Source organism: Festucalex cinctus, chromosome 8, assembly GCF_051991245.1.
Source record: "Festucalex cinctus isolate MCC-2025b chromosome 8, RoL_Fcin_1.0, whole genome shotgun sequence".
Taxonomy (NCBI): domain Eukaryota; kingdom Metazoa; phylum Chordata; class Actinopteri; order Syngnathiformes; family Syngnathidae; genus Festucalex; species Festucalex cinctus.
Genome location: NC_135418.1, coordinates 12,296,028 through 12,405,230, shown reverse-complemented (window position 1 = coordinate 12,405,230; position 109,203 = coordinate 12,296,028). Strand labels below are relative to the sequence as shown.

The following is a 109,203-nucleotide window of genomic DNA, read 5'->3' as shown; positions in this document are numbered from 1 at the left end:
ACAAAATGAGAACACTCGATGTCAGCTGTATCTGGTATGACAAGCATTTTGCCTCACACAGTGACTCCTTTGCATAGAGTTGATCAGGTTGTTATCATCCGTGAAGAGAACAGCTCTCCAATGTGCCAGACGCCATCCAATGTGAGGGTTGGTCCACCAAGTTACTTAAGCTGACAAACTCAGTCGAGACCCCGATGAGGATGTTGAGCATGCAGATGAACTTCCCTGAGATGGTTTCTGTCTGTTTGTATAGAAATTATTCGGTTTACGGTAGAGAAATGAACATTCAATTCGGGCAACAGCTCTCGTGGACATTCCGCAGTCAACATGACAACTTTCAACATCAGTGGAATTATGCAATGACTTTGTAGTTCCCAGTGGTGTAAACTATGCTGCATATTTGTATTGCCTAAATGTATTTGTTTATTCCCTTTCCAACTGTCAATAAGATATCCATTATGTGTTCATTAAACATGAAATCACTCGCCTTAACAATACTTTTTGTTTATTTTGAGCATAGTACAGAAAGTGATCCATCCATCCATCCATCCATCTTCTTGACCGCTTATTCCTCACAAGGGTCGCAGTGAGTGCTGGAGCCTATCTCAGCTGGCTTTGGGCAGTAGGCGGGGTACACCCTGGACTGGTTGCCAGCCAATCGCAGGGCACAGAAAGTGATAGAATATGTTAAAGTGACTAATTAAGAACAGGATGTGGTGAGGCACGTATGTATCGGGTGAGGAGACTGCTGCCAAGAGTAAGACCTTGTTCTGTGACCACAGTGGAAACTTAAATCCTCATCTCACAGGCTCCTACCTTGTCTTGACACAGATTATGAGCTGGCAAAATAACATGGGATTAAACGATTACTCACTGCTGTCTTCATTCAAAGGCATCCCTTTCCATGACCGATAGATAAAGCGTGACTGTGACTGAAATATGGCGACGGAATATTTAACAGTTGTTTATGCATACCAAGAAACCCTTGGGCTTTTCCTGGTGCATGTGCATGTATGCATACTGTACATTAAAGTTGGCCTGGCAGAGCAGAGAATAGAGCCAGAAAGATCGGCACTAATCTTTCTAATCCGGCCTCGTGGAACACAAGAAAAAAATAGACTGTGACAAACAAGTAAAAAATAGCCTGGAAGTCACACTTGAACTACTTACGTTTAAGCTTTTTAATTGTGGACAAAGAGATGGGGCAGCCCTTGTGACTCCTAGGCTTGGTTCCACATACCATAAATCTTCACTGCTACAATATCTTTCATCAGTGAGCTCACAAATATTGACCTTGGCTGCATGGCCTCATGTCAACAAGAACACAATACATGCGCTGTCAGTCAATACAGAGATGTCAACTGTGAGGAGTAAGCGGTTAAGAAAATGGTTGTATATATATATATATCCATGCATCCATCCATCTTCTTCCGCTTATCCGGGGTCGGGTCGCGGGGGCAGCAGCTTCAGGAGGGAAACCCAGACTTCCCTCTCCCCAGCCACTTCAACCAGCTCCTCCGGCGGGATCCCAAGGCGTTCCCAGGCCAGCCGAGAGACATAGTCTCTCCAGCGTGTCCTGGGTCGACCCCGGGGCCTCCCGCCGGTGGGACATGCCCGGAACACCTCCCCAGGGAGGCGTCCAGGAGGCATCCGAACCAGATGCCCGAGCCACCTCAGCTGGCTCCTCTCAACGCGGAGGAGCAGCGGCTCTACTCTGAGTCCCTCCCGGATGGCCGAGCTTCTCACCCTATCTCTAAGGGAGAGCCCGGACACCCTGCGGAGGAAAGTCATTTCGGCCGCTTGTATCCGGGATCTCGTTCTTTCGGTCACGACCCACAGCTCGTGACCATAGGTGAGGGTTGGAACGTAGATCGACCGGTAAATCGAGAGCTTTGCCTTTTGGCTCAGCTCCTTCTTCACCACGAGGGACCGATACAGAGTCCGCATTACTGCAGACGCTGCACCAATCCGCCTGTCGATCTCTCGCTCCATCCTACCCTCACTCGTGAATAAGACCCCAAGATACTTGAACTCCTCTACTTGGGGCAGGACCTCATCCCCGACCCGGAGAGGACACGCCACCCTTTTCCGACTGAGGACCATGGTCTCGGATTTGGAGGTGCTGATCTTCATCCCAACCGCTTCACACTCGGCTGCGAACCGCTCCAGTGAGAGTTGGAGATCCCGGCCTGATGGAGCCAACAGCACCACATCATCTGCAAAAAGCAGAGATGCAATGCTGAGGTCACCAAACCGGAACCCCTCAACGCCTTGGCTGCGCCTAGAAATTCTGTCCATAAAAATTAGGAACAGAATCGGTGACAAAGGGCAACCTTGGCGGAGTCCAACCCTCACTGGAAACAAATCCGACTTACTGCCGGCAATGCGGACCAGACTCTGGCAACGGTCGTACAGGGACCGAACAGCCCGTATCAGGGGGCCCGGTACCCCGTACTCCCGAAGCACCCCCCACAGGATTCCCCGAGGGACACGGTCGAACGCCTTCTCCAAATCCACAAAACACATGTGGACTGGTTGGGCGAACTCCCACGCACCCTCGAGGATCCTGCTGAGGGTGTAGAGCTGGTCCACTGTTCCACGGCCAGGACGAAAACCACACTGCTCCTCCTGAATCCGAGATTCGACTTCCCGACGGACCCTCCTCTCCAGCACCCCTGAATAGACCTTACCAGGGAGGCTGAGGAGTGTGATCCCTCTATAGTTGGAACACACCCTCCGGTCCCCCTTCTTAAAAAGGGGGACCACCACCCCGGTCTGCCAATCCAGAGGCACTGTCCCCGATGTCCACGCGATGCCGTAGAGGCGTGTCAACCATGACAGCCCCACAACATCCAGAGCCTTTAGGAACTCCGGGCGGATCTCATCCACCCCCGGGGCCCTGCCACCGAGGAGCTTACCAACCACCTCAGTGACTTCGACCCCAGAGATAGGAGAGCCCACTCCAGAGTCCCCAGACTCTGCTTCCTCAAAGGAAGACGTGTCGGTGGAATTGAGGAGGTCTTCGAAGTATTCCCCCCACCGATTCACGACGTCCCGAGTTGAGGTCAGCAGCACCCCATTGCCACTATACACAGTGTTAATGGTGCACCGCTTTCCTCGAAGCCGTCCGGAAGTCGTTTTCCATGGCCTCACCGAACTCCTCCCATGCCCGAGTTTTTGCCTCAGCAAACGCCGAAGCTGCGTTCCGCTTGGCCAGCCGGTACCCGTCAGCTGCCTCCGGAGTCCCACAGGCCAAAAAGGCCCGATAGGACTCCTTCTTCAGCTTGACGGCATCCCTTACCGCTGGTGTCCACCAGCGGGTTCGAGGATTGCCGCCGCGACAGGCACCGACCACCTTACGGCCACAGCTCCGATCGGCCGCCTCAACAATGGAGGCGCGGAACATAGCCCATTCGGACTCAATGTCCACCGCCTCCCCCGGGACAAGGGAGAAGCTCTGCCAGAGATGGGCGTTGAAACTCTTTCTGACAGGGGATTCCGCCAGACGTTCCCAGCAGACCCTCACAATACGTTTGGGTCTGCCAGGTCGGACCGGCATCTTCCCCCACCAACGGAGCCAATACACCACCAGGTGGTGATCAGTTGACAGCTCTGCCCCTCTCTTCACCCGAGTGTCCAAAACATGCGGCCGCAAATCCGACGACACGACTACAAAGTCGATCATCGAACTGCGGCCTAGGGTGTCCTGGTGCCAAGTGCACATATGGACACCCTTATGTTTGAACATGGTGTTCGTTATGGACAATCCGTGACGAGCACAGAAGTCCAATAACAGAACACCGCTCGGGTTCCGATCGGGGGGGGGCCGTTCCTCCCAATCACGCCCCTCCAGGTCTCACTGTCATTGCCCACATGAGCGTTGAAGTCCCCCAGCAAGACGAGAGAGTCCCCAGGGGGAGCGCTCTCCAGCACACCCTCCAAGGACTCCAAAAAGGGTGGGTACTCTGAACTGCTGTTTGGTGCATATGCACAAACAACAGTCAGGACCCGTTCCCCCACCCGAAGGCGGAGGGAGGCTACCGTCTCGTCCACCGGGGTAAACCCCAACGTACAGGCGCCGAGCCGGGGGGCAATAAGTATGCCCACACCTGCTCTGCGCCTCACACCGTGGGCAACTCCAGAATGGAAGAGAGTCCAACCCCTCTCAAGAGGACTGGTACCAGAGCCCAAGCCGTGCGTGGAGGAGTGTCCGACTATATCTAGTCGGAACTTCTCTGCCTCACACACCAGCTCGGGCTCCTTCCCTGCCAGACAGAGAGGTGACATTCCATGTCCCAAGAGCCAGTTTCTGTAGCCGGGGGTCGGTCCGCCAAGGTCTCCTCCCTTGGCTGCCACCCAGCCTGCACTGCACCCGACCCCTTTGGCCCCTTCCACCGGTGGTGAGCCCGTGGGAAGGGGGACCCACGTTCCCTCTTCGGGCTGTGCCCGGCCGGGCCCCATGGGTGCAGGCCCGGCCACCAGGTGCTCGCCAGCGAGCCCCGCCTCCAGGCCTGGCTCCAGAGGGGGGCCCCGGTGACCCACGTCCGGGCGAGGGAAACATGTCTCCAAAGTTTGTATTCGTCATCAGGCGTCTTCTGAGCCGTGCTTAGTCTGGCCCCTCACCTAGGACCTGTTTGCCATGGGTGACCCTGCCAGGGGCATTAAGCCCCAGACAACATAGCTCCTAGGATCTGTCACGGAGGGGGTGTGATGGACGGACCCAGAGGCAGAATGAACGGGCAGGGAAAAGTGGAATGACAGCAACTAGCATGACTTTATTGACTGTGGTGGGGAAGGACTGGACGAGACTGAAGTGGAGAAGACTGGGCTGGACGTGTACCCAGATCATGGCGAGGACTTGGCGTTGCGTGAGGCGGAAGACTTGGCGTGAGGCGGAAGACTTGGCGTGAGGCGGAAGACTTGGCGTGAGGCGGAAGACTTGGCGTGAGGCGGAAGACTTGGCGTGAGGCGGAAGACTTGGCGTGACGCGGAAGACTTGGAAGGCTTGGAAGACTTTGAAGACTTGGTGTGACGTGGATGACGTATAAGACCTTGAAGACTTGGCGTGACGTGGAAGACTTTGAAGACTTGGCGTGACGTGGACGACGTAGAAGACTTTGAAGACTTGGCGTGACGTGGATGACTTGACGTGACTTGGCGTGATGCAGAAGACTTGGCGTGATGCAGAAGACTTGGCGTGATGCAGAAGACTTGGCGTGATGCAGAAGACTTGGCGTGGTTGACGTTGAAGACTTGGCGTGGCTGACGTTGAAGACTTGGCGTGGCTGACGTTGAAGACTTGGCGTGGCTGACGTTGAAGACTTGGCGTGGCTGACGTTGAAGGCTTGGCGTGGCTGACGTTGAAGGCTTGGCGTGGCTGACTTTGAAGACTTAGTAGACTTGGCGTGGAAGACTTAGTAGACTTGGGGTGGAAGACTTGGCAAACTTAGCATAGAAGACTTGGCAAACTTAGCATAGAAGACTTGGCAAACTTAGCATAGAAGACTTGGCAAACTTAGCATAGAAGACTTGGCAAACTTAGCATAGAAGACTTGGCAAACTTAGCATAGAAGACTTGGCAAACTTAGCATAGAAGACTTGGCAAACTTAGCTTAGAAGACTTGGCAAACTTAGCTTAGAAGACTTGGCAAACTTAGCTTAGAAGACTTGGCAAACTTAGCTTAGAAGACTTGGCAAACTTAGCATAGAAGACTTGGCAAACTTGGTCAGAAGACTTGGCAAACTTGGTCAGAAGACACCACTGTGACAAAGCATGCAGACAACAGCAAAACAATGCTCCCACAAGCGCGTGAGACAAACACCACTCCCTTATACCAACACTAATGACAATAACCGGACACACCTGGGAGACACAGCAGGGAGGGGGAACCAATCAGCACTACACATCAGGAAGGGAAGACACAAGCAGGTGGACAAGGTTAACATAACGAGACTGGGGAAGAAGACCGGAACACCAACAACCAACACTCACCAAAATAAAACAAAAACCCAAACAAACTGAAACGTGACAGTACCCCCCCACCAAGGGACGGCTCCCAGACGGCCCTAAAACAAAAACAAGCCAAAACGGGGAGGGCGGGGACGGGAAGGGAGCCAAACCCTGCCCCTAATCAGGGTACGAATATGAATTAATTAAGGGCCGAAAAACTGCCTTACAAAATTCCATAAATTCTGGATCGGGGCCCAGGAGGCGGCATTATTGCGGGCTCATGGGGCGAAAACAGGGGTGGCGCCGCCAAGGGCCGGTTCCCGCGGTGGGCCCTTCTCTTGCGCCGCCTGGCGCTGGGTCCCGGGTCGGCCGCCATTACCGCGCTGTCCAGGGCGGATTCCAAGACCGGAGACTTTGGCAGGGGCGGAGGTGAGGAAGCTGGGGACTCTGGCTGGGGAAGAGACGAGGAAACTGGGGACTTTGGCTGGGGCAGAGACGAGGAATCTGGGGACTTTGGCTGGGGCAGAGACGAGGAAACTGGGGACTTTGGCTGGGGCAGAGACGAGGAAACTGGGGATTTGACCTGGGGCAGAGACGAGGAAACTTGAGACTTTGGCTGGGGCTGTGACGAGAAAACTTGAGACTTGACTTGGGGCAGAGATGAGGAAGCGGGAGAAGGCGGCAACTCTGCCGTGACGAGGGGACCTGAGATGCCAATTGGCCGCGACGAGGGGACCTGAGACGCCAGGGGCTTAGGCTGCACAGGCGCTGCGGCCAGGGGCTGCGGAGGCAGCGGCACAGGCGTTGCGGCCAGGGGCTGCGGAGGCAGCGGCGCAGGCGTTGCGGCCAGGGGCTGCGGAGGCAGCGGCGCAGGCGAAGCGGCCAGGGGCTGCGGCGGCAGCGGCGCAGGCGAAGCGGCCAGGGGCTGCGGCGGCAGCGGCGCAGGCGAAGCGGCCAGGGGCTGCGGCGGCAGCGGCGCAGGCGAAGCGGCCTGGGGCTGCGGCGGCAGCGGCACAGGCGTTGCATCCGGGACCGGCAGCGACGAAGTGGCCAGGGGCTGAAGCGGCACAGGCGTGGCATTCTTGGGCTGCCGAGGTGCCAGGACGAGGGCCTGGAGCCGGCGGGGCGCCGGAACGGGGTCCTGAGGCCGGCGGGGAGCCGGAACGGGGTCCTGAGGCCGGCGCGGAGCCGGAACGGGGTCCTGAGGCCGGCGCGGAGCCGGAACGGGGTCCTGAGGCCGGCGCGGAGCCGGAACGGGGTCCTGAATCCGGCGCGGAGCCGGAACGGGGTCCTGAATCCGGCGCGGAGCCGGAACGGGGTCCTGAATCCGGCGCGGAGCCGGAACGGGGTCCTGAATCCGGCGCGGAGCCGGAACGGGGTCCTGAATCCGGCGCGGAGCCGGAACGGGGTCCTGAATCCGGCGCGGAGCCGGAACGGGGACTTGGAACCTCCGCTGGGTCCGGGTTGGTGGGAGCATTCTGTCACGGAGGGGGTGTGATGGACGGACCCAGAGGCGGAATGAACGGGCAGGGAAAAGTGGAATGACAGCAACTAGCATGACTTTATTGACTGTGGTGGTGAAGGACTGGACGAGACTGAAGTGGAGAAGACTGGGCTGGACGTGTACCCAGATCATGGCGAGGACTTGGCGTTGCGTGAGGCAGAGACTTGGCGTGAGGCAGAGACTTGGCGTGAGGCAGAGGACTTGGCGTGAGGCAGAAGACTTGGCGTGAGGCAGAAGACTTGGCGTGATGCAGAAGACTTGGCGTGATGCAGAAGACTTGGCGTGATGCAGAAGACTTGGCGTGATGCAGAAGACTTGGCGTGATGCAGAAGACTTGGCGTGATGCAGAAGACTTTGCGTGATGCAGAAGACTTTGCGTGATGCAGAAGACTTGGCGTGATGCGGAAGACTTGGCGTGATGCGGAAGACTTGGCGTGATGCGGAAGACTTGGCGTGACGCGGAAGACTTGGCGTGACGCGGAAGACTTGGCGTGACGCGGAAGACTTGGCGTGACGCGGAAGACTTGGCGTGACGTGGAAGACTTGGAAGGCTTGGAAGACTTTGAAGACTTGGTGTGACGTGGATGACGTATAAGACCTTGAAGACTTGGCGTGACGTGGAAGACTTTGAAGACTTGGCGTGACGTGGACGACGTAGAAGACTTTGAAGACTTGGCGTGACGTGGACGACGTAGAAGACTTTGAAGACTTGGCGTGACGTGGATGACTTGACGTGACTTGGCGTGATGCAGAAGACTTGGCGTGATGCAGAAGACTTGGCGTGATGCAGAAGACTTGGCGTGGTTGACGTTGAAGACTTGGCGTGGCTGACGTTGAAGACTTGGCGTGGCTGACGTTGAAGGCTTGGCGTGGCTGACGTTGAAGGCTTGGCGTGGCTGACGTTGAAGGCTTGGCGTGGCTGACTTTGAAGACTTAGTAGACTTGGCGTGGAAGACTTAGTAGACTTGGGGTGGAAGACTTGGCAAACTTAGCATAGACGACTTGGCAAACTTACCATAGAAGACTTGGCAAACTTAGCTTAGAAGACTTGGCAAACTTAGCTTAGAAGACTTGGCAAACTTAGCATAGAAGACTTGGCAAACTTAGCTTAGAAGACTTGGCAAACTTGGTCAGAAGACTTGGCAAACTTGGCAAACTTGGCAAACTTGGTCAGAAGACACCACTGTGACAAAGCATGCAGACAACAGCAAAACAATGCTCCCACAAGCGCGTGAGACAAACACCACTCCCTTATACCAACACTAATGACAATAACCGGACACACCTGGGAGACACAGCAGGGAGGGGGAACCAATCAGCACTACACATCAGGAAGGGAAGACACAAGCAGGTGGACAAGGTTAACATAACGAGACTGGGGAAGAAGACCGGAACACCAACAACCAACACTCACCAAAATAAAACAAAAACCCAAACAAACTGAAACGTGACAGGATCATTGGGACACGCAAACCCCTCCACCACGGTAAGGTACCGGCTCACGGAGGGGTATATATATATATATATATATATATATATATATATATATATATATATATATATATATATATATATATATATATATATATATATATATATATATATATATATATAATTTTTTGAGTAAATAAAAAAAAACATTGAGCACAATCTATTTTATTTTTAAACAAAATATAGAATATTTTGTAATTTGTACAGAAGAAATGTGTACCGTTAAATAAATGTTAACAATCTTCTTCGTCTCTTTTTTTGTTTTTTGTTTTTGTTTTTGTTTTTTTTAAACTCTTCTTAGTAAATCACAGTGTAACATTCCTGGTAAGCTATTTTTAGGACAGACCAATGGGCTACTCATGCTGTACTTTGGGCTAACTATTACTTGCTGGCACCATTTTTATTTTATTTATTTAAATTTATTTTAAGGCAGTGTACATTAATCAACAGAGCATAATGGCATCCGCACATTTCTCTTTCATCTTGCTCCCTCCTTCCTGTTTTAAGAAGGAGAAATAAAACGTTTATTGGGGGGAATTAACTTCAAAGAGGTGATTCGTTTGCTCAGCTCTACTCAAGAAGGACAAGAATAACAAGTAGAAGAGGGGCGGGGCAGCTGATGTAACTGAGTGCTTAAGCAGCCTGACAGAGTATGTAGCAACAATTTCCGAGTCAAAACGATACGCAGTGGTGGTAACAAGAGTCTGCAGTGCAGCATTTGAAGCAGATCCAGAATGATGCAACAAACTGTCACAAGAAATAATCACAGGAACACAATGATATGACACTGGCTAATATTTTCGCTAATTAAATTAATGGAAAGATTTATTGCCAGAACTGACTGGTAGTTGGAACTACTCAGTTAACGATATCAGATCAGTTCAACCTCATCTTTGGATTTCAAGTCACATACAAAACGAGTGCTACAACTACTACATTGAAAGGCAGTTAAGACATGTGAGGTGTGTGAAAAAGCAAGCTTGGGGTTGGTTGGAGGTCAGCAGGAGCTTATCACAGTATGGCTGTTTCTGTGGACAGGATGCACACAGAAAGGGATGGGAGGCCAACTTCCTGTTGGCCTCTTGTCCCCGACTTCCACACAGCACGTTGGAAGAATGGCCCTCTTACAAAATCAGAGCTATTCTAACCCCGACAAAAAAAACAAAAAAAAGAACAGATTTGAATCTAATATTTACAGCAAGGATGGATGGGTCTGCTTCCTGGTGGCTCTGCCTTCAATTGCATAATCTTCATATTCTTTGACGATGCTGAGACGTCTAGCATTCATTTCTGAATAGCAAATCTGCTTTTACTTATTTTATTTAGGAACTCAATATTGTCACTATTAAGCTCACATATGTCCAAATTGGTCAAATTATTATTTTTTTCACCACGATTGGTCAGTCCCCATGTGGGTCTGCCACATAATAGTAGTAGACAGCAACAATTACCAATATAACCTTGGTATTACTTTTTGTATTCTTTTTGTATTAAGTGGCCTGTGCATCTCAAACTTAGACATAAGGACATAAGGGTCATTGACGCATAAGGATTTTAAAAGATCCAGCACAGTTAAAGGTGTATTCAAGGATCTTTTGTTGGTGCGTCTTCCAGGTGGATCATCTTAACGATTGGTTCTCGATCCTGTCAATCAATCTGCCGTAACAATGTTGTGCGTCCTCGTCCCTAGCGGCGCATGCGCACTTTGAGTGTTTGTAGCATGTAGCCGCTAAGCTTCGGATTCAGCCATTCATCGTTGTAGCTCCCCCAACCACACCGCATACTTTGAAAATGGCTGAGAGCCACAAGAGGACATCCGTCTATGAAGTGAGGCCGGCTGCAGAGAGTGATGAAGATGATGATGAAGATAAGCACAATCTTCCTCCACTCCCCCAATCGTGGAAAAACTGTAACAAAACCAGTTCAGCTGTGAGTGGGACAGAATGGAAGCGCATATGCCTGACATGAAACTAGGTTGATGCTTTATTGAATCAGGGCTGCAGCGGCTCCAGGGCTTTACAGCACGTTCGGGTGTCCCAGAAATTTGATTGGCATACCTGGGAGGTCGCTGCACAAATGGAACATTTCTGATGTTGCTCTCTTTTGCTTATAGTAGCACAGTGTTGGTTGAAGAACTAGTTTACTGTGTCGTGTTGACATTATATCCTGAAAGTGATTTTAACGGTTTAGGATCGTGCGACAAATAATCTGATTTACTGAGCAAGAGACTGGAGATTTACCTGGAATGATTTATGCACTGGCCAAGTGGATACTGGACACATGCACAGTTCCACTGACTTATACGGTATAAGGGTGTACAGTACATGATCCCATACAGACAAAACAGAAACAAACACATGCCAGCATCTCTCGCACCTGACACACATTTAGTGGGAAAAGTTTTACCTGCATTGTGATCTGCCATAGGGTCATGTCCTAGACCGATCCTCTCATCGCGCATGAGATAAATCCCATAAACAAATCCTTCTGGGTCACCAAACATACTGTAATTCCACACCAAAAATACGGCACGCGATTGGCAATTTGGGCGACCAAGCATCTATTAATATGCAAAGTCTACTTCGCACAAAACAAAAGAGACAAATAAACAAGGGGCTCACATGGAAGAAAGTATTTGCCTGCTGACACCAATATACAAACGGTAGAGGTTACATTTGTGAGTGTACTTGACAGAACCTTGCCTCACAAAGGGGATGCTGATAGTATGCTGGGTATTTATTTAAAAAAAAAAAAAAAAGTGCTTCGAAATGCTGATATGAAGCTACACTACAAACTTAGCAAGCCTGAATGGGTGCAATGACAACATTATTGTGCAGGAGGGCGTTAAAGTCACTCAACCCTGATGCGCACACCCATCCTGAAGCTGCTTCCCATCGTACATGTCATCTAACATCCCTTCCCAAACAACTCCATTAAGAATGAAAAGGACATGAATGACAAAGACAATCAATTAAACTAAACTAAACTAAAATAAGCTAAATTTTGAGACCGATACCGGTACAAGTATTCACTCTGTGTAATTACTGATACTGAATACTGATACATGTAGTGCTTTTGATATACAGTATACCTTCACTTTTTGGGGGTGATATGTTAAACGCCCACCTGTGATTGCTGAATTTCCGTCAAGTAGAGGGTGTAAAAAAAAAAAAAAACTTTTTTTTCCCCAATAATCGCTACTGTCTGTCACCTGAGACTACCTAATTAAATGAACGGCCTCTTAAGTTAATTGCCTCCAATTAGCTTGCAACATCTTGGCAACATGCATGGAGGAGGTGTTGGGGTGAGGGGTGGTTAATGAGACGCACGCATTGGCCTTAAGTCTGATTTATTTATACTTCTGCCTTAATGACCGGCGCACATCACATGATTTACGCTGAGAAGGGCGCCGTAGCTCGTGGCCAGGTGCTGTGTACACGTCTCCAATTCTTGTACGCCATAGATGGCGGGTCGTAACATCGCTCGTGATTGGTCCGTTTGAAGGTGTACTCAGCTTTTATGTTTTTTGTTTTTTTTTCCTCCCCCTAACCCCTAACCCTAACCCCAGAGACCACGATTGTGTGTGATTGTGTAGATGTGTGTGTGACGAGAGAAGAAAAAAAAAAACAAAAAAAAACTGTGTTCGCTAAACACGGAGCGTGTTGTATTTGGGCGAGTTACGGCCGACAGCAACTGTTGCAAATTGGCATTAAATAATTGCCACGGTGGTGAGCCATCTCCCCCTCCGCTTTGCTCCTTGTTCCCGAAACGAAAAATGACTTATTGAATGGGCTCTTTGCACAAATCCTTCCTGAACTCAACACCACTCCTTCACTTCCTGGCTTTCATAAGTGGACAATCTGATTAATCCAGGTGTGCCTGAGCTCAGTAACTACAACAACATAGGACAGACACACCTGGATTAATCAGTTTGTCCACTCATGAAAGACAGGAAACAAAGGTGTGGTATTCAGTTCAGGAAGTAGTCGAGCTGTGCAAAGAGCCAATTGGCCATGAAATGCAGATGAATCTCCACTCAGTCCTAGCCAATAGCAGACGTAGCGACACGCCGACTTGAACACATTTTCAAAACAACCTGATGTGTATTGTGGTGTATATTGCGCACAAGTAAAGCCTGATTTATGCTACTGCGTTTGCTCTTGCGTTAATGACCGGCGTAGATCACATGATCTACGCGAGCCATGAATTTTAAGTGCCGCGTAGCTCCTGGCCGGGTGCAGCGCACACGCTCCCGATTGGTCCGTTCGATGGCGTATTCACCTTTTTTTTTTTTCTTTTTCTCTCTCCCTGACCCCCGCCCAAATAGTTTCCGTGTTTGGCGGCGCAAAATAAGTCCAATTCCTGCCCCGGAGACCACAGCTGTACGTGTGGATATGTGCGTGTGATGAGAGGGAAAAAAATAAAAATAATGTAAAAAAAAAGCACGTGGCTGTGGTGCTTTGGTGAGTTTTGGTGAGCCGACACCGGTGCAAATTGGCAATAAATATTTGCCACGGCGATAAGCCTACTCTCCCCCGGCTTTGTTTCGTGTTCCTGAATTGAATTGAACTTCCTGAATTCGTCATAAAATGCAGCGGAATCTCCACTCTGTGGTGTCCCAGCCGTAGCGACACCCCGACTTGGAGTGAAACTACAGCAGACACTGATGTGTATTGTGGTGTGTATTGCGCACAAGTTTGAAGGCAAACACACGAGCGGCCTTCCGCCGTATGGACTCCGCCGTCGCCTCCTGCAGAAGTATAATGAGGCCTTACTGGTAGGTCAGGGTTCATCAATTCCGGTCCTCAAGGTCCAGAGTCCTGCAGGTTTTAGATGTTTCCGCCTACCAACAACCTGATACTAAAGATCAGGATCGTTGTCAGGTATGCTGATGAGTTGATCATATGAATCAGGTGTGCTAGTGGGCGGAAACATCTAAAACCTGCATGATTCTGCACCTCGAGGACTGGAATTGGTGAACCCTGGTGTAGGTGGTATCATGTATAAGTAACTGGGGTCTGTTCTAAAAATAGCACCGCCAGCGATGGGATATGACTTGCTTAGAAGAATTAGAAGGAGAAACATGTCAACATTTTTTGTTACATTTTTCTTAATTTACCAAATATCCTATATTTTTGTAAAAAATAAAATAAAAAAATGAAATAGTGTTGAATGAAAGAGAGCTCTTTTTATTGACACTAATATTAAAAAAAAAAAAAAAAAAAAAACAGCAGCATAAATAAAGAATTTTATGGGCTACTCAATGCTCAATGTTGAAAATAGGGGGGTAGGGGTGGGGTAAATATCGAGGTACAGTTTTTTTTACCCAAATAAAAATCTGCGATAGAGTAAGACTATGTATTTGAAAAATTGTATCAATATCCCAGCTACTCAGTGGACATTTTTTTTTTTTTAGGCAACAATGGTCTCTCCTTTCATTTCTCTTCCGACTGCATTTTAATTGCAAATTGGATGTCGGATATTACATGCAAATGCTTTTCAAATTTCTCAAATACAAATGACACTGTGGGAAATGGACAAGAAGTGATGTTTTGATGGGCATCTCCGTGAACCATAAATATTTGCTCTCTGTGTGGATGAGCCATATATCACAACTAGTGTTAAAGGGTTTTCTGATATTGTAGCAGAATATATATATATATATATATATATATATATATGCATCTTGCTGTTCCATATTTGAAAGACAACTAATGAGCGTGTGTCTTGTTGCATCCTTGACATTTCATCACCTTGAAAGTGTGTCAGGCATTATCAGCCATCCACAACCGCACGTGACTTGGATGGACAGGAGAATGAGATTAGACCTCACTCAGCACGTTGGCAACTTCCCTCATACCAGATATAAACACATTCATCCCTCCCTCCTGCCGCAAATGACATTCCTTACACACCTTATCGCACACTATTAAAAGCTAACACTGGCATAAGCACAATGGAATGCCCTCGGTTGTTACTCTGCACACCACTGAGCAAAGCCAACGTAAATTTGTCTTACCCAAAAAGGAGAAGCCACAGCAGGCATCGCAATTTGTTTGTCTACATTAAAGTATAATTTTAGAATATGTATTCTTTGTAACACGATGACATACAATGTGGCCCTGAAAGTAAAACTGATGGAAATGTGAAGCCAAAAACCTGATATCATCATATCAGTAATGCGATAATTGAAATGAGAAGACAGCTCCAGGACTGTAAAAGAACACTGCAGGCAGAAGGGCAAACAGTGTTAGCCCCGCCCACCAGTCAGCCAGCCAGATGAATATTAACCCTTGGAACAAGCCCTAACACATGCAGTGCAGGAACATATTAACATAAGATTGTTAGTTGGTGTGGATTCACTGAAACGTATGCAAAATTTTTCTAAGCACTCAAGGCTAAAAAAAAAGAAAAGAAAAAAAAAGGCCAAGAAATGCTACACAAATGCAATCACTCTCACTCATGCACTTGAAATGTTACACAAATGGAATAAGACCTGGGAACTACAAACACCAATTCAAAAGAAGTTGCATGTTGTAAAATATACAATACAAAACAGAATATAATGATCTGCAAATCCTTTCAACCAATATTCAGTTCAACTGATGATTGTTTTGTTTTTTGCAAATATTCACACATTTTGAATTTGCTGCTTGCAGCACATTCCAAAAATGATGGGCATGTTTAACGCTGTGTTACGTCACCTTTCCTTAAAAACAACACTCAATCAGCATTTGGGAACCAACGACGCTAATTGTTAAAGCTTTATACAGTAAGTGGAATTTTTCCCCATTATTATTTGATGTACACTTCAGTTGCGCAACAGTACAGGGTCTCGGTTGTCGTATTCTATGCTTCATAATGTGCCACATGCTTTCAGTCGGAGACGTGTCTGGACTGCTGGCAGGACTCCTGCTCTTTTAATATGAAGCCACGTTGTTGTAACACGTGCAGAATGTGGCTTGGCACTGTCTGGATGAAATAAGCAGGGACGTCCCTAAAAAAGAAAAAAAAAAAAAGAAAAAAAAAAGCCTTGCTTGGATGTCAGCATATGTTGCTCCAAAACCTGTATGTACCTTTCACATGTGCAAGTTATCCAGGTCACGGGCACTAACACTAACAAATGATGGCTGCTGAACCTGCTTACAAAAATCCATACGGTCCTGAAGACATCCATGATTTCCCGAAACAATTTAAAAGATAGACTCGTCAGACCACTGCACACTTTTCCACTTTGCATCTGTGTATCTTGAGGTCACGCCAAAGAAATCGACTGCGTTTCTGGGTTTTGTTGATATAGTCTATGGCTTTCGCTTTGCATGATAGTTTTAATTTGAATTTATAGATGCAGCGACAAATCTTGTTATAGCTCAAAATAGTTTTCGCAAGTGTTCCCAATTGGAAATATCATTTACACAATGGTACTTTTTCTATCTCAGGGATCAAATGTCACATGCATTCAATGTTGGTTTCGGCCTTGCCGTTTACATGCAGAGATTTTTCCAGATTCTCTGAATCATTTGATATTATAAACCATAGATGATGAAATTACTTGCACTTTTATGATTAAAACATTGTTCTTAATTAAACTGTTGTAGTATTTACTCCCGCAGTTGTTCACAAAGTGATGAAGTAATGCAACCAAATCCTTGCTTGTGAACATCTGAGCCTTTCGGGCATGCACCTTTGACGCCCAGTCATGACACTCACCTGTTCAGCATTCACCTGTGGAATATTCGCTTTTTGAGCATTCCTTAATTTCCCAATCTTTTGTTGGCAATGTGCCAGCTTTTTTTTTTTTTTTTTTTTTAAATGTGTTGAAGGCATCAAATAAAAAATGAGAGAATATTTTGGGAAAAAACAAAACAACAAAACAAAACAAATCAAAACATAATAATGATAAAGCTCAACAGTTAGAACATTAAATATCTTGTCGCTGCTATACTCAATTGAATAAGGGTTGAAAAAGATTTGCATCCCCCGGCAAATCCACCATGTCTCAACTTCACTGGAAATGGAGTTTGTATGAGACAAAACTTGATCAATGATCAAATAGGAAAAACAAAATGCCAAATACCTGTGTTAAAGTGATGGATTATTTATGTATGTTCTGTTGTAAAGTATGTACGTTCTGTCAATCATATAATATAGTGTTGCCAAGATACATCCACTAAACCATACAACCAAACACCAGCCATATAAATCATGCCTACTCAAAGTCTAAACTTGATAGCCTCACCTCCCACTTCTTTAAAGATGTATCATAAAACTGATTTTAATGTGATCTCTCCTTGCAGTTGATTTACGAAGTTGCAATGTAACCCAGCAGGGAGGGAAATACACTGCATGTTGACACTGAATGGATGGCGACGGTGCCGATCGAGTACCGACACAGCCGCGCGGGCAGCGTTGCCAGCGTAGCTTTCTGTTTCTGTGCCGCGGACCACTCGGCGGTGTGGCCGGGCGCACGTGAGGAAGAGCGCACATGCATGTCAAAAAGATTACTAAAGAGCGTGCCCCCATATCCCCCACTGAAAGCCCTCCCCACTTGATAAAATCTTCACCCTTTTGAACTGTGATGTGTGTGTCGTTTTACTTTTTATCCATTTGCAGAGGGAACAGAGGGACGTGACCTAGCAATATATCATATTTGAATTTAAACTATTCTGTAAAAGACACTGAACACCGAAGATCTTAAATGTTTATTATGTATCACATTGTTTAAAGGCTACTATCTGAGTCTACTACCAAGTTACTACGTAACTTGATATATATCCCCCGTTGTTTGACAGACATTTGTTTTGTACTTTTCGTGTAGGACAGCAGTCATCAAATGGCCATAATGACGTTCAGCTTGCATTGATAGGGTATGTCAGATAGGTGCTTTTACGTTGTAATCGCAAATTTGCCAGGTATCTGATACATCCGGTATCAGATTTTAATCAGCATTTGACAGAAGCCTGATTCAAATTCAATTTCATGTTTTGTATTTCTATTAATGATGCAAAATGATGCAAAATGGGCTACTGTACAGCAAAAAAAATCATGTCAACTTGAAACAGTAAATCTAATCTCTTATCTTTCCTGAAACAACATAACAGGCTGTGCCATCCATTGCCGATCAGCCGCAGCACATTACGCAGTGTACCATCGACAACAATGTAGGCTAACCCCCGAGCCAAGCCGACTCACTGTCACATTCAGCCACACTTTCAGATAGATATTCCATACTGGAAGTTAAGTTATAATTTTGGGAGCATCATACAGTAGAGGCTTTATTATTATTATTATTTTTTTTTATTATGCTATAGCTGTGCATCCACAACAATGTATAGGATAAGCAGTTGCTGTCTTGGATGGCATACCAGATTCTACTTGAGTTAACGCTAACCTAGAGTGGTTATCGCACGAAGAAAAACTGGGGAGTGAGAGGGAATGAGAAGACTACAAATTTAGGAATTGACTTCCCATCTGCCTAATGTTGTTATTAAATATACAGTGTGTAAAATTTAATACTACCTACTGGTGAACTAATAGAATGCAACGACTTTGAAGCACACGCACCACGGTGATCTCAGACAGAATACACGTCACAAGCCTACCACCAATGACTACCAATTATTATTTGGAGTCAAGTCAAGTCATTGAGCAAGCAAGCAAGCAGCACGGAGAGCAGGCGCTAGCAAGCAAGAGTGGCTAACAAGAACACACAGGAGTGGCTAACAAGAACTCACAGGATTGGCTAACAAGAGCTAACAAGAAACTAGCAAAAGCTAGCGAGAGCAAAGCAACTATAACTATTTTTTTTTTTTGCATATTATTGAATAAATATGGGGTTTTCAAATGAATTATTAGTTCACCACTAGATGGTGCTAAATTATTCACACTGTCACTTTAAGGTGAACCTCGTCTACAAAACAGACAAATGCAGTGAACACATCAGAGCTAGCGATGACAAAAGGGCAAAGGAATTAAACACCCACACCCACATACATGCACAACTGCCAAAAATAGAAACTGTCAATGTCACTGGTCTTGTTTACCTCGTTTGTGTGTTTTCAGCATGAAATATTCACATAAGAGCATTTCACCTGAAGCCAAACAAGAAAATCTGCATGAAGCTGGTTACCAATTGCAACTCTCTCCAACTTGCTCTCGCATGCCTATTAGGCTGGGAGCAAACTGTCCTTGAACAAGAATCACAGACAAAATAAAATATATGGTCTGAGTCAGACACATGGGAGCACATGCATACTTACAGTGCACACAGTGCAGATACACATAATATGCAGGGCAAGACATCAGCCCCTGCAAAGGCAGAAAGAGAAGAAGTGCACAGATTAACTATGGTTAACTATGGTTATTTCATACAAATAAGTGAAAAACAGCAGGATGCAAGCAAACGGCAGGACACAAAAATGAAAGCAATTTGACGGGATGCACTGCGCAACGTGTGACAAGGCCGGACGTGACTGAAGTGAACCACCTAAAAGAAATTACAATTGGCGGCTCATCCTCACACAAAGTGACTGAGCACTGCATATCTACTGGCGCTCTGTAACAGAAATACTGCACCCCTGTATCTTTTTTTTTTTTTTTTTTTTTTTTTTGGCTACTTTACTCATAGTATTGTTTTATTGAACAACAAAAACATGGCACGTTTGTCAAGCAAGAAGCAGATTGTTACAAAAAAAGGAAACCGGCGAGAATATGGGAGAAAGTTGCAGCTATTTTGAGAGGTTGTTGGCAATGGGCTACCGCAACATTCCATGACTGCAACCCGTCCATTGCAGCAACAGAGGCTCGCCACACTTTGCTTTAACAGCTGCAATCTTTCTGACTGCCAGTGCAACTGTCCTCGACAGCACTCGCATGGTACTAGTTTTGCACACTTGGTAGTAGGAAAGGGATTTTAGTACCTGGTCTTGCCATTATTAAGGGAAAAGCTCCAACAGTGTCAAGACGAATTATTACAACAACGTGTAAGGATGAAAATGAGCCTTCCTAAATGGTGGATGTGAGCTAAAGAGGTGAGGTAGAGGGAAGAATGTTGGCATATGAATCAAACGATCATTTAAAGCCAGTCTGCTTCACTCTCTATATTTGGCAAATAGCACACCTTAGTTTTCACTCCAACAGGTTTCTGCACTAAAAGCCAACACGCAGTGGCAGTTCTAAAGGACGCCAACATGGGCCACAGTATGTTACTACAATTATTACATTTCTTTTAGTAGTGCAGCACAATTGAGAGCTTATCACAGCAGTGTAGCTGTAGCATCGACAAGATGATCAATTTGAGTTTGACTCGTAATGGAATTGTCCCCTGAACAGATACAAGGAATAGTTGAGGGGCAAATAAAAAAAATAAAACACAATTTTTGTTAAGTTAGTTATGAGAGCTGTTTTGACCTAATTTTTGGGTGCGGATATCAAACCTATCTCAGTTTTTCACTCTCACATCAAGTTTTTGAGCTAAAGGATCCAAAAGGTCTTAAAAATATTAAATCAATGTATATGTATTTAAACAAAATATCAATTGCTGACTCTCACAGACGCAACTCTATAAAACTTGACTCAGATACCAAGCAGAAGAACTAAACCCCAGACGAGATTATCACATGCAGTCTCCGGATTAAAACTGGTCACACTTTCCATGACCGAGACCCGGTGACTAATTTGTAAATCCTAGCCATCACGGTGAGGCACCAGCCTGGAAACCAGACTCATTGTTGCACCAGCAAGTAAGGCTGGACACAGTCGCCATCAAGCGCATTTCTCAGGCGGGGCAATCTTAACCAAACAGACAGTGGAAAGAACTGCACTTCCCACACATTTTGACCTAGTAGTTGCCTTAGTTGGTCATCAAATATAGCTAAACTTCTGCATATTCTTACAGTTGGAATGTGCAGGTAGAGCTGCTCCTCGTCTTATCGGTGACATTTTCACAGACAGAAATTAACTTGAAAACGCAGCAGATAAATCAATGTGAATAGTCGTAGCGAGTGGCAACATGGCTGCCGGTTGCTTCACTTCTCATGACAGAAAGTGAACATCATTGTTAATCCATTCATATGTAAAAACATTATCTTGACACGCATCTTTGTCCATCATCTCCATGTCTCCCAATTCCCAATGCAGCTGATTCCAATGACAGCTAATCAGCCAGCTCTAGAGAAGCCTGATAACGATCCTCACCTGCGTTGCAATTGGGAGACATGGAAAACAGGCTGGCTAGGGGGACTTGACGACCCGAATTGAGAAACACTGCTATAGGTCAATGTTACATGTCTGGTGATTAATGTCTTGCTACTAGGTGCTTTAAGGATAATCATCAGATACCCGTGGGTTTACTTTGTGACAAAAAGGCAACTTATTTTCATGTGTGAACTTGTGGAGTGTTATGAGACATGGCTTGCCTTCGTCTCATCGTCTTCAAACTTGATGTTTTTGTCCACTGATTTAATATGCTCTGTGAAGACCTGTGCTCCGTGGCTTCTAATTTTAACAATGTCATCCATATATCTGTAGGCCAATCAGTCAAGTTTCCTTGAGCAAGATATAGAACCCCCAGTTGTTCTTGATGCTGCATCATCAGTAGGTGAATGAGGAGCTGAATGTAAAGTGCTTTGAGGGCCTTGTAAGATGGAAAAGCGCTACATAAATGAGGTACCATTTACCAAACCTCAGATGAGACTGAGGTGAAAGGTCCTCTATAGACAACTAGAACAGTTAAGTTGTGATCATGAGCTTTGTGAGGACATTCGCGTTAGATTAATTGAAGACTGTCCATACCTGTAGGTTTGAATGTGAACGTGTGTTGGACTGGTGATCAGGTTAGGGTGTAATCCAACGTTCACCCAATGTTGGATTGGCTGCACCTCAGTGACAGCATGAATGCGAGTGTGCATGGTCGGCTGTCCCTGTACCCTGTGATGGCAGCCAGTGCAGGGTGTTGTCTCCCTTTCGCCCAAAGTTACCCTGCATAGATTTCAGCAACCCACAACCCTGAATGGAATAAGCGGTATAGAAAACGGATGGATGGGTGGACTTGACATGTTTATGTCCCTGCAAATGTGAATGTGGGCGCAACTTAAAACGGGACGTGTCAGTGAAATATGTTGTACCATGATTCATTTTTAGTTAATAGAGAGAAGACATTAGGTCATCAAACAAGTTTCCAGTGACAGTCAATCACAGTGTGAGGGAATCCTCCTTGAATTCTGTCTTATGTAACAGTCGCGCAACTGCCTTCTCTGGTTGACGTTGACTATTCAGACAGGCTGCCGTGAATATCTTTTTCCATTCTGAAGTAATGAATATAAGTAATTTTATACAGATACTGATGAAGTGTTAAGTCGAAGTGGCGTGGCTGAAAGTGGACCCAATGCAGGAAATCACAGAGAGGAGGCAGAGAAGTCCAAAGAAGGTTTTTAATTAAACAAAATCAAGGAGGCACACATTGCACTGGCCAAAAAACACAAAAACAAGGATGGTCCAAAATCCAAGTGTAAAACTCAGAACCGTAACGAGGAGACAGCAGGATATGGGGCAACAAAAACAATAACAGCAACGATGGATCCATATGTCCAGACAGGAAACAAGAGACTAAAGCTGCGTTCAGACTGCAGGCATATCTGACGCCAATCGGATTTCTCGTCAAATAAGATTTTTAGGGCTGACTGTCCAGACTGTTTCTTTTTTGGTTTTTTTAACGACCATATGTCTATGGCTACAGCTGGGTTCGCTATTTCCGGTTGCGCATGTGAAGAACCGAAGCGAGACCTGCTTCAGCGCAACAAAAATCTGATTACATGTGCTTTGTGACTGTTCAGAGTACAAAGAGCCACCCACTTTCAATCTGGATGGGCTAAAAATCAGATTTGGGCTGGCAGTCTGAACAAGGCCTAAATACACACAGACTAATTGACACAACGAGAGACACCTGGACAAGACACACATGGCTGGGGACACGGATTGGCTGACACAAGTGGGAGGGCAGACAAGGTGGACACGATGACACTTAACGAGACAACGGCAGATACAAGAAAAACAGTACAAAGCAGATCACAATAGAACCAAAAGTAAACAAGAACACAAAAACCAAAACCTAACCCTAAACTCAAATCATAACATAAAGTGCTGATGCTTAAATCATGTACACTCATGACAACAAAATAAAGTCTCAAGGAAGTTCAACAAATAATTGAAGATCACAAATACATGAGATAAGTTAACATGCATGAAGGGAAGCTTCAAGTAAACAGAATCCTGCACAAATGAGCACTAGCTTCAACTCTGATCTCAGTCTTTCTTCCTGTACAATATTTCCCTATGAGGAGAATGAATCCAAATACATCCAAATACACCAAATACATCCAAATGATCATGGAGATGTTTGCTGGGTTTTTCATCCTAAATTGTCATTTTTTGTAAACTTAGTGGAAATGAGCATGAACCTCGACAAATTATTTTGGGGCTAATCTGGACAACGTAACGTCTACATTTTTAGGGGTGTCAAAATTAGTGCATTCATTTTGAGTTAATTTAAAGTTCCTTTATCGCCACTATTTTTTTTAAACTTGATTATTGACCGCCCTTACTTGGAAAGTCTGTACTGGGGAATTCCAGTCACAACACAGCAGACACGTCCACATCAAAAATTGAGCTGGAATACATTTAATAATAATGCATATATTTATGGAGACTGGGGTCAAGTTGTATTTTACACTTTTAAAAATGTGCAGACTTTCACAAGTTACTTCATGTTAAAGATTAGATGGCTCTCAATATGAAAAGAAAAATGCATTGAGCTGTCACCAACATCTTATAAATGCTATTATGCCATCTAGTGTCAGAAATATGACTTCAACACAAATCAAAATCACACTCTTTTTTTTTTTTTTTTTTTTACAGTAAAGTACATTTTCTTTAATTTTAACTCAATCAAAAACAATATATGAATTATTATGAAATTACCCTATCAATGACTAAAAAGGTGCAGCCACATTTCTATTAGTTTAGCATTTTTTCAACTTTTGTGTTAACAAGAGTATGAAAACTTAGAGAAAAAAATATTTTATTTTACATTTTATTGTACATTTAGAACAGATATAAGATTTGCAATTAATCGTGAGTTAACCACTGAAGTCATGCGATTAATTGCAATTAATCACCTGACACCCCTAATTGACTATTTTCTCATATTATTGAATTGTATGGAAAATGGAAGCCATTCAGTTGTTACTGTATTATATGACCAATGTAGGTTAGGATTGGTAGTAGGATGAATTAATCTCACCATAGCTCATAAAGCTTTGTGATTTAAATTTGTAGGACATTGTGGTTTACAGGTCAGTCACTAAAAAAAAGCCTTGCAAACAATTGAAGCAAGTTCTGTGATTGACAGTAGCAGTCATGTTTAGCTGACGTACTAAGATGACAAAGCCAATTTTGTGCGTACCTCGTAGGCTTTCAGTTTCCAAATGTGTCCAAAAATAATTATTAATAATAAAAGCAACTTTCCAGTCATGTTGTTTCCATGAATCCATCCATTTTCTTTATTGCAAATCCTGTTCAGAGTTGCATGGATCTAGAAAATTGTTACATAAGAGACCAGGTATTGTGCGCATCTGTGAGAAAGACAAGTGGGCCTGCTCCAGACTGTTATCAACTAACAAAGTGCTTTGGAGGGATACCTAATCCTGTCATGGGGATTGACAGGTCATGTGTGTGCATACGTGCATGCGAGTGTGCGTTTGTATGTACTGGAGAGGGAAACACTTTCATATTAGAAGCCAGGCTTTACTTTCTGGACCCTATCCAAGGATGACTCTTCAGGTTGCGTCCTTGATGTACGCGAGCGCTCTGCTGTATCTATTTTGAACTTCCTCATTTATAAAGCCATAAGACAGATGGCGTGAACAGCAGTGATGCGCCAACACCGATGACAGAAATGGAAGCCTGGCTACAGATGAGAAACAACCTGCAATGCGACTGCGGTACTTGGAAAGCTCCTCTGCTGACACATGTTGCCATGGTGTATTGAGTAACCGTCATGACCTCTTGCCACTGACCCTTACTTGAATCCACGGGTCAGTCCCTTGAGCTTGGGGTGAATGCGCGTTATCAGGATAGGACGAGCACGAAACTGGTGAATAATTGCTTGTTTCGAAGTGTTTTTTTTTTCCCCATCTACAGAAATCAGAGCGCCGTCAGGCCAGCCGTTTTGTCTCCCCCTGTTGGTGTCATTGTTTTTCTGTTTCTTGAATTTCATTGCTCTTCACTTACAATTTGATTTCAATGTCCTTATTTGTGACATTCTGTCATCTAAACTTGTTAAGATGGTGGAATTTGTGGAACAGAGAAAATACATGAAACCACAGAGAGAATATAATCCAATACAGGATGCCGGAGCTAATGCTGCGTTGGAGGAAGGTCGGAAGTTGGACGTATCGCAGTTCTGACCTGAGAGCGTTCTGGGCGAAAGCAAACAACCAAAATGGCGAAATTTGTTTTTAGTTTTGGTCATCAAAACGTAGTTTGACCTCCAGCAAACTTGCCTTCTCACAATTTTGCTTCATTTGTGTATTTATCTTATTTCATAAGCATTACATACAGTTCAGTATTTCACCATATAATTTCATGCAGGGAGATAGTGGCATACTGTCACGTAGCCTACGTTGTGTTACATGAAGTTATGTCCAATATTTACTGTGTGAAAGAGGAAATGCATCAAGTTTTATACTACAGTAAATTGTGTATTACCATTCAGGGTCTGTACAGTATTTCCAAAGGGGTCGCCATTGTAGAGTGACGTCACATTGATTTCGGCCCAAGGTCCCTTTTTCCCTTCGGCTTCGCAAGTGGGATTTCCCAGTTCAAGGGGGCGTTCCCGTACACACTTCCTGGTATGAAGTCGGGAAAGTCTGACTTCCTGCTTTTCTCGAATGCAGCATAAGATTCGAATACCAGCTCAGAACTCTCAGGCAGACAACTTTAAGATTTCCATATCAAGTAATCAATTAATTCGGACTATTAACTATATCTGTCTTGCAAAAAAATAAAAAATAACTAAAAATATTTATTGATGTGTAATATGCATGAAAAAATGTGAAAATAAGATGCTAATAAAAATGCCTTATTAATTGAATTATTACAATATATAGTGTGTTCGTTTGTGAAACCCTGATGTACTCAGCACGCATGCATTTGCAAGTCAGCGCATTGTAACACTGAATTATTCTGCGAAAAAGCTGTCCCCATGTTCTTGGAGTTAGTTCAAGAATTAGTGGGTGGGTTCATTACTTTCTACTCAGTCAGTCTGCCAGGACAAAGGCTCTGTTTTGTCTCAAAGGACACCAGTCACACACTTGGGCTGTGTGCACAATGGAATGTTATGTCACAAAACCGTCCGCAGCCGCACTGTCGTTCGAAAAACAGCTTAGTAATTCATTTCTTCATTCTTGTGACGTGCGTTCACAATTGCTACTTGTGCAAAACAATATTAATCAGTTTGTTTGCTTGACGGGAGGAAGCCTGATGTGACATCTTGATTTGTGAACTTATGCTATCAAGTTTAACTCATCTGTTGTTGCCTGGGAAGCTTGTCATGAAGATGACTCAAGGCATCCCGGGAATTGAACTCCAACCTTCTGAACATGCTTGACCTTCGAGTGTGTACACTGTGCACAAATCACTCAGGAAGAAAATTGAAGATGTGTAATTAAAGATGAAGTTATCAAAACAGTAAAAAAATAAAATAAAATAGACCCCATATGAACATCTTTAAAATGGCCACTAGACATCTTTTCACAGTCTTTAAACTAATTGTTATTGCTTTGTTGTTTTGGTCTTTTTGGTCTGTTTTGGACTTTTGAGGTTGTCAGCTGAAATACTGGACATAGTGCACCGGACCAAATATGATTTTACAAGAGTAATGTAATAAGCTCCAGAAGAGTCTCGCATTTTGCAGTCAGAGCCAGATCCATTTTACAGTCGGCCTTCAGAAGTTAAGAAGCAGACTGAATATTATTAGGTCTATGTATCATTGTCGGCCTATTAAAAAAATGATGAACCCTTTTTCTATCGGGGGTCATTTTAGCCTTATAAATGTGTGACTTATTTGTTGGCTAAATGCTTTGAGGCTTTTTATAACAGTTCCACTCAGTTTCACTGAGGTTTGTTCTTGTTTACTGCAAAACTGATGTCTATGTACAGCACTTTGTATACAGCAACGCCTGTTCTTAAAGCGCTTTATAAATAAAGTTGAGTTGAGTTGAGTTGAGTTGAGTTGTTTTCATTGTTAGAACTGCAGAGTGGACAAGACTAATAGCTCTTGCAGGCTGTGTTGGGCCCTCGAGTTGTAGATTCTCCACCAGAAAGCCTATTGAAAAGCAATTTTAAGATTAAGATTTAATTAAAATTAAGATTTTTACAAAGATGACCAGAGCCATAGAATGTCTGAATTCATGCTGTGCCACAGAGAGCTAATATGAAAACGTTGTTTTTTTGTTTTGTTTTGTTTTTAATCTGTCAACTGTCTAGTTTTGTTTTTTTACAATATACTTTTCCTAAACTGTCTTGACAATTTTAAATTGAATCACTGTCTCAAAAGTAGCCTAACTGTATATACCGGAAAACCCCCCTCCTGAGCAACCACCACTTTCAGTTAAACTGCTTTACAGCTACAATATAACCACTTTGTAATGAAAATTATGCTTTGTAAAGGTGTTCTAAAGGTTTCAAGATTAACATGGAAATGTTTTAAATTTGACCTTTAAGCGATTTTCATGATTGTTGTTTCTGCATCTTTTTAAATTTAATTTTTGTAAATAAATGCACATTGGTTGGCTCCAGTTAATGAGGACAAGCGTAACAGAGGATGGATGGATGGATGGATGGATGGATGGATGGATGGATGGATGGATGGATGGATTTTGGCTGGATGGATGGATGATGGATGAATAATGGATGGATGGATGGATGGATGGATGGATGGATGGATGGATGGATGGATGGATGGATGGATGGATGGATGGATGGATGAACAATTAGATGGATGGATAAAGGACGGATGGATAGATAATGGATGGATGATAGATAATGGATGGATGTATAATGGATGGATGGATGGATGGATGGATGGATGGATGGATAATGGATGGATAATGGATGGATAATGGATAATAGATGGATAGACAGATGATGGATAATTGATGGATGGATGGATGGATGGATGGATGGATGGATGGATGAATGAATGAATGGATGGATGGATGGATGGATGGATGGATGGATGGATTTTGGCTGGATGGATGGATGATGGATGAATAATGGATGGATGGATGGATGGATGGATGGATGGACAAATAGATGGATGGATAAAGGACGGATGGATAGATAATGGATGGATGATAGATAATGGATGGATGTATAATGGATGGATGGATGGATGGATGGATGGATGGATGGATGGATGGATAATGGATGGATAATGGATGTATGATGGATAATAGATGGATAGACAGATGATGGATAATTGATGGATGGATGGATGGATGGATGGATGGATGGATGGATAATAGATGTATGATGGATAATAGATGGATAGACAGATGATGGATAATGGATGGATGGATGGATGGAAACACCACAATCATACATCCAGAGCAGAAGAACTGCAGAATGGCTTCGCCAGCACCAGCAGAAGCTTCAAAGAAGTTATGGGCTGGCCCAGCCAGAGTGCAAACCTGAATCCAATTAAAAATCATGGAAAGAGATTGTGTAGTCCTGCGTAGGTTTACAAACAAACAAACAAACAAACAAACAAACAAACAAACAAACTTCTTGCTAAGGCTAACAAGACACCCTGTGTCAGCATGACAAACAGCTAGTTTAGCGACAAAGCAAAGTTTGTTCAATGGCAAACATCATTGGTAGAAGTCACACTGCTCCGATTATGCAAGCCCTGAACCAAAGCCCGATTGTCTCCGATGTGTGAGACCTGCTCGGAAGCGGAGAGATCAAGAAAAGAGTCCAAATTAATTAGAACTTTAGAAAAATTAATTCAAACATCCACTCCGTGCCGTCTGTTAGGTCATCCTCCACCTGCGGTCTTAATTCGCTGAGTGGAGACCTTGACTGGCAATGTCAAGCTTCCTTTGTGACCCTGTAAAGAAGAAAGCCACCAGGAAACCAAATTACAGCGATGGAAAAATGCAGCGACAGCCACAATGACAAGAGCGAGACTTTGCATAAGCTTGCGCACAGGATATTACCTTGCTCCAAATTACATAGCAACACATTACAAGGCGGAACGACCATCAATAAAAGTACGTAAATACTTTACAATCCGTGCCCCATTTCCCTTTAACATGATTAGACTGACTTTGTTAAATGCAGTAATTGCATTTAAATAAAAGTTGCTTCCAATGCCTGACGTAACACATCTGGCTTGAAACATTCATGCCACCCAACAAGCTTAAAATGTGCACACACACACGCATAATACCTTTTTATTCTTCTGTCAGTCTCCTTACAATGTGAGCTCGCTGGACTGCTTTCTGCTTGTTTCTTATCAATGGTCTGTTGATTGATTTGTCAGCACACAGCCAACCGGCCATTCAGCCCATTTCAATGGGGATGACGCAAATCCTCGGTCCTGTTAAGGTTGCTGCTTGTGGCCCGGGCCTGCTGTTGGACCGCGGCCTGCTACAAGATGTACAACATGGGCCAGAACAACCAAGAAAGAAAGTACGAGAAACTTGCAAAATAGACCTGGGGATGTTATTGAGATACATTTGATTTTGCATACAAAAACATGGAACAACAATAATGATCTTTGGGTGACATAACAGATTGCTTGACATTGATATTATTATGATATGACATAAGACAAATTATTTGTGGTTTTACACATCCATCCATCCCTTTTCTTTGCTTGTCCTCATTTAGGGTGACAAATTAGCTGGATCTTATCTCATTGACATAGGGAAGGGTTGCCAATTAGTTGAAGGGCTCTTAAAGATTTAGAGAATTTAGCCTTTAATTGACTTAATATATATGTAAATAAATTTAGTCTAAAAATTTGTATTGACGATTCTCATGGAAGTCAATCAATCTCATCCATACTGACAGTATGAGTAGTAGTGAATTCGCGCTGTAATTCTTGAACAATATTGCCACCTAGTGCCAGTTTAGTTTATTGTCGCTCCGGGGGGCATTTCAATTTTATTTATTTATATTTTTTTTAAAGGTTGAGAACAGAAACGAGGGGCTAGAATGAATGTAAAGAGAAAAAAGTTTTGAAACCATTGTTGATGTTATTTATATGCAGTCGATATTTATGCTGTGAATGCAAATTTAAAAGTCGCATTTTGCAGTTGGGAACAACCAGAATCTGTTGTCCGGCACAAGATGTGTTTATTTTACGTTATTGAAAATATCACAAAAGGGTGCCATACAATGATGCTAAATGTGACGTGCATATGTTACAGCTTCATGGCAATTTGTCAATACCTCGCAGAGTCTCGCGAGTGTTGGTTGGTTGGTTGGTTGGTTGGTTGGTTGGTTGTTTTATTGAACATATAAACATAAACACAAATCACAAGTATAAAATACAAGTTGAAGTTTTAAAAAAAAGGAGAAAAAAAAATCGTCACTTGTCTCATTATTTACATGTTCAAAAAGGAGAAGGAAGAAGTACAAAAACGTTAGTCCTACTCCCTAATACTTCTATCATGATACTAATAAGTTGTTCTTGCTAACATAAAAATTAAACAATAGAAAATAAACAAAACATGTTTATCTTAAGTGCACAGATATATTGGTATGAGTCCTTATCCATTACATATATGCAAAGAGAGGGAGCCCTACATAAAATACAATAAATTACTAAATATTAAGTGTTGAACATGTGTCCATGCACATGCGTGGTAAGTTTGTGCCTTTGGAAAAGACAAGGACCTCCTTTGCCATCATTTACACTTTTGTTCCCCCAACAGAGCTATTTCGGCCAAATGCACTAACATACCAGTTAGTTACTCCAGCAGAGGGCAGTGTCCCCTATTGTTTTTTTCATTACAATAAAAAAAAGTACTTAAATGAAACCATAAACCATACAGACCTAACTAACAGCTAACAAATATCCCGAATCAGTTTCACATCATGACTGCATGGGACTGGATGGAATTAGGAATACTTCCAAATACCCCAAGAACAACAAACTTTATTTGGCGTTAAATGGCCACACTTCCAGTTGTGCGCACTTATGCAAACACATTAACTGACTTTCACTTAATTGTCCTCTTAAAAAGATTTTTTTTCTTCTTTTAATTATAGTTGTACAGGTTACAATTCACATTGTGGATTAATATCACAAAAATACGTCTTTGAACTGGGGTGCGTAGACTTTTCATTACTTACCACCAGTATGTTGTTCCTGATCCTATCTAAAATAGTGCTTGACTAATATACTGTAAAAGACAACTGTTCTACTAAGATGTTGGTGGCCTCATTGTACCGCCTGTTTGAATGTTGGTACTTGATACTGATCACCCTAAAGCTTGAATCCCACATACAGTAGATGAGATTTTTTTCTTTAGACCGTTCTTCCCACACAGTAGAACCCCCCCCCCCCCCACCCATATTCGAAGCGTGTTGGCATCTTCTGAATAAAAGTGCACCGGATGGTTCAAGTGTGACCTGATCGGAAGCAGAAGATGTGCAGCACCAGCTGAGTGTGCTCCGGTTCATCCGTGACCTTAATCGTGATAAGGTACAGGTGATGAATGAAATTTCACAAATAGACCAGTTTCTCATTTATTTATACACTCAAATCAAAATACAGTGCATTCAACATAAGTACATCATCATGAAATAAGAGAGCAATTACACGTTCATATAGTATCAACATCGGTTGTGTTTACATTCAACATTGTGTTAAGAGCCAGTGTGAGACGTCCCATGGCCTCTGCGATGAGCTTCAGTGCGTGCAAAGCGTGAGAGCAGAGAACACAACACACACACACGCGCAACAGAGTTATTACTCTTATTCAGTAACCACTTCATCTGCAGTGACACTTCGTCCCATTAGTTGTATTCGCGCCGAGCCATGCGGGACCTGACATGAGCCAGCTGCAACCCAAACAACAACTACAAAATGTCTGCCGAAGATCACATGGGAGCCAAGATGGCTGCTGTACACTGCCATTCTCATCTTTGTATATACAGCATGTACATTTTTGTCATTTTTAAAAGAAACTAGTCCAAATAAAAAAACAAAAAAAACAAACAAAACAACAACATCTTAGCTGTGATGTAACCCATAACAATAAAACAGTAATAATTCTTCCATACATCCATTTTCTTGACCGCAGAAATTGACACAGACCCTGAACTGGTAAAACAGTAATAATTGATTGACAAAAAAAGAATGATAATGTTGAAAATTTATTAGTTGTAATCATGAATCATTTGTCAGTGCCCCAAAATAGATAAAATACTGTTTTATCAAATGAAAAGATATATGCAGTTAAGTATTCATACCCTAAACATTGACTTCAAGTGTTTTTTTTTGTTTGTTTTTTTAATTAACTGACTAATTTAGTGAGCATAAAAAAATAAAATAAAATGCTAAACGACAGGCAAATGTTGATGGACTGGTAAACTAATAAAGATAATTAAACATGCAACTTACCCTTATGCTAATTGTAGTTGTAATTAGTGTGTAATCTTTTTATTCCCTTCCAAAAGCTCAAAATTCATATTCCACAAACACAATCCAAATCAGAATATTGTTTTTCCACTAGTGGGGGCACACATTATTATAAAGAAAATGGTTGGGTTGACTTCCTCTTTAAAGTGAACGTTTTGTCATTTTGTCATCTCTTTTGGATGATGCAAATCAAAATGGTTTTCGAGTTTCATTGTTTGTGTTCATGGCTGGCAACCAGTCTAGGGTGTCCCCCCGCCTACTGCCCAAAGTCAGCTGAGATAGGCTCCAGCATCCCCCGTGACCCTGGTGAGGAATAAGCGGTCAAGAAAATGGATGGATGGATTGTTTGTGTTCATATATGCAAATTATATTGCTTCAATTAAAAAAATGCATTCAATCAATGCTATCATCGATCGCCCTAAAATAAGCAAGTGTTTTGTTTTGGTTTTAGCAGAATTTTGGCGCAGTCCTCTCACATATCGTATGTTCCAGAAGGAAGGTCAGTATGAAAATATCCATCCATCCATTTTCTTGACCGCTTATTCCTCACAAGGGTCGCGGGGGGTGCTGGCGCCTATCTCAGCTGGCTCTGGGCAGTAGGCAGGGGACACCCTGGACTGGTCGCCAGCCAATCGCAGGGCACACAGAGATGAAACAACCATCCACACTCACACGCACACCTAGGGACAATTCAGAGCGCTCAATTAACCTGCCATGCATGTCTTTGGAATGTGGGAGGAGACCGGAGTACCCGGAGAAGACCCACGCGGGCACGGGGAGAACATGCAAACTCCACCCAGGAAGGCCGGAGGCTGGACTCGAACCGGAGTCCTCAGAACTGGGAGGCGGACGTGCTAACCACTCTCCCACCGTGCCGCCCAGTATGAAAATACATTTTATTTTATTATTAGTGACAAATTAGAGGTACGCGTACATCAATAATAACACTGTAACATCTGACCATAGCGTAACAAATTATTAGGTAAAGGCATTTTAATATTTGACAGTTGCTCATAATGATTATCTGCCCCCTCTATGAATATAAACCTCCCACACTGACATAATTAAACCTCAGCATCATATTTAATGCGGTACACACTGTGCTTGTAAATATACACCAGGGTTCAGTTGTGTTCGTGACTAATGACACGGCAGAGCACATAATTAAGGCAGAGGTCATATGAAACAAACTTTAAATATTTATACAGTCATTTAGATTCATTCATTCATTTGCATTCTTTTAAAGCTGCGTATGAGCTTCCGAGTGGGTGGCAAATGTGATCATCTGTTGGCGAAGCATATTTTTTTTGGGAAGCAGTTACATAAGTGCTGCTGTGAGAAGCTTCGTCATACAAGTTCACGTGTGAACAGCATCCGACAGGGTAAAATACATTTTTCCCAAGCTATATCGTGGTTCATCATTCACAACCTTGCTGTATCGCAACTTTTCAAGCGATTGTTAATTTTCGGTTTGAACAGTATATAATAGGTAGGACAGATTTTTTACAATTGTCATGCCACAACATGTCGGGCAGGTCTACTGGAAGAGATGCATTGAGCCATTTTTAGCAGTATGAAGTTAAAAGTTTGTCTAGAATTAATTTAACAACTTCATTATTTTTCATATCCAATTAATACCTTTAAAAACACATTTTGTCACTAACTGTCGACTCAAAATGACATCATGTGACATCACATGTGCTTAGGATTCAGGTAACGACTAATCATGGCTCAGTTTGCTAATGTCACATGACCAAACTCAGAAAACAGGTGAGCAGAGATTCTCTGATGAAACTCCATACGCTCCTCTTCGTTGTTGTCCTCGTTACTTAAAAATGAAATTGGTGGTACACAAAAATTAAAAAATGACCAACAAAATGAAATATCCAATAGCTTGAAATATAAAAGGTAACTACAAGAGAAATAGTGAGAGAGTTAGGAGAGAACTGTGTGGCGCTACTCCATATTGCCTGACCGCATTATGGCTGTGTACCACACAGGTCCCTCCGCTTAAATGCAATCAAATAGGCCCTAAGTAAACAAAACTATGATGCAATTCTCTAGTACTACGAACGCTATATGAAATGTTACACCTCATAAAATATTCATACATGTTAAACGCAAAGAATCTAAACTATTAACTTTTTATTCACTGCACACATGACCTATGAACATTTCATCTTGTAAATAATCTCTTTTTATCAGGATAAACTTAAAGCGGCTCTCTGTAACAATTTGGTCAAAAGTACAGTATCTTTGCAATAGCCTTTTTATTTGACCATTTCTGATTGAAACATCTTGTAATTAGCAGATTAACAGCTGTTCACAATGGCCAGCCAATAGTTTTCAGACAGGATTTGGTTTCAAATTTCCTGCCGTTTGTCTTCAAATGTGACGTCGTGCGCATTGTGCATGTGAAGAAGGGTGTGCCAGTGTGTGCAGTTTAACTTTTCGTCAAGAGGTGGCAGTAGTGATTCAAAATTTAATTCTCTGCTTTCAGTAGCTTTAAATCATCCATCCATCCATTTTCTGAACCGCTTACTCCTCACAAGGGTCGCGGGGGCGGTGCTGGAGCCTATCTCAGCTGGCTATGGGCAGTAGGTGGAGTATACCCTGAACTGGTCGCTAGCCAATCACAGTAGCTTTAAATCACCTTTATCCAAATATTACTTAACTTAAACATCAAATGCAGGCTGCAACATTATTATCTAGGGTTGCCACTGTCGAGTAACATTGGATTGAAGCCGGTTGGTGAAGTCGGGGTCCTTTTTCTTCCCACCGACATTGCAACTCGGATCTCCGAGTTCAAAGTGGTGTACCCAAGCGCCCTTCCTGGTATGAAGTCGTAAAAGTCCGACTTCCCACTTTATCAAAATGCACCATTAGTTTTGTGATTGTTTACCTGAGCAACTGTGATATCATTTTCAGTCAACAGCAAGTGGCAAAATGGCCGCCCCCTGAGATGGCTCAAAACAGGTGTATTTTGCTGCTTAATTCATCTTCCACAAACACAGTATTATTCAGAATGCTGTGTTTAGACTAGTGGGTCTGTATAGAACATGTAATGAAAATGTTTGACTTGACTTCCCCTTTAATGCATGTGGGAGCAGTTAAACTCCCCCCCAAAAAAGAAAAAGTATATGGTCTTGAAGATTTTTCCCTTTTTCTCGTGGGTCTGGAAAATGTACCTCGCAATAAACGGGAATTCACTGTATCATAGAATATACACTTGAAAGTTTATTATCTTGTGATGTTCAATTGCAGAGGAGTTGACAACATCCCACCCGAGGTAGCTGCTCGTTCTCTTTACTGCTTGTTCATAAGCAACAAGCATATCCGATAGGTGTACATCTGTTTGTCACCATATCGCACTAATTTCACGCTCTCGTGAGGGTGGAACACGTCTGTGGCACTCTTCTTATTTTGAATTATCAACACGTGCACGTGTTTCACAGCGCCTCCGCCAGGCAGCGGTCAGACCCTTCGCTCGCCTCCAGCTGCACCTGCCGGCTGCTTTTTCTGTTTTCCACCCAGGAATTGCGAATGACGGTGCCGCCTGGCGACGGGTCCACCTGCAGCAAGGACACCACTCTCTTTTTAACCTTGGCCCGAAGAGCACGGCGCAGCTTTTGCCGCGTGAAGGCATAAAGCAGCGGGTGGGACACGGTGGTGCCATAGGCCAGAGCCAGGAACCACAGACGTAGGCTGACCAAGGGCTGACTGGGACCTACAGCCAGGATGAGAATGTGGACAACGGACAGGGGAGCCCAGCAAGCGAGGAAGGTGGAGATGATGATGAGGGACATCCTGAACACGCGGCGCTGGCGCTCGCGCCGATCCCGGTGACGCCGCACGGCGCGCCGGAGCGCAATGATGGCCGACACGGAGGCCTGGACGCCCATTGTGGGCGGCACGTTGCTGGCGCCGGACGTGACCAGTGGGGCGGAAGAAGACATGGCAGGGGGTGATGAAAAAGGGATGAGAGGAGGGTGGCTGAGTTGTTTGCTGCCATTTGCAGTGCATTTCCCCCTTTCCGGCTTGCCACTACTAATCATCTTGAGCTTAGTCTTCTTTTGGGGGGATTTTCTGTGGAGACCTGTGCACCTCTGAGTCTTCTTCATGTGGGCGCCAATTCTAAAATTTAACGCCCTCAGGATTCTAGAGTAGGTGAACAGCATTGCCGTGACAGTGGTGAAGAATACGGGCACCTGCAGAATGAGGTGGTAATATGTCCCCGGGCCCAAGTGGTCGCCCTTCCCGCCGATGCACAACAGTGTCCGATTACGCCACGCCGGCACTACTGCGCCATTGGAGGACGGCGACAAAGCCGTCTCCTGCCCTCTCGTCGCAGTCCCATCGCCACTCTTCAACTGATCCTCCAGGAGTGGGACGAAAAACGCGGCGACAGACGTGAGCCACGCGCCGGCCAGAAGCAGCGCCGCCCTGCGCGCGGTCAGCAGCCTGTTGGCCGGTCGCACCGAGATGTCGTATCGGTCCAGGCTGATGACCAGGATGTTGACGGCCGTGGCCACGCTGGCGAAGGTGATGCAGGCCTCGTGAAAGCGGCACAGAGCAGCCAGGTCGGGCCCCAGGGGCAGCAGCGCCACCGCCAGGGTGAGAGGCAAACACAGCACGCACACGGCCACGTCCAGCACGTGCAGGCTGACCGTCACCATATTGCTGACCGAGTCCACTAAGTTGGACTGAGAGCAGTAGAGCGCCAGCACTGTCAGGTTGCTGCTGAAACCCAACACCAGCTCCAGCATGAGGAAGGCCGTGAGTGACACCTGAAATCCGAGGGAGTACGACATTTGTCGTGATGCCTCACCTCCCTGCTCTCCCGCCAGGCCGGCTGAGCTGGAGGTGCAGCCGTCGGTCTCCATGGCTGCCTCTCAGTCCTCACATCTTGTACCTGTCAGCCTCGTGATGGTCCCATGATGCACCGGGCTGGGCTTGCATCGTGCAGGGACGGAAGAGCGAGCGCAAGGGAGCTGGGGACACAAAATGCAGACACGTGAGAAATGAACTGTGCGGGACAGAATGCAAACTCGTTATTCTCTCTCAGCATCTGTGACATCAATCATTTTCTACATGTACCCATCTATGACTCGATATATCCAGTTATCTAGTTCTTTCTTGTCAGTATCTCTGATTACCATTCTGGGCTCAGGCACAGCTTGAGACGGGAGGCATGTCGCTTTCCGAACCGTAGGGTGCCACAAGAAGCCATCACAAATGTGTACTGGAGCTCAGGGGAAGGAACAAATTGAATGAAAGTAAGCAATCAGACCCACAGGCAATCAACTGCTCCCTCGGTGGATCAATAAAAACAACAAGAGTCGGCAATTTGGGCCAAATTGGTTACATCTCAACTCTAACTATGCAAGACTGTGTAAATTATAGTAAAACAGGCTACCACTTTCATCAATGCAGCGTCTTACAAAACAAACACAATCATCAAATGCACATACATTACAAGGCAACAACCATTCACATCTATGGAAGATATATATATATATATATATATATATATATATATATATATATATATATATATATATATATATATATATATATATATACACACACACACACTTTAAGCCACCTCTTCATTTCAGAAGCTGCATCAAAGCCTTCTGTATGTATAAATACATTTTTGGGAGTGAAGGACAACGTATTAAAAAATGTATTTACACGTTTTTGGGTTTGAATGAGTTCACTGCACAAATGTCAGTAATTAATCGTATTTTTGTATTCCCACTGCTATTGTCTACAAAGCTTATCACAGATATTTACTCGAGTAAAAAGTCTTAGAATTTACACAAAAAAAACAAATTAAAAAGTTTATTTAGATTCATAGATTGTTCAAATAGCTTTCTTTGATCCTTGAATACAATTCTTCTCCTGCAAAATACAACTGTTGACCAAAAAGTGACTCAGCTTTACAGTCCTATTTCTTATAGCCATTTCATAGAAACAATTCTCAAAACGTCTCATTTCCAGGTTTGGTTCTGCCCACGAGCGCCATTGATTTGCAAGGCCCCGGAGAGGTTAACTTGATTTTGCTCTGAAACGACACGCCAAAGACGTACAACTAATGTGGTATTTCAATTTGGCTTTGCATAGTGCACACATTAACTTAGATTTGTCCAATAATCATCAAGCAAGTGAAATATGATCTTTCAAAAAAGTGTGAGGTGGAGCTAAAAATAACTGTGATCAGCTGTTTGCTCCCATCTTAATCAACAACAAAATAGGGGAACCTTTGGTACAGCACGCACTGTACTTTCAGCAAAGAACAATGAAAACAAAACATGCCATGAGTCACATTTGATAATCATACAAAACACTTGTTAGCACTTCTATGTTTAGAATTGCAAACTTACTGTCAGTTATCTGTCGTGCTGAGTGGAAGGTGCTTCTTTGTATCCTGCTAAGGTTGACATCACAGCAGTTTCATGTGGCGTTGCTATGACGACTACGGTGACTGAAGGAGCACTATGCGGGAAATGGAAAATCCTGCAACCAAGAGACCAAAGAAGTCAATTAGAGTGGAAAATAGGCCTAATTGGGACTAAGCTTCAATAGCTGCCTCAAACTTTAGGGCAACATTTTTATGTTATGTAACAGTGACAAATGTATACCGCAATACACTTCTAATTGTATCGGCCTGCACACAGAGGGTATTTAGTATCTTGTTTTGTATTGACAGGAACAAGGATACAGAGAAGCAAAGCCAAATGAAATTTGCTCATTACTAATAGAAAGGAGGCTTTAGATCGCACCTGAGAGCAATCAATAGGACGTTTGAAAGAAAATCACACTTCTTTTCAACTATTGGCTAACATTTCAAAGTCAACTGTTAAAGCACTGGATGAGGAAGCTGCAAATCAACGAAAAACAAAACAGCTCACAACTACCAACCTCTGTGTTGCTCAGTTACCCTTCAGCAAACTAGTAGGGTTCCCACGGCAGCTGCTCGACACAGGTGTCTACATAACATGCCAGTGGCAGTGTTGTGAGGAAAGCGCAACAGAGTTCAAGCATATTGCAGCCACAGTTAGCTTCAAGCATGTACACAGCAGTGGTATGAAAAGAAAGACACAATTTGTCGACAGGATTTTTTTTTTTCTAATGTGGGCCTCAAAGAATTCCACTAAAACTGCTTTCTGTTGACATGCATTTTGTTCTCCCTGGGTACTGTAAAGAGCAGTTGTGGGAGGAAACGGAAGTCCCGAAAGATCAACAGTACACTTGTCCTAATTATTTTTAGGAATGTAAGCAAATTATGGACTTCTTGACAGGCAAGGCTTGATAACACAAGTGAGAAATCAAAAGAGGACGTTCAAACCCTAAGTGCTGGGCCTCCCCTGAGTGGTAAATGGGCAAAATGGGAGGAAAGGATGCACACAAGGGAAAAGGAAGGTGCACAGAAAAGCAACGGGTAAAAAAAAATGCCAGTTTATGACTGTTTTTTAAATGCTCGTTTCAAGGATTCCAGGAGGATCACACATTTGTTTGTTAGCACGCCTCTCACCTGGGAACTGAACATGAAGGATAAAACGCCACACAGTCAACCAACAGCAGCAGTTCATTATAGAAAACGAACAGCTGAGAGGAGTAGAAAGGAAGAATGAGATCTCGTAAACAAGGTCTCCCAGGGGACAGGGTGCAAACTTTTTTTATTTTTTTTCCTGCTATGAAATCTTACATCAGTCTTACCCGCAGAGCTTCGTTTCCTAGTCCCCACCAATCCCCAACACATAGAAGGCAGGAGAGAGAGAGCGAGAGAGAGAGAGAGAGCGAGAGAGCGAGAGAGAGAGAGAGACTGCCTGCTTTCTAAAGGATTCTTAATTACAAATTAGTTACAAACTTAGCACTTACAAAGTTGTTGATGAGGTATAAATGTAGATCAGCCTTTCCCAAACTTCAAATTAGGACCAAAATATTTTCTTTGGGGGTTCAGTGATTGTCAGGGTAAAATAACTAAGTCATAGTTTGAATGTCAGATTACTTAATGTGTTCACGTAGTTTATATTTTTGGAAAAAAACAACAACAACAACAACAACAAACATCCATCCACAGTATACTGATGATCGTCATGAGGGGGCGACTCTGGACAGAACGGAGGGTACAACCTGATCCAGTAGCAGGCCAATCACAAGACATTTGGAGAAACAACCATCCACATTCTCATATATGGACAATTTAGAGTATTTGGCGCATGTGTGATGAATGTGGAAGGAAAAGTCCTGTAGTACCAGGAGAAAATCCGCGCAAGCACAGGGTGTAAACTTAAGATGCAGTTTTGAAATGGCCATTTTATTTAATATAGAAAAAAAACGATTCAAATATACTTGTCCCTGAATGAAAACGTAGTTGCCTTCCTTGTTAAATCATGAATGTTGTTTAAAATTGAATTCATTTCAGTTCCTTCCTCTTGTCGTCTACCCATACTGTCATTTTGACAATAGCAAGATAGCAAGATTATTATCCCTGCTGCTTCACTTCACTGCTGTTTCATTTTGACCTATTGTGTGCCATCTTGTCATCATAGGTTGCACCATCCAAAAAGGAAAGCAATTGAGTGTTGCGGAGCAGTTACTTGGTCGTTCACTTCCTGCCAAGGTTCTGGTTCTTGAGTCAAAGACAAAATGTATCTCAGTCAGGCTCATGGGGAAATAATCAGAATGCAAGGTGTTGATAAAGTGAGGTCACACAGTAAAATGGGGGATTTTTTTTTTTTTTTACATTGTGTCTTTCACATGCAAGAAATGGCAACACATCAATATTACATATCATTGGTGTCTGGCCAAACCTTGTACCTCTAAATCTGTCACTATTCAGCAGAGCCCCCCCCCCCCCAAAAAAAAACAAAAAAAAAAAAAAAAACAGCATATTTGCTAACATTAAAGAGAGCAATTTTCAACACTTCAGGTTAAATAAATAAATAAATAAATAAATAAATAAATAAATAAATAATTCCCACAAGTGTGGACTGACCAACAGCAGGGGCCTATAGATTTTTTTCTTAAAAAAAAAAAAAAAAAAAAAAAAAAAAAAAAAAATGAAATTGACCAAATTGTGACTTACGAGGTTTCCGCCCGACACCAGCGATGTATTTGAACCCAAGATCTCTGAATTATGAGGCAGATGTACGGCCGTCCTACTAACCATTCTGCCATCATGCAACCATTGCATATATAGCCAACTTAAAGTTGTGCTTGAAAGTTTCGATACCGTAGGCTTGGGGTATGTCAACTTTTGAGCCCACTGTATGGTGAGAAAAAGGCCCATAAAGTCCAAAATACTGTGGCAATTGATTTGATATTTTCACAGGTTGAATTTTGGTGAGAATTTAGAGCATTTTTGTGTCATTAAGCAACATTTAGCTTTTGTACATGCTGATCATACGTTTACATACCCTTAAACTTTCACGCACAACTGTAAATTTACGAGTTAGTCTTGTAAACAGCCCAAAATTCAGCTTGAAATCAGAATGTTTGCTACTCCATTTGCATGTTTGAAATGTGTAGAAATATGTCAACCAAAATACAACTGAATTGTCAAATATTTGTACTGTAATTGATTAGATGGAGAACAATTAACAGTTTGATTCAACAGATTAACAATTTATTATTATATACTGTATATCACTGTGATTAGTAGAGATTAAGATTCGTTCATCATTTTTTTGTTTCAAAACAATAATAAAGATTCACACTCATATAATCAATTGTGTATCAAATGCTACTCAAACCAAACCCATAAAGTGGACCATGAAATTGAAGCTTTCCTCACATTGAAGGTGAAAGTCATGGCCGTCCACATGGGGTAGTGTACTGTACTAAAGAGCAGGCGTTTTAAAGCAGACATTCAGCTGAGAGTCACCCTCAGTGGGGGATTACCGTATGTATTCACTTCCTATTTGTTTTACATTTCACGCACAAGCCAGAATATTTGCGAGCCTCTAATGTACTCCAGCGCTGCATCGGATGAGACCATCATCCTCACCCTATTCGACCTACAATTGCTCTCAGTGGGTGCCCATTGGTACAGCAAGATGCGTGTGTGTCTGTGCCTTTCATGCACTGCTTGACTCCAAGCAGTGGCGAGCAAACATTATGCTCTGACATGACAATTGTCTCCAACCTGGTGTGCTGACTGCAGAGAGAGCGCTTTAATAAACTGCTTGATGTCTCAATAGGGAGCCTATTTACACACACGCACACACACATGCGTACTGAAGTAGAGAGTACATGTTGTTTACTTGTGTCTGCCGCAACCGTTCTCGTGTTGTCGACCGCCCCCTCACATTGCAGTCTGTGCCACTTTTTTGGTGTGCATTGTTTCGTCCTGAGTGATGAGCATTCATGAAGTTAGTGCTTTGACAGATATAAGTGACTGAAGCTTCTCTTTTTGGCAAGATGGCAGTGTGTTAAGGATGGGGGTGGGGGATGTCTTCTGTCTTTAAATTTTATTTTTTTTTTAAATCTAAAACTCACTGCAAAGTGAAATATGAATAGTGGATTCTTCAACTGACACCAAGTCATTATAGTCATATAACTTTGTATGTAAAATCATTTTAACGTCAGCCAGTGTTTACAAACTTGTTTTCTGGATTGTATTGTTTAAACACAACACAACTTGAACTTCAATTTATCTTGCTGTAGACAGCTGAACATTAAAACCTTTTGGAGATACTTTTGCACCCCATTGCAGCTTCACAGAAGTTAACGATTCTTCATAACAGCATATTCAAAACTAGTGCTGATGTTCTGCATTGCAAAGCAGCTTTAACGAACACCTCCAATTTCGTCACATTGATGAGACTATTTAAATGTGAGCGACAGCATTTCAAACAGGTTTTTCTTGGCTCCAAATACCTCTTGGCAAAGCCATTAATCTCCAGGGCCACATAGATAGATGACCTCCGCATACTCGCCCTTTGGCGATCTCAGATTTTAATAAGGTCCCTATTGTATCTGTAGAAATTATTATTCTTCCATCTTCTCAAAAAAACAATTGCATTTTGGGGGACCTAAACATGTACGAAAAGTCATAAACTTTGCACTTTTCGGGCCCTGAATATTTTTTTTATAGGCCTATTATGTTGTAAGTTATTATAACAACGTGGCTCTATAGCACCCCCTAGAGTGAAGAGATAAAACCAAATCCTGGCATGTTTGACCTAGGGCAAGGAAAATTGGCAGGTACATGTAGCACCCCGAGATGCACAAAAAAAAGTCAGTGGAAGCAATATCCACAAAATGTACAGGAAGTGAGCTAAGAATTTTTGAATGTCCGATTTTGGCCCATTTTTGCACATTCACAGGGGTTATCTCCCATATACATGCTCCAAAAAAATCCCAAACTTCATATTAGTGCTGTTAAAGTTAAAGCGTTACCTAATCAATTAATCCCGTTTTTCATGGAAAACATTTATTAGTGTTTAATTCCAGTTTATCCAAGATTTTTGAGGAAATGGGCGTCAATTCTAAGAAGAATTTCTTCTTATAACTTCTTCTTCTTCTTCTCCTGGCCGGCTCCGATCCTCCACAAATACCGGGGTCTATACTGTTAAGGTCATCATAGTGTGTCTAATAAAAAATGATCCTGTCCAGGATGACAAACGACTGAGGCCTATCCCATCTGACTTCAGGTGAAAGACAAACTACACCCAACAGTCAATAAATATCACTTGAGGGTGAGATTGTGTACACACGTTGCAGCTCCTTTAATTAATCTCTATTAAAGCATCACATTCACGTTCCAAACCATCCTACCGGAATAATCTAATACTTATTGTTCTGTAACACACTAACACGCTCCCTTGAGTTGTCTTACACAATATAATTAGACCCAATACAATATGTCTGTCATTATAAAGATAGCAATGCTCAGTTTTGATTGACACTGTACAGATTTATTAACATGAGTATATATTTTATCATCTCACATATAGTTAAATTAAGGTCTTGCTGACAGTGTCAATCCAAATTGAACAAAATCTTCTTAGATGGGCTTTCGTAAAATATGACATTACACTTTCATGAGGCACTGGACTTACTAGAGCCTCTGGAGTACAGAAGAGGAATAGTGCTCGAGTCCATGGGAGAATATTGCCCATAATGACATCAAGTGGTCTTAAAAATTGATTCCTGGATACATTGTGAGGTTGTACCTATTGTTGTGGTAGTTTACCTTCACCAAATTCACCAAAAGATTATTGATAAACAATTAGTGTACATCCCAAAACAATAAATCCAAAGAGAATACTATTCACTGGAGATATGACTAAACACAACAAATCACGAGTTGCTGTTAATACTACTGATTACCACAATGATGACATCGCTCCAAGCACAATCACTGCTACGTTAACCCCAATAACACAAGCAGGATTGTTCATTCCAAGTCCTTTATTGAGTATCTGTCTGGATTTTTATAGCCCTTAATTGTGGCTTTTGTTCAATAATACTTATGCAGCTGTCATTTGTGTCAAACCATCATCATTTTGGGCCATTTTATCACCAGCACACAGAAGCCTGCAAATGGAAATGGTATGAAATGATTCCAGCATGAAATATAGAGGAAAAACAGGAGATGCGAGGTAGGGAAGAGCTCATTTTTGCTTATCTTGAAGAACATCATCTTTAATGTATACTTCTGGTGACTGAACAAGATAAAGGGACTAAGAGCATACACTGCAGCCATTAAAGATTTGACTGTATTGGGAAAGAGATTCATTATTCAGGTGGACTTTCCGGGTCTTGAAAGGTGCAGTTTTGAACAAATTATGCAGACTTCACACTGGGGGACTTTGTGTTGTCCTGTTACCTGAATTATTTATTTCAGAGCTGAAATAGCCAGCCATTGTAAACTATTAATGGAAAATAGTGAACAGGGGAAAATGGAGAGAAAAGAAATGCACATTTTGACTGAGGGCTACTTGGTCAACTGATGGCAAACCAGATGGGGAATAAATGTTAGATTAGGTGGCATGATGGGAATTACAATGCTTCAACAAAAACACAATCACATGGGCATCCTTTTCCAATCTATTTTCATTCCTACGTGATCACAAATCACATAGACACAACTCAGACACTGCAAAAGTGACAATAGTCACAAAAACAGGCTTTTTTTTCAAGTGAATGCAATACACTTCTGTATTTAACTAACGTAAAAACTTTTGTTCCTTGTTTAAGCTCTTTTCAGTGGCATTGTTTTTTAATTGCTGGCTTTTAATTAATGGCTTTTAGGTTTGTTTGTTGTTTTTTTTGTCATATACCTACATAGTAGCATAATGGAATATTCCAGTAGAGGTCTGCAAACAAGCCTTGCAGAGAAAGCACGGTGGAAAACTCCTCAAGAAGATGTATAGAAAGGTCTGTTTAGGTATTGGCAGTGTTGGAAAGTAAAACAAATCAGCTATCTGATTTAAAGGGGAAATTTGCAGTTTAAAAAAAACCAAAACGCTTTTTGTTTTGTTTTTGTCAAGCACTCGTGCAGGCCACACTTGGGCATACTCATGGCGGGCACATCCCCACTGCCTTGTGCTGACCCGTGATCTTGACACGAAAATATACACAACTCCATTTTGACTATAAACATGATTCGAGTGCCTAAAACCAAATGACTGACAGGCAAAACATCTGAATAAACTATAACAAGGATGAATTCACCATTTTCTGCGTTCTGTCCAAACGTGGGACTTTATCTTAAGTGATCTTAGTGGCCCAACAATAACAACAACAACACACAGACAGTCACACAATATAAACAACACATTTCGTGTCAAGTATAGGCAAGTATTTGTTACTTTTCTGCATGGAGCACTCCCATGGGAGCGTGGGAGAAATCCACAAGCCCGAAGCCCGTGACGTGACTGTGCAAAGACCCACTCCCACGTACAAACGCCCCTGCGGACTCGAATATAAAGCATCCAGCAAATTGATATTTGCACCTTGTACATGCAGCAAGCAGCGTGCCACACATTGAAACTCGTCAAAAGTGTGAGACGATATATTCGTTCAATGGACATGCAATAAACATGATGCATATTTGAGCAATTACTCGTTCCAAGTTATGATTCAAAAGTTTCAATTTTTTTTGCAAACCGTGACACTTGCATGTTCAGTCTAAAAAAAAAATCCCACCCGATTTTGTATAAGTACATACTGTACACATGAGGAGACTTCAGGCGTACTCCTACCTAGAAGGGTGCGCTCAGCTGCTATCCATGTCCGCAAGCCAAGAGTGGATGTGGAGTCTCTTGTCCCTCCGAGCACATGTTGAGCTACAGCAGCTTCACTGGCAGCCACCTAGATTCGTACGCAGCTCAGCTCGGCGGGATGCGCTCGTATAGCAACAGCAGCCTCCTGATGGATGCACGTTGCACACACAGATGACACGGAGTAAGAGGGGGAGGGGCCTTTGAGGACCTTCACTATTATCATCAGTCAGTGTAGCTTACCTTTGGAAGATGAGTCATTTTTATTTAGAAGTGTATGTGTGTAACCCACTGGAAGCAGAAAGCATTTATGGATGGCAAAATCAGAATAGCAGGGTTTGTTTATATGTGTGTGTATATATATATATATATATATATATGAGTCCGCAATTAAGTCGTCTAAAGATTTAAAAAAAAAAAAAAAAAAAAGCATGGAAATTCATGTTCAAGCAATTGCCTCATTTTATTGGTCTATTCAGCTCAACAAAACTGCAGTTTATACTGACAGTCATTTGTGTTCTGTTGTCACAAAGCTTCTTGACTAAAATACACTTGACTAGATTTAGAGGTGTATTGTGACATTCCACTCAGTCAACCTTGCAGGCAATTTGTCAAAGATCCATCCAGCTTTTTGCCCTTTAACACATTAAAGTAATATTTGCTTCTGCCAGCCCTCACTTGTCTCTTCTCTCTCTCCAGCCGGCTGTAACTGACAGGACAGAAGCAGCGACAATTAGGGAAGCGGGGGAAAGACAGCTGGACCCGTTGCCAATTACATTGACTTGGCCAGATGCCAATTTCCCCACACACAAGCTTGAGACATGAAGAAAAGGGGGAAAATAAAAGTACTTTATTTGTTCATCTCCACTGGATTGAATTTGACATCGAAGAAGAACACATCGTTTCAGCAGCAAATGTAACAAACGGTCAGATTCCATGATCAGTAGGTTACTCGACCCAACAGAAAGCTCTGCAGCGGACCGATTCGGCTCTCCCGGTGCAGCAACGTGCCCTCCTCTGGTCTCTCCTCTACTCTGCCATCCTCCAGAAGCTGCTCCATGTACCAGGAGGAGCCCAGCAGGATGTGGCCAGTGGCCTGCATGGAGAGGACGGTCCATCGCAAAGCCTCCCTGAAAGCACGACACAAACAAGCATTGTATTATTCTCACCAGTAGTTTAGATTTGTGAAAGTGCATTACAACATTGTCAATCATTTTACTGAGTAATGGTCAGCTAAAATAAAACCTGGCATGATTTTTTTTTTTTTTTTTTTTTAAATCATTTTGCTCTCCAGTGTTGAGGCAAACAATTGTGAAATGTAATCCTCTCCCACAAGGTATGTTCCAGAGTTGATCACCAGCACCTCTTTGGTGATGACATAACTCCTCACAAAATTAATCTCAGAAAAATCTAGCCCATTTGAACTCTGCCACCCACACAGTTTCCAAGAGTAATACAGTTTACTCTGCGTGATATTTTCCCTGCATGAAGAACAACGCAATTGCTATTGTGCAGCTGGTTACAATGTAGGTAGTGTACTGAACATTGTGATAAGGACTCGTGCGTTCCACATTTAAAACAGCAAGAACTCATTCACTCACTTCAACATCTTTTTGGCCTCGTAACAGCGCACTTCATAGGACAAGGAATAAACACCATACAGTGTTGCCTTGACATTCAAGCAGCCAATGAAATCGCTGGGGTTGTTCTTGTACAGGTCAAGGGTCAGCTTGGCCACATCTGTCCGGTGCTGCGGGCTGTGTTTACTGAGCTCGTCTTTGGAGGGGTTTTTCTGGAGAAAGACAGTCAGGTAAAAGAGCCGCCAACTTGGCTTTTGCGTGATGGGAAGAAAAGATGACGTCACCAAAACAGATTTTGAAGAAGCCCAACACTTCAACGGATTCAATTGCAGCAACTTAGGGCCCCCGTGCGATGATACAACTAGGATCCGGAAACAAACGGCTCAATCCCATTCACTTGAATGTTATCCGCACGGACGCCACTTGCGTATATTGTTACAACATTCACCATTTAATCCACATATGATATAACTATTTAAGTATTGCTTTAAAGGCAGTGTTAACCGAAATATTTTCTTAACTTATTTGTGCCTCTACTAGTATAAACATGACATTCTGATTAATATTACGTTTGTGTAATACGAGTTGAGCAGTAAAAATCAACCTGTTTGGAGCCATCTCAGGGGGGTGGCCATTTTGCCACTTGTTGTCAACTGAAAATGACATCACAGTTTCTCAGGTCTCAGGTAACATCCGAACAGGGCTCAGCTTCAGAAAACATGCGAGTCGTGATTGGTCGTTAGCTGAGCAACCTGTAATGTCATTTTAAGTCGATAACCAGTGGCAAATGGCCCCTCCCTGAAGGATAAAAATGGGTGGATTTTTCTGCTTAAAACTAAATTTTCCACAAACATATTCTGGGGGGCTGCATACAACATTGTAAAGAAAACCTTTATGTTAAGTTCCCCTCAAAAACACCTGCATACTCCATGTCCATCACTTGGTGGCGCATGACAGGCATCTGTGTATCACTCTCACTCAGTCATCACTCGGAAATGGATTTTCATCTGTGTGAAGGATTGTGTCCGTTTTGTTGGGCTATAAATTTACGTCACCTGCAGCGTGAACATATCCATATCAAATGATTAGCCAGCACAGACCCTCCTGCTGCTCACCACTCGGATCAGTCAAATGCAGAGAACAAATTCCACCTCACCTAAGTGTGCGTGACAATCAGTGGTACTTTAACATGAATGTAAATGGCACAAGGGTTGAAATAAGCATGAAACCTCCACATAATTGCAATTGGGAACTAGAATAGTAAGACGTGACATGTAGTCTTTTGACTTTGTGGCTCTTGAAAAGTATTTACTGATTAAACTCCCAGAAATTTACCTCACACTCAGCTGTTTATTTTGTGTTTCATACTGCACAGATATCACACACATTCCGGGATGCAAGGACAGATCAAGTGAAAGGGCACACAAATAGTGTGCCTCTTGATCTGAGGGTTGGAGCTGTGCCTCGCTCTGTGGCACGCAATTGGCAGTAGAGAAGCAGACTAGCATTTCTCCAACTACCGGACCCTCTGGTATCTTGGCCAAGATGAGCTTACTGTCACACATTTCCAAATATCAATTGATGGAGCCTGCTGATCTGCAGTGCCACCTAGTGGTGTATGTGACACTGTACCTGAGATGGGGTCCACTTCTGTCCTTTCTCCAGCACCATGAGGACAGTGTTCTCAGGCAACGTTGTGAAGAACTCCTCCGTGTCCACGCCTGTGCCATCTTCATCCAGCACCAGGCCACTGGCGCACTGCACATTTAATGAGTCGCTCACCTGTACAGGGAAGAAATGGACCCATTTATTTGGAACTGTTGCTGACGTGCAAATAGACAAGAAGAAAAGTCATGACAGTCTCTCGCAAACATTCACCAGCATGAAGTCATGTGCACTGCTGATGCTAAATTAAGTGGGTGAGGGGTCAGTCAATGTGCGGTCTTTCATTGCCATCCTCCGTCCACACCTTGTTGATCAGGTCTTCTAACGCATCCGCCATGATGCCCTTCTTCAAACTGCGGTCAGCATTAGTCACTCGGAAAGGTTTTGGCCGAGGTGCTCGTCTTGACAGAAGCTGCTGGGTCACAGACGCGCTGGCTGACATGCTGGCAGTCACACACCTGATGGAAGATTGGGGGGGGGGGGGCTGTTAACATAAGAATGATGCAATACGCCCTCTCCTCTAATTTCCTTCCACAAAGTGTTGGTTATCTTACTTGGAGACTAAAGACAGGGTCAGTAGGTTGAGAGACTTCCAAGCATAATCCATTGCTGGAGAGAGCACCACAACCTGCATGGCAAAGCTGGTAATGAACACAATGATTCACACTGAAAATGTTTCAAAAATACACACCACAAGTATGCAAAACTCTTACGAGAAAAAAAATAAATAAATAAGTGTAACTGCTCTTCCAATAACTTATCCAAAAATAATAAAAAATAATTGCCAAGTATACAGTAATCTCAGCAAAAACGCGCAGACACACACACCCTTCCTACTCCGGACAACTGAATCACGGCGACAGCTGGCCAGCGAACCTTGTACTGTTGTTAAGCAAGTCAAATGTCATCAGTGTCATTGCGCAAAACTGCATGGCCGTCCCCCTTGAATGTCCTGGACTGACAAAGTCAAAGTGTATAAAGTTCAGAAAAATTATCTTTCTATTGGCATGCATTTGGTTTTATTCAGAAAAGTTAATCTGTGTGCTGACAATACAGAATTTATTTTATTTTGATGAATCAAACTACATTCTCTTTTAAAGAACAATTATTAACTACAGTATAATGCAAATGTAAAAAAAAAAAAAATGGAAAGATTTTCTTAAGACCTGAAAATGTGTTCACCTTTTGAAGAGTCATTATTCTACCAGTAGAATTTGTTTCCTTTATACTGATCCAACTTTGAGGTTTCATTGAAGACTAACGGTCCTGTTTTACTGCAGCCTAGAAATCCACAAGGCCACAATAGCCACACATCTTTAAGGATTATTTCATCTCACATTAATTTACTATGCCTCACATTACCTGAATATAGAAGCAATGCATCATTCATGAACTTGACAATGCAACCATTGACAAGATGAATGTATAAATTGCGTACACTGGGGATGAGTCACTTCACATATATTGTGAAGAAGAAAAAAACACTATGGAGCTAAGTGATCTTAAGTCGCTTAAGGTTTACCTACTACTGGGTATATAAAGACACCCCTTCGAGACCACTACATGATTGAAATGCTTTCTTTGGCCCAAGAGAACACTATTTGGAGCATCTATAATACCCAAATTCTCATGTATTTAGTTAAATACTTTCATCTGCAGTGGTGAGCAATCATATTTTTCATTATCAGAAGGCCAAAGCATTGTAAATAGACAGAGGTGGTGTTACACACGACGGTGAGGAGATATCAACCTGTCATTTGAAAGCCTCTTCACTTCAGCGTTTTATTTGATAGTGTACATATATATATATATATATACATATATATATATATATATATACATATATATATATATATATATATATATATATATATATATATATATATACATATATACATATATATAATGATTTGCTTGCTCTAAACGCCGCCACACCTAAGCGAAAATAAATCCGGGCACGTACCATGTCTGGTTATAGTGACAGAAAATTACAATGACCCAAATTCAGTTTTAAGTAAGATCGACATTGTAAGGAGTGGGGAAAAAAACTTTCATTAGGAGATACAGTCAAAAAACTGAAAGGAAAAAATGCCACACTTACGTACTATGCGCTCCTGCAGTTGCCCGCATACGGCGTTTAATTTAACACACCTGTCTCATGCTCGGGACTGATGATTGCAGAATGTCATGTGACTTCCGGTCATAACCGGAACGTATGTTTATTTTGTACTTTAATCATTATTTATTTATTCTACATTAAGTTATTGACACGTTACTTTGTCAATAGCAAAGTAAACTAATAATAATAAATTAAAACAACCGTCAATGTGTATGACTTCATATAGTCTAGTTCAGCGTCATACGACTCACGAGCGACGGGCAACATTTATGCAAGGTTAGTGCGCTCTCTTCAATAACTCGTTTCGCTACCACTTTCCACAATATTTATATTTGCTTCGTAATAGTTAACTTGTTGGAGAATTGAGAAGGCGAAATATGAATATAAGACTCACGTAGAGTTTCGTTTGCAGCAAACGAAGAAAATGTGAAAATCAAATACAGTGTTCCCTCGTTTTCAGCTGGTGTTAGGTTCCAAAAACTACCCGCAATAAATAAATGTGTGACCACACTATCATTTTAGTTTCTCAAGAAATACAGATTATTACAATTACAATTACAATCGCAGAGCGTGGGGGGTCGCAAACGGGGCCGCGGGCGAACGTGTCGGCTGCGTGACGTCACTCCCGCGGCAATTTGAAAGCACGCATGGATTATTATTATTTTTTTCACTCACTCACTCACAGAAGCTTATGTGTGTGAATGAGTGAGTGAAGAAAAAAAATCCGTGCGTGCTTTCAAATTGCTGCGGGAGTGACGTCACACAGCCGACACGTTCGCCCGGCCCCGTTTGCGACACGCCACACCACGCTCTGCGATTGGCTGGAGGGGTGTAAACGCTGTCTTTCCACAGAAACGGCCCGCTGTTTACAAAACAAACTCAAAATGGCAAAATACAGGCTGGGGGGGGTGGGAGTTTAGGACGAAATCACCACCAAAGATTAACATAAACACAGATGTGTAGACAGAGAGAAAGTTAGTGTGTACATCCTGTATTTAAAAAGTGCATTTTCAAGAGTGAATCTGGCAGACTGTGCCTTTAAGTGTCAACATGGCCAAGTGTTCTAATGAGCTACATAAAGTGTACTTCCTTCCAGTGTGTATTTAACACTTATGGGCTCACAAGGAACGTATGGGTTTGAGTAAAAGTCTTGTCAATTCCTTTTGAACATGAGTATGAATTCAGCAGTAGATACTTAAGTGACGAGACTATCATTTTAGTTTCACAATTATACAGATTATTACAATTCAGCATAGCCGAGTACTCTCGGGCACCTGACAAAAGATGACTCCTTCGACAGCAAATTTATTGGGCTTTCTGCCTCCAAATTAAGGCATGGATTCAAAATGAATTGCTGAAAAGTATTTATGTATTTTTGCTGGGACCAGACTGGTTTCGGGTTTGTTTCCCATGATTTAAATGGTGCTGCATGTCAGGATGGCTGAGTGGTCTAAGGCGCCAGACTCAAGAGGTGCGTCTTTCCTTAGTGATTTGAGCTTTCTGGTCTCCAAATGGAGGTGTGGGTTCAAATCCCACTCCTGACACCCTCTTTCCAACATATGATTTTTGATTCGGCAATTAACATTTGTCCTACAGACAAGACTGCAAGTTTTCCATTAATCATTGTATTTTATGCTCATGATGTTGTAACCATCAAAATTAGCTGTTTAGTCTTAAAACCTGATTCTGTAAAACCGAGGAGACATTACAATAAGTGGATTTATTGTGAGCCAGATTAGCCCCTTCTGACCAAAGTCAGCAGGAGCCTTACCATTGGATGTCATTTTACGTAGAATAGATGGTTCTTGTGACATGCATGGCACAGAATGGTAGCCATCAAGAAGCCAGTTGAAGCTCATAGTTGCCGAAAATCTGAAATGGAGGCAATCACTGGTGTTAATGCTAATGTTAGCCTATCAAGAGTCGCGTCGGGCCGAGTGGTTAAGGCGCTGGACTAGAAATCCATTGGGGTCTCCCCTCGTAGGTTCGAATCCTGCCAACAACGGCTGTGTTGTCTGTAATTCAGCTCTGTCTTGTCTATTTAGTTAAAGTATGTGAGCATTGTCAAGGTGTGACTGATACTGTACCTCAGCAAATTTGGAATTTGGACCAAATGCAGCCACGGGTACAAGGCACACTCTTGACAACTACCTGTTGAAGGCATCAGGGTTGACTTGGCTTCTGGGATTCATTTGGAACCAGTCTGTTGAAATTTTGAGACCACCTGTTGCATGTCAGGATGGCTGAGTGGTCTAAGGTGCCAGACTCAAGAGATGCATTTGGGTGATATTTTAAGGCTCTAATACCCCTCACCACACAATTGATACACTTTTCTCATCGAGGCATTTACATTTTCTCACATTTCTCTCTTGTTTGAACATTCTCAATGTTCAAACCTTCATAAATTTTATAAAATAGGTACATGACTGTAAAAAAAAAAAAAAAAAAAAAAAAAGTGCATGCAAAATTGCACACAAAAACAAAAACAAAAATGCAAAAAAAAAAAAAAAGTGAACTGCAAGAACTAACTGAGCTAAGTGTGCTATCTATGTTTAGTTTGGGGGGTGAGATGCTAATTTACTCAAACAAATGAGGACATCACACTCACTCTTTTGTATGAATAGCAACAGGTGGATTCTCTTACACAGGTTTAATTGTTTTTTTTTGTTTTTTTGACAAATTAAGTGAGATTGGATAATAATCCCACAGTTTCCAGGCTAAGGCACCCTGGTTGGGAATCACTGACCAACAGTAAATGGCATGTGTGTGCAACTATGATGACATCACATAGGCCCACGGTAAATATGCTGCACCCTAAGTCAGTTGAGATAAACTCCAGCTCACCAGGCACAACGCTATAGAAAATGGATTAATAGTTCAGGTACATGTTACCAATGAGTGTCCAGTGAGCGTACGTACGTTTATGCCATTTAAGGAGCATGTTGGCCAAGTAGAGAGGTTCCACATGGCAGATTCAGCAAACCAAAAGTTTCTCTTGATTTCATCAAGATGGTTTGTGTGGTGTTTGCCGCTTGTTAAATTTTCTGTGGGTTTTATAAGCTTTAAGTAATAGTCTCTATGTCACGACGGGCAACAGAGCAAACTCCAGTGTGAATCAGATGAACAGTTTATTTCACTCTGTTGAATCACATTTCATGCTGAGTGCAGGAGCCCAGATGAATCACGCCGCAAGATAGTCTTTTAAAGCAGAGCAGATAAAGCACAAAGACTTACCATAGCCCAGAAGTGTCAAATGCAACAAGCCTTGCAAACAAAGGCTTATATGAAAGCCTTGCTCTTTCATTTCTTTCGGAGGTCAATATCCTGCCTGTGTCTTTGTCGTGTTTATCGGCCATCCCCAGTGCTGGCGCTGACGCACTCATTTGTCTTTAATGGCTTGCTGATGCTTGTGGATGCAGAGTGGAATGAATAAGACTTGAGCGAAAAATAAATGATATCATCATATTTAATTCAGCAAGCTTTGTTTGAATTCAATTCATGACATGCAAAAACACCAAGGAACAGATTTGTGTTGAGAAGAATGTGACCTAAGGAATGAGACAGTAGTGCAGCACTTTCCACTTCTACAATTGATAATGCATTGACTAGTGATGTAAGTAGAAAGGAAGATCTATGTACTAATTGTATCTGAACTACTAATGTTGCCATTGATACAGTGTGTTAAAGTGAATGCTTTTTTTCCCTCCAATTCCAGCTTCCCAATGCTGTTGTGCTATTTCCTCTTGCCAATCCTCGCCATCAGTTCTGCGTTGGCTGCCGCTTTGGTCCTCAAGTCCTGGTTCTTGGCCAGGTCTATGAGGACGCTGAGAATACTGGTGGGGACATCAAGGGACAGGGCGAAGCGGGACCCCGGCTGGGCTCTCTTTGGCGGGGCACGCGCCGGCCGCAGCAGCATGCGCTCCTCGGAGCGTAGCAACGAGTTCAACACGCCGCCGCGGTTCATCACGTCGACGGCCAGCGTGCTTCTCCTCATGTCCTCGTTCAAGTCAGCCAGAGCGGGACTGCGCTTCTGCGCGTGCACGACCACGCAAGGCAGCAGCAGAGCCAGGCAGAAGCACAACCGCGCCGCTCTCATGCTCGCAGGTCTGTTGGCAAGATGATGCAAATTGTTTGAAAGCACTTGCAAACACAGGACACAAGGATGAAGTCAGTCGACCAAATTGTTACAAAGCGTACCCTACTTGACATTCAGTTTTACAATACACAGCAATATCGAATCAAACAACAAAAGACAACTCAAGTGTCACTGTTGACTACTTACTTACTCAGTGTCACTACAGTGGATTGTTGGTGACTTGAAAAAAGACACTCCAACTTCCAGCGTTGGAAATAATCTGCAAATTTGAATAATCACCTCAAAATGTCTTCGCTGTCCTTCCGAGTAATGACAGTAGCGACCAGTGTGTCTCGCAGCGGGACGTTCAAGTGGCTGAGAGTCCCGCACGACCCCGTCCGTCTTCACTTCGCCGTCCCCTCTCTCTGTTTTGTTATGTTGCCCTCCCTTCTTTTAATCTCATTTCCTCCAGCCTCATTGCTATGTCTTTCTCCCATCTAAAAATAACACAATCACAATCATTTGTCCATAATGACATGGACAGTCGGAACAGAAGAAAAGTAAATGTAATAATAAACTTCTGATGCCAAAAAAGAGGATGTGTGAGAGAGATATGATCTCAGCCACACTTGTGCATTCATTTGATTCATCATGCAGAAGAGCAACATATCAAATGTGATTACAGCGATAAGTCACACCACATAAATTATTGTTCTTATCATTTGTGTGCATGATTTCCAATATTCCTTAGTGTGTCCACATTTGTTTTCAGGTCTTATATGTTGATGAGCAATGAGTCAGTAAGTACCCATTATGAAACCAGAGCTGCTGACAACTTAAAGAGTAAGTCAAGTACAAAAATATTTACAATATGTTCTATGAGCCCCCACTAATCTAAACATGACATTCTGATTAATCTTGGAATATGAATTAAGTAGCAATAATGTACCCGTTTTTATCCATTTCAAGGGGGCGGCCATTTTACTACTTCCTGTCAACTGAAAATGACATCACAGTGCCTCAGGGCTCAGGTATGACATTGTACTGTACTTTCACTTTCACTTTTCCTTTATTTTTATTTATTTTATTTTATTTTTAACCAGGTGCAGCACATTTACATATAACCTAGCTCAATCAGAAAAACTAGGAGTGGCGAAGAGCTACTTGGTCATGTGACGTTCACAAGCTGAGCCTTTCTGCACTGTGATGTGATTTTCAATTGACAGCAAGTTGCAGGCCTCCCCCTGAGGTGGATAAAAACAGGTGGATTTGGCTGCTTAATTCATATTCCACATATGCAAAATTAATCAGAATACTGTGTTTAGACTTGTAGGAGCGCATAGAACATTATTGTGAAGAACATTTTATTGACCATTTGCACCGACTTCGCGTGATCACGTGACTGCCCCACCATGGACGGCGGAAGGAAACGTCGTTTGAATGGAAGTGGACGGGCCGCGGAGCGATTTAGGTACTTAGAGACTTTTATTTTACAAATTAATAGTTATGATTGCCCATCGAGCCGTGTCTGCAACGAGATGCATTAGTAGGTATTCGGTAAAAAGCAACATTTGGTTTACTCCCTTGTCTGTTTGTACAACCGACCACATACCAAGATATGACCATTTTATAATTGAATTGACTAGACGAAAGACTTCACGCTGTACACGATTCAATTGTTACAATCCAGGCAAGTGGTTCTTTTGCCGTCCAGCGTTCAGGAGGGGGCGTTCCCATGGCGGAAGTGACGTCACGTGCAAATGGTCAATACTTGACTTTCTATTTAAAGTCAAACATTAATATTTTGCCTATAATAAATGTGATATTTTAATTATTTTTCATGTACAATCAGTACCTTTAAAAACACATTTTGCAACTTGCTATCGACTGAAAATGACATTACAAGGGCTCAGGTAACCAATCACAGGTCAGCTTGTGAATGTCACATGACCAAACCTAGAAAACAGGTGAGCTGCGATTGGTTACCTGAGGCCTTGTAATGCCATTTTCAGTCGACAGCAAGATGCAAAATGTGTTTTTAAAGGTACTAATTGTATGTGAAAAATAATTAAAGTATAAAATTAATTATAGGCAAAATATTAACTTTTTATTGCTATAATAGGCTAAATAAGTGAAGTATCCCTTTAAATGGACCTTGCTAGAGTCGCTGATAGTTTCTACTGGTTATTAGGACAGAGTGCAGGTTTAGTTCATAATCAGCGACAATGAGACTGTGAGCGTGAATAATTGTCAATGTGCCTTGTCATTGACTGGCTACCCGGTCCAGGGTGGAGGTTGCCTGAAGTTATCTTAGAAAGGCTACAAAATGTGTACCGAATATATGGATGTGTATAGCAGTTCATATGTATCATTAAATCAACTAGACTCTAAGATTATGCTTATACGTTACATGGGCCTATATGGAACAACGCTCAATAGAGAACGGAACTGTGGATATTGAACTTCGTGGAGTGCTGTAAATTTGTGTTTGTCATTATGGTGAATAATGAGGTATGGCCACAGCTACACACACAATCAGTCATATCTGTCCTACTTGTTCAACACTGAAGGGAACATCAACAATAAGCCAAGATGGTGTATTAGGTCTACATGAGTTTGGATTCTGGGATGGGGGCGGGAGCACCTCCTTTGTGACTGCCAAAAACTCCTGCATCCTCATTTGTATGCGCCAACATGAATGTTCAATGTGCATGTGTAATGTGTAGTTTTGTGCTTGGCTGAGAGCTCACTTTCTGTATAAGCATCTGAGCATGTGTTTTATATCAGAATTTGCTCTTTTCTACTTAAATATGTATTTAATATTATACATGATGATATGGATTGTTTTACTACTCATGTTGTCATCAGTGTGCAAACTTATTTAATGGCAAACAGCCTTGGAAAAAAAATCACAACAAAATCCATGTTAATCGCAAACTACATTACAAACCAAACAAAAGATTCAAACAACAGGCGCAATGATACTCATATTGAAGTAAAATTGGCTGATGCTAGAACACACAGGAAGCATATGCGTGTTTGTTTTGTTTTTGCACTTGAGCACAATGTGTAAACATCCCTCTTCACCTGTCACGCCCCAGTAACATCTCCAGAACCGAGCTGCTTACGTCAATGACTAAAAGAAGCAGTTCTACATGACGGAGCAATCCCAAAGTGTGAGGAGATTTTACAGGCTTCATTAGCTTTACAGCAAAAGCTGCTGAAGCATGTTGTTGCTTCTTTAGAAAAGGCTATTGCATTTTGTTGTTGTGCGATATAAACGTAGTAACTCATCTAAGATGGCTTGAGTTTTATGGGCCTTAATTGAACTACTATCATCACATTTCAGTGTGTTCTTTTGTGTTGCACCATCAGTTGCGTCAGATCCCGTATTAAAGGGGCACAGAAGCAGCGGAAGAAGAAAAAGAACCCTGGAAAATGGCAAGGAGGAAGATGTCAGTCCAATAACTACCCGGTCTCCTGAAGCACCTCCATTGCATCCCTTCACTGGACCAATCCTCATCTCACTAATGACGTTAAGTTCAACATGATTACGGTGGCTGGGCCCTCAGGGGTCCTGCATCATGGATGGTCACAGATAAACGAGCATAGATGTCACCGATACAGTATGACTTCATATTAATATAAGATTATGTCATGATTCAAAGCAGATCCTGGCCAATCATCTATGTGGCCCGAGTCACATAGATAGAGGTTCTATGTCAGTCTGTTTGTGGAACTAGTACAGGAGGATTGCAACCTGCAGCTTTAGAACCACATGAGACTATGTTGTGGTGCTGTCTGACTTTGATAATGAATAACAAGTACGGTATTTCATTTTAAAGTAGATAAGGTAATGTGTACACGATACAACCCCGATGTGGTGATGCTGAATGCTAAGGCTCATTAGCAAAAATCACATTAACCAGGTCAATTATATTACATTACATTATACTTTACATTCTTAAGTGAAATATTCTGTTAATTCCAGGTGACACGCAATAAAATGATGGAAGACAGAAGACAATATTTTTGGTTTGCTACAGGTGGAATTATAAATTGTTTGGCTTTAATTTCATGAATTTAAGCACTCACTCGGACACTATATTACTTGAAAGTAAGCTTCAACCAGGTGTCTTTTCAGTTAAAAATGTTGTTCCCTATAGCAGGTCTTCATAAATGTAGTACAAGTTTTTATAGGCAAAGAAAATGATATACAGTATGCACTGTTCTTGATGTCATGTCAAAAGGGTTTTGTGGATCTTTTGAGGACTGAAGGATGCAGACCCTTGAACTACATAGACCTGTTGAAGTGACGTAAATCAGAATTCATTTCGTCATTCAAACAGAATTTTACCGGTCTTCTGAATCAGTAATTCCCAACCAGTGTGCTGTGGCCCGCTAGCGTGTCATGAGTGCCTCTAAAAATGACCCAATTTCAATTCATTGATCTGTGACTATTAGACCAAATACGACAAATGACTCAGTGTTGTACAGTTTTATTTTCATCAGAATGAGCGCTTCTGTTAAGTACAATAGAAGAGAGAAATGAATCTTACAGAAATGATAAATATGCTCTTGCTCCAGAATGTTTGTATTCAGGATGTACTGAGTCCTGACTTCAGTAGATTACTTGAAGTCTACATCCTCCCAATTCTGTGCCTGCTGCTGAGGTCATATACAGATTAAACGAGGTTACCAATTCGTGAACGCAACTCACACTGTTAGCTGCCACCCTCGATGGCTAAACCAGTGGGCATGATAGGAGGGGGGTGGGTGCATTGATGGCTGTGTGTGGACAACTCAGTGTGAGGACGAGGAGCAGACACGGAGCAACGCCACAATGTCATTTAAAACCTCAGCCAGTACATAGCACTGCGTACTCTGTTGTAGTCAGGCATCTGCTCAATGGGGCCTAAATGGAGAGATGTAAGGAACATAAATCAACATCCATTCATCATCATCATTCTTAAAGTGTGGTTGAAAGAAGGACTTCAAAAGCAGTGCAACATGCAAACTCACCGATCGCTACCACAGCTGGACACTTGTCATAGATGTATTTAGAGCAGACGTCACGCACCATCCTGGGGGTCAGGGCCTACAAAGATGCAGCCCAAGTGTGGTCAGGACTACAAGACTGCATGTGCTGGCAAACGGCTACTTTTTAAAGAGACTTACATCGATGCGGGCGTTCCATTCTGCCAGAGAGATGTGCCGTTCATAGTTGAGAATCTGTCTGCCGATGTCGTCACAAATCGGAGTTGTTCCATTGAGCTGTCCCACCATGCTGGCCTTCAGAGCATTCTTTCCTCTGGCTAAATCACTCTCAGTGAATGTGGTGCACAGATTCATCCTGCATGAGGCACAACGTGACTCCGTTTTCACACGTTCTAATAAATCGCGCAGTTGATGTGAGCCGTGCGACCAGTGCCATTTCTCACCACGTGTTCTGGGCCGCGTACATCATGTCGTCAATCTGGAACCTATCGGACACAAAGTAAATACCCAGCAGGCCGGTGTCACTGTAGGACGAGTAGAATGACTGGAAGCTTTCACACAGGTTCTCCTCCACGACCATGCGGGCCAGACTGCTGCTCATGTTCTTTATGGGAATAAGAAGAGGACATACTAAGGTTTTACTGGTGTGTTCATTTCACTGTTCTATTGTTTGGAAGAAATGGGTGATATCAAAATGGAAACAATGTAAGCTGCTGATTGTACTGCAGGTGTCCCTCCCGACAGGTCCAGAGGCAGGGGGTGAAACCCCTGACCCAGGTTTTAAGAAAGGAGCTTTATTTACCACTCTGTCATGGCCACTCAAAAATGAACAGTCTCAAGTGGGAAAAGCTTCAAGGGGACAAATAACTTATAAGACATTATACTGCCGTCTTACCTTTCCGCCACCGCAGGTGAGGTCAAAGCTTCCAATGGTGGCGTTGGCCACCATGAGAGCCACAATGTCTGGGCTGGCAACACCGGGCCCCTCCACAGCGAAGGCGATGTGTGCCATGGGCATAGCGTCATCACGCATGCGGATCTGAGGAGAATCATTGCATGAACTCGGCAACATGACATTGAACTTTTTTTTCTTTTAACTGTCTTCAACATCTTGTGCTGGGTATCGATTCTAATTTCCTCAATCTATTTGATTTCTATTAATTTGAGTTCAGTTTGATTTAATTTCAAAAATAATATCCCCGATTCGATCCACTTCAATTAATTGTGGAACATCAATTCTTATTAAATATCAAGGACATGATAAAAACTCCACAAACATGAAATTCAAAATAAAAATTTTCAGAGGCCGTAAACTGGTTAAATGATTTAGTTTATTAATGAAAGTAACGTGCACTTGTGTGACACAAACATTGACATCAGCAAGGATGAGATGAAAATATTTTCATATTCAATAGTTGTAAATGGAAATTAAAGTTATTCTTAATTGTCTCAAAGTGCTGTAAGTCAGGTCTTTCACAATGGTAAGAAATTTTTTTTAAAATTCATGTAAACAGGACATTTCAAGAATGCACTAAAATTAAAATTCTATTATGAATTGATAAGAAAAAGAGATATTAAAATAATCAATTTACGATTTTATGAATATCAAGCTTGAAAAGGAAAATCGAGTCAATATCAATTATTTTTAAACCCATCCCAATTAGAATTTAGTCTAATTTTACCAGAGCATTCATCAAGTTACTGGCAGGTTTAAGAGTACTTTCACCAAATTCTGCTGCAGCAGTCTCTTTTCCTGTTATCTCAAATTCAAGTGTTCTCCATTGTTGTTTGTCACGATGTCTCAAACCAACTGCCGCATTCAATGACGCTATGGTTCCCAGTTTGTCACGATGCGATTTTACTACCTCTGCAAAATCAGCCGAGCGCCAAAAGCGACGAAGTATCCCTGCAAAACTATTTGAAGAGCTCACCTCGCTTCCTGTAAATCTGCAGGGTGACAACAAAGGAACAGCATCTGCCTCGTAATTAAAGGGCACTCCACCCAAGTGAGTCTGGGCAAACCCAACCAGCTCCTCGTGCTTCACACCTGCATATTGAGCACATCACATGAAGGGCCAATTTTTCCACCAAAAGTGTAGATAGTGGCAGAAACGGGGACCAACCTCCAGCTGCAGCCAGAACCATGCGGGGTGCCTTGTAATGGAGGTTGATGTATTCCACTAGATTCTGGCGGGTGAGCGTTCTAATAGAATTTTAACTGATGTTTATTTAAAATGTTCAGGGTTTGTGCATTGATACAACAAATTACAACAACTAAGCAAATGATGAAATTGAGCAACTTATAGTGTCTATTCGATTTGAGTTTGTTTTTCCTTCTACCTGGCATTGTCGGATGGTCCCAGTACACTGCGGGCCATAGCAGTACCCTGGAAGGCAGTTGCATGCAGCATGTCCAGACAAACTTCCTGCAGGTTGCCTTCCACTTCCTCCAGTTCACGCAGCACGACGCCTCGCTGCTGCTCAATCTCCGCCTCGCTCAGGGAGCAGTTCTGCACCACCTCCGACAGCAGCTCCACCGCTGAGAAAACAAGTACAGGGGGTACCTTGACATACAAGTGCCACAATTTTATTTTAGACTTCATGAGCTGTTGCTTGGGCTTTTTTCCCCCTTTACGCAGTGTTGCAAACCAGAATGTGAGTTACAAATAAGCTTCAGATAAACTGTTGCTCGAGTGACAAGAACGAAAAAGCACAGCTGCATTTGTCGATGGGCTTTCAGCTATTCAGTGAATAGGACACAGTCACAAAATGAAAACACTCATAAAGAGCAACACTACAGACCTATTTTTATTTACTGAAAACGTAACAAAAAAATTGGCATTATTGTGGTGCCCCCCAAAAAATAAAAATAAAAACATGAAATCCAAAAAAATTAGCGGTGCACCATTGTCACAGAAAAGCGTGTGCTCTCCTTTGGAGGTTCCACTGTCCTACACTACATGAAAGAAGACGAACAAGTCACGTTACCTTTAGGCAGGTCTTTAGCCAAGATTTTCATGTAGTATGCGGTGTGTTCCCGGGATGTGTAGGCACTCAAATGAGCACCCATAGATTCCACCTGCTTCTCAAAGGCCGACTGAGGGTGCTTCTTGGTTCCCTATAGAACAAAGACGAAAAGGTGTCTTGTTGAACTGTCTGACTTTAGACTCACTACAGATGATTTACAGTAAATGACTATCTAAAATGGTGTCAGTGCATCAGCCTATGATTACCTTGAAAGCCATGTGCTCCAGGAAAAATCCTGCTCCATTGTTCTTTTCGCTCTCATAGCGACTGCCAGCACTGATCCACAGTCCGACCTATGACAAAGAGGAGTTATTGCAGAGTGAGTAAATGTTGATCATAAGCACTACAGTATCCACTACTGCAGCGTTGTACATTATGAAGTCCTTACGGTGCATGTAGGGTGTCCCGTCTCTTCCGATGCGACCCTCAATCCGTTTTCCAGGGTAGTGAGACGGGTTTCCGGGGCTCCCAGCAGACTTTGGGCATAGCTGACTGATGCCTGTCCACGCCTCAGAGACAACAGGAGGGGCTAGAACAGTAAGACAATCACTTAAAATGTACAATATTAATAATAAATATAATATAATTAACTCAATATCAATTGCCAATGAGAAAAATATTATTTGGTACCATTTTTAAAAACTTCATTAGGTTAAGATTCCAAAAATGTTAGAATCCAACAAATCTTTGGAATGCCTTCAAATACAAGGCAATAGACCACTTTGTTTTATTCAATCTTTACGTTCCTTAATTTCTATTAAGCTTTAACTTGGCATTTCATGATATGTACTGTCACAAAAACTATAAGTGATTTATAATAAAATGCATGAACGAAACAAAATATTTGTCAAACTACAAGCACTACAATACATGATCCAAGGTCACAACGCAGAATTCGGGTATTATGGCAAAGGCCAAATAATTAGTTAGAAGACAAATTGACAACCGATAGAAGAGCATCATTAAACAATTCTTTAGTCCAATTGACCATACTCGATTAACTACTTCTATTTACGAAGCGATGGTAGGTTGAGAGGGCAAACGGGGACGTACTATTTTTGACAAGATCAGACAATGAGAAAACCCACCATAAGAAAGTAAAACAATGTATTTGCACGTGTAATCTTCACAGGTCAACGAAATTAGTGGTGGCAAAGGCGTTATTTTTATTTGTCAGTTGACCTTGCATTGGCTCCAAGCTAGCCGATGCTAAAATGCTAATTGAAAATACCACTTGCGGAAAGCTAACAAAGACAGTTGCTTCCTCTATTTTGTGTCGGTTCACTTCCACAATATCCGGAACTTGAAGCGCCTTTTGGCTTTTTCTTCGACGAATTGTTCGAAACCTTACTTACACTGCGAGTTTTGGCGAGTACACGACCCACGGTACTCCCGACTCGGCACACAGACGCCGCCATTTTCAGTCCCGGTTAGAGAAGACGTTTCCGCTGTCCTCAAGAGTGGTTCTTCTTCGTTCGCGTGATAAACTGTGCCACCCGCCTCAAAACTACTTATCGCCACCCCGTGTTCACTACGTGTTGTTGAAAGTAAAACAAAAGCTAAAAACAAGACGAGTTTTAATGAATACATACACATTTCATATTAATAATAATAATTAATATTAATGGTGTGTGTTTAAAAAGAAAAACTTTCATTATGAAGTTACTTGGTATTAGTAGTATTTTTTTTTGTGGCATTACATATTTGAGTAGGTTGCGCATGGAAACAAAAAACTTGTTTGTGGCCTCACCAACCATCTACATAGACAGATAAATGTAATGTAATGTATAGACCAAAATAGAATTTAATAAGACGAACAGACTTCAGTTGCATTCACATATAGGCTATATTGTTGTCAAAGTTTGCATGTTCTGCCATGTAAACCGTGCATGTTAGGTAATTGAATGTGAGTTGAATGTGTGTCAGTATGCGTGATTGGCGAGTGGCGACCAGTCCAGGATATACCAAACTTATGAGGGTAAGAGGTACAGTAGCTTAAATGTAAAGTAAAGCGACAATGAAATAAAAATAACAAGCAAATACATTCTTACTTTATTAAGAGATAAAGAGATAAAACATCTTTGAAGTGCATTAAATGGTTTTTGGTCAATAACTCTTCAGCACAGCAACAAATATATTTGACTAGTGTACACATATTATAAAACCGCGTTGAGAGGAACTAGTTGAGGTGGCTCGGGCATCTGGTTTGAGTGCCTCCTGGACGCCAACGTGGAGAGGTATTCCGGGCATGTCCCACTGGCGGGAGGACCCGGGGACAACCCAGGACATGCTGGAGAGACGATGTATCTCGGCTGGCCTGGGAACGCCTTGGGATCCCGCCGGAGGAGCTGGCTGAAGTGGATGGGGAGAGGGAAGTCTGGGCTTCCCTCCAAAAGCTGCTGCCCCCTCGTCCCGACCCCGGATAAGCAGTAGATAATGGATGGATGGATGGATGGATTGATTCTACAAAACATTGACGGCATACATGCTTGCAGATTCCTTACCATCAACCAAACTAGTTTTAAGTGGCTGCCTTTATGGATTGTTTGAGAATGACAACCTTTAAGAGCTTCTTGTTTTTCTTCTTCTATGGCATTCAGCATTCCCTGAAGATGTCTTACCTACAAGCCTCTTCGCCACAAAAAGACAGAATGTGAGCAAGCATCAAGAGGTAGGTGGATGGACCTGTGTGCCGTCTTTGGCAGGTGAAGGGTGAATGTTTCAATAGGGATGGGAACTGGTGGCTGAGGAACAGGAGGGGGAAGAATTCTATTTGGGATGTTTTTGACGGCCGTATTGGCACTCTTGACCACTTTTGGCAGAGACTTGATTTTTTCGGTTGCCATCTCCTTTTTGGTGCCACGATACTTTGGGGCTGAGCGGTTCAAAGGCTTCACAGGAGGAAGCAGACAGCCGCCTTTCAGCTGGAAGCCCTCGATAAATAAATTGACTCCTACATACTGTGGTATATCTACGGTTGCCTACAAAAAAAAAAAAAAGACAAATTAAGTAATGCGGTCAAAAGATTTGATTGTAAGCTTGTAGATTGTACCTGTTGATATATGAGCTCAAAGTCTCCCGTTTCTGCTGATCTGTCTACTTTGCGGTCTAGGACGACACGCAGCGTATCCTCCTGCACAGCTGCACAAAGACGGGCTGTGATGGGTGTAGAGGGGGCCATGGTTGGACTGGCATTGATTTCAATCAGCCATGGATGTAAGTCACGGCCTGGAGAAACAAGTAATGTATTTGATTATTTCTTATTAGAGATCTCAATTCCAATAATTAGTTATTACTTCAGGAAATTACCATATACAGTACCTGAATATGCATGTGATTGTAATGTATGTTGTTCGTTCTCTTACCTAACATGAAGTCAGCGCCATAAAGCTCAAAGGTGTTTTTTCGGGAATCCACAAGATCTTGTGCGGTTTGCAATGCATGTATAACAGCCTTCTTCATCCCGGGCACAACCACATTTTCCCACTGAACATTGTAGCCCCGACCAGACAGGAAGGTCATGAACTGTTCATCTGACCACATGTTGTCTTCTGGGATGCACGGATGGCGTTGATGAGAAGGCCTCAGATGCTTCTGGATGGAATTATTGCACAAGTGCACAGAGCTGAAAGAAGGGCAGAAATGAAGTTTGGAAATTGGCGATCCAGACGTCATGGAATACTAGATTCAAGTGAACGGTTAGATTCAAGATTCAAGTGTTTAGTTATAATCAAATCATAAATTAATGCACTGACTTCATAATTACGTAAGAGCTTAAGATGTAGGAAATGAAACTGAAATTCTATTTCTTAGTAATTCTAATACAAATGAAATTTGCTTCACTAATATCCACTTCCCTTAGTTATTGTTGCTAAGTCAGACAAGCTATTGCAGTCAACATCAGTATCCGCTGCATGCACTCCCTGGAAATATGATACAATAGTGATTCTCAAAGTGCGGTGCTAGTCTTCGGCCTACCACTACATAAGCCACCAGCAATGGTTCCTGTTAAGCTAGTTATCTTTCTATTTACTACGTAACTAGCTATCCTCGTTAGCTTAGTTGGCTAATTTTGCTAGTGCTATGGATTACTACGCCTCAAGCTAGCTATCCTCGTTAGCTTAATTGGCTACATTTGCTAGTGCTATAGATTCCTATGCCTCACATTAGCTACATAACATTGGCATTTTGGTTACCAAGCGTACAACTTCATGTTACACTCATTTCTTCAGGACAGTCAAAAATGATTTTCCTGATTATTATTATTATTATTATTTTTTTTAAAGTGATTAAACCATGTAAGCTAGCTTGATATTTAGAAACAGAAAAAAAAACACTTCCCTTCAGTGTCTCTGGATAACACATTACTATTACAGTAGGCCTACTGTATTTTTTTTTTTTTTTTTTTTTTTTTACTTTTTAAAAGAGAAACACTATGTCAAAAGCTTAAAAAGAGTCAAAATCATAAAATTCAGTTTTTCTTTGACTGGCCTATCTGCATTCGGAGTGTGGCTTAGTGAACGGTCAATTAAGGGAGATAAAACGTCGTTTCCACTTCAAACACTCTTGTATTTCAAACATACTTGTCCATCGTGTCCAATGAGTAAGGCTGCGTAGAGAAGCGTAAATAACACTTCTTATAAAACCACACGGTGAGAGGGTTCCAGTCTGTGACCAGAAACCACTGGCGCACATCAAACTTGGTGCCCTCCACCAAGAAGGGGCGTTCCAAGTACTTCTGCACCACCCACTTGCTTTCCTTGATCACAGCTGGATCGCTGTCCACCAGGCTGAGGATCTGATCTAAACGCTTGGCACATTTAATGCCTAGAAGACAGAAGAGATGGATTCATATTTTGAAATTGTTCACATCTGACAGTGCCAGAGCTCTCACCTCTGCCTCTGGACTTTGCTCCTGGCTTGATGATCCATATATTGTGTATGCCGTCTGTGTCCAGTTGTGGACAGACCTCAGCCAGCCTCTGCAGCATGGCCTTACAGCAGGTTACCAAATGATTACTAATCTCAATTTGGGCTCCGTCACTGAGTGAAAGAGCAAACAAAACCTCTATTATATATGCAACACATAAGCACATACTGCAGGACTTACTGAACAAGCAAGTAGTAGTTGTCAATAAATTCCCCCCACTCCTCCTTCGCCAGGGATGGATTAGTCTCCAAGCTTGTGTCAATGTCAGCGTGCTCCAAACTCTCCAGAAAATCCTGACACACTTTGAGAGCTGTGTTGATCATTTTGGAAACAATCACAGGATCGGGTGGTTCTAAAAATGGAGGATCGCAATCAAGTCGAGCTCTAGTGATCGACATAGAGATCCTGACGTCACGTGGCTTTCTCTGAACATGCCACAATGAGGCAGGAAAGTGGCGCATGAGCGATAATGGGCTACAATGGCATGGAGGGCGAAAACTAGCATATATCTGTCAACTTCGATGAAAAGGACATGATATACATGCGCAAGGTGGATATGATGGATTGCCGATGAAGTGTCAGGAGTTTTTTTTTTTTTTTTTTCCAACTTGGCGATGCTGCTAACGTGGAATTACGTCCTCTGTTGCTAGTGAGTGCGTTTAAATCGGATCATACAAGGGCTTTACAAGTTTGTACAATCCGGATTTATTTTCCATTTATGTGTAGTCAAAATGTCACCAAAGTTGGCAATTTCACGCAAGCCTTGGCAGTGTTATTTACGCTAGCAACTTAGCAGCTGCTAAATTGGCCACGGCCACCATTTATACCGTAAAAAGTCTTCTTAATTGTGTTTGTCAGTTGTTAAATTCAACTGTGTAATACATATTCAACCGTAGCAGCACAAATGAACGAAACAGATTATTTCCCCCACATTTTGCGTGTGGTAACAGTTAGCATCTGCTGATTTAGCCACCATGTACAAAGTGCACCATTGGCTACGCATTGGTTCCTCTTTTGGTAGCCTGAAGCATGCTTGATCCTTTTTTTTTTGCCTCTTCGTGTTGTGGCAGCTGGTCCACAACAGCTGTTAATCATTGAGCAAGTGTGGCGTTTGTCATTTACTCAAAGTGCCAGACGCGTTTTCTATGCCGCTAAAATGGTTGCGCTAACGGCCATTTTGGGACACGTGACATCAACGTCAGGATCTCTATAGCACGATAAAATGATTATACTTTGAACATGCTTGTTTTTCTTCTCTTCCTGAAGTTGATGTACTCCCTCCACAACATACTTCAAAAGACTGGTGCAAGCTGTCTTCCTGTAGTCCTCTTCAGGAGAGAAATACAATTTACAGTCATCGAAAGGTTGTACTTTTTTGTTTTTCCTTTAACCAGAAAGTCATTTAAAATGTCTCACCAATGAAAGCATGCTTCTCATCCCGTGCTCCAAGTCTGTAACAGCGAGGAAAGAAGGTGTCCGGGTCTGCTGAGTCAAACCAGTGCAGGCTCCTCAGGTTCACGCACAAACCCACCTGGAACAGATTTTTTTTTTTTTTTTTTTTAATTGAATAATCTATCGAGTCAACTCAACATAAGACAAATGTACCTTGGTGGTGAAGCTGCCTGCTTTGGCAAAATGATTGATCATCTGTTCTTTCTGTAAGATGCTGGTGTTGATGGCATCTCTTTTATTTGTCCAGTAGAAATAAACCATTTCATTCCGCACCAGGCGAGACTGAGGAATGAGAAAGGCGACATTTAACTCAAAACATTATCAGACGCTCTCATTTTTTCTTTCTTTGTGGCCTTACCATAAGACTGTACAGTCTATCTGGATCCTGTTCTTGCTTGACATCATCTGAGAAGGTAGGATCAATGGCATATAAATAAAAGAGACAAAATGTGCCATTTTAACATCACATCATCAGCTGACCATCGTCACCATCGCTGTCACCAGCCTCATTACAGCGGTCCTCTTTAACAGGCCGTGCGTACATGTGGAGGCCGGGGCGACACGTCCGCTTCTCCACCCAGCCTCTGGCCCTCAGTGAGGCCCTAATAACCGGGTAAGGGCCCTGAACGGAGAACACTTTATGCAACTAAAAGTAAGAAGTAGAAGTTAAAAAAATATATTATTACAAAATAATACAAAGCCAAATTCTTTCATAATATAAATGCATCCTTGACCTACCTTGACAGTTTTTTCCACTATGGCCTTGGCGGTCTTTAGTCTCTCCGGGTTGAGAGCAGGCAGGTGGACAATGTACCGGCATGGTGGTGAAGCTGTCTCACACACACACAAAAGACAGAAAAGAGTGGATGCTGAATGGGTTATCTGTACAAACATATTGTGAGAACTTACTGTTTTGCAGGGTTTTGATTTCAACTTGACTTTGGCATTGTTGGACCATTGCTGCTAGTTTCTGGTCTTGAAACAGGCCCACAGGTTGTTCCTCCTGTAAATCCAAGAGCACTCTTTAACACATCTGCCTTGAAGAACAAACTACTGTGAATGTAACTAAAGATATTTGGTCACGTCAGCTAAGAGGCAAAAATAGTAATTTCATGAAACTTTAATACATTGCCTCCAGACTCAAACATTCGTGTCTAGAGTGCATCCTCATGATTAATTCAGCACTTGTGATCTATAAGCTGACTAACTATCTGAGGGTCAAGTTTAGAGTCAAAACATTACAGTGTATGTACTTTTTATATCATTGTAAAGGAAATTCAGCAAGAAGAGGCTATTTTGAGCTGGGGCTTTGGCAAACAGTGGGAATTTAGGCATCTTTATTTTTAATAAGTCACATAAGTTTGTCTGATCAATAATGGTGGAACAAACATTTAGTCAACACTGGCACAGGAAAAACACTTTTCTGAACACAAAACCACTATTCTATTGGGACAATTCCGGCATGCATTTATTTCCCTGTTTCATGATTCAGCCATACATCATTATCACTCCAGGAAACAAAAACATTAATAATGTATATGTACATGTTACACACCGACTGTCCAGAAAGTATTTGTGCATTAACTTTACAGTGAAAAGGTGTGTTCAATAGGGTGCATAATGTGATACATTGATTAAAATTGATGGCAACAACTGGTTTACTTTGTCAATGTGAGTGGTCAAATTGCAGACTGCTTGTCTACAAAGGTTAGATTTGCACCTTGACATGGTGTGAGTAAACATTGTCACACAACTGCAAACTTATTCCACCCACATTTTCCCAATCAAACAAATCTAATGTTTTCAAATACATATAAAACTTACTCATAAATTACAGTACAGCCAAAATAGATTCAACAAGAAAAAACAATTTAATGTTATACCACACATGATCGGATTTGTGAAAATCCCCATGTTTAATAACAGTAGTCTCTATTGTTCCTACCTGCTAAGCTCCAAGATGTGCTGACTTTGTTGTTGAGTTTCCCCGGAGGAACGCACGCTCTTCCCCAACTCGGTTTACGGTTCCCATAACAACAACCAAGGGCGCCTCTATGCAACCTGCACATGAACACATTTATTGTATGGCATTTCATGTATTTAATTTTATTTTTGATTTACAATATTTAATAAGGTATTATGTGATATGCAATGAAGTTTTAAAGAGATTTTTAAATTATTATTTGTATTATTTAATATTAAGAGACTGTGTAACAAATGGATAACACTGCATTGCAGACTGATAGAAATTCCATTTTGGAGTTTAGGAAGTCCAGTTTCTTACATTTTCAGTCCAAAGTAAACAAAAACGTGGTCTAAGAGTGTTAGGCTCATACATGTTCAAAGTTAATTAAAATGGATATATGTTCTACTAGCCTGACAATAATCTTTTTTATTGGCAGATGTGTTCATGTTTTTGATTTTTCGAAATAGCTTCACAAATAGAAATATATCAAAACTATTTTATATAACCAACAAATAGGCTACTGATAAACATACATACATCCATTCGTTATCTGAACTGCTTATGGACGATGCTAATATAATATTTGGAGGTACAGAAAAACATTTGTATTGCAATTTAATTTCCAATGCATTTCATGAGAAAAGGTCATTATAATTAAGTGGTATAAATTGAAAACCAAGTAGCAAGAAACAAACCCCAGACGTAATAAGGTAAAGAGTCTGATATTTGAAAGTAATTTACTAGTCCATGAAAATTAATATCATACATTAGGCTACATAATATCATCCGACGCTTTTCCACCCCGATTATGCCGCCATCTTGGCTTAAAACCGTCTCGTTACGTCACAGTGACGTCTCGTGCAGCGGGGAAGACTGTCCGGGCATATCTCCTCCTCCTCTTCATTCACGCCATCAAAACACAAGTCTCACAACAAACACGAACACGCAGTTTTACTTACAACCAACGAAAACACAAGAAAACAGGTAAGCTTCATTTTTTTATAACGAGGAATTGGCGGAATAGTTAAGCTAACATTACATGCTAATTTATCGTTTACAAAAGTGTCAGCTTACTTAGTGCGTGTGTCCCGAATTTGCCTCATAGGAACACCGCGGTTTGCCGGTAAAATGTGCGGAAGGACTGCGTGCACTTTGGCTCCGGACGAGGTGAGCCGAGCCTGCTCGTACAGAAACCGACGCGGGCAGCGGAGACAGCCTGGGTGGAGGGAGGGAGACGCGGACAAATATCGACCCTCCTACAACAAAAGTCCCCAGTCCATGAGCCCCGTGTTGTTGTCCCACAGGCACTTTGACAAGGTAAACTGATCGAGAACTGGGTCAAAAGTACGCTTGGAAAGTCTTAGCATGATTAAACAATGTTTTCCTAGCAGACAACTCGCAAAAAGTGTAGGTATTCGTGACCAAAACAAACATTTTCTTGTTTTATTCGCAAGACTTACGTCACCCAAAAGAGCTTGAAAAAAGGCAGAAAATGGAAATGTAAATTTTGTCAAAATGTTCGAAATTAGGAAAGTTAAACATTTTTAATACAGTGCTGGTATTAGATCTCTTTTGGTGGTGCAGCTGACATGATGTTTGTGTGTGTGTAGGATGCACCCGTGGATGAGTGTGTTTTGGCTTCCATGCGTTGGGGCCTGGTCCCTTCCTGGTTTAAAGAGAACGACCCAAGCAAGATGCAATACAGCACCAGCAACTGTCGCAGTGAGAACATCCTGCAGAAAAAGACTTACAAGGTACTTTGTGGCAAACAGGTTTTTTTATTTTTTATTTTTATTTATAATTTACTTGGTTGTTTAATTTCACATTTTATGTGTGGTCAGGAACTTCAGAGACCAACTATTTGTATACAAGCGATTCAAAAATCAAGTTTCCATAATATGTCTCCTTTGCTTTTTCACCAAGGAGCCTCTGCTGAAAGGACAGCGCTGCGTCATCCTTGCTGACGGCTTTTACGAGTGGAGGAGGCAGGAAAAAGAAAACCAGCCATTTTTCATCTACTTCCCACAGACTCACAATTCTTGTGAGGAGAAACAAGATCCTGTCAATGAGTCAGCAGAGGCAAGTCAATGTTTTATGTCTACCACTTTGTTCAATTATGTTTTTTTTTTTTAATGTGTTTTCTGATTTGGACCTATTGTGGGTTAGAGTCTGGAACTTATCCCCCACGATAAATGGTGGTTCACGATTAACATTTGCTGAGTTGTGTTAACAGGCAGAAGACGCATCAGATGAGTGGACAGGCTGGAGGCTGTTGACCATGGCAGGACTATTTGACTGCTGGACACCTCCATCTGGTGGAGAGCCCCTCTACACCTACAGTGTCATCACTGTGAACGCCTCCCCCAATCTCCACAGCATCCATGACAGGTGAGGATCAGAGATACACCTTTCTGGCTTTGCTTTGCTTCAAAGCTTAAGGTGTTGCCTGTTTCAGGATGCCAGCCATCTTGGCCGGAGAGGAGGAAGTGAGGAGATGGCTTGATTTCGGTGAAGTGAAATCGGTGGACGCTTTAAAATTGCTCCAATCAGAAGACATATTGACCTATCACCCTGTCTCGTCGTTTGTCAATAATTCTCGCAACAACTCTCCTGAGTGCCTTCATCCTGTGGACCTCAACCAGAAAAAGGTACTTGATTTATTGTGCTACTTCAGCCACATAAATACATAAAAAATAATAATCATGCAGAGAAAATGAGAGGTACTCTTCTTCAGGAAAAGTGGGTGGTACGCATCCTTCACTGCCTTCATGTGATCGCAATGGTTACCATTTAAGTCAGCTGACATATGTGGCCATGTATTCCCCACAGGAGCCCAAGCCGACAGCCAGCAGCAAGATGATGATGAGCTGGCTGGCGAGCGGCACTTCAAAGAGGAAGGAGTCGGACGCCCAGGAGGACAGAGACAAGAAGGACACTCCTGGCAAGTCTACAGGAGCACTGCAGCAGTGGCTGCAGGGGGCCAACAAAAAAACAAAAACCCAGTAAAGGGGAATTACTGGATTTTGTTCTCATATTCAGTTACAACATGGGCCATACAGTTAATATATATTGTTGTTCAATGATTAGATGTTCGGATAGAATTTCAGAAATAAAACAGGTTGCTGAATTTGAGGTTTTTATTACCCTTATTACTTGAAAGGCAAAGACATTTTGAAACATTGCTATGCATTTATCATATTTATAATACAATGATGAATGCCACTACTTCCACCATCTCACGTTTTCGTTCAAAGTTACAGCCTGTTAGCTATCCTCTAATCCGTAATACATTTCACCATGATTCAAACAGACAGATCTGATTGGTTAAAAGAAATGTCAAGCACTTAAAGCAACTGGCAGTAAGATATGGAGACTTACATGTTTGTCTTCCCCACAAAATGATTGCAATCGTAAAAAGTCTTTGAAACAAGTTGTCAATAAAAAGAAACACATTGGTTAAGTGTACTCAGTTACAAACCATCACTATACTTCTTTCTCCAGGACTGTCAAGTATGAGTGAGATGCTGTCTTGATTTGTTTGATGTTGCACCAACGAGTGATTACTGTACAAGAAAAAGTCAAAAAGGGAACAGCACAAACCTGTGAGCCGGTTTTGTGTACGGTAGCTTTCAAGGTTATTTTGAATGACTTCACGAGTGTCGGCGGGGCTTGTAATTTGTCTTCATCAACATGTATCAATTAGCACATCATCAATAGGCAACATATTACTGCAATGGTCACATTCTGATCATCCAATCTTGAATCTCAGTCCCTAACATGTATTTATTCTGTTTTAAGGTTGTGTGAGGTGGAGTGTGACACAAAGCCACAACACAAATGACTAAAAGGAAGGGAGCAGTGTTTCCTCTATTCATGCAGTTGTGGCGCCCTGTGAATGTAAAACAATCACCACAGCTACAGGAAAAAAAAATCCAACTTTACTCAATGCAACAAAGACATATAAGATGTTTGAGTAAAACAAGTGATTGTGAAAGCAGCAATATTCAGCGAACTGAAAATGTCTGTTGCCATTTTAAAGGTGGGAAAACACTGGACAGGAATAATAAGCATATGATGTTTCAGGTGTTCTTTGGGCTAGGAGACCGAGACTTGATAGAAAAACATATGGTTCCCATACATGAGGGCGCAGCATGTTGGTCACATGGTACTCTTGTGAGCTTCTTGTACGCTGGACATGGGGGGGTCAACACGGCAGGTCATGGGAAGGGAGGATATTTCGACAAGGCATGACGGGGTGATGAGGGCCGTGACGCAGATCTGCGCGGTCCTCAGCAGCTGCAGGTCTCTGCCGAAGGCTTGGCTCGCTCGTTCCTGTCCAGCTTAATCGGCTCCGGGAACTCGTTGTACAACTCCACTTCGGTCTCCTGGTTGAAAAGACGACGGGCAGGAGAGTTGCGCATCTGCGCCGAGCGCTGCTGTGCCATTGTGATTGCCTTACCTGTTTGAGAGCGTTGCGTGCGATCGTCTGGAAGGCCTGCTCCACGTTGATGGCCTCCTTGGCGCTGGTTTCAAAATAAGGGATGTTGTTCTTGCTCTGACACCAAGCCTGCGCCCGCTTGGTTGTGACCTGAATGCACACGGAGCACGCAGAATATATTAGGGCCCAATCGTAAAACTAAGAAAGAAAAGAGGAAGTCTGGCAAGACACCTGTCTGTTCTCTAAATCGATCTTGTTGCCGAGCACCACAAAGGGAAAGTTCTCCGGATCCCGGGGGCTGGCCTGGATGAGGAACTCGTCCCTCCAGCTGTCGAGGGTCTTGAAGGTGTTGGGGGCCGTCACGTCAAACACCAGAACGCAGCAGTCTGCTCCGCGGTAGAACGCCACTCCTAAAGACTGGAACCTCTCCTGACCTGCCGTGTCCCAAATCTGAAACACGAAAAAAGGAAGTGAAACTGATTGAGAGGCAACTTGGTATACGGGTCCCCACAAAAACACACCACCTGTGTTACATGTCTTCAGTAAAGAAAAATCTAAATGTTATGTACAATTTAATTGGGTCTGAAGTGCAGCCATATATTTGTACGGTAACTATATACTATGTCATCATTTACTACTGCACTACGAAAAGAATGATGAACGGTGAACAGGAAATGGAAATGCAGAGCAGCCTTCCAAATTAAAAGCATGGATTTCAAAGCAGAATATAATTAAACATCACACACTAAACAGCTCGAGGAATTCTTAACATGGTAGATATTACTAAATTACTTGAAACACATTGTACTTAATTAATTCTTTGCACTACACTGTATTCCTTAAAAATAAGTTGTACAACCACATATTTTGATTGGAACTATCTTTCTGATCACTGGATTATTTGTTTCATTTTATTTATCTTTTTTTTTTTTAATTACTAATTGTGTGTGCTGTGCAAAATTGACTTTTATGAGCAAATAAAAAAATAATAGCACTTAATTTAATGCAATTTTAAGGAAATTTAATTGGGATATATGGGTCATTAAAAAAAAAAAATCGCAAAAACAATTTTTGAAATTGTCTTTTAGGGTGTACTCAACGCTAAATCAACTTTTTTTTCCTGCTGATAAACTGGTGTCTACTAATGCTGTCTACATGTTCTGGTCATTATTTTGATATTTTAGTACATGTTTGTTGAAAACTTGAATTTGGGGCAAAAATCGTGACTTTGGTGCCATCTTAAGGTTCAACACTGGGATAAACACAATTTGGCTGTTTGTCCTCTCAGTGCACGATAAGTAGCCGACTACGTCACTTGTCGATTGTAACGTAGTCACCCCCGCCACCTACCGGCTCAGTCGTACACGCCTCCTTAAACACCTTCTTAGCGAGTTGCTGCTGTCAATTACATTATTATTATTATTATTATTATTATTATTATTATTATTATTATTATTATTATATGAGGAAGAATGAAATGTACAGCAGGATGTAAACAATCATTTTGGGACAACAATCCCCAATGCACTTTAGTGAATGGGATAAACAGTACAACATATCTCTTAATTTGGTGCCAACGTTATACATTTCATACCTGCATTGTGACAAGTCTGTCATCCACCATGACTTCTTTCGTCAAGAAGTCTGCACCTATCGTGGCCTTGTACTGGTTACTGAACTTCTTATTCACGTACTGGTTCATCAGCGAGGTCTTCCCAACTCTTGATGGGAACCAAGCACAGGGCGCGAAGGAGAAACGAAGATTAGGGACAGAAAACCTTCATTTGTGTTCATGGGGGGGTGGTGAGAGCAGGACAAGTGGTGCTCTTTGCAGTAATGCATCCATAACAGGTGCACTGCAAACCACTTGAGTTTTATGGACGAGGACCACTCACCCAGAGTCTCCGAGGATGATGACTTTGAGGAGGACTTTCTTCCTTGAAGTCATTGTGCCTCAGCTGGAACGACATGAGAAAACATTAGGGTGAAACTCCCCCAAGTGGAAACAGCACTCCAAACAAAACATCACAGGAAAAATGCTTATTGACGAAAATGTGCAACAAGGCAATGACAAAAATAGCATTAATGTACAATACATGCACACCATAATGTATTGTTGTTTACCATGTTATCTAGTGGATGCAGCTCCACACCAAACCCCGATATCCTTCAAGTTGCGCACTAAAAATGGATCTCGTATCATAGCTTGGCCAATGGTTTGTTTTGAGGATCAAGCAAAAATGTTTAGATATATGTGCGCTCTAGAGTCTTAATTGCTAGATAGTGTCAGAAAGCTACCATCAATTCACATTGGCTTCCTTGCAGTGAAAGGACAATATCAGTTGGTGGCGGTAATGCACCATTAGAAGGTTTGCCAACCGCCAGTAGAACCCACAGAAAAAGAACAAGAAAGCATTTTCAGGTTAGCAGGTTGGAGTTGTTAGTTAAGTATCTTAGAATTACTCCACAAGGACATGTACGTTATGTAACGTTTACGAGGAAGAGAGTTTGTTTTTAAAGTATAGGACGGTTTACAAATTAATTACAACCAATGAGAAGTCGAGCAGCGTAACAACATGGACTGTTTGACTTTGGAGGTTCCACTGAGAGTTGTTAAAAGAATACCAAAAACAAACCCCAGTCACGAGACAACAAAGAATGGAACCTAGCGTTAATCATTACATGTTCTTACTCTACGAGAGAAAGCACTGATGATTTAATCTATTTTTGTTGTATATAAATAGATTATCTTACTATTGTATTGAAATTAGGCGAGGCAATGAGCATTTACTTAAACTGTGGTCATTTACAGATGTAATGACTACACCAAGCATAATCAGTACTAATAATAAAAATTTTATTTAAGCTATAGTAGCATCACAAAGCATTCCTCACTTCAGCTGAGTGTCCCTAAATGTAATTAAACACCAAAGTACATCCAAGCAGTACCGACCAAAGTCCAATCTCTGTGATTTGACTGGATTACGGTTAGAGTTGTGATGATTTTTCATTAACAAACTCTCCGGAGACGTACTTTCACGTATGTTTTTGCTTATTTCAATGAAAATAAGTAACGCTGGAAGACTGAAGACAATGCTTTTAAAGGATGCCAAAATGCTAGGGCAGCGGCGCTCCTAATCTGCACCCCATGACACATAGTCAGCGACTGATCACATGGTTGGTCAACACACGGCTAACGGAATCATGACTTGGCAAGCAGGAGTTAGCTCGGAAAATAGGGATTTAATAACCACCATTCGTGTAAAAAAAATGTTTAACGAGAAGCACAATAAATCCAGGTAACCGATTACACAGAATGCGCAGTCATCATTTCACTGCTGTGAAAACACTCCAAGGTGGCAACAGAAACCAAAAACTCGACCCAACATTTGTAACATCTCGAAAGGTTAAATCATGAATACAACGTTTTTGTTTTTTGACTTGATAACGAGCGACAGTGTGTTGTTTTTGTCGCATTTTGTGCTCGTTTTTGTGATTTGCCACCAGCTAAATCGATTCGGCTAACGTTCAGTTTCACAACGGGTGATGGGGAATCGAACACGATTCCCCCAAGGGTCGTCGTTCATATTTGCGGAGCCAATGTGTCAAATATCATAAACCATACCTGTGAGACGATCCTGTGGTCAAAAATATCAAAAGTGGACTTTTCCTCAGCCTCCGTACCTAGCGTTAGCTAACGCGCAGATTAGCAAAAAAAAAAAAAGAGGCTAGCAGTTCCTTTTAAATGTCTGTCGTAGCAAAAGTATCCCTTTAAAGCCTCGACACTGTGCTAATAAATGATATCTGTCCGTCGCGACGAACTCTCCGAATCGTAGTGAGCGCTGTCAGAGGCAGCGAATATCTCACTTGGAGATTTGCTACAATGGTGTCTTGTTGGCGTTTCCTGTCCGTCAAGCTAATGTGCTAGCCTAGCCGTTAGCCTCGCTCGCTTGCTGTCCACTTCCTCCAAAACAAGCTCCGTTGGGGTCGATGACGTCACACGCTGGCTACGCCTTGCTCAGCTGGGCCAGCCTGTACACGCACTCACGCGCACGGACACCTCCGCACGCGCACGGACACACACGCACACACACACACACACCATCAAGAGTAGGAATTTGAAAAGTTTGTTGCGAACGGCGAACAGCTGAATGTAAATTCTGATGTCATCATCAGTGACTATGTCCAGGTGTGGAAGGACAACTGCAGTAGTATGAGAGCAGTAAAATCATGAAAATAATTTTGGGTTATTCCAGAATTTAAGGACATTTGAGCTTCAAAATTCTTGAAAAATAAACCTTCACTTTTCTATTCATCAATAATAGGGAATAGGTAATAAACTATCATAAACTATGTTATGAAAATGTGAAAAATAGAAGCAAGGACATACATTTACTCAACCCATTCTTCTCGAAAACTGATGATGTCAAATCCAGCGTATATCATGTGACTCACTGCTTTCTTCTTCTACCATGCTAAAAAGATTATGGTAGAGGGTTGTGTGCATGTTATGGGACACGTCCCATGAATAATAATTATTATTTGCAATATTATGTTTGTTAAAACAAATGTTTAATTACAAGAGACAGAAATGAAACATAAACACCCCCACCCCATAAAACATTTTAACTTTTTTATTTGATATTCAATTTGGTCATTAGGGAGTGGGACAAGAGAAAAGTGGCATTTTACTCCAGACTTACTTGGTATTTTAAAAACTATGTTCGACCATTATTTTCTCCTAGTTTATTTATTTATTTATTTATTTATATGTTTGGTCTCAGGACAAGTAAGTTTACACAGAAATTACATGTTTTAGAGTTTTGTGTGTGGATTATTTAAAATTTGATCGGTGGGACGTAAAATGTCCTCCAATTTTGGAATGTCCCTTTCATCAGCAATTTCGTATTCAGGTAGGGATGGCGGTACACCAGGGACTGGGGCGCTTTAGCCTCGTCAGAATTCTGTGTACCCCCTCGTGCATTTTATTTGATATTCTAAAATTTATAAATTATCATAATCACCCCCAGCCCCGGGAGAGACAATCCTGGAGCCGTGCTAAGGAAATTATGTTTTCGGTTGTTAGTTTTCCATCACTTTTTTATTTTTGTGTGAAGATTAGGTTTAAAGTACCACGTATTTCAGTAACACCACGAGTCCACTGAAGAATGTATTGTGCAAAATTAAACACATTCTATTGCTATATGTACTTAACATTATTACATGTATCTCTACATGGCACAGTCATTTTAAATATTTATTTTGACACTAGTGTACAAAAGAGACACATGGTGTCACAGCTTGATTTCTTCTTGCTTCCTTTTGTGATAAACCCAGTGAATATATATTTATTTTTTTGTGTAGCCAGATTATTTGGTAGAAATCTGATTAGTTTTATTTGGCTGCACACGTTCCTGAAAAGATCTCTTTTTCCATATTGTCTTGGAGTTTTGCTTTTTATAACAAAATGGTTCCTCCCATTGCCGAAACCCGGGATCGAACCAGGGACCTTTAGATCTTCAGTCTAACGCTCTCCCAACTGAGCTATTTCGGCTTGTATATTCGCGTGCTTACTTTCAAGATATAGGTATAACCTGACTATAGTTTTGCAATATGGAAATGAGAGTTTTAGCGCTTCGGCTTTGCTACAGTTCCACAGAGCTGCCACATTCGCCGAACATTCGGTCTGTGTATACCGTATACTATTAATTAAAAGCGCAATAAAAACAAGATAATAAGACAAAAGAACAAGACGAGCATTCAAAGAGAGTCCGTCGCTTCCGGCGCAGACCTTTTTGACGTCATCACGTTCATATGAATGAAGCGTCATCTTTTCTCATGCAGAGTGGTTTAGTGTGACGGCCTTTCCACTTTGTTCACTTCAATCTGAACGCTCTCCTCCCGGTATTCGAAGTCTGAACCACCGTAAACATGGCGAGAAGGCTCCTGCTCGGCGCTTTCCTGATTCTCATGGCCGCTGCATGGTGTTCGGCCACTTTGGTGAACGACGAAGTCAAGAGGACGGTGGACCTGAGCACTCATTTGGCTAAGATGACCGCGGACATTACGATGTCTAACCACGCACGCTACGACGTCCACAGCTTCATTGTAACCGTGGATCCCGAGCTTTATCCACACATGGCATACATTGGAGCCTCGGTGAGAAAATGAGCGAATATAACGTCACCGCGCAACGACGGGCACTTGTTAGCCAAATGCTAGCATGCAGACACGCGACTGTTGCTGCATGTCTCATGTCACAGCAAATTTTGCTACTCGTGTGGACATGTTATGATTTTGCATGGTGCCATATTAGCTGCAGCTTGAACTAAAGTATGCTATCCTTAATGCATTGACTGCTGCTTGAGCCAAAGTGTGGTAATATGAGTGGTCCGGTAGGTTTAACAGCCAACCATTGTTATAAGTTGTTTATGTTTTGTTTATTATGTATTGGTCAGAAACAAAGCATGGTTTGAGGTAGATGGTTTTTAATTACTGTTGCTGAACATTAACTTCTTTAGCCGTGCACGTTTGTTCTAGTGACTGAATGACACGTATGCGCTGGGCAGCGTATTTCCGGCTACGACTGCGCAGAGGACCCGCCCACTTCCATAGACTGTAAAGTTTACAGTGTAAATATTATTTTTAGTTATATCGCACAGTGATTAATAAATCAACCAGACTTTTAGTCGTTTAGTTAAGCAGACGTGTCCAAAGTGGGTGGGGTCAACATTATGCTATATTTTGTGATATTTGTTTTCAGACTGAAAGAATTGCCTTTGTGATATATATTACATCTATGGCTGGGTTATATGGCCTAAATGTAAAATGTTTTATTTTCAGGTTTGGGATTTACATAGTTCTCTTGGAACATCAATGTAATGAGAAACACAAATTAATCAGAAATGCAACAGAGAGATTGATGTGGTTAAAACTTTTTTTTTAAGTAAAAAAAAAAAAAAGACATTTCCTAGTGACCCTGCTAACTTTCGCCATTGAGTTAAGGAAACTCGTTCATTTAATTTCACTGGACGCCTTTCTTGCAGAAAACGATGTGAAAGTGATTTCGCATATTTTGTTTTGTAGTGGGGATCAAAGTCACTAGGAAAATTATTATAATGTGCTGTCAGCACTCAGCAATTTAAAAAACAATATTTACAGGTGCAAGGTGATGAAGAGGATGATGGCCAGCTTAAGATCCAGGACACAAAAATTAACGGCTTAACGTAAAGCACCACTCTCATCCATTTGTAGCAGAAATACACTTGAGACTTGCTGATGTACTATTAAATAATCTGTGCATCCTTCTTTTACAGAGGTGTCTTTTTCAAAGTAACACTTCCATCCACATTGGTCGTGGGAGACAAGGTCAAAGTAAAGGTGGAAATGACATTCAGCCACGTCCTCCAGCCCTTCCCCTCCGACATCACCCAGGCCGAGCGCCAGCTGGTTGTTTTTCAAGGCAACCACTACTTCTATTCGCCGTACCCCACCCTCACTCAGACGACGCGCGTTCGACTGGCGTCCAAAACGGTGGAGAGCTACACCAAACTGGGCAATCCCAGCAAGATGGATGACATAATTGAATACGGCCCCTACCGTGAAATTCCCCAGTTTAGCCAGGTACGGCTTTATCGCAAGGTGACAAGCTGTGCTCGAAACTGTAATGTTCTAACCACGCATGTCCACTCGCGTCTAGGATGCAATGAAAATCCACTTTGAGAACAACACACCCTTCCTCACGATCAGCAGCATTACTCGCACCATTGAGGTGTCTCACTGGGGCAACATCGCTGTGGAGGAGACCATTGACGTGAGGCACACTGGAGCCGTCCTGAAGGGCCCATTTTCACGCTACGATTACCAGCGTCAGTCAGACAGCGGAATCTCGTCTGTCAAGTCCTTCAAGGTATAATGAATATACCCTTGCGCTTAATTACTTGTTTCTGTTTGTGATATGACAATCATCTTCTTTTCTCCAGACTATACTTCCTGCTTCTGCGCAAGATGTCTACTACAGGGATGAGATTGGAAACATCTCCACCTCCCACCTGCAGATTCTGGATGACTCCGTGGAGGTGGAGATCAGGCCTCGCTTCCCATTGTTTGGGGGCTGGAAGACCCACTACATTATTGGGTATAACCTGCCCAGCTACGAGTATCTCTACACTCTGGGTGAGTGGATCGGAAATACTTGCAATTAACATTAAAATAAGTACATTTTTCCACAGAGAATCCCAACTTACTACTTGGTTATTTGTGGTTTGGCATTTGAAAATTGGCCTTTTTTGCAAGTTATTTCTACTGTATACTTTTATTTGATGAAACTTTACATTTGCTGTTTTGTGTTAAGGCCAAAGCATTGTCTAATTAAAAATGTCAAAGGTTCAATCATCTTGATGTTAAAGGAACTATGTAGGGCCCCTTCATGCATTTTTTCATATGGACTTGTCATTCGAAGCAGAGAATCTTAATAGCGAAAGTTTGTGCATAAGTGGCACCCCATTGGAAAGGAATTGGAAGGGGTTAATTTTATGCATTATATATTTTCGATTAATCGGCAATCTATTTTTTTTTCTGCCAATAATCTGTATCAGCATCGGCCTCAAAAATGCATATCGGTCGAGCCTTAGAACTGTTTGTCATTTGGTTTAGGCAAAATGTGCTTTGCTTCCATCTTTGGCATCTATCATTTTTTTAAAAACAATTACTGACTTTGCTATTCACAAACTTGGCTTATTTGTCAGACATCTGCTTTCGTCGTGAGCATGCATGTTGTTCAATGTGCATTTTTGAGGCTGAGTCATGCTTTTTATGTGATTCACTGTCATTATGTATTTAGGTCTGATATTGTTGCATACATGTATGATAAGTAAATACACTTAACCGCCACAGGAGCATCTGAAGAAGTCATAACTGTGACTGATGTGTAACAAAAGCCTTCTTAATGATCTTTCAGGGGACCAGTACGCCCTGAAAATGAGACTGATTGACCACGTCTATGATGACCAGGTCATTGACTCTATGACTGTGAAAATCATCCTGCCAGAGGGAGCCAAGTGAGTTTCATCAATCAACATTAGCATTTGAACTATTCATTACTCATGTATCATATTTTACTGGGTGCTCCCATTAGAAACATCCAGATGGACACGCCATACAAAATTGATCGCATGCCAAATGAACTGCACTACACGTACCTTGATACCTTCGGCCGGCCCGTGCTTGTCGCCAACAAGAAGAACCTGGTGGAGCAGCACATTCAAGATGTTGTGGTAAGACTGCTGAGAGGGATTCATGTTTAGACATTTCTTTAACCAGCTGGTGCCCAATGGTGTGAAGGAGATACAAAATGGAAGGATGGAAGGTCGGAGTGGTCTCCTCCTCTGTGTAGAATGTATACTCTAAGTCATGGGGGTCATAGTAATTCATTGAAGGCTACATTGAGTTAGCTGGATTCATCTTGTTTGTAGAGATGTAACTATATTCAAACGCCAGAAATTCACAAGAACCTCACAATATGATCATTACTACACTGTCAAACAAAAAGATCCCATTGGAAGAAAAAGCACATATGTTTGGCCAGTTCTTTTATTGTCATGTGCTCCTATTGGCTCAGCGGCACAAAGTACAGTATCGGGATCTATGTAGTTCACAAGCTGTGTTCGACTGAAGCGGGCGAAAAGTAATATTTTGTTGACGGAGATGTTGAAAAATATTTGCTGGTACGACTGATTTATGGGAGTGCAGTAGCTGCAGTGTGTCTGATTTAGAAGCAATAATCAGACCAAGTTTTGTCTTTGAACTGTTTAATTTGGTTGTGTGGTTGTAGACCCCCTTCTTTTTGACACTGTTCACTTGAATACAGTTTGAAGATCTCCACATTTGAATAAGATATTGACTAGTCATGTACAATATTAAGAAAAAAAGAATCAATGTGTACCCTTCTGCACTGCAAGATTTAGTTTGTCACCTCAGTCATTTTAAGCATAAAACTTGTGTGCTTTTGCAATGTAATTAAAAAAAAAAATTCAAATCAAATATTGAAGACCATCCCTGAATAAGCATGTAATAGTGCACGTTATTTTGTGATCTGCAGGTTCACTACAACTTCAATAAGATCTTGATGCTGCAGGAGCCTCTCTTGGTTGTTGCGGCCTTCTACATCCTCTTCTTCACTGTCATCATCTATGTTCGTATGGACTTCGCCATCACAAAGGTTTGTTTTCAGCCACTAAGAATGCAATCATATTAGTCGGGAGTCAACTTTGATCTTTGATCATGGGATTGGGACTAGGGGTGGGAACCTCTGGGTACCTCACGATACGATATGCGATACAAGGCTCACAATATGACGATCCCGCGATTACTAATACATTGGTCATGTAATTAATCTACAATAAAACTAGTGAAGATGTAAACTACTGTTTTCTCAATGAGAAAATAGTTTGTTTTTGTACCATCAGTGACACACAATATTAAAACCGGTGTCTTCTTCACGGTAAGTAATTTAGTGCATTTTTATTTTATTTATTTATTTTTGAAACAAATACAAATGTCTTCTAAACAGAGACAACTTTCTGTGAACAAATTTGTGTCTTTCTTTAAACACTATTGTCATGTAACATGTTAGTCTGTCACATAGTCACGTTTCATTTTATAAACTGACACAATTTTTTGTGTAACATTGCAAAAGTAAATAAATAAAATTACTTAAATATTAAATCAATACAAGTATTTCTCAGAAATTGTCTGCGTCAAAAAGTCGAAACATAAAATATGTTTTAAAACGTAAAATTGAAGATATAATACACATCTTTCAAAGAAACGTATGCTAAACTGAGTCAGTTGCCGAAAAGATGGACGGATTCACCAGAAGACTTTCATACATTTCCCCACCACTCTTGAGGTGCTCCCCCTACCGGCACGCCAAGTAATTGCTCAATAAGTAATGAACAATGGAGCCGTTATAGTGGCTCTATATTAATTACAAATATCAATACTTGACGTAGTGTGGATGGTTGTTCGTCTCTGTGTGCCCTGCGATTGGCTGGCAACCAGTCCAGGGTGTCCACTGCCTACTGCGCAGAGCCAGCTGAGATAGGCGCCAGCGCCCCCCGCGACCCTTGAGGAATAAGCGGTCAAGAAAATGGATGGATGGATACTTGACGTAGGCGTATTGATAATGTAAATTATCATAATTTATTGTAATATCTATATATCATCACACTCCTAACTGGGACGGTACAGGATAAAATGGAGGGGAGGAAATGAGCCAGTAGGAAAAAACTTCGGACAGATGCGCAGCCATTTCTATTTTTCTTTCCATAAGCATACACGCTAAGGTCAGCCAAAAGAAGTACATGACCCACAAGGCAATGGTGGTTTGGGTTGCACTGGATTTCTGAGCGGACATGATTATTTATTTATTTATTTATTTATATTTTTTTAAGTCTATGGCTCAGACAGGGACGGAAGCGAAAATCTGCTCCTGTGTCACCCTCTACTGGAGAGAAATAGTATTGCTATCAAAAAATTAGATATTAGGCATGTTTAGTTGAACACAAATCTATTCTGTTTTATGAATGGCAACAGGTGCATACATGGGTAATGTTAGCTTCTGCCTGCTTAGCTATTTTGATACTCGCGTGATACTCGTGTGTATTCCTCTTTCAGGACCCAGCGGCCGAGGTGCGCATGAAGGTGGCGTCCATCACCGAGCAGGTGCTAACCCTGGTCAACAAGCGCCTGGGCCTGTACCGACACATGGACGAGGTGGTCAACCGCTACAAGCAATCTCGCGACACGGGTGCCCTCAACGGCGGCCGCAAGACCCTCGAGGCGGACCACCGCGCACTCACCAACGAGATCAGCTCACTGCATGCTCGCCTCAAGGCCGAAGGCTCCGATTTGGCCGAAAAGGTGCGTGGTGATTGAAAGATTTACGGGGTGCGGTTTGAGTGACCGTCGTCGTCATCTCTTCGCCAGGTCGGGGAGGTGCAGAAGCTGGACGGCCAGGTGAAAGATCTGGTGATCCGTGCCAGCCAAGAGGCGGAGCGACTGGTCGCCGGCAAGGTGAAGAAGGAGGTGTATATCGACAATGACAAGAGTCTGTCTAGCAAGAGGCAAGAGCTAATCTGCCGTATCGACAGTCTGCTGGATGCTCTGTAAAACAAGACAACACTCGCCCCGCAGCCGATCGTTTATGCATGCCGACCCCGATAAATGTGACAAACATGCATTTCACATCATGTCCAGCCACTAATGTGTCATCATGCGCGTTTATCCAAACACTCGTGCCTTGTGATAAAATGGATCACAGGTTGTTGAGCGCTGCCTTTGTCACATGTGCTCTGACTTTACATGTCCTATGTTTAAATCTCAATTTTTGGTTTTGTTTTGGAAAATGTTAACAAGTGCGTAAGTGTTCACTGATGTCTTTGCTCACATACACTAATTCGACATGAACATTGTCTTAAGCGGTTAGGCATGATTGGTTACTGATCTTGGCCCATTTTCTCCAGTTTGCACTTACTGTACGATTTATTGTTTTCCACACTTCCCCATCACGCTCTGATTTTATGTTTGTCACTTTTTTTTTTTTTTTTTGTAATTTAGTCACATTTTTTACATGTAGTGGATTTGTAAGAGGTGGTGTTTCACTGAGATTTGGGAATAATGTGTGAGGGGAAAAAAATGGAAGGCTGTCAAATTTCAAATAAACATTGGAGTAACAACCTCCTCAGTTTTCTGTATGCCGTTTGTGCTCATTAGGTTGCGTGAACTGGAGCCTATCCCAGCTGACTTGGAGCAAGAGGCTGGTGAAGCCCTTTTCACACCGCACTCGGTGTGAAAGTGTCGCGTGGCAACAGGAAGTTAACCCTCAAAATTTAAATCTGTCGTCCCTGACAGGAAAATACAGTTGTTTTTTTAATGACCATAACTCCTAAACCGTTAGTGCTAGCAACGTAATTCTAACGGCTTATGAAAGCAGAGAAGCGGAGCTTTACGTTGATGCCAGATACATTGCGGTTGCGGTAACTCCGGACCCAAGGATTAACCCGTTTCTAGCTGTGCCCATATTTGGAAGTGCTGGCATAAAAGCCTACCAGGAAGTAAAAACTGAGTTTTTGCCTGGTTAGTGGTTAGGCTGCACCCACATCTCTTTATGAATGGACTACCAAAAGAATCCTCACAGCTGAAGCCAGAGGGCAGCCATCTACATTACCACTTTTACTGATAATTTTTTTTTTCACTGAAAACATAACGGTGCGATTTTTCTTAACACCCCTAATTCAAACTGAGATTCAAGAGTTGAAGCCCGCACCGCAGAACTGTGAGGCATATGTACTCAGTAAACAAACTTTCGAGTACCAAATGAAGTCGTGGCCACATGGGGGAGCCCTTGTGTTAGAAACGCCTGAAATGCAACCTTTGTGTCCCCCTGAACACAAGTGTGTTGTACTTCATTTCGTCATGCTAATGAAGCCATTTTCTGGATGAAAATGACCTTTAAAAAAAATAAATGGGATGTATAAAAGCACACTTTACAACAATAGAGGGGATTTCCAGCGCATTGTTGTAGTGTAGCAGAGGACAACACCTATCGAGGCCATGGAGGTCAGTCTGAGGTCACTATGTTCCCTCTGAGGTCATCATGGGTCCCGGCAGGTCACTTCCTGCTCCATAATAACAGTCCCCCTTCCCCTCACAATACTAATGTTAACATTGTATGCGCATACAATAATCATTCTGAAAGTACACGGCAGGGGAAAGCGAAGACAATGTCCGTCCGCGCCGATGCTCGGTGCCGCCGAAAGGCCACACAATGGCAGTTTTGTTTGCGCTCCAGTTGATTTCTGCAGCAGTGGGAGATGGGGCAAACTCATTCTCACAGCAGGCGGGCCATTCGAACGTGCGCACGCCGGCGACCAAGAACGTCCGGCAGACCACTGAGCTCACGTCTGCATGCTTGCAGCAATGCGCTGATGCTATCAGGCCGCTCTGACTTTACTGCTGGCCCCACAAGTTATGAGTGGTGATGAAAAGAAATTCAAAAGACGCTCGACGAAACTAATCATTAGGATGGCTATGAGAAATGATCCGTGTCACTGAAAATACATGTTTGAATAATAGATGAATGGAATTTATCAGCAGCATTCAGTCTCACCATTATTATAGAAACAAAGGCATCCATCAAAGACAACATGCAAAATGTGTAAAAGTGAGTCGGAGTGCCAAATTGGACCGAGATGACAATTACTGCTTAGAACTTAAAGACGTCCAACACCACTCAATCTTTTTCAATGGAAACTGCCAAGCTGATGATTGTTGACTTTATTACTTTTCTGAACTTAAGTCACTATTAATTGCAGTGAAACCTGTTTATGCAGTGGCCTAAAAAAAATCCAGCTTGGGAACTAAATTATACATTTGGTTTTGCGTCAACACATTTGCTAAATGTTACATATTTATATATATATATATATATATATATATATATATATATATATATATATATATATATATATATATATATATATATATATATATATATATATATATTCATGAGTTTTCTCAAGTTTGTAATAATACAACCTACTAGAAAGACTGAATTTTATTTGAGGTTAGCCAGACTCACATTTAACATAAGTTAAAATGTGATTAGTTAAACGTGGTAAAAATCAATGAAGCAATTATAAATTGTTGATATAATGTACAGCAGGGGTGTCCAAACTTTTTCCTCTGAGGGCCACAGACAGAAAAATAGAAAGCTGCAAGGGCCACTTTGATTTTTTTTTAAAGTTATTTATTAACACATTCATTGCCAGACCAGCAAAGAAAATGCATCATTTGACGTCTTTTTCCGTCAATGGCAGTGAATGAGTTAACTTACTTCTAGCCACATTCCCAGTTTAAAGAGGTGTGCACACTTGTCCAATCACATTCCCAGTGGCTTTTTTTTTTTTTTACTTACCCTTTTAAAAAATATATTTGTAATGAGTTGTCCAGTAAATAAGGTCACATTAATGGTGGAGAAAAAGTTTGTAAAGGATTTACTTAGCACGAGTCACCTTTTTGGCCAGTACTGACCCTCAGCTGTTCACTGAAATTAACATCACAACTACCCACGGGCTTGCGTTGCAAACGTCACATGACCAAGCTCAGAAAACGGGTAAGCTAACGTTCTAGCATAAACATGGGTCGATGACATGATGGTTTGAACAAAATTAGCCCGTTTTGCTTACAAACCATCATGTCATCAAGATGTAGTTATGCTATTCCTTGCAGCATAAATCCTCAAACACGCTTTCCAGGTTTGGTCACAATGTAAGCTCGAGGGCAATTGACAATTCCACACTTACGTCACAAGTCAAAATGGTGGTCAGCTCTGTGAAAGGAATGTCTCCAATCATTGAAAAGCATTGGACTGTGGATCATTGTAATTTGATTTGTGAGGATTATTTTGATTTCAAAATGTGATAAAATTCCGTTTGATTACTACAACAATCTGCATGTATGCTCGTCACATGCAAAAGCAATACAATACTTGGTTTGTTCTCATCGTATTTGCACTGCGTTGCATTGCGGAAATATCAGAAATGGCCGGATGGTCGGAATTGTGACGGTAATTTCGGCAGAGGTATTGGCCAAAATGGCCGCGCCTTTGAAATGGATGAAAAGTGTTTGTTTTTTTTCTGTTTTCTTGTTCACCGCAATACTAAACAGAATGCTGTGTTTAGACTAGTGGGGCACATAGAAGATGTTCTTACAAAATTTAGTTCAGTATTTGAAGAAATTTATTTATTAATGTGTCTTTATATCGTCTCTATGTACAGATGTTAAAATATTGTTTCTGCTATTTATTCAATTTCATAAAAACTTGAAATCAATATTGAAACGTATTGAAAGTTTTTATTTGTGTTTGTAACAATAATGCATCAGAGAAACATTTAGATTTGACCTTGAACATAAAATAAATTAAGGGTCAATGCAAAGATGCTCAAATGGATGGTAGGACAAATTTAAACCATGTTTATCTTTAGCGCAATGACTGTGCAGTAGAACATATAGATAGGTTACAAGATGGAGTGCATTGTAAAATAAACACTGTAGAATGTATGGTATGTCTTAAATATTAAACATTTAGCTGATAGATTCAAATGAAATGGAAAATATGTGAAATGAGGCCTTTTGCAAAACAACACACCACTTTTACACAATGTGGGCCTTTTTCTTTCAATCTTTCTCAGATTTTTACTCGAGCCTGGAACAAATGCTGAATCAGAAGTACAGCCTTTGATAAGTAGATATGAAGCGGACGCACATTAAGTGGAAGTCAACCCCCGATTTTTTTTCTCCAATAATATGTTATAGGCAGCCCTGCTAGTCTAAATACGGTATTCCGGTTAATATTGCGTTAGTGGAATATGAGTTAAGCAGCAAAAACCAGCTGTTTTTATCCATCTCAGGGTAGAGGCCATTTTGCCACTTGCTGTCGACTGAAGATTACATAAATGTTGCTCAGGTCTCATCCAGGTAACAACCAATCACAGCGTAGCTTCAGAAAACATGTGAGCTCTGATTGGTTGTTGTCTGAGCCTGAGCAACTGTGAACAGCAAGTGGCAAAATGGCCGCCCTCAGAGAGGGATAAAAACGGCTGGATTTTGCTTCATCACTCATATTCCAAAAATGTCATATGGATCAGAATGTCATGTTTAGACTAGTGATGTCACATATAACATGTTGTCAAGAAGACTTCTACTTTGAAACTCCTGCGAAGCCCTCAACTTGAATGTCACAGTGCCACTTGCAGCGAACTTGCCGGCTCGAATGCTTGTGTCACCTGACAGTACTGACGGTGAGGCCCTTGCTTCTTCGCTTCACCTCGTCTTGAAGATTTCAGACCTTTTTTCACTTTCAGCCATGTCCTCTGGTCCAGGATGTGATTACTGGTCACAGAAGAAGTGCGGTTTATCTGTTGGCGTCAGTCGAGCAAAATACTGTTTGAACCGGAATTCATGTGCAGCACTGTATCCTGATGTGGCGTACGCGTGTTTGAGGTGGATGAGGGGCTTTAGTGCAAGGTGTGGGACTACTTGGCCCATGTGGTTGAGCTGTAAGGTACCCGCATGCATGAAGCTGATGATTATCTTCCTTTCCTGAAGGGGAGTAATGATGCAGTGTGTGCTCTTTCTTTATCTGCCAGAAGTAATGAATATGCAAAAATAAAAGCAACTATGGAGCCAAACTATGTTGCAGCTAAAAGGGTAATTCGCAAGGTTTTGGCGGCGGTGACGTGGTGGTGATTGATTACACGGAGGGTGGTGTGGGTGGGGGAGTCTCACCTGCAGCTACTTCCTTCTTAATCTTTCTCGTTCTGAGAAAATGCCCACGTACACACCGAGACGCACAAAGAAAGCGAGCGGCAGAAGTCACCAGTCAGGGAACAATATCCTGCTCAGAAGACCCTTCGCGGCGCACTCTCATAAATCACCAAGACAGAGCCACCACCCTCACTGTCACCGTGTTATTATGTGCACACACGCTCGCTATGACACGCACTCATTCAATCCTTCTCGCCCCTGCATAAAAGCATGTCATCGAAAAGGGGAAATGCGAACGTGAACCCAAAACCTTCCCCCTCCTGAGTCCGCCTGGCTCTGCTTAAAACGAAGGCCTTTCCCCTCACAACGGCGCTTCTGTGAGCCGCCATTCCTCAGTGACAGGCTGCCGGGATGAGAGGTTAGCAACGGATGAAAAGCCCTGCCCCTCAGGTAGCGCAGGTGGCAGGTGTGATCCGCCCGCGTGCGGGCACGTGGTGGCGAGTAAAGGGGTGGGAGGACAATGGGGGCGTCTGTGGCCGTCATCGCAGCTGCGGGGAGCGGGCTGACAGACGCGAAGAGACGGAGATGGCACTTTCATGCAGAGGGTTGAGCGGAGAGATGCATTCTTGTACGGTGGCCCTGAAGTGCAAAACGCAAAAGCCAAAAACTCAACACAACTGCAAATCAAAAATCACACCAACGAAAAGGTAATCACAAACCAGTGTTAATTTTGACAATAAATTTTAATTTAGTTTTAGTTACAGTCTTTCGGCTAAAAGTTTTAGTCATAATTTAGTTATTTGATTGTTTTAATCCAATTTTAGTTGACGAAAATAAAGAGCAATTTTAGTCGACGAAAAAAAGAGCAATTTTAGTTGACTAAAATGACAGTTTAGTTGATATTTTCCTTCAGCATACATTTCAACTTTTATACAGAAAATTATAACACCTACTTGTAACTGTAGTTTAACACACAAGACACATTTAATACTACTGTGTCTTTATTGTTTCAATGAAACATGTTGAACTGACAATAATATAACTTGGTTTTCAACTCAATAAAAAAGAAGTGCATAATTGCTTGAGATTAATTTTACAGCTGCACAATTAATGTAAACATGTTTGAACATTAAATCAAGTGTAGTGAACACTGAACAATTTCTGAGTGGTTCTTTTCTCCAACCCGCGTTTCGTTGCATTCGATTGGATTGTGTGAAAATTATCACAAACACAAATCAGAAAACGCAAACACACAAAAAAAAGAAAAAAATTAAAACGGTAATGGCAAACAAATAAAAAAACAAAACAACACAAAAAACAATAAAGTAATCCCAAACACAAAACAAATCACTGCAGGAGGGCAGGCGGAATCATGGAACATCCATTCAAGCTGCACCTCTCGTCCAATCATTCGTGAGTATGGTCCCTCCTGCCATATCTCTCGCCCCACCTATTAACTACTTCTGTTAGGAAAATGTTGCGGTAATTCGTTTTGTGTTTGCGGTAACCATTTTGTTGTTTTGTTCCATTCTTTGTGTTTGTGTTTTCTGATTTGTGTTTGTGATTACCTTTTCGGCGATTCTTGATTTGCTGTGATGTTTTGTTTTGTGTTTGTTTATTTGGTGTGTTTGTTTTCTGATTTGTAGTTGTGAGTTTTTTTGTTTTTGCATTTTGCACTTCAGGGCCACCGTATTCTTGCCCGGCGTGGAGGAGGAGGAGAACGGAGGCCAGCGAGACAAGCATCAAAAGCCGGCTGCCATCTTGCTCCCAAATGCGGATGTTTACACACTTTTAGCCTATCTGAGCGCACGCCGATGTCAACCTCCCTCTCGGTGTGGATTTGTATCGACGAGACAGTAATCCTCTTCCCTTGTCGCCCTTGTTTGCGACTGTCCGCAAGTCCCACTAAGACCCACTGATCTCTGCCACATGGCGCTCCATCAAAGCAGCGATGGTCATGCCTCTCAGGGCAAGTTTGGCCGTAAAAAATAAGGCTGCGCGGCTCATAGAAGTCCCTCGGTGCAGAGGATAAGCGGCAGATGAAGCTCTACTTTAGATGTTGTATCATCTTGGATCGCATGACAGTCGCGGAGCCTGTCGGGCTGCTCTCTATTCACAAGCGCACACACAGACACATTTCCTACTTTCTCTATCAGACCTGAGTATAGTGACAGGGGCACTTCCCATTAGCTGTGAGAGTGGCCCTCTCCTTCCCAGGGCAGCCAATTTCCCCTACTCCACAGCTGATAGGAAACTTTGATTGTCCACCGAGCTCACCCGAGACAAAGAGATTTTTCCTCTCGCAATCCACATATCGCGCCATCACATCTCCGCTTCGGATCGCTCCTTCTCCTATAAATCCCTTCCTCTTGATTTTTCTTGCATGAAGCAACAGTCGCTCGTCTGAGGCCTGCGGATCGGGAGTCCATCAAGCTGGCACAAACTGCTTTGATGGGCCGGAAGTTTCAATTCATGTGGCCACATCTGCATCCTGTGACTCAACCCTCCTTGATGTGTATTAGCGGGTATGAGCCAAAGACCTCAGAAATTGCGCAAAAACTTAGCCGAACCATAATGTGACATACCATCACGATATATCATGCCAGACCTAGCCAGTGTGTTCAATTCAACAGTGATTTAGGCCCTGTACACACGTAGCAGGGTATTTTTTAAAACACATTTTCCCAGTCTCCGTGTAGAAAAAAAAAATCTGCCCGCACTACCTCGTTTAAAAAAAAAAAATCCACATTAGAGCACACAAAACTGAGTACGTTTTTTTTTTTTTTTTTAAAGCTGATTAAGATGCATGCCAAACCGCTAGGCGGCAGTAGTTAGCCAAATATTGCGCGACTCTTGTTGTCACTTCCACTGTCCGAATGTCCACCCTTATTCCGTAACACCTCATTCACTACATAGCCCCAAACTATATAGTGGTCTCATATCTAGTGCCCTCATTCTGTTTGGTGATTCAGACAGCCAGCTCATTACTTTCGCCTCGTCACATATCACGTGACCACCGCAACTGTTATGTCGCACCGGCTCACAAATCTCCGACTACTTATTGTGAATGAAAATGTTTTAAAACTGTAATTTAGTTTCTTTGTTCTACATATTTTTAACTAAAATAGTAATTTCCGTAGTATATATTAATACATCGCTTGCGCCATGTTTTTTTTCATACTCGCAATGCATTGTGGTCTATTTCAACCTGGTTGAGTGAGCATCGATGTCCACTACTTTTCAGAGTGCATTGTGGGTAATTTTGAGTGCCCTACATTCTCGTTCCCTGAACATTCGGACACCACTACAAAATGGCGTGAGTCGCGTGACCCCTCAGTAGGGCACTATACAGGGAGTAGAGTGCACATTCGGGCACAGCCACAGACTGTCAGTGCACATGACATTTTTTTAATATAAAAAAATACATGTGAACAAAAGAAAGCAAAGATGATAAATACAACATTTTCACTTGCCTTTTTTTTGTTAACAACTTGAGGTATGTGTGTGTGTAGAGCGATGATGTAAAACTTTGTTCACGAGGTCACCCGTAAACACGAATCCGGAGAAATCCACAAATCTACACTTTGGACGGAGTTTTTGGAAACGTTCGTTTTTAATGAAAAAAATAAAATAAAAAATCCTGGGAATGTGTGCTCAAAACGCAGAAAAATATCTTACGTTTGCAAAAAAAAAAAAAAACGGCTATGTGTAAACAGGGCCTTATATGTATTTGTGCCTCTGTTGTCACAGATATACAGTGCAGACAAGAGTAGGCTAACAGACATGCCAAATTGGTGGCCATGTTGATAGGGGTGATATTCCCAGCAAAGACAATGCAAACCATGGAAGTTAGCTTAGCATCAACTCAAGCTCAAAAGGTGTTTGTTGTATCTACATATTAATATCTATAGTCTCTGTTTAATAGCATCCAACCATAACAGAGGGGAAAAAAAGAAGCATACTAACGTTGTAGCTAATGAGAGTGACCACCTGCACGAGCGAGGTATGTTTGGATAAATTTTAAAACTTTTCCGTTTCAAGCTTTATTATCCATCCATCCATCCATCCATCCATCCATCCATCCATCCATCCATCCATCCATCCATCCATCCATCCATCCATCCATCCATCCATCCATCCATCCATCCATCCATCCATCCATCCATCCATCCATCCATCCATCCATTTTCTTAACCGCTTTTCCTCACTCGGGTCGCTTTACGGTATACGTCACTTCCTCCTTTCCCCATTCATTACAAACACAGAAGCCGAGTTGAACGTATATATGTGCGATTACGGCTGTCATTCAGAAGCTGCAAAACAACCAAAAAGTTTTGTCTAAGGAGACAAAAAAAGAGAGGTTATCTGGATAAAAGGAATCAAGGATCAACATTGGTCCAGCGTTCACTGTCTGGTGTGAGCTCTAAGACGACGCTATGCACTCGTCCTGATGGGGAATGTGGACTTCCTACAGGCAAAACAGTACCGCTTTTGTCCATATGGTGCCGCCATAATCGACAAAAGGGGAACGCTCCTTGGTGTTGCTTTAATAGACAATCAGCTTTAACCAAGGACCCTTACCGGATAATTTAACTCATTTTCTCCCAAAAATGTATAAATACGTTCTATTATAAATGTATTAAGTGTCCCAAAGACGTATTTATATGTTCTTTAGGTTTTTTTTTGTTTTTTTTACGCTAGAGGCTAGAGCATACAGAAGGCTTTGATACAGCTTCTCAACTGCAGAGAACGGGTGCAAAAAATTGTAGTAATTACAGAAACGGCCAGCAGGTGGCAGCAGAGTATCAGAGATCAACCAGGACCATGTTGAAAAACAAATGGGTTCCCCACAATTCTAAGCAGATTTGTGAATAAGGATGAGACTTAGCTATATTCTAATGTTAACTGTTGCAAAACGGAAACAGATAGAAAAAATACTTTTTTTTCCTGATGAAAGAAGAGACGCTAATCTTTCTTTTGGTAGGTTCCATGTTTTTATATCAATAGAACACAATATTCTGTGGGCCTTGCAAAATCAGTGAAAATGCAGGAAAACAGCCGGGAGCGAAGGGGGTTTGCTTCAGTGAAATTGGCTGGGAGTGGATGAGTTAGTCCATGAAATCAAGGTTCCACTATTCATAAAATAGGAAAGGTTTTAGCCCTTTAGTAGACAACAGACAGGATACGCACTTTGAGAATAATGTGAGATAAATTTGATTAATAAAACAAAAAACAAAAAAAAACTTGTATGCAGCACACAGATGTGGATATAATATTATGTCAGGTACCATTATACTATACCATTATACTCAACAAAAATGTAAACACAACACTTTTAATCCATCCCACCTCACGGGTGTGCCATATCAAGATGCTGATTAGACATCATGATTAGTGCACAGGTGTGCCTTAGACTGCCCACAACAAAAGGCCACTCTGAAAGGTGCAGTTTTGTTTTAGGTCTTTGAGTTCATCGCATAAAAAATTTGAGCAAAAAGTGATTTTAAAAAACTCAAATAATTGTGGATACATTTATGCTGAAATTTATATGAAATGGGGGTTGGGGTTGTGCCCCCCTACTCCTAAAAAAAAAAAAACGAGCATGAAAAGACAACATGCAACCAGTATGCTCCCACATCCCCACTTGATATGCAAATGAACTGCTGATTCTCAACCATGACCTTGATGACCGAGAATCTACACAGACGTGATACCAATTTGTGAGCAAAATGAGTTGGGAGTCCAACAGATTCCGAGATACGAGGCAATAATAGTTCATTTGGTCAAACATCTACAGTATTGGATAGCTCTAATCAATTAAAAGTTTCATTTTCATTACAAAAAAAAAACAAAAAACAACATTGACAAGTTACTGAATTAGCGGGTGCAGCCCCTCCTCATATGCGTGAGCATTAGCATTCATCAGAAGCATTTGGAAAGTTTTTGTGCTTATCTATTTGAGTGTGATTGCTCAATATGCCAACATGAAGCCAAAGGACATTTCACTTTGATAAAGAAGATGAGAAACACCATCAAATTCAAGAAAAAATTGTAGCAAAGTATAAACATGGTCTCTTTATCAATGTTTTCTATTCAATTTTCTATAAAGGTAAATGTGATGGCATTTGTACTATTTATTTTCCCATTTCATCAATCATTTTTTATGTATTTCACATTGTTTTCTGTATGAGGAAGTTCTTCTCTATAAAATATGCTTTCTCTATATTTCAGTGTCTGGACTTGATTAATTGGATGTATTGCTTTGGTTTTCAAACTATCTATTTTTATTCAGACTTTAAAACAGATTATCCATGAAAACCAAAGTTCAATTCTATACAGGGCTTCAGTCTGAACACAGCATTGAAAAGGTGAGGTTTTCAGTAAATAAGGAAAGATAGTTCCCAAATGGACTGCGTATGGGTGAATTCGAGAGTAGCAAATGGTGAATGTGTGGGGGAACACAATAGAAACTTGGTGGATCAGTGGTCATTAAGAATGTTAAATATGATTGAAAACACTGACTGTGCAGGTCATAAATGTTTTTTTGTAAACAATAAATTGACCTTGGAAGAGCAGAATAGCAGATTATTCCACTATGCTGCCTCTCTTATTTTTCCATGGGTAAATTTACTCTTAAGTGTGAAGCGTATCAGAAGAGGACCAACTTAGCACTGCCTTTGAATATCACTTATCCCTTCTTACTGCGTAGACTCACCACAAAGCATGTAAAAAGGTTGTCAGATTGAGCTATTGGGTGACCTGAAAAAGCAAAAGGGCCATCAGACTGCGGGCGAGGCGTCTAAACATGTGGCAAGCGCCAACAGGAAACATCTCTCTCCCTCTCTCGCCGCCCAAATGCTGACCCACCATAAGAGCACACTTCCTGTCCGAGCTCCTTTCACTTCCTGTGCAGCCACCGGGAATCCCAGCTGGAACATTCCAGCTGTGTAATAGTCTCACTCCCATTTTGGGGGCTCGCTTCATTGTTACAAGGCCGAAATGGCTCAATCCTTCACGGACATCCATGCATAAAGTGCACTGGAATCAATCTCACACATGGTTGCTCTTAAAGGGTGCTATTGCATCGCCTTCACACCAGGGGTCGCTACATAACAGTCAATTGGAGCCTTGAGCTGCGGATCCGAGCGGGCTCCTCATTCTGCTCTGTCAACTTTCAAGTACACGGACGCGCGCGGCACTTCGCGTCTAATTTCATCAAATGAAATGGCACATGCAATGTTTATGAATGCAGGTTCGAGATGGGGCCAAGCAAGGAGAGGGGGGCAGGGCAAAAAAAAAAAAAAGCAGGTTTGGTGACTTTGCGTCTGACCTTTTCGGAAAAGCTAATCCCGCGCTATAATAGACTCCAGGGCCGATATGGAAAACTGCTGCACCGTTATCTCGGTTGTCTAGGAGACCATCAGAGCACCACCGGGGCTGCTGGAGATGCCACGGTATTAAAGAGTGCATGTGTGTGCGTGCGTGTATTTTGAAGAAAAAAAAATAATCAAAAGTGTCACCCATAAATAGTGTATTACATCTAATACTATATTAAAAGCACGGAGTATTTTATACAACGTTAATGGAAAAAGGTCACATTTGACTATAAGGTGAATTGGAGCGTCCTACACAGCTCATTGAACGCCTGACATCAATTAAAGGATTTGGTACTAAATTGAAGCAGAGTGTGTGTGATGACACAGGGAATGGAAAATGGATCAACTGACCAAAGTAAATATTTTTCATAAATATTTCGCATCATTGTGGAGTCATAATTAAAATATAGCTCATAAATCTCATTTTGAAAGGATTGTTGTGCCGCCAAAACTAAAAGTGAAAAGGTGAACTGAAATTCAAAACCCGAGATGGGACTAATCAGAGAGATAGCCATCATATCACCGTTGATGTATATTTAATATATCTTGTATTGATATGTTAAGTGTGTGTGTACAGATGACCCGGCCAATAAACGCCAAATGCAGCTTATATTGGCTGCACAGCTCGCATCGGTGTAAATATTTCTCATTCTCTGCGCCTATCTGTCTCTATCGACCTACACGATCTCCCCCCGCGCACAAATGATGCATTAGATGCATTCAATGTATTTGTTGTGCAAGTTTGAAAAGGCGGCGATAATCTGGGAGCGAGAGATAAGGAACACCAATTTATTCAGCGGCACTTTGGACCCCCGCTTCCAGCCTCGGTCGGTGCTGACACCCCCAGCAGTTTGCTGATAACGATTAGGCCATTTATTATCTTCACAGGGAACAAAGATTGCGTGGTGCCCATGAAATATTACCCGTGGTAATAATCAGAAGGAGGAGTAGAAGAAGAAGAAGGGCCCTGGCATCTGACGCAGTGCATATATATATATATATATATATATATATATATATATATATATATATATATATATATATATATATATATATATATATATATATATATATATATAAAATTATTATTATTATTATTATTATTATTATTATTATTATTATTATTATTATTATTATTATTATTATTATTACTACAGTAATTATTTTTACATTAACATACATTTTTAATGCATTTCATCCTCAAAATGTGTAGGTTTATAGATGCTTATACTGGCCCCAGCTGTGTCAACTCTCAGATCATTGCTGTGGTGAGTTTAAACCCAAGAAACAAAAGCATTTAATTCAATCGAAAGTCGTATTTCTTTTTCTGTCTGAGCCTTTCAGCCTTTTTTTTCTTCCTTCGTCTGTTTTGTGAGCGTGTGCACTCTGGGGAGCACAAACACCGGGTTGAAGGGCTCGCGAGGCTTGCACGACTGCTGGCTGCTCTTTTTGCACCTGCCCTGCACCAGCGACGCGCACGAGCGCAGGTCGCGTGCAGGAGATTTGAGGGGCTTTGCATGTTTTACGAAAGTTGCATGGGAGATGCTCTGGCATATAAAGCGCACATGCACACACAAGGAGGGAGGGACAATTGTCTTTTTTCTTTGACGCATGCGGGTGGATCTGTGGATTAAAAATGCCAACTCTACTTTCTTTTATTTTTCTTTTTTTTTAAAAAAGAAGAAAAAAAAACAATAAACTGAATACAACATTTTTGTGTCATTTTCAATTAACTTGTTAAGTCATAGTAAAAAAATGTTCTGACAAAATAAATAAATACATAAATAAATGTATTAATTAATTTTGACATGCAGTTTAATTTTTAGCCTCCTGTTTTGTCCCTTTTGTCCTTGTTGAGTTCAGAAATTTAATGTACTGTTGAGTGCTTCCCAACTTTTATTCAACTATAGGGGCATATTTTACTTTCAAAATTTGTTTCACGTCACACATCACACAAAAATATCACAAAATTGGATATACTGGTCCATTACTCTTTCCATAATGTAATAAAACCTAATTGTTCTGCCTGTCACTCTACGTCACTGGCAGAGATAGATGAGCAAACAAATCGTTTGTAGTGAGGAAACAACTTTGCTGGTCCATTGTTTTTAATTAAAAAATGTAAGCAAGAAGATTAATAAAACTTCAGTTAAAAAATAAAACAGAAACTATGGTTTGAAATATAACTGCAGAGCAGACACAATTTTAAATGCTCGGAAGCCAGCAGGAGGAAAAAAAAAACAAAAAAACCCGAAAACTTTTGGACCAACTAAGTGTAAAATTTGCCGCCGTGCACCTCATGGTCACTCACAGGCTGTCAACTTCCCACAACTCGACCACTCGCACAATCTCGCGAGATCCAATATAAAAATCTGTCACATTGCAACCCTTCATTCAACATTCATTCACCACAACATTGTACTGTATTTCTATTATTATTATTATTATTATTATTATTATTATTATTATTATTATTATTATTATTATTATTATTAATTTATTTTTTTTGTGCAAAAATAAAACAAACATGTAATAAAGCGATGAAAACTGAATGTTTTTATTTCTAGGCAGGTGTCTGACATAACTCGTGTCGGTGGGTGTGTATCCCTTTAAATGACATTCATTTGCTTCCCTTCCAAATGATTGCAAGTGCATACAGCTGTTATGCTGACGTGCCATCGTGAAAGATGCTAAACTGTCGGCTAGAGGACGTTACTAGATGACTGCTATATTTTTTATTTTATTTTTTTAAAGGAGACACCGTGACTCTGACACCGGAAGCCCGAATGTTGCTGCCTGTCATGCCAGCCTCTCTTATGGACGCGCAAGTTTCTGCTGCCATTCACTGAGCCTGCACACACGAGAGCCGCACTGTGCACACACTCGTCGCACGCATAACCACGTAAACGCATGCACCGCCGACACCAATTCGATTCAAAGCCACAATTCCACTATTCCTTCTTTTTGAACGAAAAGCTAAACGTCTGTCAGCAGATGGCGAGTTTGCTTCTTTTTGATGACCTTTAACGGCGAGGGAGCCTGCAGCAGTGGGTGAGTGCATGAGTGTAATTTTTAGTCTATCTGCAATGGTGACATTTCAACGTCCATAAAGTCCTTTATTTTAGGATGAAAGACACCTTTGGCATTATTTATTTTTTTCAATGTTTAGGACTTTTTTGCAGTTCAGATGCATAGGCTACTGTTTAAAATAATTAATTATTCAACATTCTATCTATCTATCTATCTATGTGCATTTCTGCTTTTTAAAAGCCCTTGAATTGATGATAAAATGTAATACATACTCAAGTCTACCATCTATAGCGTTTGTGAGTTAAATGTTTTTTTTGTTTTTAAATATTGTATTTATTCTTAGAATGATATTGCATTTGTTCTTATTAGCAACTTACAAAAACATACATTGTACTTTTAAATGGGGTGTGTTTGTGTATCATAAATATGTTCTTATAAGGTATAGCCTACAGTATTTTCCAGAATTAAATTATAGTTTGGAATGTTACTCAGTCACCAATACCAAGACCAAGTACCAATACCACTACTACTTTAGACATTTCCTCCCAAAAAATGCAAGATCATTTTAAAGAAATAACTCGCAGTCTGGCATTTTCCTTAAAATAGCATTAATGCCACTTTATTATTATTCTCATTTCTAAATCCTGATCATAAATGGCCACAAGAGGGTTGTCACAAGTACAATACCTTGAAATAAGGCTGGCTATCAGCCCAATAGAAATACCTGGCATAGCCCTCCTGACTACCAGGAAAAAATATATATATATTGTCCAATCATGTTTATTTAGATATTCCCCAATCTTTGTGAAGTAATGGAATACTGCAAAAGAAATAAAAAAAAAATAATAAAAATAAAAAAGTTTTTATTTTTAAGCTATGAAGTGTCCACTACAGAGGACATTTTTTTTTAAACTTAAATGCTAGGCTCAAATACAGTTAAAATAATTCAAACAATACTTGAATGTGTTCTTAAGAGGCTTATAGAAAACATGCTAACAACATTTAAAGCCTAAATATGTTCAATAAAAAGTGTTATAAACTTACTTTTCATCTTCCCTAAAAAGTGCTTGCACTGAGAGAAGCCATTTTCTTTTATGATGCAATCAAAGGTAGCAAAGCCCCACCCACACACATTTGGTATTATTGGAAAGCTCTGAATGTCCTCTATAGAGCACAAAAGGAGTTAATTCAATCGTATGCACTGGGTGGGAGATATTCAGGTTTAAAAAGGTCCACTACAGAGGACAAATTTGAATTGCTGGTAGTCAGGAGGATAAGTACTCTCACATCCCTAATAATGTGTATTGGCACATGTTGCCTTGGGCTTTGCTTGGGAAAAAAAAATCATGAAAGAGACGACTGTATCATCATCCAGTATTACTGACGACAAAACGTCCAATTGTTATGCTCTGTGTTGCATAATGAGTGGTGTAGCCACCTTTCATGATGTGAGCCTGCAGAGAAAATGACACCATGTTGTCACTCTCCTCCTTATTGTCTGCAATCGTGTAGAATGCCAGTACATGACACGTTCACCAAAAGAAAGTTCTTAAAAAAATGGCTGGCTGAAGTTGACTGCATTGAAGTAGTTTGACGGCGAGCTGATGGATGTCATAGCAGCACCCAGGCCTCATTCATGGCCGATAGATGCTCTTGTGATTGGGCGCTGGTGGCTCCAAAGCCCCCGGGTGCCCTCGCTCTATCTAATTAGGCGTGAGTAAAGGGGACAATAATGCTTCAGCTGCTCTGTGTCATTCTCTCTCTCTTCCTCTGCTTATCTTCATAAGCCCCACATGGCTCTTCACCCCCCCAGCTAAACACACACACAGGGTGCGCACTTTTGAACAGTTGCACACCTCCACTCAGGATAATGATGGATGACCGTGCCCAATGGGAGCAAACAGGTAGATAAAGCCAATCCCATTTAATAATAATAGCAGTGTGGATGGGAATGATAATCTTGTTGTTCATTAGTGGCTGCAGTGATACAGTTGTTACACGCATGCACTTGCGAGCCGTTGCATGAGGGATAGTGCAAAAAACGCTTCTCTTTAGAATAGCATGTGAAACAATGCTGCTGTGTCCTTGACAAGCCCCCTCCCCACAATCACTTCACCCTCACTCGTCTTTTGTTCCAGCTCAGATACAAACGGGATTAATGAAGGTAGAAATGACAGAGGGCTAAATCCTGCTGAGTAATCCATTTGGCAAACATGCCGACGACAATGGCAACGTCTGACGCTCCCTCCCTCCCTCCAAGGCCTCGCGCGAGACTGGAGAGCGCACAACCGTGTTCTTCCTCGAGTATCATAATTCACTCATTTACAAGTGGGAGTGAATTTAAACTCACGGGCTCCCACTCCACCTGTCAGTGTGACGTGGCTCGCTGGAATGTGAGTTATTCAGGTGGTCACTATACTGCACTAATTTGTTGGTTTTAGGGGTTGACAAGCTCTTAGAGCTGAGCTCATCAACTCCCTGCCTCTGGCAACATGCCAGTGATTTAAGGACTGTGTGCTGACTGACACACACGCACACACTAGAGATAGAAGGGGTCTTTTACCTGGAGAATTTGTCAAGGTATCATAAGCACCCCCCCGTCCCACCCCGCGTGATCATGTGACGTCAAATGCCGGCGTCGGCGTGGCGGCGAGCCATTCTCTGCCCCCTTGCACCCTCCAAATTATTCCGTCAATCAAATGACCCCGTCTTCACGCAACAAGTACGACACTTTTAATACACATTGAACGCATCATGGTTGTGCAACTGGTGGCCTGCGGGCCACATGCAGCCCTCAGCACATTCTATGATTTATTTAAAAAAAAAAAAAAAATCGCAACCCAGAAAATGCTGGAACACTAGTTTATTATTATTTTTTCCACATGGAAACAGGATAGGCGAGTATCAACACCTGGCCTTATTTTAAGGTTATCGGTACATGCAACGGCAGCCGATACTGTATTGGGTGCCCTCTTGTGGCCATTTTACAATCAACAACTAGAATTTATATGAATAGAAAAATGCCATTATCTTTATGCAATTTTAAGGAAAAAAAATGCTATTTATATAAGTCATGATTTCAAAATAGCTGTCAGTGTTTTTTTAAAGGGTGAATTATGTGTATCAAAAGTACTATCGGTAACTACACGAGTTGAGTTCTCGTACTGGTATCTGTCAGGAAAAAAAAGTGGTCTTGAACATCCCTTCAAAATATAAAATCATGCTGAAATAAAATCTGCAAATATGCACCACCGTGAGTATGCAGGACGTTGTGATTTTAAGTTGTATTATCACAATTCACCACTAGATGGCAAACATGTCTTATTTGCACGCATACTGGGTTTTATACTGCTCAATACGACGTCAGTAGACCTAGTATTTTTTAATTTTTTTTGCAACTTTGGAATGACATGCTGACATACATCAATAATATTAAAATTTTGAATTAGTTGATTTTTTTTGTGTGAAAAAAATGCACAAAATCAGATGCTTTGCTGTTTGAGCAGTTTTGTGCTGTCCTTAAATTGTCACTTACAGGAGAGTGCTGGATTTTTTTTATTTAATAGTGTAGTTTTGTTTAACTCAATCCCTTTGTTTGTGGAATAGTGGAACTTTTACATGCATCGAGAAATTGAGTATTAAAAATGGAATATTGAATGTGTATTTTGTCCATATTTAAAATAGCAATTTTTGTCATACATTTTGTTGGAAAGTATGTGCATGCTGATGAAAAATTGTGGCTTCCTCCATCATTTGAAGTTGAAGTTTATTGAACATGTAAACATAACTAAACATAAACATAAACAAATAGCAAATAAAAATTGAGAGAAACGAAAAAAAACTCATAACAATCATTAGAAATGGTATACATGTCCAAAGGGAGTAGGAAGAAGTTAATCCTACCCCTTATTCTTTACATCTTATTTCAACAGTAAATTAACACATCGCAATAAAAGAAAACGTGCAATCATGTGGACAGCCCCACTTCAACACACGTACTAAGCCAATAGTGCATGCATGTGCACTTAAGTTGTCCGTCCCTGCGTCATACATAAATAGATTTTTACATTTCATTCACGTGTTGCAAAAGCGTGTATTTTAACAGGTCTTAATAGTGAATAATGATGACATTAGTTTCAGAAAGAAAAAGCAGGCATCTCTGTGCATACGTTTCATTTGTTTGGAGTGTTGTTGTGAATGGGGCCCTTCTCGAGATACTTGGATGATCAGCATATAGGTGAGGCCTCTCGCCCATCCCTGGTGCCAGACGCAGAGAAAAGGGCCCCATTAGTATGCAAACCGTGTTTGATAGCCCAGTCCTCGC

The 109,203-nt window shown here is 41.8% G+C and overlaps 9 protein-coding genes and 2 non-coding genes across 20 annotated transcripts in view; 4 read left to right on the top strand and 7 right to left on the bottom strand.

Moving 5' to 3' along the window:
- Positions 1-32,936: 32,936 nt before the first annotated feature.
- LOC144023756 (G-protein coupled receptor 22-like) lies at positions 32,937-47,307 on the bottom strand. Of its 2 annotated transcripts, XM_077529563.1 has the most exons (4): positions 47,139-47,307; positions 46,878-47,043; positions 39,045-39,177; positions 32,937-37,649 (listed from the first exon to the last, which is right to left on the bottom strand). In XM_077529563.1, exon 4 carries the CDS (start codon positions 37,539-37,541, stop codon positions 36,108-36,110), a length of 1,434 nt encoding a protein of 477 aa, XP_077385689.1. In that variant the 5' UTR covers positions 37,542-37,649; positions 39,045-39,177; positions 46,878-47,043; positions 47,139-47,307; the 3' UTR covers positions 32,937-36,107. The 2 variants fall into 2 exon arrangements, with proteins under 2 accessions (XP_077385689.1, XP_077385690.1); XM_077529564.1 differs by lacking the exons at positions 46,878-47,043; positions 47,139-47,307 and adding an exon at positions 39,583-39,714.
- A 415-nt stretch (positions 47,308-47,722) lies between these two features.
- On the bottom strand, positions 47,723-52,340 carry LOC144023754 (lipid transferase CIDEC-like). 5 transcript variants are annotated; one of them, XM_077529556.1, is made up of 6 exons: positions 52,242-52,340; positions 50,695-50,768; positions 50,445-50,598; positions 50,108-50,257; positions 48,497-48,687; positions 47,723-48,025 (listed from the first exon to the last, which is right to left on the bottom strand). In XM_077529556.1, exons 2-6 carry the CDS (start codon positions 50,745-50,747, stop codon positions 47,836-47,838), a joined length of 738 nt encoding a protein of 245 aa, XP_077385682.1. In that variant the 5' UTR covers positions 50,748-50,768; positions 52,242-52,340; the 3' UTR covers positions 47,723-47,835. The 5 variants fall into 5 exon arrangements, with proteins under 5 accessions (XP_077385682.1, XP_077385683.1, XP_077385680.1 ...); XM_077529557.1 differs by having other exon boundaries at positions 52,246-52,328; XM_077529554.1 differs by having other exon boundaries at positions 50,695-50,781; positions 52,242-52,314.
- Positions 52,341-53,690: 1,350 nt separating this feature from the next.
- trnal-caa (transfer RNA leucine (anticodon CAA)) lies at positions 53,691-53,803 on the top strand. The gene is made up of 2 exons: positions 53,691-53,728; positions 53,758-53,803. It is a non-coding gene; the product is annotated as a tRNA-Leu (tRNA).
- Positions 53,804-55,722: 1,919 nt separating this feature from the next.
- Positions 55,723-58,135, bottom strand: LOC144023755 (uncharacterized). 3 transcript variants are annotated; one of them, XM_077529562.1, is made up of 2 exons: positions 56,542-58,135; positions 55,723-56,365 (listed from the first exon to the last, which is right to left on the bottom strand). In XM_077529562.1, exon 2 carries the CDS (start codon positions 56,353-56,355, stop codon positions 55,993-55,995), a length of 363 nt encoding a protein of 120 aa, XP_077385688.1. In that variant the 5' UTR covers positions 56,356-56,365; positions 56,542-58,135; the 3' UTR covers positions 55,723-55,992. The 3 variants fall into 3 exon arrangements, with proteins under 3 accessions (XP_077385688.1, XP_077385686.1, XP_077385687.1); XM_077529560.1 differs by having other exon boundaries at positions 56,546-58,135; XM_077529561.1 differs by having other exon boundaries at positions 56,635-58,135.
- A 2,682-nt stretch (positions 58,136-60,817) lies between these two features.
- uqcrc1 (ubiquinol-cytochrome c reductase core protein 1) lies at positions 60,818-65,861 on the bottom strand. The gene is made up of 12 exons (XM_077530462.1): positions 65,715-65,861; positions 64,748-64,888; positions 64,566-64,652; positions 64,321-64,450; positions 63,673-63,871; positions 63,456-63,535; positions 63,264-63,379; positions 62,228-62,371; positions 61,776-61,936; positions 61,513-61,687; positions 61,357-61,432; positions 60,818-61,249 (listed from the first exon to the last, which is right to left on the bottom strand). Exons 1-12 carry the CDS (start codon positions 65,775-65,777, stop codon positions 61,185-61,187), a joined length of 1,437 nt encoding a protein of 478 aa, XP_077386588.1. The 5' UTR covers positions 65,778-65,861; the 3' UTR covers positions 60,818-61,184.
- Positions 65,862-66,390: 529 nt separating this feature from the next.
- Positions 66,391-73,986, bottom strand: LOC144023292 (tubulin monoglycylase TTLL3-like). Its single transcript, XM_077528566.1, has 15 exons — positions 73,782-73,986; positions 72,687-72,802; positions 71,651-71,744; positions 71,480-71,571; positions 71,222-71,387; positions 71,100-71,146; positions 70,895-71,023; positions 70,706-70,820; positions 70,522-70,617; positions 69,470-69,641; positions 69,254-69,402; positions 68,943-69,186; positions 67,725-67,984; positions 67,412-67,587; positions 66,391-67,340 (listed from the first exon to the last, which is right to left on the bottom strand). The coding sequence occupies exons 3-15, from the start codon at positions 71,697-71,699 to the stop codon at positions 66,981-66,983; spliced, it is 2,055 nt and encodes a 684-aa protein (XP_077384692.1). The 5' UTR covers positions 71,700-71,744; positions 72,687-72,802; positions 73,782-73,986; the 3' UTR covers positions 66,391-66,980.
- Positions 73,539-76,172, top strand: hmces (5-hydroxymethylcytosine binding, ES cell specific). The gene is made up of 7 exons (XM_077528568.1): positions 73,539-73,691; positions 73,813-74,024; positions 74,318-74,461; positions 74,631-74,790; positions 74,945-75,095; positions 75,163-75,355; positions 75,537-76,172. Exons 2-7 carry the CDS (start codon positions 73,836-73,838, stop codon positions 75,711-75,713), a joined length of 1,014 nt encoding a protein of 337 aa, XP_077384694.1. The 5' UTR covers positions 73,539-73,691; positions 73,813-73,835; the 3' UTR covers positions 75,714-76,172.
- Positions 75,831-81,197, bottom strand: rab7a (RAB7a, member RAS oncogene family). The gene is made up of 6 exons (XM_077528569.1): positions 80,771-81,197; positions 79,041-79,103; positions 78,740-78,866; positions 77,377-77,595; positions 77,167-77,295; positions 75,831-77,092 (listed from the first exon to the last, which is right to left on the bottom strand). Exons 2-6 carry the CDS (start codon positions 79,091-79,093, stop codon positions 76,997-76,999), a joined length of 624 nt encoding a protein of 207 aa, XP_077384695.1. The 5' UTR covers positions 79,094-79,103; positions 80,771-81,197; the 3' UTR covers positions 75,831-76,996.
- A 1,429-nt stretch (positions 81,198-82,626) lies between these two features.
- On the bottom strand, positions 82,627-82,699 carry trnaf-gaa (transfer RNA phenylalanine (anticodon GAA)). Its single transcript has one exon. It is a non-coding gene; the product is annotated as a tRNA-Phe (tRNA).
- A 244-nt stretch (positions 82,700-82,943) lies between these two features.
- rpn1 (ribophorin I) lies at positions 82,944-89,886 on the top strand. Its single transcript, XM_077528567.1, has 10 exons — positions 82,944-83,304; positions 84,307-84,371; positions 84,462-84,768; positions 84,845-85,054; positions 85,128-85,320; positions 86,105-86,204; positions 86,282-86,420; positions 87,245-87,364; positions 88,822-89,067; positions 89,134-89,886. Exons 1-10 carry the CDS (start codon positions 83,077-83,079, stop codon positions 89,314-89,316), a joined length of 1,791 nt encoding a protein of 596 aa, XP_077384693.1. The 5' UTR covers positions 82,944-83,076; the 3' UTR covers positions 89,317-89,886.
- Positions 89,887-104,503: 14,617 nt separating this feature from the next.
- The window catches only part of gata2a (GATA binding protein 2a), a 15,704-nt gene continuing 11,004 nt past the window's right edge, over positions 104,504-109,203 (top strand). For 2 of the 3 annotated variants that reach the window (XM_077529470.1, XM_077529467.1), the window contains exon 1: positions 104,504-104,900. The gene's annotated coding sequence lies outside the window, so the exon portion shown is untranslated. The remainder of the gene's footprint in view (positions 104,901-109,203) is intronic. The other variant, XM_077529469.1, reaches the window with a different exon arrangement.

Coding starts and splice junctions, on each gene's coding strand:
- LOC144023756 (XM_077529563.1), bottom strand. CDS start 37,541: ATGGAGACCGACGGCTGCACCTCCAGCTCAGCCGGCCTGGCGGGAGAG.
- LOC144023754 (XM_077529554.1), bottom strand. CDS start 52,270: ATGCGGGCAACTGCAGGAGCGCATAGTAC. Junction 50,782..52,241: donor ACTGCAGGAGCGCATAGTAC/GTAAGTGTGGCA, acceptor GTTCATTACCAG/CTTTGCCATGCAGGTTGTGG. Junction 48,026..48,496: donor GAGGCCAAAAAGATGTTGAA/GTGAGTGAATGA, acceptor TCGTGCTTTCAG/GGAGGCTTTGCGATGGACCG.
- LOC144023755 (XM_077529562.1), bottom strand. CDS start 56,355: ATGAGAGCGGCGCGGTTGTGCTTCTGCCTGGCTCTGCTGCTGCCTTGC.
- uqcrc1 (XM_077530462.1), bottom strand. CDS start 65,777: ATGGCGGCGTCTGTGTGCCGAGTCGGGAGTACCGTGGGTCGTGTACTC. Junction 62,372..63,263: donor GCAGATTTACAGGAAGCGAG/GTGAGCTCTTCA, acceptor GATTCTCCTCAG/ATCCGCATGCGTGATGACGC. Junction 61,250..61,356: donor TCCAGCTGTGGTAGCGATCG/GTGAGTTTGCAT, acceptor CTCTCCATTTAG/GCCCCATTGAGCAGATGCCT.
- LOC144023292 (XM_077528566.1), bottom strand. CDS start 71,699: ATGGTCCAACAATGCCAAAGTCAAGTTGAAATCAAAACCCTGCAAAAC. Junction 71,572..71,650: donor AATCAAAACCCTGCAAAACA/GTAAGTTCTCAC, acceptor TGTGTGAGACAG/CTTCACCACCATGCCGGTAC. Junction 71,147..71,221: donor TGACAGCGATGGTGACGATG/GTCAGCTGATGA, acceptor CTACCTTCTCAG/ATGATGTCAAGCAAGAACAG.
- hmces (XM_077528568.1), top strand. CDS start 73,836: ATGTGCGGAAGGACTGCGTGCACTTTGGCTCCGGACGAGGTGAGCCGA. Junction 74,462..74,630: donor TGCAGAAAAAGACTTACAAG/GTACTTTGTGGC, acceptor TTTTTCACCAAG/GAGCCTCTGCTGAAAGGACA. Junction 75,096..75,162: donor CTCCACAGCATCCATGACAG/GTGAGGATCAGA, acceptor TGCCTGTTTCAG/GATGCCAGCCATCTTGGCCG.
- rab7a (XM_077528569.1), bottom strand. CDS start 79,093: ATGACTTCAAGGAAGAAAGTCCTCCTCAAAGTCATCATCCTCGGAGAC. Junction 77,596..78,739: donor ACAGACTTGTCACAATGCAG/GTATGAAATGTA, acceptor TTCGTGTTTCAG/ATTTGGGACACGGCAGGTCA. Junction 77,093..77,166: donor CACGCAACGCTCTCAAACAG/GTAAGGCAATCA, acceptor CTTTTCAACCAG/GAGACCGAAGTGGAGTTGTA.
- rpn1 (XM_077528567.1), top strand. CDS start 83,077: ATGGCGAGAAGGCTCCTGCTCGGCGCTTTCCTGATTCTCATGGCCGCT. Junction 86,205..86,281: donor ATCCTGCCAGAGGGAGCCAA/GTGAGTTTCATC, acceptor TGCTCCCATTAG/AAACATCCAGATGGACACGC. Junction 87,365..88,821: donor TGGACTTCGCCATCACAAAG/GTTTGTTTTCAG, acceptor TTCCTCTTTCAG/GACCCAGCGGCCGAGGTGCG.